This window comes from Eptesicus fuscus, chromosome 6 (assembly GCF_027574615.1).
Source record: "Eptesicus fuscus isolate TK198812 chromosome 6, DD_ASM_mEF_20220401, whole genome shotgun sequence".
Lineage (NCBI taxonomy): Eukaryota > Metazoa > Chordata > Mammalia > Chiroptera > Vespertilionidae > Eptesicus > Eptesicus fuscus.
The window spans coordinates 105,240,018-105,354,756 of NC_072478.1; the positions used below are offsets into that span (position 1 = coordinate 105,240,018).

The 114,739-nt window shown below is 48.9% G+C and overlaps 2 protein-coding genes and 1 long non-coding RNA gene across 4 annotated transcripts; 1 reads left to right on the forward strand and 2 right to left on the reverse strand.

The window, feature by feature from the left end:
• Window positions 1–20,340: 20,340 nt before the first annotated feature.
• BAIAP2L1 (BAR/IMD domain containing adaptor protein 2 like 1) lies at window positions 20,341–100,799 on the forward strand. 2 transcript variants are annotated; one of them, XM_054718202.1, is made up of 14 exons: window positions 20,341–20,636; window positions 51,985–52,060; window positions 59,965–60,051; window positions 77,793–77,854; window positions 77,962–78,033; window positions 80,199–80,336; window positions 80,968–81,120; window positions 83,684–83,851; window positions 85,370–85,496; window positions 87,029–87,230; window positions 87,936–88,013; window positions 88,966–89,152; window positions 99,677–99,714; window positions 100,454–100,799. In XM_054718202.1, the coding sequence occupies exons 1-14, from the start codon at window positions 20,586–20,588 to the stop codon at window positions 100,527–100,529; spliced, it is 1,515 nt and encodes a 504-aa protein (XP_054574177.1). In that variant the 5' UTR covers window positions 20,341–20,585; the 3' UTR covers window positions 100,530–100,799. The 2 variants fall into 2 exon arrangements, with proteins under 2 accessions (XP_054574177.1, XP_054574176.1); XM_054718201.1 differs by lacking the exons at window positions 20,341–20,636; window positions 51,985–52,060; window positions 59,965–60,051; window positions 77,793–77,854; window positions 77,962–78,033 and adding an exon at window positions 78,578–78,694.
• LOC129149524 (uncharacterized) lies at window positions 51,469–61,465 on the reverse strand. The gene is made up of 3 exons (XR_008556451.1): window positions 61,391–61,465; window positions 60,423–60,625; window positions 51,469–52,029 (listed from the first exon to the last, which is right to left on the reverse strand). It is a non-coding gene; the product is annotated as an uncharacterized LOC129149524 (long non-coding RNA).
• A 1,515-nt stretch (window positions 100,800–102,314) lies between the features above and the next one.
• Window positions 102,315–109,310, reverse strand: BRI3 (brain protein I3). The gene is made up of 3 exons (XM_008155988.3): window positions 108,987–109,310; window positions 108,315–108,417; window positions 102,315–102,719 (listed from the first exon to the last, which is right to left on the reverse strand). The coding sequence occupies exons 1-3, from the start codon at window positions 109,126–109,128 to the stop codon at window positions 102,587–102,589; spliced, it is 378 nt and encodes a 125-aa protein (XP_008154210.1). The 5' UTR covers window positions 109,129–109,310; the 3' UTR covers window positions 102,315–102,586.
• Between the last annotated feature and the right edge of the window lie 5,429 nt (window positions 109,311–114,739).

The following is a 114,739-nucleotide window of genomic DNA, read 5'->3' on the forward strand; positions in this document are numbered from 1 at the left end:
CCTTGGCAGGGCCTTGAGAGAGGAGCGGTCTCCCCACCCGCCCAGCCCCACCTGGAGAGCACGAGGAAGGACACGCAGGAGCCACAGCTGCGGCCGCTGTCCCTCAGACGCCGGCACAGCCCCTTCCCCGGGCTGGGACCGCCTGTGCCAGCAGCCCCCAGGCGCCTTGCACATTCCGGAGCCGAGGCATACGGGCGGGTCACGCCTTCCCGGAGCTGCCTATCATCCCACTCGCATCTCCATTTTGTGGGTCACCACGTTTTTTAATTAAAATTTTAATTTTGAGATCATTGTAGATTCACATGCAGTTATAAGCCGTTTTATAGAGCGGTCCCATATACCCTCTGCTCACTTCTCCCCCTCCCTCACTGGTCGTGTCTTACAAAACTGTTGTACAATATCGAGTCTCCATTTTTTTAAAAAATCTGACATCCTTGCCCGGCTGGTGTGGCTCAGGGGTTGAGCGTTTACCTATGAACCAGGAGGTCACGGTTCCATTCCTGGTCAGGGCACATGCCCAGGTTGTGGGCTCCATCCCTGATCCCCAGTAGGGGGCATGCAGGAGGCAGCCAGTCATGATTCTCTCTCATCATTACTGTTTCTGTCTCTCTGTGCCTCTCCCTTCCTCCCTAGAAATCAATAAAAATATTTTATAAAAAGAAACATCCCATGTCTATTTGCTAACATGCAATAGGAAGTACATGTTCACCAAACTGAGACTCTTGACCCCCCCCCCACTCTAAAACCTGCCCGACTCGACCACCCCGTGTTTCCCATTTTGATACACGCCCCCCACATACAGGTACACAAATCCCAAATTCGGGACTTCTCTTGCACTTCCTTGAATTCTCCCAAATCCAAACTAGCAACCAGTCCTACACATCCTGGTCCACCCACTCTCCCGCTCTACCAGTGACCCTGGCACTGGCCACTGCCAGGCTCTTCAGAACTGGCTACGGGATTTGCAGGCCCCATGGAGAGGGAACGTACGGAGCCCCTGGTGCAAAAATTACTAAGAATTTCACGCCCTGACCGGTGTGGCTCAGTGGATAGAGCGTCAGCCTGCGGACTGAAGGGTCCCAGGTTCGGTTCCGGTCAAGGGCATGTACCTGGGTTGCAGGCACATCCCCAGTAGGAGGTGTGCAGGAGGCAGCTGATCGATGTTTCTCTCCCATCGATGTTTCTAACTCTCTATCCCTCTCCCTTCCTCTCTGTAAAAAATCAATAAAATATATTTTTTAAAAAGAATTTCACTATGGCAGCAGCACAGCGCACAACCTGGTGCAGGGCCCTTCCGAGTACAGTGGTGGCCTGCACACCGAAGCCCACCTGCCCGTCAGCCAGAGACCACCAGGAGCACAGCTGACGACGATCAACCGGAGAGAGAGACCACATGTAACGGGGAATGTGCTGCAGGATCTGGGGAGGGCTCCGGGAAGCACGGCTCTGCTCCGGCTTGGATGCCAGCAGGAATCCGGGGAAATGCTGTGATGGGACACCCTAACAGTTCTTCTCTAGAAGATGGAAAGGGCGGAGCTAGAGCTGTGATTGGATTTTTTAAAAAGAGGAGGCCCAGCCGAAACCGGTGTGGCTCAGTGGATAGAGCGTCGGCCTGCGGACTGAGGGGTCCCAGGTTCGATTCCGGTCAAGGGCAGGTACCTTGGTTGCGGGCACATCCCCAGTAGGGGGTGTGCAGGAGGCAGCTGATTGATGTTTCTCTCTCATTCATGTTTCTATCTCTCCCTCTCCCCTCCTCTCTGTAAAAAATCAATAAAATATATTTTAAAAATAAATAAATAAATAAAAAGAGGAGTCCCATCAGCCAGGACGGAGGATGTTTGGCTCCTGTTGTGGTTTGGACGACGTCCAGGTTGTCTGTGTGCAGACGTGATTTCGGAGGGGTCGCGTGGCCGTCTTGATCCGTCGTGGAGGCCGAGTGGCCTTGTCCGAGGTTCGTGAGCCGTGAAATTGTTTGTGTGCACTAACCAGTGTGGCTCAGTGGATAGAGCGTCGGCCTGCGGACTGAAGGGTCCCAGGTTCGATTCCGGTCAAGGGCATGTACCTTGGTTGCGGGCACATCCCCAGTAGGGAGTGTGCAGGAGGCAGCTGATCTGATGTTTCTCTCTCATCGATGTTTCTAACTCTCTATCCCTCTCCCTTCCTCTCTGTTAAAAAATCAATAAAATATGTGTGTGTTTTTTAATTGTTTGTGTCCAACAGGAGAATGCTTTTCTCTTCCTCACCCATCATCCCCGGCCCAGCTGCTGGCAGCAGCGCGCCTACCTCGCCTCCCCACCTGAGGTCCGTTCTCCGCAGAGTCCCCAGCGGGACCCTGCTCTGTGGACTCGGCCTGCAGCTGAGCAAACCCGCCTGGGCCCGGAGCCGCCCTGGGCCCGGCCACCTGGTCCTCCTGGGCCCGGCCCTGCCTCCGGCCGCAGCTCCTGCGCGGCGGGTCCTCCTCTGCGCACCGGCGCCTCCCGGCAGGTTTGATACCGAGTTAGCATTTTGTGGCGCCGGCAAACAATCCCAGAAAGCAGACTCGAAGTGGGCGGAGAGAGAAACACATTTTTTAAGAAGGAAAGGGAGCGCTAAGAGTGAAGAATAATGCGAAGTGAGAATGTGAGTGACGCCCGGGAGGACATGGGAGGTGAGCGAGGCCGGGAATGTGCCGGAAAGGAAATCTGAGAAAAGAAAACGAAGATCTCACACCCAGCGGCCCAGCCCCGCCGGGCCCAGACACTGCCCCGCCGCCGCCCCCACGGCCTCACAGTCCCCTCGCCTGGAGGTCCGCGCCGGCGGTGATTCATCTGCCCTGGTGATGTTTTATTTCCAGGTTAAAAAATAAATAAAATAACTCTCTGGTGCCTCTGGCAACCTCCATCCTCTCAGCCCCGGGTAAACAGAGGTTACGGCCACTCTGGGTTTCTTTTAAAAAAAGTCTCACGCTTCCCCCACCCCCACCATGCTCATCCCTGGTCAGGTGGCAACTAGAAAAATTCCTTTTTACGGAAAACTGAGTGGCATTTCGGTCTCCAAGCTTCCTGTTGACAAGAATACAGGGGTACACGTGAGAGTGACAAGCTCTAGTGAGCAAGAGGGGTGGGACCCAGAGCTGGGGGAGGGGCAGCGGGCCTCAGAGAGAAGGCCGATGGAGAGAGAGAGCTCACGCTGCCTGCTTCTCGTTTCTGGATGGAGGTAGCGATTCGGGCTTCCGAGGAGCAGATGGAGGCCTGTGGGGGCTGGAGGAGGGGGAGCACGAAGTCGTTGTCGCAGAAAGTGGGAGGGCTAGCCTACGGAAAGCGGGGGGCCCACTCCTCTGACGTCCCCGATGGTGAATTTAAAGTGAAGGGAGCCCGACTGATGGTGCGATTCCCCCCGGGATGCTGGGCGGCCTGCGTGTGGGAAGAGAACAGCCAGTGTGTGTCATCCATGCTGGGGTGTGCTCAGCGGGGGGCGCTGGTAGGAGAGAGGCGAGGGAGTTGGCTAAATAAGGGACCATGAGTAAGGAAGGGAGTACAGTGAGGAGATGATGGGCGCTCTGGGGAGGCCAGCGAGCGGTTGGGGGTGGTGTGCAGTGGGGTGGGGATTACTTGGATCTCTTTTCTAGAACGTGGCAGGGCCCGGGTGTGACCACGGGAAGGGTGGCTGGGTGGGAGTGTTGGGAAGGCCACTGGAGGTGAGGACGTCAAGGTAGCGAGAGACCAGGGGGCGGGATGGCCACCCACATGGGTCATTGAAATGCACCCTCTCACAATCCGGGACCCCTCGGGGGATGTCTGCGGGATGGGGCCTAAACCAGCAGTTGGACATCCCTCTCGCAATCCGGGACTGCTGGCTCCTAACCACTGGTCTGCCTGCCTGCCTGATCGCCCCTAACCACTCACCTGCCTGCCTGATCGCCCCTAACCACTCACCTGCCTGCCTGATCGCCCCTAACCACTCACCTGCCTGCCTGATCGCCCCACCCAGAGGGACAACAGGTGAGTGGCTGGCTTTTGAGTGAGAAAGCAAGGGAACTGTCTTAGAAGCAGCATGGAGGATACTGCCTCAGCTCAGATTCTGCAGGTTGGGGGTGGGGGGTGGGGTTAAGAGAAGAAAGGTCCCCACGGGAGAGCTCACGAGAGAGGCGATGAGCCAGGTAAGAGGGAGCAGAACCTGCCCAGAAGAGGCCATGCCTGGAGGGGGCTTGCTGGCCACAGATCTAGTGGGGCCATCAGTCCAGGCTGAGAAGGTGAGAAGGTGAGAAGGATGCGGGGGTGGGGAGGTGGGTTGTCAGATTAGAGAGAAAAGAGGGTCCAAGACTTGGAGGTTTGATCCTTTGTGGGTGGCGGAATTAAGAAGGCAAGCAAGGCATGATGGGAATAGTCCTGTATGGCCCCCAGAGGAAAACACCGTTTCAAGCTGTGGGGGTTGAACAGTGGGCGTTTCAGGCCAACTGCTAGGGTGACAGCTCCCCCTGGTGGCTGAGGCAAGTGGAAGTTCTGCAGCGGCCAGCCCCAAACTTGCACCAGGTGCCTGTCACTAAGGGATGAGGCGGCCCTAGCAACAAACGCCATGACAACGAAGCCCAGGAGCCCAAAGCCCAGGTCTTTCCCATTATCGTTACCTGTGGGAAGATTCCAGCCCAATAAATTCATCGTCAGGAATAAAAACCAGCACTGGCCCGATGCGTCATTTCTCCCCAGCATCTCTGTCCACGAGTGGCTTAACACCTGTTACCCTTGAGAAAGAAATGTATCTCCCTCCACGTGGTAGAATTTCTCATTCGGGAAAGACCCCGGTGTAATAAGTATGGGCACACGGTACCAGCATCCGAATTTCCCTCCAACATTTCATTTTCAAAACTTCCAACCTCAATAAAAATGTGAAAGAATTTTATCGTCCATTCCCATTTACCCACCACCCGGATTCCCCAATTAACATTTTATTATACTCATCTGATCACATGTCTACCCAACTCTCCCTCCCTCTACCCATCCAACAAGCCATGTTGTTGTTTGTTTGTTTGTTTGTTTGATGCATTTCAAAATGAGTTGTGACATCAGCGCCTCTCACCCCTAACCACTTCAGCACAGAGATTATTAACTAGAGTCCGCTGTTTGGTTATAGTCTTTCTTTTCTTTTGAGGTCAACATGCATACAATGAAAGGCACGCATCTCAAAGGTGCCATTCAATCGCTTTTGACAAGTGCACACACCGGTGTACCCCATATTCCCATTAAGACAACAGCACTGTCACCCCAGAAAGTTCCTTCCTGCCCCTTCCCGGTCGATCCACCCCCTCCTGTTCCCCAAGCAACGACTCTTCTGATTGTTCCCATCAGAGACGAGGGCTTACCCGTTCTAGAACTTAAATTACCTGGAACTAAAAGCATGGACTCTTCGATGCAGCAGCATCTGACTGGTGGTTCTGATGGGCCGGCAGGGCTGGGAACCGCCTGGGCTGGCCTTCCTCCGGTGACAGACGAGGAAACTGAGGCTCGGAGCAAATCGGCCTTACACCATAGCTCACTGGCTACAGAATTGACTTGAAGAACCGAGACTGACAGACCAACGAGGCAGGAGCTGGAAGTGAGTGGCAAAGGGAGGCCCGGGAGGCCGGCTGAGGGCTGGGACAGCTTCCGTGGGTCCCAGGAAAGGCTGTGCCTCCGAGCCGCGCAGAGCCGCGTGGCCGGGAAGAAAAGTCACATTCTTTTTCCTGCAACCTCGCAGTCGTTGCCCCAGACGTCAGAACCACTGTGCTTGTTTCGCATTTGTACTTTGTGACTCGTTTTGCACATTATTCTCAGTGTCTTGTGATAGCTTCGTTCTTTAAAACGTGTGCATTTACATATCTGCTGCAATGTGAACGCGGGGTGTTCATAACGTTTTGGGAGTAGAATTCTGTGTCCTTGAGGGACACATTTTCAATAGCATAATGAAAGTCAGTGGGAAGAGAAGACTCTCTGCATATAGAAAATTACTTTAGAGACAAATGTTCAATATCTTTTTTACTTTAAAAAAATGGGTTGTTATTAAAAAGCAACTTTATTCAATTATGCTTATTTCCTTCTTTATTTTATACTCTTTCTCATTCCATAGAGGTTTTAAATGCCTCTAGAAAGAACACATGTGAGGAAGTAAAAATTAAAAACCAAAAACTGGGTATTCGAAGTTAGGACATCAAGGTGAAGGAAAGTAAACACACACATATGCAGGCGGGACAGACCCAAGTGGTTAATGTATTACAGCTGAGCTTTAAGTTTGGCTCTGAGCTCCCGGGCAGCGGAAGGGAAAGAGGCCCAATCTTTTAGGGGAGTTCATTTTGGGAAACGGGGAAGCCTATCGCTTCCTGGGAAAGCAGAGCTGTTCCCAGGACTTCGCAAGAGATGAGATTTCTTACGACAGAGGGCGCGTTGTGTGACGTAAGGGACCGTGTCCTTGACATTCCCCAAGCAGAGAGGACAGAATCACTTCCCTGAGCCGCATCGTTTTCCATGCCACTCACCCGAAGTCCAGTGTGCAAAGCTGCCCTTGAGTCTCTCTTCATAACCAACCAAAGTGCTTTAAGACATTTAACTGTTGGCACCACCCTTCCATCAATGACTCCCAGATTTATATTCTCCCAACTCCAGACTAATACGTCCAATGCCTCACACACATCTCCTCTTGGGCTCTAACCCATTTTGTTTTTAATTTTTTTATTTTTTTATTTTTTTTATATATATTTTATTGATTTTTTACAGAGGGGAAGGGAGAGGGATAGAGAGCTAGAAACATTGATGAGAGAGAAACATTGATCAGCCGCCTCCCGCACACCCCCCACTGGGGATGTGCCCGAAACCAAGGTACATGCCCCTGACCGGAATCGAACCCGGGACCCTTCAGTCCGCAGGCCGACGCTCTATCCACTGAGCCAAACCGGTTTTGGCCCATTTTGTTTTTAATGTCTCTTTTCCTTTTTATTTTTAAATCCTCACCTGAAGATATGTGTTGTTGTTTTTATTGATTTTTAGAGAGAGAGGAAGGGAGAGGGAGAGGGAAAGGAAGCGGGGGCAGGGTGGGGGGGAGGGAGAGAGGAGAGAGAGAGAATTGGGCTGCCTGCGGGGATCAAATGAACAGGTGCTGTCCAGGCTGGCAAGTGACTCTCCAAAGCTGGAATCTCCAAGGGGAGGTGTGCCACATCCACCTGTGCAGCCAGTGCGCCATCTAGTGGCCACAGAGGTCAGCCTGGGGGACCCGCACACGCCTTGAAGGCATTCCAAGTCTATGCAAACCAGGAAGCAAGACAGGACTTTCCGTCTTCCCTGCCCGGCAGGGTGGAGCTCCAGGGCCCAGCTGCCCGGGGGGTTGTGTCCCCTCTCCAGCTGTACCTCTCTGATCCTCAGTCAGCAGCTGGGAACAAGACTGGACAAGTGAGGTGAGAGAGGCAGCTGACTCGGCACAACACTGAAGGGAGCACCAAATGACTCAGCCATCGAGAGCGCTTAAGCCCGGCTGGTGTGGCCCAGTGGTTGAGCGTTGACCTATGAGCCAGGGGGTCACAGGTCTATTCCCGTCAGGGCACATGCCCAGGTGTGGGCTCAATCCCCAGGAGAGGGTGTGCAGGAAGTAGCTGATCAATAATTCTCTCTCATTATTGATGTTTCTATCTCTCTCTCTTCCTCTCCCATCCTCTCTGAAATCAATTTTAAAAAAAAATTTTTTTTAAAGATACCTTAAGATGCCTGACCGGTGTGGCTCAGTGGTTGAGCATCAACCTATGAACCAGGAGGTCAAAGTTTGATTCCCTGGGTTGCAGGCTCCATCCCCAGTAGCGGGGAGTACAGGAGGCAGATGATCAGGAGGATTCTCTCTCATCATTGATGTTTCTATCTCTCTCTCCCCTCCCTTCTGCTCTGAAATCAATAAAAATATTAACAAAAAAGGCAACCTTTAGGAAAAAATCAAAAGTAGTGCAAAAAAAAAAAATAATGGTAAACAAAGATTCAGATCTTTCCATCTGCCTCGGGCCGGGGTAGGGCTCACAGGGCAGGTGACAGATCCTATGCCTCATCCCCCGCCCCCCACCCCACCCCCACCCCGCCCTAGAGGAGCCCTGGAGGGACCACACCCGCCAGGCAGCCCTGGGGCAGAGCCCGGGGTCCTGTGCATACCACACAGAACCAAGGAGTGCATGACCCTGCAGAAACTCCAGCCCTGCGGGGACTTGCTTCCGGGGGAGGAGATTGGTGTGAGTTCTCTGAGTGATGAGGACGGGGACCCAGGGGCTGACCCTGCGTCCTTCCCCTTCCCCCAGGGCCCACCATCTTTTTGCTGAGACATATGTGGACCGGAGCAGAGAGTTAGGGGCCTCTCTGGCTGGCCTTTGACAAACAGGGACCTGGGGGAGACAGCACCCAGCCTCAGGTAGCAAACCCGCCCACAGGGACAGCTGCCCCCGGGCGTCCCTTCCCTGCGGCCGCCAAGGACCGCCATCCCCCTCCTCAGTGACTGGAGCAAAGTCCCTGAGACTCTCCGGCCCGTCACAGGCGCCCGTCACCGGCCAGAGTTAACACCCACAGGCCTGGCGTCCTTTTCCCTCCTGGCAGAGGCTGGAGGGGCGGGGAGGGGTGTTTATCTCCCAGGCAAACAGAGCGGCCTCCATACCCGTGACTGGTCATGTTTCCTGGCCGTGGGGCTAGCTGGTCTGTGTGACTCAAGCTGCTGGTCAAGGTGAGTCACGCCTTGACCCACCCAAATGGGGGAGAACCTGCCTCCCGGGAGGGACCCCGTCGCTGGAGGGCGAAGCTGGGGTGGAACCCCGGCAGCGGCCTCCTTCGATGCCACGTGTGGAAATCTCACGGCCTCTCACTACCATTTCTCAAGTGAGAAAACGGCAGCACCATCGGGCCCAGAGATCAGGCAGAGAGCAGAGAAGGCAGCGCCAGGTTGGAAAAAATCTAGCCGGTAACGGAGATCTCTTAAGTGTGGGCCCAAGTCCCAGCAGCATGTCCACGGCTTCCTGCAAAGCCGGCTTCTCCCATTGGTGGCCTGGAGCCCTTGGTGGCCCAGGAACCGTGGCTTTCGGCCTGTCACCTGGCAATCTGTGACCGCCCCCCTCTCTACCATCACAACTGCTAAAGGTCAGGGACTCAGATCGGGTGGGTCACCAGAAAAATAATGAATCAGGACTCATTATAGAGAACAGGTTTGCCAGAAGGGAGTGGGTGGTGGGGGTGGTGGGAGAGGGTGGGGGGAGATTAGAGGAATGAGAAATAAATAAATACTTTAGGTGGAAAAGAATGGCTGCAGAAATGGCTAGATCCAGGTGAGTCAGGAAAAAAAAACAACCCACAAAAAACAAGAAGTGTTAACTCTGCAAAATGTAGTGATGATGGTGGTGATCATAATGACTTGAAATGCATCTACACGGTAGTGGCACAACCTGTGAGGCGTGTGGAAATCCCACGTGACTTTACCGACCAGGCTGGAGCCTGCAGGTGGGGGTGAAGGAGCGGGCCAACCAATCTCGGCGTGAGCTGCAATCTCTGTTGACAGTGGAATGATCTGGCGATCAAAGGCAGACACGAAAGGGGAGAGGGGGGAGCAGGCTGCGGCCTCAGAACGGGGACCCATGGTCTCCCCTCAGCCTCCACGAAGGCAGCCCAGCCGCCCAGGCCTCCTCCTGCCAGCAGCCCCAGGGGCAGGGTGACCGGCAGCCTGCGCAGCTGCTCCTCACTCCGTGTATTCCAAGGGGGAGCCTGGCTGGGTAGCAGCATCTCTAAACACCGTGCCACGAGGGAGAGCAGGCCCCTCGCTGCCCTCAGGGTCATCTGGAGTCTGGTCCACCCCCATTCCTATTGATCAGGACAGGGAGGCCCAGGGACAGGACGTGACTGGCTCCAAGTCACCCAGGGATCGTCATCACTGAGATAGAAACTAAATTCACAAGACCTTCGTCCTTCCCGCCATGTCAGGGTCCCTGTCCTCATGCCCTCTCTCATTTCAGTGGCAGAGGAGACTCCTGTCAGCAAGTCACAAAGGGGACAGACCCAGAGTGTGGGGCTACTCTGATATCAATGCCAGGCTTATGATGGCCTAGAAACATTCCAAGCTCCAAGTACTTTTAAATATATACTAGAGGCCCGGTGCACTAAATTTGTGCATGGAAGGGGGAGGGTCCCTCAGCCTAGCCTGCACCCTCTCGCAATCCGGGACCCCACAGGGGATGTCTTCGGGATCAGGCCTAAACCGGCAGTCAGACATCCCTCTCGCAATCCGGGACCACTGGCTCCTAACCACTGGCCTGACTGCCTGCCTGATCGCCCCTAAACATTCTGTCTCCCTGCCTGATCACCCCTAACCACTCTGCCTGCCTGCCTGCCTGATCGCCCCTACCCACCTTTGCCTGCCTGCCTGATCACCCCTAACTGCTCACCTGCCTGCCTGATCACCCCTAACCACCTCTGCTTTGGCCCCCGCTGCTGCGGCTTCGTCTGGAATGATGTCCGGAAGGTCGTTCAGCTGTCTTGTCTAATTAGCATATTACGCTTTTATTATTATAGATATACTAGAGGCCTGGCTCTCTGAAACTGGCTCTCTGTCATCCCCTGAGGGGTCCTGGATTGCAAGAGGGTGCAGGCCAGGCCGGGGGACCCGCCAGTGCAAGATCAGGGCCGGGGAGGGACCACAGGAGGGCTCCAGGGCGTGTCTGGCCCATCTTGCCCAGTCCCGATTGGCTGGACCCCAGCAGCCAGCTAACCTACCAGTTGGAGCGTCTGCCCCCTGGTGGTAAGTGCGCATCATAGCGACTGGTCGAATGGTCGAATGAATGGTCAGACACTTAGCATATTAGGCTTTTATTATATAGGATATTTTTATTGATTTCAGAGAGGGAGGGAGAGATAGAAACATCAACGATAAGAGAGAATCATTGGGGGGGGAAAAGAGAGAGAGAGAGAGAGAGAGAGAGAGAGAATCATTGATTGGCTGCCTCCTGCATGCCCCACACTGGAGATTGAGCCCACAACCCAGGCATGGGCCCTGACTAGGAATCGAACCATGACTTCCTGGTCCAAACATGTCAGACTTGCGGCTGGCAGGCCGAGAGTTTGACATGTTTGTCCTGGTCCATAGGTTGATACTCAACCACTGAGCCATGCCGGCTGGGCCCCAAATACTGCTTTCTCCCAGATGCTGATTCTACTCAGGAAGAATCCATGAGCCTGCACTCAAGCGTCTACTCAATAACACGCATCTAGCTCAATCAGAACGAGAGGAAATGCAGGCACACAAATACCTTGTCTGTTGGTATCAAAAATCCAAACGTTTCACCAGCTAAGGAGCTCTGAATGACTGCGTGGTAAAATCTCCTCTCCTCTCGTGTTTAGAAGAAAGCCACTGCACTGGGAGAAATCCTCCAGGAATTATGAACTCAATTACAGCCCCGAGATGGATCAGCATTTTAGCTAATAATAATGCAGAATGCTTTCCCGTTCGGCGCCTCTGGGGATACGGTCGTTGCTGCTGTTGTTTTGTGGGAACAATAACTGACTCAAAAGCAAAGTGGGTGATTAGTCTTTACAAGTTGAAAAACGATTCAGAAATCCTTTTCTTGGAAAAGTGGGTGTAAAATTATATTCTTCGATGAAAATAAAAGTACTTTTACAAAGTAGCCCAAGGACATAAACTCACAGGTAATAGGGGATTTCCCCCAGAGAGTCCCAATTTTCATAATATTCCCCCCTTTGTCTCTATAATCCTACCCTTATTTGGCAGTCCATGGGTCTTTTTATTTTATCTCCAAAGTATGGCCACTCCCCAAATAAAGAAATGTAAACGTATTAAAATTTCAAAAAGCCCTTTCTCACTGTTTGGATTTTTCATTTGGAGATTCATTACATTTTTGTGTGTGAAATTCCTCCCAATTTTAATAACCAAAGATGTCACTTGGGAAGGCTTTCAGCTGCAAAGAACACAAAACCCAGCCCAGCCAGTGTGGCTCAGTGGTTGAGCATCGACCTATGAACCAGGAGGTCATGGTTTGATTCCCTGTCTGGGCACATGCCTGGGTTGTGGGCTCAATCCCCTGTGTGGGGTGTGTAGAGAGCAACCAATCAATGATTCTCTCTCATCATTGATGTGTCTCTCCCTTCTTCTCTGAAATCCTATCTAATAAAGAGGGAATATGTTAATTGACTGTCGCACCCTCACAAAGATGGTGGCACCCACAGTCAATAAGGAGGGAATATGCTAATTGACTGCCACACCCCCAAATATGGCGGCACCCACAGCCACAAGATGGTGGCGCCCAGTCCCCTCAGCCCCACCAGGGTGGCAGGAGTTCGGCATGGCCGGGCCTGCCCCCCGGTGGGTCCGGCCGCTCTGCATGCCTGCCTCTGGAGTCCCCCAGTCCCCTCAGCCCCCCAGCTGCCCCGGGCCAGCCCAAGGTGCAGGTAACCAGGGCCGGCCGAGGCTTGTGCTGCCAGCAGTGGCAGCAGCAGAGGGGTGATGGGGGCGTCGCCTTCCCCTGATTGCTGGGTCACCTCCCGCCCCTGAGGGCTCCCAGACTGTGAGAGGGGGCAGGCCGGGCTGAGGGACCACCCCTCCAGTGCATGAATTTTCATGCACCGGGCCTCTAGTATTTAATAAAAATATATATATATATTTTTAAAAGAACACAAAATTCAGTGCTCTCAGTGCTGTCCATTCTCTCCCTCTCCACTTGCTAACCTCAAAGTGTCAATTCCAGCCTCATTCACTGCTTCGAGCTTGCAAGACGGTGGCTACTTCTTGCACAGACATCACATCTGCTTTCTAAGAAGTGATCAGGGGGCTGCCTGAACCCCAGCTGTTTCACCTTTTACCCTCTCAGCAGATCTTTGTTCACTTGCCCTCTTTGGCCAGAACTGCGTCTGTTCCGCCACGCCTCTGCCAGGGAGCCCAGCAAAATCAAGATGTGTGCCCTCCCGCCCCCCTACAAGGAACGGGCATTGAGTATCTGAGTCCTATTCTGCTGGTCGCCTTCCCGAGGCCACAGCAACTACAGACTTTAAATGTCTCTCAACACAACAAAGAATGCACGAACGCGTGCTGTTCCTCGGTGAGGGCACGCTGTGGAAGACTTTTAAGGTGGCGAAGCACTTTCCACCAGGAATTTGTCATTCCTGCTGAGGGGCCCCGAGTACCGCCTGACTTCATAGCTAAATGCACGCTAAAAGTTTTCCATATCTGCTGATCGCATACTAATGGCCATTATAACCGGCTTAAGTGGCGAGGGCTGCCTTCCGTACTCAGCAGAGTTTCCATTGATTCCCAAGCCTTCTCGTGCTTCTTGGTCAATGTCAATATATTGGGGACATTTTTAAAGAAACAAATTACCGCTCAAGGTTTTTGGCTTAATTATTTATCATGGCATGCATTTGCCTAATGAAAATGTTCGTTTTATGCTGAATTTCAAGATTCCCCGGGGCTAATACTTCCCCTTTTAGCGAAACGGTCGCATTCTCTCCTCGTGCATTGCTCCCATAGGCCCGTGGAAATTCCGAGCCAGTCAGAGCGGAGGCCCCGTTACAGACACAGGGGAAGGTCACAGAAGGTCTGAGCTGTTCTGGAAAGAAATGCACTGGAAATGCCAGAGGCCAACGCTGAAGGGCCCCCGTGGTGAGGTGGCACCTGGCAGGTGCATGGACGCAAACACGGGTGTGTGATAAGGTGGGCGGTGGGGCAGGGTCAGACAAAAAACACCGTTCGGAGGCAGGCCTTGGCTCTCCCTGAAAGAGAAAGTGTTGAAAGTCAAATCCTAATGGGAAAAAATTCCATTCTATTCCATCCCTGAGCACCCCCTGCTGTTGACTTTGGGGAACTGCTTAACAATCCAGTTCACCTTTACTGCAGTGACAGCGGCAATAAGGGAAAAAAATGAGAATTGTTTATCTGGCTCGATAGATTTCTGTAAAAGCACTTCAGGCACCTTTTCCCAAGTCTTCCTGCTCAGAAAAAGCCCAAGGGGAGGTAAAAGTGTTCCAGAACTTACTGCAGGTAAATCAAGGAAAAGTACTGGGTATCCCGTCCAAGGATTTCAGTCCAGTGAAGAGGGAATTTGTAGAGGTGATCGATGTTTGGAATTTGCTAAATACAGAAAACAAATCTGCTTAGGGAGAGAAAGTCTGGAACTTTCTCTGCTGATGTTTTCCCATGGAGAAATCAAGACAAGGCCAGTGAACATTAGCCAGACCCACGTCCACAAATCGGCCCGGGAAGCCGTATCTCTGAGGGGTTTTCAGGACAGCGGCCCAGGGCCTCTCCCTTTCTGCCTTTGGAAAAGGAAAGAATGTTCAGGTTATCTCGGCCTCTGGCAAACCGCCGCCCTTCCCAGAGGCCAACAGCACCCAGAGATAAGAGAGAGCGTTCCGAATCAGTGCTGGGAATAGACGTCAAAAGAAATTATTTTTCAGACAATTTTAGAGCTGAAAGTAATTGGAAGATCAACCACCCTCCTTCAGAGGTGAGAAAACTGAGACCAGGACATGAAAAATACCTTGTCCGGTCCTACATACCGAGCCAGGCTGGCAGGAACGTGATCCTGGCCTCCTAGCCCGGCCCTTATCGCTCCGGGGGCAGTCTCCCAGGCCAGCTACAAAGGCCCTTTCAGGCGTCTGGTAGACGGAAGACCCAGAATTCCTCCAGTTACAAATGGTTAACGTTATGGATGAGATGTGACAAAACTATCCTAACGCATAGCTGAGTTGGCAAGAAAAAAGGAAACATCTCCTGTCTCAAAAGGAAACCAAGCCCTGGACCAGACGCGGTGGCGGCCTCGGCCTTGCGGGTGTGGATGGGAGGATTGGAGCTGGACATGGGCCCAAAGGGTCAGGCATCTCAAAGGTTGCGTGTTTCACCCGTGTGAGGACGTGAGCCCGGTGTGAGATGGGGGGCAGACACGAAGACCCATTCGTGCAGGGGCGGGGGGGGGGGTGTCCTCAGACGCCTGCGAGCCAGTAAGAGGGGCGTGAGAGGGCGGACAGAGGAGTCTGACTTAATTGAGACCTTTAGTAGAAGAAGAAAATACCCTAAGAGAAATGAACCCCTCCAGCCTGTGTCCTGGGGCTCGATCTGAATTTTACACTCTTCCGTGGAATGCCTACCAGGAACAAATGCAAAACTTTTCCGGAGGAATACTTTACAACCCAGGCCCACAGGGTTCTTACAGACAAAATGGACCGCCACTAAAGAGGACTTCATCATGAAAAATAAAAATAATGAAAGGCTGTGATCCACCATCGTAGAGAATCAGCAGGCACAACCGGGGCTGAATGACACCATAAACAACCAAACAAAATGAAACAAACGGAAACCACACAGAGATATCTGGTAGAGACCGTAAACAAATAGTGTAAATAATTAAAGAGATAAAGGAATAGAAACCATAAGGAAGTAACATTCTCCAAAAGAAGCCTATAACAAGAGTGGATTAGCAATTTTAACACGTCCCATAAAGCAGAGTTCAAACTTAGATGGGCTTGACTGGTGAATTCTACCAAACATTTTAAAGAAAAATAAATGCCAATTCTTCATAAACTCTTTCCAAAAATAGAGGATGAGGGGACACTTCCCAACCCCTTCCATAGGGCCAGTATCACCCTAATATCAAAACCAAAGACATCACAAGAGAACAATGAAGTAATATCCCTTATGAATATAGACACAAGTGTCATCAACAAAATATTAGCAAGCTGAATCCAGAGATAATATAAAGGCTTATACACCGTGACTAAGTGGAATTTAATCCAGAAATGCAAGGTTGATTCAACATTCAAAAATCAATCATTGTAATACACCAAATCAACAGACTAAAGGACAAAAACCACAAGATCATCTCAATAGACACAGAAAAAGCATTTGACAAAATCCAACACCCTTTGAATAAACTAAGAATTGAAGGGAATTTCCTCAGTCTGATAACTATTAGAACTAATAAACAAGTTTAGCAAGGTGGCAGGTTGTAAGATCAATATACACAAATCAGTTCTACTTCTATACACTCATAATGAACAATCTGAAGATGAAAATAAGGAAACAATTCCATTTATAATAGCATGAAAAAAACCCCACTTAGGAATAAATTGAACAAAAGAAGTGTAAAACTTATACTCTAAAAACTACAAAACATGGCTTTAAAAATGTAAGGAGACCTAAATAAAAGGAAGGACATTTATACTCATGGATCAGAAGACTTCTGACGAGGATTTTTATTGAATCTGGGTGGTTACGGAAGGCCTCACTGAGGTTGCACTAGGCTGAAATCCAAATTATGGGAAAATGCTTTGGGGGCAAGGGGAGAACGTTCTAGACAGAGGCAACCGTTAAGTGGAAAACTATGCAGCAGAAATGAACTGGGCATGCTTGAAAAGTTCATGCTTCCTGGGTTGGAAGAAAGTTTCAGGAAAGTAAACGAGTGTTCAATTCACATTTGCTATTTCAGAATAAAAACACGTACTATTGACTGATAATTTAGCTATGTATAGAAACCATACCTCTTTCACACCCTTTCTCTTGGTATTTTACATGGGAATTGGCCCAAAACTGCTGTTATCAGCAGGGACCTCGTTTGTCACAGAACAGTAGCTTTCACATGGACGTCCCAGAGCACCCATCAAATCAGCGAGCCCCTCACAGTAACCTCAAAGGCAGAGCCTGTTTGGAGCATGGCTTTCAAAATGTCATCGACGTCATCACAGGCAATCGCATCTTACAACTTTTGTTAACATAAAGGGGATTTTCAATTATTTAAACTCAAGCAGGAGCTCAAAGAGGAAAGCAACCTTGGTGGCCTGCCCCTTGTGGGCTATGGTACTATTGCCAGGGATGCCAGGCCACCTCTTCTTCAGTCCTCTGCGCTGGGCAGTTGGAGAGTGGCTACTTGGCTTTCTCCACGCGAAGAAAACTGTTTTTTGTTGGCATGTCTGTGTCTTTGTTTTTCCCCCTAGTCCGGCCTGGCCTAAAAGAGTACTGTGATGTCACCACATCGATCTAGACTCTAGATGAGAACCATTAAAGCCAGCGGCTGCTGCTCAGCTTCTCTTGAGTCATTCATTCCTTTCTCTTGGTTCACTTCCATTCACTCGGAGCATCATGGAGTCTCGGGACAACTAAGACTGTGGATCTTCAAGTTTACGTGAAACTCACAAACATACTCGAAGCATCGACTACAAACGGCCTTTTGAGACCACACCCCACCCTTTGACACCGCCAGCACTTAGGATTGTACCTCTGTTACAGCCTTCATGATCCTGCTCCTGAAATTCTACTGCCTGCACCCGTGTTAAAGGCCTGGGACACATATACTTATGTGAATAGGGGGTTAAGTTTCTTATGTGAGAACTAGAGGCCCGATGCACGAAATTCATGCAAGGGGCTCGGCCCTCGCAGCCCCGGCTTCATCCGGAAGGTCGTCCAGGCGGTCATTCTGCTGTCCGGTCTAATTAGCATATTAGCTCTTTATTATATAGGAGGATAGGGAGTTAACTTTTTCTAAAAGTTTCCTTTTCAAGGCCTGTATGAAGCGATTGAGGAGGTGACTCAGCTGTGAATCCAGCAAGCAGAACCAATAAGCATGGTCAGGACCCACCAGGAGTCAAAACATCATCTCATCAACCTCATCTCATCGCCTGATGACTAATTACAATAGCTGAGGTCTGGGGACCCCCAGGCCTGCACATAGCTGCATTCCTCACCCCCGCCCCTTCCCCTTTATAACCCTGGGTCTTGCTGGGAGGCAGGATTTCATGCTTGTAAGTGCCCTTGGTTGGCTAGCCTTCTCAATAAATGCCTACTATAATTCAACCCTGCCTTCGTTATTGGACACAGCGACAGGCAGGCCGAGCCCAACAGGGGGGTTTCCTGGTAACAATATGCCAAGCTCTGAGCTGGGGGTTAAATGGCACTGCTCTTAATGTCTGTACCAACCAAAGAAGTGACCATTCTCAAAGACTTCTAAAAGGAGCAGAATGGTCCTACCTGGGAAATTATTTCTATACAGGACAGTTACAATAGCCAAATAATCTGATTGAAGATTTGCATATGATTATGAACCTGGTCCTTCGGTCATATTCCAACTTTGGCAATCAAATTGGGCCATCGGAGCTGCTTGCTGGTTCTAGGGTGGGTTGTTAACCTGTGTCTTCCAGCTCTAAATCACACTGCTGAGCTGTAGGGTGTGAAAGGTTAAGCCTCTGCTCTCTTTCCAGCTCCTTGGTTGACTGCCTTGCGGCTGAGGTGAAATGACCCCATTCATCCGAGGGCACAGAGGGACGTGCTAAAAGGTGATCTTCAAAGTCCAGGCAGTGATTTTCAGGTTTAAATAAAAACCAACAGACATTCTGGAGAAGCCTAATATGTAACAGTGGCGGTGATAAGGCCCCGAGTACATTTCAATATAAGGAAGCCCAATTGGCCAATCTTATGAGCCCCATGCTAGAAACTTGTTAAAAAGAGAGGCAGCTGCTTCCACTGCCTGAGACTTAGAACCGATGTGTGACTCCCCCCAACATGTAAAAACACATAACCTTTTGGTTGCTAAGCATGCCATGTTTTATGGCTTGCAAATCCGATAACATTGTCCCAGAGTCCAAGTGCTGGTTTCTGTTCTAAGTCCAGCAGCATCTCACATACCTGGAGTTCCCCACTTGGGCCACAAAGTGCTTTCTTTGTGCGCATTTCCCAGTGAACTTTATCACAGGAGCCTCATATCCTAACAGCCCATAAAAGATGCAATTGTGCCCAGACAGAAGTTTGTTGGGTTCTTAAAATATATATTTTTATTGATTTCAGAGAGGAAGGGAAAGGGAGAGAGAGAGAAGAGAGAAACATCAATGAGAGAGAATCGGCTGCCTCCTGCACAACCTCCACTGGGGATTGAGCCCGCAACCCAGGCATGTGCCCCGACGGGGAATCAAACCGTGACCTCCTGGTTCACAGGTGAACACTCAACCGCTGAGCCACCGTGGCCCAGCCAGTCAGAAGTTTTTTTGTTTTTTTTTTAAAATATATTTTATTGATTTTTTACTGAGAGGAAGAGAGAGGGATAGAGAGTTAGAAACATCGATGAGAGAGAAACATCGATCAGCTGCCTCTTGCACACCCCCTGCTGGGGATGTGCCCGCAACCAAGGTACATGCCCTTGACCGGAATCGAACCTGGGACCCCTCAGTCCGCAGGCCGACGCTCTATCCACTGAGCCAAACCGGTTTCGGCCCAGTCAGAAGTTTTTAAAAATCAAAATATAACCTCCCGCCAAGCTTGTTGGGTGAATGTCTCAGCTGCTGAGTGGTGGTCCCAGGTGGGAGGAGCCTGTTCTGGGTCCTCAGAGTCTAGGCTGGTGCTGGTGCTAGTTGTGGGGTCAGAACAGGAAGCGCAGGAGCCACTGCACCTGCTCAGCCTCTGAGTGCTGAAAGGAAGCGTCGCCTCCACACCTCAGCTCAGCATGGATTTCTAGATCTAGTAACGGTCTTGTGAATAGCATGGTGAAATTGCATTGAGTTAAAGGCCATTCTTAATGTAAAGTTTAAACACGTACTGCCATTCCTGTCACCAGATCTTGGCATTTATTAATTTTTTATATACGTGGAGCTTCCCAAAGTGCAAGTGGGAAGCTTTCTTCATCTATGAGAGCCTGTGGGGGGTGGGGGGAGGGGGGGAGGCGGTATTCCTCAGATCTTTGGGGTCAGCGAGCGGGGTGCGCGGGAAGGAGTCAAGCAGGGAAATCAAATGCAACTGGGGACGTGGGCCCCTCTTCCGGCGGTCTACAAAAGGCAGGGCTGGGCGTGGGGAGACGGTGGGTCTTGGGGCCTCTGAGACCAGCTCCGTGTAGGACACGAGACGGCTCTAGGAGGCCTGACCACGTTCGATGCAGGTCCTGCCCAAGCAGAACAGAAACCTGAGCTGTCGACGCCCTGCGGGGTCTCTGAGTCACCAGGAGTTCCCCGCCGGAAGCTAAGGGGACAGGTTGGCTGTCCCCGCGGGTGCAACACAGGTGGGGACACCCCGCCCACTTGGCCCAACTCACCTCCTCCCCGCCCACTCCTGCCGCAAAGCCCCGCCCACCGGCCACGCTCCTTCTGGCCGCCCCGCCCACCCAGGCAGCTGGGCCACGCCCACCAGATCCCCTGTGCACCGCCCACAAAGCTCGGCCCGCCCACCCCGGACGCCAAGCCCCGCCCACCTGCCACGCTCCCTCTGGCCGCCCCGCCCACCCAGGCCGCTGCGCCCCGCCCACAAGGCTCGGCCCGCCCACCCCACCGCCTCAGGTAGAACAGCCTCGCCCCGCCCCTCGGCCCCGCCCCCGCCGCCTCAGGTGGGGCCGCCCGGCCCGGCCCGCTCGTCCAGCTGGCGTCGGGCCGCGTCTCCTCAGCTCCTCACGGTCTTCCCGCGGCGGAGGCGGCGGCGCTGCAAGTTTTGACACTTGGGCGCCTGGAGACGCGCGCGGGCTCTCGCGGGCCCCCGGCTGTGGCGGCGGCCGACTCTCGAGGGCCCCTCCGCCGCGCCCCCGAGCTCCCACCGCCCAGGGTCGGGCGGCCACGAGGCCCGGCCGCGCCCGCCCGCCCGCCCGCCCGGCGGCTGCAGCCATGTCGAAGGGGCCGGAGGAGGTGAACCGGCTCACCGAGAGCACCTACCGGGTACGCGGGCCCGGGAAGGGGGCCGAGAGGCGGGGAGCCGGGGCCCGCCGTGGTTCGGGGTTCGAGGCTGAGGGGACGGGAGGCCGGGCCGGGCGGAGGTCGGGCTTTTTCACCTTGGGGTGAGGAGGGGACTCCCCGCGGGGATCGCCTCCCCTCCCCCGCCCCTCGCTCCGGGCGCTGGGAACGCCCGAGGAGCTCCTAGTTTGCACCCCGGCGTATTTTGGGGGGAGTTGGAGGAGGGGGGCAGGTCGGTGCCGTTTCGGGGGCCACGTCCTGCTCCCAGCGGCTCCTCGGAGGGAGGCCCGGAGCGGCGCCAGGTGAGCGGGGGCGGGGAGTTTAGGGGGTGGAGGGGGTGGAGGGGGTGGAGGAGCGGGGGGCGGCCCGGACTGCCCCGCGGCGGGCCCCGCTCCCTCCGACCCTCCGCTGCCCCAGCCTCTCGCCCCGCCGGGCTCCGACCCGCCGGCTGTGTCGTGGGTCCCTGGCGTCCGGAACAGCCGGGGTTGCGGTGAAATGGGCCGGACCTTCAGGAATGCTCCGAGGGTCATTCTCTTCCCTGGCGTTTATTTGTGGTGCGAGAACTTTTCCAGAAACACCGCCGGGGATTAGCGCCGGCGGAGTAGGTCTGAGCGCTTATAGGTGAATTCCAGGGGAAATAAGATACGTGTTTAATCATCTGTTCTTAATGGGGCACAAAACAACTGCTGTTTTAAGTCGGCTGAGGCTCGTGGGACTCCCTGAGACTCTTTAGTTTTCCAAATCCATTTGTAGTTCATGGTTAGGGCCCACAGTATGGTCATTTTTATAGACCTTTTTTTTGACCCTAAAAGTTGGCTTCTAGATTTGCAAGGTCTGCGTGAATTCCTGAAACAAGAGTTGATGGACTGTTGTTGGATAAGCATTTTAAAAGAGCGTGAAAATATATTCTTAATCGATCTTTGGACGTTCAAAAACACTGTATTTCCTTCATCTGAATGCAAACACGTGAATTGTGATTTGTAGATAGACACAGCATTTGGGGGCTCCCTAAGGCACTGTGACCAAAGCCTGTTCCTTATTCATGTGTTTCCTTAATAGAGGGCATTTCGAAATCCCAGAAATGTGAATGTTAAAGTTTAACATTTGTATATGGGGGTTAATATTTAAATATTCCTGAAGATGGTGGGTCAGGAAGTGGGGGGTCTTTTCAGAGTGTGTCACGGAAACAGTCTTCCTCTTAGACTTGGGGAGGAGTAGCTACTCTGACGCCTGTCCGTGAAGGGGACACTGGATGCGATTGAGGAACGCAGACGCTGCAAATTAGAGGCCGAGTCTAAGTTCCCACCGGGCCGCCAGAGCTCTGAAAAGGGAGCGCATGCACTCCCCTCCCCCCTGCCTCGGGGCATCGGGCGCTCGGATCTTCCCAGTCTGAGTGGAGATAACTGGAGACGGGCACCTGGGGAAGTAACTTCGCTTTGCTTCTTCCTCCCCTTCCTCCTGACTTTCACTTTTAGCGATGACTCCGTCGGAGGGGCTGTGTCCTCCAGTGAATTTCAGCGCCTGGCACGCCAACCGCTTCGGCCTTACCCAGGGAGCTGGAGCAGGAGGGGAAACGTGTGGATTTCACAGTTTTGATTATACGTATTTGCAGATGGAAGGCAGGGTAGATCATTTTCATATGTTGAAAGAGTGTAACACTGAAGATCGGAGGCCAGTACATGCCTCCTTGCTTTTCATTCCCAGGTTGTTTTCACACATACTAAAAGCTCACCGATGTCTGTTGATTTCTTTTCATCACCATCTCCTCGTTCGTGTCTTAGGATCGTGTGTTTTTTACGTTGAGATGGTGGAATACGAATTCACAGCTCTAGACAACAGGTTTATATGTCATGTTTGAAGTGAATGCTGCTAGCTCACGCTGTGGCTGTGATGGAAATGCACAGTAAAATCTTACATTCCCGGGTCGCATTGAAAGCCCGAAATCCTTTCACCTCCTGCTCTTGGGTTCTTGCTCCCGGTGCCGCCTCCCTACTACCATCCCTGAAAACAACTTAAGCCTAATATGGTAAAAAAAATCTACTGGCAGTGTTGATGAGTCTAGCTAGTTCTTTTAAAAAAGAGACTTCCTTTTATGTTACCTAGCAATCTACAGTGTTTTACTAATAGAACCAACCATAACCTAAGCAGGTGCGTTTACAAAAGCGACCTGCAAATGAGATTTTAGGACTTGCTTGCATGGGTTTTAGGTGTTTCCTTTAACACTCAAATTTCTCCAACTTGGAAATAGAGGAATAAACTCTTTAGAGAAAATGGGGATTATAAAGTATGCCGTGTCAAATATCTTTAAATATTTACACATTGCAGGAGTTTTCTAAATATACACTTAGACAAATGGTTGCTGGAGATCCATGCTAAATCCCAGAAGGTTGTGTGTTTTACCACTTCACAAACAAATGGCATGATAATAAGCCCCAAGATGTCAGGTAATGCTGCTGTTGCTAATTAAGAATTAAACCAAAGGTCCCTCCCCTTCCCCACACTTCACTCTATAGTATGCCCATAATTTGTAGTTTGCTAGTGACTTTGCATGGTTTTCTGATGAGTATATGCTTGAGTGGTACGAGGAAGAAGTAAAGTTTAAAAAAAGCAACCCTTAATTGAGAGTAACCACAGCCTTCCTAGAAGTTTGAACAGTTAAAGTCAGGAAGATGAGGAGGGATGGGTGTGACATCATTAGGGATTAATCTTGCTAAAGCAGCAGTGAAGGGGGAAATGACACTTAAAGAAAGGGGACACAGAAGTCTTTTTTTTTTTTTTTAAATATCACCTTCTCAGAGAGGCCTGCTCAAACAACTCTTTAAAATTGCAGAAAACAACATCCATCTTGAACCCTACCTAACTGCCTTTCCCCCATAGCTCTTACTGCCTTAGGGCCTATTTATTTACTGTATTTGTCTGTCTTCCCATGCCAATGTGAGCTCCCAAAGGAAAGGAGCTTTGTTTTGTTGTACATAGTGCAACAGATCCTGGCACATAGTAGGTGTGCATGTGTGTTGAATAAATGGACATTCAGTAAGCACCTATCTTATGCTAGGCTCCCACCCTGCCTTGACACTTTGTATAGAGTGCTTGTTTCATGCTAAATATATATCAGCCCTCAGGGTGGCTATAGATTTTATTTGTTTACCATTAAGAAACTGAGTCCCATGCCCTGGTTGGAGTGTCATCCAGTGCACCAAAAGGTGGTGGGTTCAATTCCCCGTCAGGGCCCATACCCAGGTTTCAGGTTTGATCCCCATCATTGTGCTTCCGGGAGGCAACTGATCACTATTTCTCTCTCACATCGATGTTTCTCTCCCTCCCTCCCTCTTCCTCTTTCCCTCCCTCTTTCCCTTCCTCTAAAACTAACTAAAAATTTTTTTTAATATAAGAAGCTGAGTCCCAAAGCCTATGCGTGACCAGTGTCCACATGCCAGCCTCCACCCCTCCCATTTCTGTATAATAATTTAGTTTTAGTGACTAACAAATGCACAAAACAAATATCTTCTATAATTTGGTGATCTAACATTTTCTGTCATTCTGGTAATTCATTGTCATCGGCATGTTTTTTGTATGTATGTTGTTGTTTTTTATGAGAAAAAAGAGGTACTTTTGTTTCACTGGGTAAAACAAGCAATCTAGCCGAAACCGGTTGAGCGTCGGTCTGCGGACTGAAGGGTCCCAGGTTCGATTCCGGTCAAGGGCATGTACCTTGGTTGCGGGCACATCCCCAGTAAGGGGTGTGCAAGAAGCAGCTGATTGATGTTTCTCTCTCATCGATGTTTCTAACTCTCTGTCCCTCTCTCTTCCTCTCTGTAAAATATCAATAAAATATATTTTAAAAAAAAAAAAATAAAAAAAAAAAAAACAAGCAATCTAGGCATGTATACTCGATTTTGTTTGTTTGTTTGATGGTTTTATTTTCTCCACTTGGATTTAATGGAGCGGGGGGGGGGGGGGTGTAAGTGAAAGTCCCTGCCTGGGTGGTGTCCAGTGCAGACTGTAGACTGTGCTGTACAGGTGTAGCTTTTGAATCTCTAAATTGCCTTTTATGTTTCTTGCTGTAGCTTTACACCCTGCTTGATATCTTCATCTGTTCCCATCGCACTTTCTTCAGGTATGCTGAAGATAAAAATGGGGCTCGCCGAAGCCCAGACAGCTTGCTCTTGGCTCCATGGTGACTGAAAGAAGGGGGATAGCAAAGACTCGTGTGCCAGATAGTGGCAGAAGGGCTGCCAGGTATCGATATCAAACTGAACAGCCCAGTATTGTAGCTTTTTGTTTGGGGAAAATGGAAATAAAAGCCAAACAATAGATGTCTTTTTTAGTCATAACATTTTTTCTTGATTGGAAGGAGGTTTTAGAACTAGGATAACACGAGTGCTCTGCAGACAGGGCAGCGGCCTTTATTGTCAAGCTGGGAGACTGGGACCACTTGGACAGGTGACACCATTCACAAGTTTCAGGTTGCTTTTGAGTTTGTGACATTATGCCAGTATTGGGTATTAATTTTTGCCTTGCATTTCCGCTGTAATGAGCCACAGGCAGACTTGCAAGGGAATCCTGATGTGCATAGAATTGCAACAAATTGGATTTTTGTCCGTTCCCGCCCCCCCCCCCCACCTTCCACACAACTGTTTCTTCTGCAGTTCCAAAGTAAAAATGGTTCTAAAAACAGTGCAAACATTAATTTAACCTCTGTTGTCATTTGCAAATATGTTTTTAATTTATTTCTAAAACTTTTTTATTGAGCTATAATATACACTCGGAGCCCTGGGTGGGTGTGGCTCAGTCTGTAGGAGTGTTGTCCCCTGTACCTAAAGGACCAGGTTTGAGTCCCGGCCCTGGTTGGGTTGCTTGTAGGAGGTAACCACTTAATATGTCTCTCTCACATTGATGTTCCTCCCTCCCTCCCTCCCTCCCTCCCTTCCTCCCTCCCTCTCTCCCTCCCTCCCTCCCTCCCTCCCTACCTCCCTCCCTCCCTCCCTTCCTTCCTTCCTTCCTTCCTTCCTTCCTTCCTTCCTTCCTTCCTTCCTTCCTTCCCCATTCTCTAAAAGTCAATGAACATGTCCTCGGGTGAGGATTTTAAAACACACATACACACACATACACAGAATGGTGTGCTTAGGTGTGAATAGTCACTAAATTGTCACAAACTGAACACAGCTGTATAATCAGCACCCAGATCAAGAAGCAGACCATGACCAGCCCCTCGAAGTCCTTCACATACCCTCTTCCAGTTGCTACACCCCCTCCAAGATAACTCTCTTAACTTCTCACAGCACTAAAATTAGTTCTGCCTATTTTGTCTGCCTTCTTTCACCCTACGTGTTTGTCGGATTCACCCATATTGTTGGAATAATTGTAGTTAGCTCATTCTTTTTGCTGTATAGTAGTCCACTGTGTGAATAGATCACACTTCTCGAGAGGCCTTTGGATAGTTTTCACAATACTCCAGGCTACTATGAATAGTGCTGCTGTGGACATTCTGGCGCATGTCTGATGGGTATAGGTGTTCTTTCTCTTAGGTATATACTTAGGGTTGGATTTGCTGGGTTATAAGGTATTTGAATATTTAGTTTTGGTGGAAACTGCCAGGCAGTTTTCCAAAGCAATTGCATCCATTTACATTCCCACCAGCAGTGTATCCGAATTCCTGTTGTTTTACCTCCTCACCAAAGGTTGGTGTTTTCCTTCCTTTTTATTTTGGCCTCTCTGATGGGTGGAAGCAAGTAAACATTTTTAATTAAACGCAAAACAAACAAAACTGTTTGCCCCAGGCTTACTGGTTGGACATCTGCAACCTTGGCAGGAGCCTGATCTCCATAGGGATTACTTAATGTCCGGAGACAGAGCCAGGACCTGGGAACGTGGGCCTGAGAGAGGCCTTATACTGGTAGTTGTATTCAGTAGAATAAAACGTACATTTAACTTTCTTAGATTCTAAAACTGTCATAACTGAACACATCAAAAGGTTTGTGTAAGAGATGTTGGGGGCATAGGTATAAACAAACTGGAATGCTGGGAGCATGTGGAGTTATGATTAATTGAATTTTTAAAAATAGATTTTTATTGATTTCAGAGAGGAAGGGAGAGGGAGAGAGAGATAGAAACATCAGTGATGAGAGAGAATCATTGATCAGCTGCCTCCTGCATGCCCCCTACTGGGGATTGAGCCCACAACCAAGGCATGTGCCCTTGACTGGAATCGAACCCGGGACCCTTCAGTCCATAGGTCGATGCTCTATCCACCGAGCCAAACTGGCTAGGTCTGGTTAATTGTATTGTATTGTTAATTGAATATTAATGAAAGTACCTTTCACTTTTTTTATATAACTTTTCTTGCAAATGTATGGTTTTTTAAAAGAATTTCAGTGAGTTGCAGTTGAATCAAGAGGTTTTAAGGCTAGTACTTTCTGAAGGAAATGTTATTTGTGTGTGTGTGTGTGTGTGTGTGTGTGTGTGTGTTTTGTCACCCAAGGATATTTTTTTCCCATTGATTTTTTTTTTTTAAGAGAGAGTAGAAGGGAGGGAGGGGGAAGAAAGAGAGAGAGCGAAACATCAATGTGAGAGAGGCACATTGATTGGTTACCTCCCACATGCACCCAGACCGGGGATAGGGATCGAACCTGCAACCTAGGTACATGCCCTTGGAAATCGAACCCGAGACTCCTCAGTTCATGAGCTGACACTCTAACCACTGAACAACACCAGCCAGGGCGGAAATGTTACTTTTAATTGGCTCTTCTCCCCACTTAGGTTGTACATGCTTGAGAACAAATCTGCCAAATTATACTTCTTAGCATTTCCAACAGTCATTAATATTTTTATGTATGTGTTTCGGTTTTATTTTTATTTTTTATTTTTTAAATTACTTTATTGATTAAGGTATCACATATTTGTCATCATCCCCCCCCCCCATTCCCATCCCAAACCCCCCCACACGAATCCCCCCATCCCCCTGTTGTCTGTGATCACTGGTTAGGCTCATATGCAAGCACACAAGTCCTTTGGTTGATCTATCTCCCTTGTCCCCACCCTCCCCTACCTTCCCTCTGAGGTCTGACAGTCTGATCAATGCTGTCCTTGTTCTTCAGTCTATGTTGTTCATCTTTTCCCCTAGATGAGTGAGCTCATGTGATACTAGGAATACACTTATAGGAACCAAAAATGAGACAAGCAATAATGGTTATGCTGAGAGGCAAATGAATCAGTCTATAGTGAGTTTCTTTCTGGGCCAACAGTTCTTTTGAGTCCCGATTTCTCTGTCCAACAGTTGTTTATGTGTACATGTCAGCAATGATATTTCAGTTCTGGATGGTGGACAAATGGTGGTAATGCAGGTCCGACCCTCTCTGGTTTTGTGTTTTGGTTTTAATCTCAGTTTTTTTAAACTATATTTTTCTCTGCAACCAGAAAATTCCTTTAAAATTTTTTTTTTAATTTATTGATTTGCAAGAGAGAGAAACATCGATTTGTTGTTCCACTTATTTATGCGTTCATTGGTTGCTTCTTGTGTCCTGATCGGGGCTCGAACCTGCAACCTTGGCATATCAGGTCACAAACCAAGTAAACTACCTGGCCAGAGCTGCTGCCAGAAAATTTCCAAAATTTCTATGAATATTTATACTGCAAGTGGAAACCCACAACCCAGAGATAACAGTATGAACTTGTCCCTCTTCCCAATATTTTCAGTACCTCTTTCCATGTCAGTCAGTATTCTGTGCCTCATTTTGGTGACCACAGAACTCCATTCTTCATCATAATTTATTGATCTAGTCTTCTGTTGTTTGACATAAGATCATTGCCAGTGCTTTCTATTAAGGCACTGCAGTGAGCATCATTGCAGGTAAAGCTTTGCACAGATCGGTGGTGTTTTCCTTAAGCTAAATTCCCAGCAGGGGATGTGAGTCAGGGTAGGTGTGTTTTAAAGCATATTTGCTACACGTTACAAAAATCCCTATATAAAACATGTCCCAAATTATGCTGTAATCTGATTGAGTGCAAATGAACCTTTTCTAAACCAATGGACTTGATCTTTTCAAACCACTTCCTTTCCTGTAACCCATAGAGGACTTTATTTTTAAACAGTAATAAAACATGCATATTACAATATATAGAGTGGCTTGTGGACATTGGCCAGGAGAACACCCTCTCGGTGTTCATGTCTACCACTATTGGATATCATTTCCTCCATAAACTTTGTAACTTGTAGATGTGTGCAGAGTAATTACAGCTCTGTGACCTTTCAGGCCTGTATACTTTCGTTATTTTCTTCAACCTTGGTTCTATACTTCTATTTATGTTTCCCCAGACCTTGAGTATCTTTCTAGTTTATCATTTTTTTAGGGACTGTGTTCTGATTGTAACAGCTGCCTCAAACCTTTGTGGGTAAAGCTGAGACTGGTGTAAAATGAGATAAAGTGTTGCTGGTTTCTCTCTTATTCAAAACTAAACGAAAAATATTCCAGAATGTGTTCCCAGCCCAGGGAACAAAATCGATGAGCACCCACGAGACCTCACCAGGGTTCGCTGGTGCCTTCTGTTCTAGAGCTGCCTGTGCTTTAGAGAGAACAGCAGGCAGGTGAAGAGGCCCCAGGTTTGCCTCTTATATTTATATATTTATATGGTACTTGGGAGGTTTCAAAGTCCCTAAACAGTAGCAATTCCTTCACTAAAAATATCAAAACATCGTGGAGGTTTACTCTTGGGTAGGGTTGAAGGAGACTTTACTTCTCACTTACAGTCTACCTTTTGGAGTGTTTACATTTTCTTTTGTGAGTGGATGACTTTTATAATGTTTATGTTTTTTTAAAAAGCAGAAATTGATATAGATATAGATATATAGATATTCCATTTTAGTGAGTAAAAAGTTTTAAACACTAAACTAAAAGGCGCCCTTTTCTTTCTCTGTTTGGCAAATTAACATTTCAAAGATAAACCAGGTTTAAAATCTTAACCATTTTCCCTTAATTACTACTTGTGGGGAGTACATTTACTCACCTGAGACTGAATGGAGCAGAAAAAGAATTCTAAACTGAGAGCATCCAAATTCCAGTTCTTACAGTTATCTTTTAAAGTCTTGTTCCTGATGTTACAAGCAGCTGCATCCTTGAAAGGTGCAAAAGTAGTAATAACAGCCTGTCAAAAGTAAGAAGGGGTAAAAGTTCAGGTGATTAGAACACGTGGCCTAGAATAAACATGAGAAAGATTGGGTTTGGGGGTCAGAGCAGATTTCAGATGATGAGTTGACTGCCAGGCGCTGTAAGCGCTGCTCTTTGGCCTTCCCCTGCTCTGGGTTATGAGAAGGGAGGCCCTTGCTTGTAGGGGGAGGGGAGAGGAGTACAGGAGACACCTTGGTCTCCTTCATGTGCCTGTCAGGTGCAGATACCCGAGACCTAAGCTAACAGACAAGTTCATTTCTGGCCACAAAAACTCAAGTTGCAAGAGAAAATCAGGAAAATCACAATGATAATTCCTTATTTACGTGCTGTGATTTTTTTTTTAAATAAAACTTTAATGGGGTTAATAGACTCAGTGGCATATTTTATCACAACATGGGCTTCATTGTACACTTGGAGCAGCTTAGGTGCCAGACACCAGCTACGTCTGACAGTACTGAGTATTTCAAGGTGTGAAAACCACATTAAACGTTGTTCCTGACACTCAGTCCAGTTGTGCCCTTTGAGAAGACAACTTCTTCAGCTAACCAATCTGTCCTTTGTGTTAGCCCAGATTTTTTTTTTTTTTATGTGCTTGGTAATGTCATATTCTTCCTCCATGTGACCCTATGCTTCAGTTTTCTCACCTGTAAGTAAGATGATAACAGTACCCACTTCATGTGGTGGTTGTGAAGATTGAACATGATAAAACATGAAAGCACTTAGAACAGTGTGCTAGCCCTCAGCGTTGTGGCCTGTGTTTGCAACACTGTAACCACCACAAGAGCATTGATTTTCATCTGTTTACTGCTTATCCCTGGTATCTTATCCCCAGGGTGACTGACACAGAGGTGGAGCTGAGTAGATATTAAAGAACAGTGTTGAACAGTTATTGGCACACATTTTTCTCTCTTGTCAGTGAGTTCTCCACTCCTTGGGTGTTTGTGTGTGTGTGTGTGTGTGTGTGTGTGTTTATTTATTTATTATTTTTATATATATATTTTATTGATTTTTTACAGAGAGGAAGGGAGAGGGATAGAGAGTTAGAAACATCGATGAGAGCGAAACATCGACCAGCTGCCTCCTGCACACCTCCTACTGGGGGTGTGCCCGCAACCAAGGTACATGCCCTTGACCTGGAATCGAACCTGGGACCTTTCAGTCCGCAGGCCGACGCTCTATCCACTGAGCCAAACCGGTTAGGGCATGTGTGTGTGTGTGTGTGTATTTAATCTTCATTGTGCTGTTGCATAGTAAAGAACTCAGAAATACTTGTTGAGTAAATACTGAAGAGCTATGCGTATCACACAGTTGTAACTAAAATCCTCACCTACTCCATTGCTGGTGAGACTAGGATAGCACTCACAATAATAGCTTCCATGTTTTGGGCACCTGTTATGTATGTGCCTAGCTTACCACCTACACGCATTCTTTCTGCATCTGTTCTCTTTTGTGTCACAGCTGAGCCAAGTGCTGGGGTCACCACTGGGACCCACGCTGGAAGAAAGACAGTCTGTCCTTATCTACCGTTTATAGCTTATGACAGGACAACAATGCCAGATTTTAGTGTCTCCAGCCTTTCCCCTCCACTGTGGCCTGCCCAGCATCATCCTTCCCCACCCTCTCTCCCAGAGTTCTTTGGACTTTATTTCATCTTGTAATGGAAGTATAGGAAGAAAGAAGGGAAATTATAATATATGTGCAGGTTAAGTTCATGAGAAGTGTCTTAGGCAATTTGTAAGAAGTCTTTGGAAAGTTGGATGTATGAGAGAAGTAGATGAGAGGCAACAACAGAAAAGAATGTTGGAAATTTTGATTCCCCTGACTGGTATTTGAGACATATAAGTAATGAAATTGAACTATTTTTAAATTATTATTGCAGTTTTTAACAGACTGTAAGGGCTGTGATTTTAATATAAAGCAGAATGACCCATCTCCTGGGATCTGGTTGAGGGAAGTGTTCTAGAATTTCTGGATTACTCCAGATACTATTATTTAAAAGAACTAGTGAACTAAAAAAGAAGAAAAAAGAATGTCACTTGCTATATGAAATCAGCAATTTACTTTGATCTAGTAAAGTTCCTCTTACCTCATAAGTACTTTGGGGCGTTCTAAACAAACGGTGGAGCACATGAGACGTTCTGTCCCGTAAATTCATTGCTCTATTCCGGGGCACACCTTTTAAAAGCAGCTGGGCAGGCAGGAACACTCAGCCAGACAGTCTGGTGTGCTCCATAGCCTTCAGCGTGTGTACCCTTCGACAGCTATTTAAAACCCAGAACTAAACAGTTACTGTGTCCTTAGCGTAAGACATTTGTCTGTGATAAAGTTATATATTTCTAAATTATATTCAAGTAACATTAAAGGTGTTTGCATGTCTTATTTTCGCTACGTCAATCCGGATCCCCTTGGGCTTTTTTCATGCCTGTGTCCCTATTAGACTGAGTTTTTCAAGGGCTGGAACCCTTTCCTCATTTATCTTTGTGTTCTCTCCATCCCGCATAGGGCTGGGCTTGGCCTCGCTGTAGGTATGCAGTAAAGATTGAACAAGTGTACGTTGTTTCAAAGGCCCAAATGTGAGAAGGGTTTTACGGAGTTAGTGGAGTGAAACGTAAGTGCACATAATATCTAGTACTTGCTGTAATCTCATCCATTCATCTCTCCCCTCCCCCCCCTCGCTCCCTCTCACACACACAAAACACGCACACCACACAGGAAAATACCAGAAAAGAGGCACATTTTCAGATTGTGATTGAAAGTTATATAGCAGTCGTCCTGGTCTGTAGCTAGCTATAGGAAGGACTGTGCTCCCACTCTTTCAAATAAGAACATATGCCTCTACACACCAAGCAAAAATGGATACTTGTATGATCATAGTTGGAATTTCAAGAAGTGGTTTTTACTTCAATCTTACTTCTCCCTCTTTCTGAAGTTCAAAGTCCAAAAATTGCTTGAATTCTGAGACGGGGTCCCCAAATCCCCTGGCCAATGAAAGCCAGTGTGGCCTGGATGTTGGTATAGTATCTGATAGCCTCCTAATTGCCAAGGCTAGGAGCACCTGCTTTCAGCCCCAAAAGCTTTCTTGGCACTTCCAAGATATAACTACATGGCGTTAGAGAACATGCTGGACCCTGGACCCAGTGTGATTGTCTGCATTTAAACTACGAGGAAAAGTGGTTTCAAATGGTCCCACCCTCAGACAACTATAAAACTTTTGTCTAGAATGAAACATTCTAGTGTTAAACTAGGTTCAGACCATTATTTTTTCTTCAGGTTACTTTATCAGATGGTCATGAATTCAGATTGCCCATAATTTGGTTCTCCCTCCACATTTAAAAAAAAAAATTGAAAACCTATATTCTTACACTAATTTACTGGGTGGGACAGCTCTGGGACTTAATTTTTCTAGATTCACTTGATAATTCCATCCAAAAGGTTTGAACCATCATAAGACACACACCCTTACTTTTCCCCACCAGTGTGCTGGTACCTTTTTGTTTTGCTTCATTATGCTTTTGCTTCAGAATAGTTCTTGCTCCCTCAATGCGTAGGGAATAGGGAAAGCGGAGTTTGTCGCAGAAATCTTTTTCTTTAAACAATGAAATAAAAGGTCATGGAGCTGTGCTTTTAGTAACATATCTTAACAGGTAGCAACACATGCCTTTCCAGACAATCACACTGGTTCTCATCACTTGGTTCTTAAGGAACGCAGGATCCAGCAGGTGCTTTCAGAATTCTCTGAGAATATTCTAGGAGAGGAGAAGCCCGAAGAGGTGGCCCTGTGCTTGCTGACCACTAGCCCAGTGGCTTCTCAGGCTCCAGTCACATTCGAGCGATGGAGCTCAGGGCTTCCTCTCCAGCATGCTCTCTGCACTCTGAAGGACCACTTTGGCAGAAGTCATTTTTTATAAACCCAAGCCTGGGTTATAGATAAAGAAAGGAAAGGAACAATGAAGGCAGAACAGTGTTTAAGCCGCAGTGGAAGTTTCATGGAGCACTATCTCTGGGGCTGAAGATTTCCTATGAAACTGCCTTAGAAGGACACAGTAATTACCCAATTTTTTATTTATTGCCTGGAGACACATTTGCCAAGCTCTTTCCCCAATCACAGCTGGAAAGACAACTGCTAATCCAGCAGAGATTTGTCTCAAAATAGCTGGGTTATCTTTTTCTACTAATGGGTCCAATTGATTTTCACAGAAGGCGGGGACGTTGCTGCAAACAGCTACGTGGGCATAAATGCTTTGCAGGCCAGTAGCACTTTTCAGGCAGGTCCTGGCCCAGTCAGTGTTCACAAAGGACATTGGGTGACCTGCATCTCAGTGTGTCTGGCTCTTCTGGGGGCAGGCTAGTTAGAGGCCACCCAGGAATGAGCAAGCACACAGAATGCTGTGTGGCATTCCATAGCAGTAGGGATGTACAGCAGGGGTGGGGAACCTTCTTTCTGCCAAGGGCCATTTGGATATTTATAATGTCTTTTGGGGGCCATACAAAATTATCAACTTAAAAATTAGTCTTCTATATTTGGTCAAACATTTCATTAACTCACCCCTAATGCCTTGGTAGGGCCAAACCAAATGATTTCAGGGGCCTTATACGGCCCATGGGCCGGACATTCCCCAACCCTGATGTAGAGCCTTAATCCTCAGCAGCCTGGAACATTCAACAGAGTCAAGGCTCTTTGTTATTGCTGTGTGGTTTTTTTCCTTTTTAAAATAAAAGTAATAACTATATTGAGATGTAATTTATAAACTGTAAAATTCATTGGTTTTAAATGTACAAGTCAGTCATTTTGAGTAAATTTGCAGAATTGTATAACCATCGCCACCATCCAGTTTTATAACATTTCCTTCATCCCAAAAAGGTCCTTTGTGCCTCTTAGCTGCCATTTCTCATTCTCACCCCCAGGCAATCAATAATACATTTTTGGTCTCTATAGATTTGGCTTTTCTAGACATTTTGTAAAAATGGAGCCATGCATGGTCTTTTGTGACTGGCTTCTTTCACTTAGCATAATGGAGTTCATCTGTGTTGTAGTGTGTTAGTACTGTATTCTTTTTCATGGCTGAATAATATTTTCTTTATGGATGTACCACATCTGTTCACCTTTTCACCAGTTGATAGACATTTGTTTCCAACAAAGTATTTTTTAAGGGCCATATACCTAAATAATCTAAAAGTCAACTTGGGAAAACGTAGCGTTAGGAAGCAAAATTCACAAGGAAAGCCTTAGCATTTCCTGATTTTTTAAGGCCATTATGCCTTCATAGGTAGAAGGCAGAACCTTGCAGCTTTTGTGACCCTTGGTTGGAGCTGTTACTTTGAACTAAGGACGTTGAAAGCAGTGGCCCCATTACCTCATCCCCGATTTTCTAGGCTAATTGGCCCGCTGGGTCTTGTGTCTGTAGCAGTGTGTTCAGATGAGAGGAAGGAACATCATGTGGCCGGTTCATCTGTGAGCACGTACATCCCATTTCTTAGAGTACTGCTGCTGATGGGGCACTTTGGGGTCAGATGGTCCAGGCACTGTTCTTGGTGCTGGAGGTGCAGTGGTCCTTGGCCTTGGTTTACATATGGTTCCTACTAAAGAGACAGAGTGGACATCAACATCATGTGAGTAGCCTTTTGAAAAAAGAGAAGCAAGGAACCGCTGGAGAGGGGGAGGCTGGAGCTGCTACCATCCGAGGGAGGAGGATGGAGGGAGGTCTTTGAGAGCTGAGACCCAGGTGGGTGGGGATCCAGAAGAGCCTTCTGGCAGAAGGAGAGTGAGTAAAAAAATCCCTGTAGGAATAGGTTTGGCCTGGTCTGACAACAGCCCGGAAGCCATTGTGCCTGGAGCACAGTGATGGGCATGGAGGAGTGGGCACAGCCCAAACCTGCTTGATTGCAGGTAATATCCAAGCTTTTGGTGCCTCTTTCACCCTGTTGTTACCATGACAAAAGTTTCTGGTAACATTAATCTGTGATAGACATGAGAGCTGAGGGTAACTTACACAGCCATGCGTTGCTTAGTGAAGAAACATTGTGAGAAAGGCATCACGAGGCAGTTTAGTCCCCGTGTGAACATCAGTCACACAGGCCTAGATGGTACAGCCTACTACTCGCCTAGGCTAAAGGAATAGCCCACTGCTCCTAGGCTACAAACCTGTGCAGCATGTTAACTGTACTGAATACCATAGGCACTTGTAACACAATGGCAAGTATTTGCATATCTAAACATAGAAAAGATAGAGTAAAAACACAGTATCCTAATATATAAAAACCCAGGGTCCATAACGTCCAAAACGATCGAAGTCTCAACCGACCGCACGTCAGTGCTGAGTTGCTGTGGCGACCCAGTACCAACTGCCTCGGCTGTAGGAGCCAGACCCAGCACTGACTGCCGAGGGGGCTGTGGATCAGCATTTGCCTCTCTCTTTCGCTCTGGGCCTGGCCAGCAGCCGTGCCTCTTTTTCTCTCAGGCCTCCGCTGGGGCTGGTGATCAGCCACGCCTCTCTGATCAGGCCAGTTGATAGGCCCGGAGATGCTGATTGGCATAAACACGGACCAATCAGAACCAAATCTGGGTGAAGTGTGAGGAGCCAATGGCTGCCAGGAGGTGGAGCTTTTGACACTGACTAGCATAGAAACCGACCAATCAGAACCTAATCTGGTTGAACTGTGAAGGCAGAACCTAAGGTGGGGGCTGAGGAGGAGTTTTAAGGACAACAGCTGTTTGGTGTAAGGTGTAAGAAAGTGATTCAATTTTTTAATGACCGATTTGGCAGTATAGTGCATATGGCTATCAGTCCAGATATAGGGATTATGTATTTTTGTCTGCCAAGAGCATCTCTTCCTGATGAAAAAGGCTGACCCCCCCATTTAAACAATCCTATCCTATATGATCTATACTACTAAAAGGGTAATATGCTAATTAGATTGGGTCAACCGGCATCTTCTGGACGTCCGACTTCCTTCTGGACAAAGCCATGGTGGTGGGGGCCGAGGCAGAGGCTGTTAGGGGTGATCAGGCTGGCAGGGAAGGGCAGTTAGGGGCAATCAGGCAGGCAGGCAGGCAGGCAGAGGGGTTAGGGGCAATCAGGCAGGCAGGGAGAGGCAGTTAGGGGCAATCAGGCAGGCAGCAGGCAGGTGAGCGGTTAGGAGCCAGCAGTCCCAGATTGCAAGAGGACACAGGCCAAGCTGAGGGACTTCCCCCACAACCCCCCCCCCCCCCCACACACGAATTTCGTGCATTGGGCCTCTAGTGAAAGATAAAAAGGTACACCAGTATAGGGCACTTGCCAGGAATGGAGCCTACAGGACTGGGCATTGCTCTGGGTGAGTGGCGAGTGAGTGAGTGTGAAGGCTAGGACAGTGCTGCACATGAGTGTAGGCTTTATAACACTGTGCACTTAGGCTACACTAAATTTATTAAAAATAGGGTTTTCAATAATAAATGAACGTTAGCTTCATGTAACTTTTTTACCTTATAAACTTTTAAATGTCTTTATTTTTTTTACTCCTATAACACTTAGCTTAAAACACAAACACATTGTACAGCTGCACAAAAACATTTTTTTCTTTATATCTTTATTCTGTAAGCCTTATTTTTATTTAAAATTTTTTTAACTTTTTTGTTAAAAACCAAGACAGACACACACACAGTAGCCTAGGCCTACCCGGGGTCAGGATCGCCATTGTTACTGTCTCCCACCTCCACATCTCTTCCCAGTGGGAGGGCTTCAGGGGCAATAACTGGCATGGAGCTTGACCTCCCATGATAACCATGCCTCCCCTGGAACACCTGAAGGACCTGCCTGAGGCTCTTCTTGAGGAGGTATCACTCTTTTCAGAAGTACAGGATGTCCCCAAAATGTATACACACTTTGAATAATTACTGATTCTTATGAGTTAAATCTAAAAAGAAGGAAACATCAATTGAGCTATCAGCTGTTAAGTGTGTACACATTTTGGGGGGACACCCTACATGTCCATAGTGGTTTGATTTGTTTCATTTTTCACCACATTTGCTTATAAGCAGAAAATCCACCGTGTACATTTCTATTAATGAAAACCTTTTCGAGTTGGGATCCATGGTTGAACTAATATATATATATATATATTATTGATTTCAGAGAGGAAGGGAGAGAGAGAGATAGAAGCATCAATGATGAAAGAGAATCATTGATTGGCTGCCTCCCACGTGTCCCCTATCAGGGATCAAGCCCACAACTCAGACATGTGTCCTGACTGGGAATCAAACCGTGACCTCCTGGTTCATAGGTCAACTCTCAACCACTGACCCACACTGGCTGGGCCCATGTTGGAAACTTTTGGGTTTGGCCTGGTCTACAAAAGCTTCTGCTAAACCCTTCACTGTGAAATCTCTAGGGGGTTCTTCTTTTTCTTCGCAGTTTCTGCGATACCATAGAGAAGTTAAATAGGAATAAACTCAGTCAATATATACCAAGGTGGACAGTTCTCAGAGGCATAATGTTAAATAAAAAAAGTAAGGTGTGAAAGTGAACTGTTATACGATACCATTTATTTATTAAATGCACAAAACAAAATTATTAATCATAATTAAATACATGTGTATATAAAAGTACAAAATACTTTTTAGTAAGGAAGTTAGCAGTCTTAACAGTTTCCTCTGGGGAGGAAAAAATCGAGATATGAGACTTGGATGAGGTGATTAAGCATCCTGTGGTTTTGTAATGTAGTTCTGTAATGTTTTACTTTTAATTCCTTTTCAGCAAAGGAAATCAATATGAAAGTGTTAATCATTATTAATTCTTGTGAGGTAGTGGTGGAATCTTCTTTCTCTTTTTTTTTTTAAAGGAAAGAAAAGGAGGTCAGAAATATTTGTTTGCCTGGGCAGAATTGGTCCACCATATTGGGATGCTATTAGATTCATTATATCCATAAAAAATCAGGAGTAAGATATAAGAAAACTTCGAAAAACAAAATATTGTAGAGATTGTTATAATTCCTCACACTAAAAGGGTTCTATGTCATAAAAGCATTTTCATCTCACTTTTATTGCACAATTTCCTTCAAGGAACTTGTTTCAAGGCCAGAGGGGTGAGTGCAAAGGTTAGTAGGGCGGTTGCCCAGGCCTGACCCCTTCTTGCTGCCTGTGGGACCTTCAATAAGATGTGTTGTCTCACCTGTAAAATGGGCGTAATAATCATCATGTTGTTAGGATCTAATGAGACAATCCATGTGAAATAGCCGGCATAGAGCCTGATGCAACATAGCAGCACTCCAAAAATGTCAAAAGGTATCTTAGATGGAAAAAGAAATAAAATGTTCTCAACGCGATAGAGCAGATACGTTATAACACTTTTGATTTCCTTTGTACTGCACACTCTCTCGAGGTTTTTGTACTCATGGTCTCTCTCCTCCTAACGTGACACTTTGAGCCAGAGAGCCAGTATCATTTATTTGCATGTTACAGGGTGGAAGTGAGGTACCTGGAGACACCTGTGGAAATATAGGAATGTTCCTCCATTTGAAGAGTTGACTGATATTTGAAAGCCTCTGTCTTGCAATGTTAATTGCCACAACTGATTTGGTGTGCACTAAGTAAAGAGTGCTTGGACCCCGCCCCGCGCCGCACGCCGGCGGAGATTGGTCCCCCCGAGCTCGGTGGCGGGAAAGACTGGCCGCGGGCCGCGGGCCGTGGGCTCCAAGGAGATCCCGAGCACCGGTGGGGAGCGGCTATAGGGAGAAACCAAGATGGCGGCATAGGTGAAACACCTAACCTGCAGCCGGGCACAACAATTTCAAAGGCACAACTAGAGGTCAGAACGGACATCGTCCAGAACCACAGGAGAGCTGGCGGACTGAAATGCCCACAGCTTGGGGGAAGGAGAAGGCCACGGGGACAATCGGGGGAGCCGTAAAAGCCTGAGGTATGGAGAAACTGGCGGAGACACGAGCACGCGCGCCTGCGGGGAGGATGGAGCCGGAGAGGAAGGGGCGGCTGACGGCCTGGCCGGCGTTCACTGGCAGGAAGGAGATAAAGGCTCCGGAGTGTGCTAAGCGCCGGCTCCGACTGCACTGAGCGCCAGTTCCGGGCGAAACCCTGGGAAGCCAGGCGCAGGCTGGGGGAATGAATCTGGGCTGTGGGGCGCAGGCACAGGGGAGCGGGGGAAGGCAGAGCTCCAGAGGCGCGCACGGGAAGGGGCGCAAAGGACGGACTGTTGCCTGCGCCACTGAACTGCCCTAGCGGGAAGGAGACATAAGCTCAGGACCTTGCTGAACCCCAGTTCCGACTGCACTGAACCCCAGTTCCGGGCGAAACCCTGGGAAGCCAGGCGCACGCTGGGGGAATGAATTTGGGCTGTGGTGGCGGAGGCACAGAGAAGCGGCGGCTCCAGACGCGAGCACTGGAAGGTGCGCAGAGGACGGACTTTTGCCTGCGCCACTGGGTGGCCCTGCTAGGAAGGAGACAGGGACGCCAGACTGCGCTGAGACCCAGTTCCAACTGCACTGAAACCCAGTTCCAGGCGAGAATCTGGGAGTCCAGATTCATTAGGGGAGGGACTGGACTGTTTGGCAGTGGGCGAAACTCCAGGGCGCGTTTCTCTCAGAGGTGTTTGCAAGGAATACAGAGGGACACAGACACAGGAGCCTCATAGGGCGGGGCTGACAGGAAGCCAAGGTTGTAGGCTCCACCCTGTAGCTCCGCCCCAGCCAAGCTGAGCAGAAGCTTTTTCCTGCTGAGTGCCTCAGGTAGTGGCTGACCCACACTGCATTGGAGACCCAGAAACGAGGGCATCTAGTGGTTGGTGGGAGCTGACACCAGATTTCAATCACTTGCATAAGGGAGGCATTCTAGAGGCAGACTCAGTGAGCGCCAAGGCATTGCTGCATCAAGACCCGGCCCACAAACATGTCTCCTGCACAGCAACTCTTCCTATATAGACAAAGAGGGTCCTCACGGCCAATTGGCCTGGAGGACAATTCCTCCCAGTGACACCAACAACAATCAAGACTTAACTTTACAAAGCAGGACCAAGATGGAGACATAGGGCAGCAGCCTGATCGTTGCCTACCACAACAATATTGAGACTACGACGGGAGAGCAGAGCAGACACCAGCCAGAAAGACCGGGGGGCTGGCTGAGCAGATGCTCTACAACTAGAATAAAAGAGAGGGGTACGCAGGATGATGCTGATGCCAGTGACCCAAAGTCCACACTTTAAGAACTATGGCTCAGGCGACACAATGGTGGCCTGGAACGTGCTCGGCGCAGTTCCCCCGGCGGTCTCCGGCTGAGGGGACGGCTCCACTCGCTGCCGAGCACGGACAGACGAGCCCCTGGGAGACATGGGGAGGGAGACTCCGTGCTTGCTGACCTCCGAGTCCTTCAAGAATCTCAATGCCCCGAAGTGGCCAGGTGTGCACGCTCAGCGACTGGCCACCGTTGCAGACCCAAGGGCCGACGCAGCGACACCGGACCAGCCCACCGCCGGGCACCGGGCACACTAGAGCCTTGCCGAGCCCACCGCCCAACGAGTTCTGCGGCAGCCGCCCTGGAGCTCTGAGAAAATGACCGAAGGAATTGCTGAGAGGGAATTGACCAACAGGAATTGGGATCAAGAAGACGAAACCCCGCTGAGACCCGAGTCCAGGCGAGCCTGCGAGCCTCTGGGCTCAGATGTGGTCACACGCCTCTGGGTCTAGGTGAGGCCTCACACCCCTGGGTTTGGGTGAGGCCACGCGCCCCTGGGTCCAGGTGAAGCTGGATTCCGGGTTCGGGTGAGGCCATGTGCCCCTGGGTCCGGGCGAATCTGAACCCTGGGTCCGGGTGAGGCCGTGGGCCCCTGGATCCGGGTAAGGCTGGGTCCCGAGTACGGGTGAGGCCGTGAGCCCCTGGATCCGGGTGAGACCACGCGACCAGGGGTCTGAGAGAGGTAACGCGCCCCTGGGTCCGGGTGGCTTCGTGCACCTAGGTCTAGGTGAGGCCACGTGCCCCTGGGTCTGAGAGAGGCCACGCACCCCTAGGTCCGGGCGAGACCATGTGTCCCTGGATCCGGGTGGGGCCTCGTGCACATAGGCCCGGGTGGGGCCGCGTGCCCCTGGGTCTGGGGGAGGCCAGGCGTCCCTGGGTCCGGGTGAGACCGTGTATCCCTGGATCCGGGTGAGGCCTCGTGCTCCTAGGTCCTGGTGAGGCCACGTGCCCCTGGGTCTGGGGGAGGCCAGGCATCCCTGGGTCCGGGTGAGACCGTGTGTCCCTGGATCCAGGTGAGACCTCGTGCACCTAGGCATGGGTGAGGTCATGTGCCCCAGGGTCTGAGAGGCCAAGCGTCCCTGGATCCGGGTGAGACCATGTGTCCCTGGATCCGGGTGAGGACGCGTTCACCTAGACCCGGGTGAGCCCAAGTGGCCCTGGGTCTGGGAGAGGCCAAGCGTCCCTGGGTCCGGGTGCGACCATGTGTCCCTGGAGCCGGATGAGGCCTCGTGCACCTAGGCCCGGGTGAGGCCACGTGCCCCTGGGTCTGGGAGAGGTCAAGCGTCCCTGGGTCCGGGTGAGACCATGTGTCCCCAGATCCGGGTGAGGCCTCGTGCACCTAGGCCCGGGTGAGCCCAAGTGGCCCTGGGTCTGGAAGAGGCCAAGCGTCCCTGGGTCCGGGTGAGACCATGGGTCCCTGGATCCGGGTGAGGCCTCGTGCACCTAGGCCCAGGTGAGGCCACGTGCCCCTGGGTCTGGGAGAGCCCAAGCGTCCCTGGGTCCGGGTGAGACCATGCGTCCCTGGATCCGGATGAGGCCTCGTGCACCTAGGTCCGGGTGAGCCCAAGTGGCCCTGGGTCTGGGAGAGGCCAAGCGTCCCTGGGTCCGGGTGAGACCATGTGTCCCAGGATCCGGGTGAGGCCTCGTGCACCTAGGCCCGGGTGAGCCCAAGTGGCCCTGGGTCTGGGAGAGGCCAAGCGTCCCTGGATCCGGGTGAGACCATGCGTCCCTGGATCCGGGTGAGGCCTCGTGCACCTAGGCCCGGGTGAGCCCAAGTGGCCCTGGGTCTGGGAGAGGCCAAGCGTCCCTGGATCCGGGTGAGACCATGTGTCCCAGGATCCGGGTGAGGCCTCGTGCACCTAGGCCCGGGTGAGCCCAAGTGGCCCTGGGTCTGGGAGAGGCCAAGCGTCCCTGGATCCGGGTGAGACCATGTGTCCCTGGATCCGGGTGAGGCCTCGTGCACCTAGGCCCGGGTGAGCCCAAGTGGCCCTGGGTCTGGGAGAGGCCAAGCGTCCCTGGGTCCGGGTGAGACCATGCGTCCCTGATTCCGGGTGAGGCCTCGTGCACCTAGGCCCGGGTGAGCCCAAGTGGCCCTGGGTCTGGGAGAGGCCAAGCATTCCTGGGTCCGGGTGAGACCATGTGTCCCTGGATCCGGGTGAGGCCTCGTACACCTAGGCCCGGGTGAGCCCAAGTGGCCCTGGGTCTGGGAGAGGCCAAGCGTCCCTGGGTCCGGGTGCGACCATGTGTCCCTGGATCCGGATGAGGCCTCGTGCACCTAGGCCCGGGTGAGGCCACGTGCCCCTGGGTCTGGGAGAGGCTAAGCGTCCCTGGGTCCGGGTGAGACCATGCGTCCCTGGATCCGGATGAGGCCTCGTGCACCTAGGCCCGGGTGAGCCCAAGTGGCCCTGGGTCTGGGAGAGGCCATGCGTCCCTGGGTCCGGGAGAGACCATGTGTCCCTGGAACCAGGTGAGGCCTTGTGCAACTAAGCCCGGGTGAGGCCACGTGCCCCTGGGTCTGGGAGAGGCCAAGCGTCCCTGGGTACGGGTGAAGCCAGATCCTGGGTCCGGGTGAGGCCGTGCGCCCCTGGATCCATCCGGGTGAGGCTGGGTCCCAGGCCCGGGTGAGACCACGCGCCCCTTGGGTATGGGTGAGGCCACGTGCCCCTTAGTCCGGGTGACGCCGTGCCCCTGGGTTCAGCCGAGACCAAACCAGAGGGAGTCGGACCTCCATTACCACCATTTGTCCACCATCCAGAGCTGAGGGGACAGTGTTGACATGTACACATAAGGAACTACTGGACATTGAAATTGGGTCTCAAAAGAACTGTTGGTCCAGGGGGAAGCTCGCTACAGATTGATTCATTTGCCTGTCAGCATAACTATTATTGCTCGTCTCACATTCAGTTCTTATTAGTATATATCTAGTGACATATGATCTCGCTCATCTAGGGGAAATGATGAACAACATAGACTGAGGAACAAGAACAGAACCAGAAGCAAGGAGGCATCGATCGGACTATCGCGCCTCAGAGGGAGGATAGGGAAGGGTAGGGGGAGGGTGGGGGGAGGGGGAGAGTTCAACCAAAGGACCTGTATGCATGCATAAAAGCCTATCCAACGGTTAAGTTCAACAGGGGATTGGGGCATGCGTGGGGAGAGGGGTGGGATGGGAATGGGGGGATGAGGACAAATATGTGACACCTTAATCAATAAAGAAATTTAAAAAAAATAAATAAATAAATAAATAAATAAATAAATAAAAAAAGAGTGCTTGGAAGAGCACAGAGTAAGTGCTCTGTAAGTATTAATTATTGCTCATTGACTCTTCATACACCTCATGAAGTGGAAATGATCGTTCTTTCCATTTTATAGAGGAGGAGGCTGAGGCTCCACAGCGTGGTGCTTTGCCCAAGGACTCCAGGCCCAAGTTGTTTTTTAATTATGTTTTAGAGAGAGAGGAAAGGATAAGGAGAGGTAAGGAGAGAGAGGGACGGGGCAGTGGGGAGAGAAAGAAACATCAGTGTGGAGAGAGAAACATAGATCAGCTGCCTCCTGCATGCCTCCTACTGGGGATTGAGCCTGCAACCCGGGCATGTGCCCTGATGGGGAATCAAACCGGCGACCTTTTGGTGCATGGGATGATGTTCAACCAACTGAGCCACACTGGCCAGGACAGGTTAAAGTTTTTTTTCAGGCTCATTGCTATGGGGATGGCATGTTACAAATTATATCAAATTGATTTATAATCTTTGTTTCAAATTGGTTTATAGTGCACACTAATAGCTAGTAGCATAAATATACAATACAGACTAAAAGGGAACTTTGTTCCCATTTAAGTGATGGGAAACATTTTTTGTGTGTTTATATATTTGAGTCTGAGTTTTTCTGCCCTAGTTTAATACTTCTTCAAACAAAAAGCATCTCAGTTGTCTAATTTTCCTTTACTTGGCTTGTGCCCCCATTCAAGATGGGTATGAAAAACATGACTCTTCTGGCCATCTGTTAGCCACAAACAGCTGCCTTTTTACTGCATTTACTCACTAATATTTTCCCTAAAGGCAGGGACATAATCAAGTATTGACAATGTTAATCCAGAACAGCAGCTTCCAAGAACATGAGGAAGGAGGAAGTGAGATTTTCTACGAATGACGTCTATCTAGAAGTATTCTCAAATATTTACTCCTTATTAACAGATGTTCTTATCACATGACACTAAATTAGTTTAAGCATTTGCAACATTGCTAAGCTAATTTGTATGAGATTGTATAGAACAAAATAGTCTGGATACACTACCTGAATCAAGTTCTAAAACTCACCATTTACTTGGAGATTCTTTTTTTTTTTTTTAATATATTTATTGATTTTTTACAGAGAGAAAGGGAGTTAGAAACATCAACGAGAAACATCGATCAGCTGCCTTCTGCACACCCCGCACTGGGGATGTGCCCGCAACCGAAGTACATGCCCTTGACCGGAATCGAATCTGGGATCCTTCAGTCCGTAGGCCAATGCTCTATCCACTGAGCCAAACCGGCCATGGCTACTTGGAGATTCTTAAATCACTTTTAGAGCTTAGTCCAGGGTGAATAGTACCCACATTTTTCAACTGAGAAAAATAAAGCCCTCAAATATCAAGTAATTTGTCTTTAGTCGTGGGGAGAACTGGAAAAAGAAACAGAAACCAATTCTTAAAAAATTTAATGTCAGCTCAGTTTAACCATCTAGCTAGTCATAATTGTATTAATTTATGCTTCATGGTCTGTAGTTCTAAGTTGGCAAAGGGAATCATTTTTCAAAACTTAAAGAAAAATCTAAATGGTGCGGAAGTTAAAACCATCATAAGATTATAGAATTCATTTTGACTCATGATCTATAACTGCGAGGAGTAGAGGAAATGCATGTGATGAATGGACCAGCTAGAAAGCCGGTGAAAAGTGCCTGGGGTTCCAAGTGGCCTGTCCTCGGCATTCTCCGTGGCGTAGCTACCCGCTGGTTCTCCACACCCGTGAGCTCGTGCGGAAGAACCAGCCCTCTTCACAGGAGGCCCGGCCAGGGGAACGGTGATAGTGCGGTCGTTTTATTTCAGACAAGGCTACCGTATTCTTCCCTGAATGGAAATGAAACTCATTCTGGTTGGAACTAGTTTGGCAAATTATTCTCCTTGCCAGGCAGTAACTGGTGGAATATGTACTAAGCTTTTGTTATTGACTACAACAAAATAGTGGTTCTCAGCTGGCTAATACCTTTTATAATTTATCTTTTTTATACTTGGTATCTTAAACCTTTTATTCTTAGTTTAAATTAAAATGGGTATGTTTGTTACTACTGGTGATTCTTGATAAATTTTAAGCTCTGTACACAATTCAGGTCTTAACAAGCCTTGATACAACATGACCTTTGACCCAACTGCTGTCCTCCCCCCAAAATATGGGACACCCACTGCTACTGTAAAACTTTATAGCTCGTGGGACACAAAGGAAGCACTGCCTTTTTTGTTTCTGGGTTTAAAAATACACATACTTCAGTTAAAATAGCTAAACTTTAATGGCCAAGAGCCAGTGTAGAAATGGATTTTCCACTGTTCAAAGAGGCCAAAATTTACAGGGGGGAGATTTCTGTAGCTGAGCCTAAATAAAAAGAATTGAAGTTTATGTTGAACTTTCCAGCTTAAAAACTCTTGTTTTCTGTGAAGTTGATTGTACGCTCAAGTCTTAGTTAAACTTTTTTTTTTTTTTTCCCAGTAGCATCATTTGGATAGTGATTTATGTTTGATGCTAACTTTGGAAGTTCTCATTCATTCATTGTTTTTGACATTTTAAGTTAGGAGTTATGTGTACACGTTTTAAGAATTATATAAAGAAATCAGGTTACATTTCCCCTTCTTTTGATACGCTGAACTAAGAATAGTCTTGAGAAGGAACAAAGGTCCGGGCTTCTTTTTGTGACTTCTTGTTTGCCAGAGGACAGGCTTGGCTCTGCTTCAGTTTCCCTCTATTCTTACCCTCCCCATCAGCCTCATAAGATTATTGTAAGCATTTTAAGAGAGATCTTTGAAAAATCACCTTATCTTTTCATTAGAAAGTAACCATTTTCTAATGAAGTCATTCGATTTTTAAATTATTGAAAATTTCATGCATTGCTGATGGGAATGTAAAGTGGTATGGCCACTCTTATGAAGTTAAACATACACCTACCATAAGACACAGCAATTGAACGCCCAAGTGTTTATCTGAAGAGATACGGACATTTACAGTCACACAAAAACCTGTATGTGATGGTCTGTATCAGGTTTATTTGAAATTGCCCAAAACTGGAAACCAACCCATATGATCAGTGGGTATAAGGATGAGCAAACTCTGATACTTCCATACTGTGGAATACTACTGGCAAAAAAAAAAAAAAAAGGAGTAAACTACTGATACACCCAACAACTTGGATGGTACTTAAGGGCTTTGTGCCGAGTGAGAAAGCCAGTCTCAAAAGGTCACATGGTTCCATTTATATAACATTTTCACAATGACAGAACTGTAGTGATTGAGATCAGTGGTTGCCAGGGGTTAGGACTGGGGAAAGGTGCGGCTCTGAAGTGGGTAGCATGAGCGAGATCTTTGTGTTGATGGAACAGTTCTGTATTATTGGTGATGATTTATACAAATCTGTACATGTGATACAATTTCATAGACTCAGTCCACCCCTTCAAAAAAAATGAGTGATATAAAAACTAGTCAAGCCAAATAATGTCTACAGTTCAGTTTATCGTGTTGTGCCCATGTCAGTTTCCTGGTTTTGATAATGTGCTAGATAAGGCGCTATGGTTATATAAGTTGTTTTGGAGGGAAGCATACATAAGAATTCCATGTACAATTTTTACAACTTCTTGTGAATCTTAAGCTTTTTCAAAATAAAAAGCTTAAAAACAAACCAAGGGAAGTGAGGAAAGAGACAGAAGTAGCGGTTGTGGCTACAGGTCCCATGTTCAGGTAGAAGGTTCACCATCTTGCAGACAGACTGGTGAGGGAGTCAGCACTGGCTGGGGCCCTCATGCTGCTGGTTGTGAAAGAGGCTTAAACAGCCAGGACAAATGGACTTCCAGTGAAGCATGGTGGAGAGACCGCCTGTGTTTTTCTACTCTTTTTTTTTTTTTTTTTTTTAATGAGGATATGTTAAAATGAGGGCAAACGAACTTTTAAAAAACACCTGTAAATCCATAGTGTAACCCAGCTGGTGTGGTTCAGTGGTTGAGCACTGACCTATGAGCAAGGAGGTCACGGTTCAATTCCTGGTCAGGGTACATGCCCAGGTTGCGGGCTCGATCCCCAGTAAGGGGCATGTAGGAGGCAGCCGATCATTGATGTTTCTATCTCTCCCTTCCTCTCTGAAATCAATAAAAATATATTATTTTTTTAAAAATCCATAGTGTAAAGACCTGAAAAAGGAAATATCAGTTGACAAAAAGCCTAAAGAAATTTGGGTTGATAGAAAATGGGCAGAGGAGTAGTAATTGCCTTACAAGAACCTCAATAACCTGCAGGGGGAGTGTTGATGAGAGCTGAGCCGTTCACTGGAGCACCCCAAGGCTGAGGAGCAGACCCCACAGAAGGGAGGGGAGACACGGGGATGTAACAGGCATTCTACAAGATGGTTAAACTACCAGGTTCCCTTCCCCACCCCAACCACCACTCCAACCAGATTTAATCTCAAAATATAGTGACTTGGAAATACCCCCTGAGGTGGGGAGAGTAAAACTCAGAGCTGAAAACAGAGGAATTCAGTAAAAATCAGCTCAGTAAACTGGGATTCCCACCCCCCTTCCTGACTGGGAAAGCAGACCTCCTGGTGATGGCCCTTCCCCCACCCAAGGGCAGGGAATTAGAAACATGTCTGGAATGACCCTGTGGCCTCTGGCTACTGCTGTGTGGCCCATTTGTCTACAGCCGACCTGTCAGTCACCCCACAGGAAGCCTGCTGGTCCACAGCCGCCCTGCATGCACCCCCACACTCACAGCTTCCAGCCGGCACGTTAGGATTTACTCCCGAAGAACTGATCAAGGGGTCACCAGACAGCTGAGGAAACCCTCCAACACAAAAGACAGATGGATGCCAAGCAATGAGAAGAAATAAACAGGATATAACATGGGGAACTGAAGGAAATACCCCAAAACTACAGTTTATTGAAATAAGAGACAATATTGCCTCCATAAAACAAGAACAGGATGCTTTTAAAAAGGATAATAAAAAATAAATAGGAATTATTAAAAAATAAATACATAAAGAGGAATAATAAAAAAAAATTTGACAGAGCCCAAATTGAAAATATATCAAAAAATGTTAAAATCTAGTAGGAGAGTTGGAAGGAATGTAAAGTTGAGGATATCTGTCAGAACAAAAAGCGGAAAATCGGACAAAAAAGGACAAATTCTTAGAGTATAACTCCAGGATGTTTTTCAGACCTGAAGGATATAATTTCCTATATAGATTAGATAGGGCCTTCTGAGTGCTCAGTTAAATAAATGAAAACAGTACTGAGAAAAACCATTATGTAGTGTCAGGACACAGGGAGGGAGGGATGAGGCAAAGGCTTCCAGAAATAAGCGCCCCTCCCCCCAAAAGTTATATACTAGTAGAAAGGAAGAAGAAACGATAGCCAACTTCTCTATTGCAAAACTGGATATTAAAGATAGTGGAGCATTATCTTACAAGTTCTAAGGGGAAATCACTTTTGATCTATAATACTCTAGCTAGCAAAATATCAATCAGATGTCAAGATAAAGATAGTTTCAGACACAAGGGTACTCAAATTTACCTTTCACACATCCATTCTTAGGTCATTCTTGGAGAATGATCTTCAGTCAGTAGGAATAAATGAAGGAAGAGGAAGATGTGTGATCCAGTTCGTGAGAGGTCTAACACGAAGGACCAGGAAGGACATGCAAGGGCAACAGCGTAGCAGGGACACTCAGGCCAGACTGGGCAAGAGGACGGAGAGTCCTTGGAGGAAGTTCTGGGGTGGGGGTGGGGGAGTGGGTGAAGGGAAGATTAGCTGACAACTTTGCGCATTTGAAAAATACTATTGATAGGCTTCTGCTCGATCCTACGGAGCATGTGAAAAAATTTAAGGTAGATACATAGAAAATTAAGCATGGGAGTGGGGAGGTGAGACAATTGTTAATCCCACAAGAAACAAAAAGTCCATACCAGGAAAGGACTTTTGAAATGTAATCCTTGGTACATTTTTTGCTGTGTAGTGACCAATATTTACAAAGTAACAAAAAACCCTGACTATTGACTTAACAGGAAATTGCCATTGAACTATGTAGGAAAGATTGGGGGAAGGAGAGCCACGTCCTCATCTACTCTAGCAGAGAGCCTATAGTTATGGCCCAAAATTGAGAAATCAAGACTATTACTCAAAACTACGGCAGTAAATACAAGAAGAACAGCTCTTGGGAGTAAGGCCAGGCAGGGGTGGGGATAGATGAAGCAGGGGTGGGGATAGGTGAGGCAGGTGTGGTTTTTCATAAACCTTTATCACTGTTTGATAAAATAAAAGTTGTGTTCTCCTAGCCCTGGCCAGGTAGCTCATTTGGTTAGAGTGTTCCAGTACACCAAGGTTGTGGGTTTGATCTCCGGTCAGGGCACATAAAAGAAGCAACCAATGAAAGCATAAATAAGTGGAGCAACAAATCGATATCTCTCTCTCAAATCAATCAATCAATAACATTTTTAAATATTTAAAAATAAAAGTTATGTTCCAGCCGGTGTGGTTCAGTGGTTGAATGTTGACCCATGAACCAAGAGGTTCCCGGTTCAATTCCTGGTCACGGCACATGCCCAGGTTGTGGCTCAGTCCTCAGTGCGGGGGCGTGTGTGTGTGTGTGTGTGTGTGTGTGTAGGAGGCAGCTGATCAATGTCTCTCATCAATGTTTCTATCCCTCTCCCTTTCTCTCTCAAAATCAATAAACATTAAAAAAATAAATAAAAATAAAAGTTATGTTCTCTCTCTTCTAACCCATAATGGAGAACCTTTATATCCGAAATAGCATGTGTCAAGTATCTGCCCCTTTGACCGTTGCTTAGTTTTTCATTCTTTGTATTGCCTGGTCCTCTCCAAGTGTTACACATTTCGGGAAAGGGGCTGAAGAGACTTGAGTCATGTGTCATATGGTGAAGCTCAGTGTTTGCAGGTGGAACAAATGTATTCAGTCGTTGTATGTTCTGAGTCGAGTCGGAGTCCCCTACGTATGATTTCTTATCTGCACTTCAGATTTAGGGTATTTTACATTTAGACTAACATCTAAATAATTGCCTGTCTTACACCTGACATAGCATTTGTCTCCAAGTTTATGAAAAGTGTGGCATCTGCAGAGATACAGCATCATGAAATCCATGAGAGGGAACCATGTCTCCCATCCACAGCTCTGCACAAGACCTAGCGCACAGGAGTTACTCCAGAAGCACTTAGTAAATACCCTGATTACTGGGAGGGGGGCAGTGACCACCTAGAAAGAAACTGTCCTAGAGCTGTCAGCAACGCTCACCCCACACCCTCCCCTGTACTTAGGCAGAGTAAAAACACAGTCTCTTGGACATTTCTATCCAATTGATAGCCAAAACATTGCCCATATAATTAAATTCTGATCAGGAGAATGACAACCATTGACCTCCTTAAAACCAGGCGGCATCAGCTCTGGGCTCCCAGCCCCTGCAGGGCTCGCTTCGGAGAGGCAGCCTGTCCACTACTTGCTCCATTTACAAGTAGGTCCTAGGCAGCCCTTGGCGAGCGCCCTGTTCATCAGCGCCCTTCACTGTCTTCAAGTCAGCATTCCCGACTGGTAGGCTGTCCTGCCCAGCACACAGAGGTGTCCCAGGCCTGTGTGATAACAGCATCTAAAGATGCCTGGGCCTGCTGTTCCCTTCTTTGATTAATTTGTTTGTTCTGTTTGTTTTCCAGAATGTTATGGAACAGTTCAATCCGCGGCTACGAAATTTAATAAACCTGGGAAAAAATTATGAAAAAGCTGTTAATGGTAAGTCTGTCTGTTTTCTAAATTTATAAATATAGAGCACATATAAAAGCCATTCAGGCCTGGCCAGCATGGCTCAGTGGTTGAGCATAGACCTATGAAACAGGAGGTCACAGTTCGATTCCTGGTCAGGGAACATGCCTGGGTGGTGGGCTTGATCCCCAGTGTGTGGGGTGCAGGAGGCAGCCAATCAATGATTCTCTCTCATCATTGATGTTTCTCTCTCTCCCTCTCCCTTCCTCTCTGAAATAAAAATATATATATATATATTTTTTAAAAAGCCATTCAGTAAATATTTTACTTAATTATTTTTAGATGCTTGATATTAAATTTTTTAAATATCTTTATTGGTAGAAATTATTTACAAATAATTTAATCTATAGAACTTTGCAATAATAGGATATTAGTATATTTGAAATGAGTACATTGAATAATAAGCTACTATGAGTTATGTATTTTCTTTTCTTTTTTTTTTTTTGGTTGTTAATCCTCACCAAAGACATTTTTTCCATTGATTTCCTTCCTTCCTTCCTTCCTTCCTTCCTTCCTTCCTTTTTCTTTTTTTTTTTAGAGAGAGAGAGTGGAAGGGAGGGAGGGGGTAGAGAGAGAGAAACTTCAATGTGAGAAAGACACATAGATTGGTTGCCTCCTGCACGAGCCCCACCTGGGGCCGGGGATCCAACCTGCAATCCAGGTATTCGCCTTTGACCAGGAATCAAACCCACAACCCTCGGTGCTCTGGCCATGCTCTAACCACTTAGTCACACTGGCCAGAGCTGTTATGTAGTTTAATGATTAAATCATACTTTTTGACATGGTTCAGTCTTTGTTAATGCCAAAAACATGTTTTCTACTTTTTAAACCAAATTATTTATGATCTAATAACATTTTAAATGTATACTTAAAATATTAATGTTAGTATCCTGCAGCAAAGGAATTATTCTCCTTTTATTTATATAGAAGAATTTCTTGCCTTTGGGTATATCCCTTTTGATGATTATGTGAGAAGTTAAACGTTTAGCCTAAATGGAAAAACATCTAAATTAAAAATTGAACTTAGATTCTCAATTTATAATGAGTGCTTTCTTCAAAATGAATGTGAGCACTCTCTCTGAGAACCAGTTTGTCTGCTAGTTTGAAGAGATTTCATTTGAGGAAACTGGCATGCATCTACACATGCATTTTCCTGCTGAAAGGTGAATGTTGTCAGTGATCACCTTAAAAACTGGAGGTGCTAACAAACACCAAATTCTAACCTGGTCAGAACAGTTTTCCCTTGGTAGCAATCATCACCCCCAAGACTCAGACCCCGGTTTCACCCTCTAGCATGGTTCATTAAGACCCCCAAGGAGCATAAATAGAACACTCAGTTTCTAATGGTTAGATTTGAAAGACTTCAGATATAGCTCTTATTTTTCTCTTTCACCATGCCCCACCTTTGGGTGCTTCCTGCTGGTATTTGAAAATAAACCTGTGGCCTCACACACTTTCCACATGAGCATGCTCCAGGTAATGGGGTGTGCTGACTAGACTTTTGGTGATGGGTGCCCCATTGTTGTAGTCTCTGGAGAAGTAGACTGCTTATTTACTTCTGCATCTCTGTGCTGTTTGCCGGATGTGCCCAGCGTCAGGAAGTGCACAGGCCTGGGACTTGTTCCCTCCCCTCCAGCAGTATCGGTGACTCCAGTGACTTCTGCGGGGTCCCCCTCTCCTTCAACGAGCAGGACCTTGCACAGCTGGCTCTCCCTTGGTGACTGCGTAGTCACAAGGCTACAAAGTCATTGCTGGAGAGGCCCTTGTGAAAGAGATCACCAGGATCTGCATGATTTTCCTTCCAGCATTTGCTGCCTCAGATAGTTACAAGGTGACTCAGTGAATAACCTGCAGCTTAGCCTCCTGCTAAAGAGGCTTCTCCCCAAAGGGCTCATCACTTTAACATCTTCTGGGGACTATTCCACACTTCCGAAGGTGTTTCCAGAATTTATTCAGGCCATCTGGGCTTTGCTGAAGTCCTTGAGATATTTAGATAAATTTGTAGTCTTTGGTAAGAATTTTTACTATATTGAAGAGGCCAGATGTGCAGTCAGCAGGTCAGTTATAACTCAGGATAACATGCACCGCTAACGACAAGCACAGGATGAGCAGGCAGGAGGCCTTGTAGGAGCTGAGCTAGCAGATAGATGTTAGGTTTTAGTAGGCAGATGGCTGCATAAAGCACTTCAGGCGGAAAAGACAGTATCCAAACCAAACCTGGGGTCCACACTGGCATGGGTAAGACAACAATAGTTCATTATTTCTCGTGGTCCTCTAAAGGCAGTGCAGTTCTCGGGGCCCCTCAGTCTCACTCCTGCAGCTACAGTCACCTGGACTAGGCTGTGGGCTCACTCCCTCCTGCAAGAGTGCAGGCCCCTGTGGGAGTTACACTATCTGGTCCCCCACTGGCCAAAGCAAGTCACCCATCAGTGTGTAGAGGACTACACAGGCTGGGAATTCTGGGAGGTGTGATTTTTTGAAGGCCATTATTTAAAAATCTATGATGAACTCTGGACTATGGGCTTAACTCTTGAGCATTGGGAGGCCCATAAAGGTTTTTGAGCGAAACTATAACCTAATGAAATCATATTTTAAGGAAAAATCATCTGGTAGAAGTAGGTAGATTAGATTGATGAAGTAGTTGGCCAACCACTAAAATAGCACTAATATGAGAGTGATGTCAGTATCATGGCAGAGGAAGAAGACTCCATTGTTTCTCCCCTTCAATTTATAAGTCAGACAACTATAACTCCACAAAGAATCCCCTGTTCAGACACACCTGAAAGAGCCACATATTGGGACATCTCCAGGTGGGTATACTGGAGGCATGACAGGAGGAAGGATAGGGACGGTAGCCTCAGACAAAGTTCGACACCCACCGCTGCTTAGGCTAGTGTGGTAGCGGGGGCGAGGAGCTGAGCTGCAGTTTAAGAAGAACAGAAGCAGTTTTCCTCCCTGAAAAGGCATCTCCTTTCCCTGTTCCCCATCATAGCTGACCCAGGTAGAGGTGTCTGGGAAGTGGGGGGCCAACAGCCGTAACTGGACCAGTGGAGCCGAACTGCTAGATCACAGACTTGCCTCCTCTCCCCCACATACCCTGGTGAAGCCCAGTAAAAAAAACAGCAGAAAAAGGAAGTAGCTCTGAGAGTTCACAAAACCATTCCCCTATCACAGTGGAGGTGCTTCATAACCAAGATGAGCTGGTCACAGAGAGGACACCCACGATCCCAGAGGTGCAAACAGTGCAAGAGAAAAGATAAACTTGCAATGTAGCACCACCTACTGGAAAACAAAGAAAGCACCCTACCTATCAACTGGCTGAATTGTTGAGAGCAAAACAGTATCTAACGAGAGCATTACACCAAAGAAATAGTCCACAAAGAAATGTCTCCAGTCCACTCGCCTTCATGAAGCAGTATGAATCCTTGCACACTGCTTGATGGGCAGAGAAATAGTCCCTCAAGCGTCATGAACAACCAAGGTACATGGAAGCATAGAAAGAAAATGAAAAGTGAAATCAAATCAAAGTCATAGAAGACAGTGATGTAAATAACAGATAATTCAAGATTACAGTTATGGGTCTAGCTGGTTTGGATCCATGGATAGAGCATCGGCCTGTGGAGTGAAGGGTCCTAAGTTCAATTACAGTCAAAGGCATGTACCTTGGTTGCAGGCTCAATTCCTGCCCCTGATCAGGGCATGTGCAGGAGGTAACCAATCGATGTCTCTCTCTCACATTGATGTTTCTCTCTCTGTCTCTCCCCCTCCCTTCTACTCTCTCTAAAAATCAATGGAAAAATTTCCTTGGGTGAGGATTAAAAAAACAAAAAAAAGAAGATTGTAGTTATGAAGAAACTCAAGGATATACAAGAAAACTCAGAAAGGTAGTTTACTGAACTCAGGAATAAAGTTAATGAACAAAAGGAGTACTTGACCAGAGAGACTGAAATTATAAAAAAGAACCACACAGAAATTCTGGAGCTGAATAAATGAAATGAAGACTATATTAGAGAGCATTGGAAATAGAGCAGTACGGATGGAAGAGAGAATTAGCAAACTCAAAGATAGAAACCTAAAAGTGACCCAGGAGAAAGAAGAGAGAACTAAGCTTAAGAAAAGGAAAGAACTCTAGGAGAACTATCTGACTTCACTGGACAGAGCAACCTAAGGATAATAGGTGTATCAGAAGGAGGAGAGAGAGAGAAGAGAACAGTCTGCTCAAGTTGCAAGATCAAATTCAATATACAGAAATCTGTTGTATTCCTATATACTCACAACAGAATACGAGAAAGAGAAATAAAGAAGACTATCCCATTTACAACTGCAACAGAAGGATAAAATACCTAGGAATAAACTTAACAGAGAAGGTGAAGGATCTGTACAATACATTGTTAAAAGAAATTGAAGAAAACACAAAGAAATGGAAAGATGATCCGTGTTCATTTGTTAGAAGGATTAACATTTTTAAAGTGGCCTTATTACCTAGTCCAATATACACACTTAATGCAATCCCCATCAAAATCCCAATGACATTTTTTGCAGAAATAGAACAAAAAATACTCAGATTACCCTAGCCGGATTTGGCTCAGTGGATAGAGTGTCAGACTGCAGACTGAAGGGTCCCGGGTTCGATTCCGATCAAGGGTACATGCCCGGCTTGCGGGCTTGATCACCAGTAGGGGGCGTGCAGGAGGCAGCCAATCAATGACTCTCTCATCATTGATGTTTCTGTCTGTCTCTCCTTCTCTATTCCTTTCTGAAATCAATAAAAATATATTTAAAACAACAACTCAGATTTGTCTGTAGCCACGAATAGTGAAAGCAATACTGAGAAAAAAGAACAAAGCTGGAGGCATCCAACCTCCCTAACTTCAAACTATACTACAAAGCTAAAATGATCAAAACACTCTGGTATTGGCAAAAAAAAAAAAAAAAAAAGACCCACAGACCAATGGAACAGACTTGAGAGCCCAGAAATAAACCCAGGCATATATAAGCAACTAATTTTCAACCAAGGAGCCAAAAACATACCATGGAAAAAAGGAAAGTCTCTTCAATAAATGGTGTTAGGAAAACTGGAAGGCCACATGCAAACGAATGAAATTATGCTGTTATCTGACACTATATTAAAAATTTTAAACTAAAAATAATTTAAAGGACCTGAGACAATAAAATACATAGAAGAAAACTTAGGCACTAAATTTATGGAACTTGATCAGAGAGGGTGTGTGTGTGTGTGTGTGTGTGTGTGTGTGTGTGTGTGAACTTGACTCCAAAGACAAGGGAAGTAAAAGAAAAATATTAATGAGTGGAACTACATCAAACTAAAAAGCTTCTGCACAGCAAAAGAAACAGTCAACAAAACTAGAAGGCAGCCAGGCGTTTGGGAGATCTTTTCAAACGATATCCAAGATATATAAAGCACTGCAATTAAACAACAATAAAAAATAATTTAATTTAAAAGTGGGCAGAGGATCTGAATAGACACTTTTCCAAGGAAGACAACAGATATAGGAAGAGACACTCAACATTACTAGTTATAAGAGAAATGTAAATTAAAATACAATGAGATACCATCTCACATCTTTTAGAATGGTGATTATGAATAAAATAAGAAACAAGTGTTGGGGAGGACATGGAAAAAAGGGAACCCTTGTATACTGCTGGTGGGAATGTAAATTGGTGCAGCTACTATGGAAAATAGAAGTTCCCCCGAAAATTAAGAATAGAACTGCCATATGACCCAGCAACCCCTCTTCTAGGTATCTACTCCCCAAAATTTGAAAACACTTGTTTGTAAAGTTGTGTGTACCTCTATGTTTATTGTAGCATTATTCATAATAGCTAAGACACGGAATCAACCTAAGTATCTTTTGAAGATGATTGAATAAAGAAGATGTGGTACATACATACAATGGAATACTACTCAGCCATAAAAAATGAAATATTGCCTTTTGCAAAAACATGGATGGGTATTAAGAATATTATGCTAGCCGAAACCGGTTTGGCTCAGCGGATAGAGCGTCAGCCTGCAGACTGAAGGGTCCCAGGTTCGATTCCGGTCAAGGGCATGTACCTTGGTTGCGGGCACGTCCCCAGTGGGGGGGGTGCAGGAGGCGGCTGATCGATGTTTCTTTCTCATCGATGTTTCTAACTCTCTATCTCTCTCTCTTCCTCTCTGTAAAAAATCAATAAATATATTTAAAAAAAAAAAGAATATTATGCTAAGTGAAATAAGTCAGATGGAAAAGGGGAAGAACCATATGATGTTACTCACATGTGGGATATAAATAAAAACAACAACAAACAAACTCATAGATACAACAGAATGGTGGTTACAGAGGGGAGTAGGATAGGGGAGGTCGCAGAGGGCAAAGGGGTTCAAAAACACATGGTGACTAGGAGGCTAGTCACTTCAGGTGGTGAGACACAATATTAAAAAGTTGTAGAACTGCAATTTATATAATGTTATTAACCAATGTTAACCCCCAAAGTTTAAATACATAAAATAGAACTCATATTCTTCACTCCTTAAAACAATAAGTGGTAGAAAATCTCTTAATGTGTTCACAGAGGAAACCAAAATTATGAAAATGTTTTATTCCTTATTCTGGATAAATTATATAATTTTTAAAGTTAATTCAACTTTATCATAAAATCAAGGATATTTTACTAGAATAAGAAGGTTAAATAGTTTTAAGCATAAGTGAACAGATGATGAAAATTTTCATTTCCATGTGTGGGTTCAGACCAAAATTTTTGTTTTAAGTGTTGTATAATCCTGTATACCATAATCCCACAAATTTGCGTTACAGCTTATCAGTACCTTGCCATTTAAAATCTTTGTGCTAAAATATTGCGTATATTAACTTGACAGTTTGCTGGCTACGAGCTTGTTTTTAGGTGGAGTCATCCCTTTTTCAGTTCTGAGGCCAAAGAATCAAAAAACACCGTAATTCAGAGCTGAGGAAGTGAAGTACCTTAGCTGGCATTGTGTGCACGCCCTCTGCCTTGCCATTGACCTTGGGAAGGACCCAGAATGTCTCCAGTCCACTCCCCTTCATGAAACAAGGCGATAACATCACCAACCCATGTGTTAACGTTGTCGGCTAGAACAGCTCAAGCAATAACTTGAAAAGTCTACACAAATGCGACTTATTTTTTTTTTTTTTAATATATTTTATTGATTCTTCACAGAGAGGAAGGGAGAGGGACAGAGAGCCAGAAACATCGATGAGAGAGAGACATCGACCAGCTGCCTCCTGCACACCCCCCACCGGGGGATGTGCCCGCAACCAACGTACATGCCCCTTGACCGGAATCGAACCCGGGACCCTCCAGTCCGCAGACCTACGCTCTATCCACTGAGCCAAACCAGTCTCGGCACAAATGCGACTTATTATTGTTCTTCCTTATGATTCTACTTTAAGGTCATCCTCAGTCTTGTGAAATAGCTGTATGGTAGAACATTATGTTTTCTAAACTTGTAGCTGCAACTTCTTTTTTTAATTTATCTTTATTGTTGAAAGTATTACAGATGTCCCCTTTCCCTCCTGAACTCCAGCCCTCCTCCCCGCCCCAGGCCTGTCTGTGTCCGTGGGTCATGCATGTATGCACATGATGTTTATGTTAGGAATACGTCGTTCCTAGAACTGGCACCAGGAGGAGGCAGGGCCTCCTCTAGACTTCAGTGCCTGTGTGGATGTTCCCTGGGGCTGCTTGTAGGCAAGGGTCCCGTGGTGCTGTCAGTGGTGGGGCCTCTGCCCTGCCTTCCCAGAGCCAAAGGGATGCGAGATGCTTGGAAGAAAACCTCTGTGTCGCTTCCTCCTTTTCTCGTCTAAATGATGATTTTGTGTGTCACCTTCCCTGTCTAGCTATGATCCTGGCGGGGAAAGCCTACTACGATGGAGTGGCCAAGATTGGTGAGATTGCCACCGGGTCCCCTGTGTCGACAGAGCTGGGTGAGCTGATCGTCATTATACGTAAACCTGGCTTGAGCATCGGTTTCGGGGCCCTTCATTCTGCGAGTGCTGATCAGAACGCATGAATGGTGCAAATCCGGGACTAGAGAGGAGAGCTAGCCCAGCACATCAGTGTGGCCACTGCTGGGATGATCAAGTTCACTGTGGTGTGTCGAAGGTGGAGGCTTAGTTAGAGGGCAGGCCAAAGCCGGTGCCCTGCCTCCCTGCTCCTTCGGAATTGGGCTTCTGCCCCTGGGGCTTGGGCTCAGCCCTTCCCCCTGAAGCCCAAAGCCCAGGGAGCTTTGACCTACATTCTCCACTGCAGGAGCTGGGCGGGTTCTGGTCTGGCGGGAGGGTTTCCTGTGACTCACCTAGCAGAGAGGCAGCCCTTTGCGTTCTGTTCTTGGCTCTCGCTGCTTCCACAGTTGCTCTCAGTTGTGATTTTTCCGGTCTTGCTGGTATGAATTGGTCTCCTGTGCACACGCGGAGGGCAGCCACACCCTCGGTGGTGCCAGCTGCCAAGGGAATCTATCTGGGTTTCTATTTACAGAGCCAGTTCTCCCTGGGCCATCTCCTAAGGGGGGAAAGGTCCATTTTTTATTTATTTTTTTATTTTTTTGTCACCAGCCCCACACATAACCATCAGTTTTAAAACTTGTCGAATATGTTTTATTTTATAAAGGGTAAAATTTTTGGCTTAATGCTCTAATTTGGAAGGTTGAGAAAGCCAGAGGGAACGATTGGTAAAGTGTGTGCCTGATGAAAGAAAAGGGGGTCTGCCTCCCGTTAAAGGTGGGAAGGGAAGCAGAGAGCATACACTTTAAAGTTCACGTAACTCACACCATTTCTATGTCAGGTCTCTCAAGGGTTTGCAGCATTGCTTGGAAACACCATAAGAGTGGAGGAACAAATCTGCGGTGTGGTGACAGAGCTGCTGGCTGTGAAGTGGGTCTGGGTGCTCGTTAACATTCTCTGACTTAAAAATTAGGTTTTGTACTTGTAGCATTTATTGTCTTAGAACCTGGAGATGAAGCCTAAGCCTGAAGGGATGCTGTGTGATGAATAAGTCAGTACTGTATTTAGCAGAATCAATTACACAGAAATTTTTCAGAACCCTCCCTGACTTGGGTTCTGTTGGCTTTGTAGGTTCTGGCGAGGTCTGAACTAGAGTAACTCTGTCTTGAGCAGGGTCAGTGTAATAAACTATACACTGGGACCTGGAGGGATGCCTGTGATGTTTATAGGGTTCCAAAATATAGGACTAAATGAAAAAGAAACATCCTATATGGGGGAAAACATGCATGACCCTCACATTAAAACTCAGGATGCTCTGACTCACCGTCGCTCAGTTTGCCGATTTTGTTTTATGGTTCTGGCCACTGTTTAAATAAGACTTCTGTTCCACACCTTGTTTTATTCAGCTGTGAGTTCATAATGTTGAGTCAGCTATTTCCATAGCAACCATGTTGTTATGAACACGGGCTTACATAAAACTTCCATTCCAGTAAGGAAAGTATGTTGCATTGGTGGAGTTTCATGTGGATATGTGTTTTATTCAGAGGGAATGGAAGTAACTTTTGTTGTATTATTTTGTTTTAAGTTGTCCTTCTGCTTATATTTACCATGTAGTTATTAATTCCCTATTCATTTATATCAACTCCATGGTAAAGTTTTGTCCTAGTAAGAGTTGCTTTTGGAGGCCTAATATTTTTTATTTGCTTAGTTTATTTTGTTGTTAGTTTAGACTAAAATACTACCCTATATCTGTTTAAATTCCCTGTATGGAAGTGTAGTGGACAGTTCCTAGGAAAAAGAGAAAGACCTAAGTTAGATTGTATTTTTCTCACTTTTCAAGAAGATTTTATTGATATCCTTTTCTCCAAAGAAAAAGCAGTTCCTTATCACCTGCTGTCTAAGCGCTTGGGTTTAGTAGTCATGAGCATCGTGATCCTAGCAACCACAGCCGTGTAAGAGGCTCGAGAGCTTAGCCATCTTGCCTTGTTGGGAGCAATGAGCAAACAACAAAAAGCCAGAAACCAGAGATCTGTAGTCAGGATTTGGCAGGTAAAATATTTTAATCCCCTGTTTTTAATTGGTAAGTAACAAGTCATGTGACTCGGGTTGTCAGGGTGTGTGCCTGGGTCACATACAAAAGTCAAAGAACTGGACTCATTTAAAAGAGAAAACTGAGCCCTAGCCTGTTTGGCTCAGTGGATAGAGTGTTAGCCCTCAGACTGAAGGGTCCCGTGTTCGATTCTGGTCAAGGGGCACGTACCTCGGTTACAGGCTTGATCCCTGGCCCAGGTCAAGGCTCATACGGGAGACAACCAAATGATGTGTCTCTCTCACGTCAATGTTTCTCTCTATCTCCCCCTCTCCACTCTCTCTAAAAATTAATGGAAAAATATCCTCGGGTGAGGATTAACAAAAAAATAAAATAATAATAAAAGAGGAAACTGAAATGCATGCAAAACTTCCAGTTTTGTCCCTAGATCAAACAACACTTATTTTTAAAAACTTAGAAAATATTGAAAAGGTAGAGAGGAAAAACACATGGTCAGTGGGAAAAGTTTTGGCAAAATATTTAAAAGAAACTTTGAACCTGTTTTAGCATCTTTAAAGCATACAAAAATAAAACTTGTTTCATTTATTTCTCAAGGAATAACAGGAGACTTTCTTTGGGGAGTTGGGGAGTTTGCTTTGAGGTCCTTAGAGCTCACCATTACATAAATTTAGACTGTTATTTTGTTCCCATTTAGCCAGCTATTACATTATTTTGAATTTGAATCGCTTATTAAATTGTTTGGACCAGTTTCTTAAATTGGGCACAAAACAGAAGATTTTTGTCCCCTCCCCACCAGGGAACATAAAAAAAAATCATAGGTTTTCTTTTGTTATTGATAGAATGTTTATAGGTCATGCAGTTTAAAAATATATAATTTATTACAGTTTTGCCTTGTTGATACTCAAAATTCAACTTGATGATCTTAGGTCTTAAAAATAAGAGCAGGGAAAAACCTGAAATATTTTAAAAGAAGTGTTATGAATTCACAAAAATATTAATATATTCCTACGGTTTAGATACAGGAATTTATTTTTTTAAAATATATTTTATTGATTTTCTACAGAGAGGAAGGGAGAAGGATAGAGAGAAACATTGATGAGAGAAACATCATTCAGCTGCCTCCTGCACACCCCCTACTGGGGATGTGCCCGCACCAAGGTACATGCCCTTGACCGGAATCGAACCTGGGACCTTTCAGTCCACAGGCCGACACACTGTCCACTGAGCCAAACCGGTTAGGGCTAGATATAGGAATTTATACCGGAGTTGATGAGAGAGCTAAGTTGAGCCAGAGCAGTTATTATTGACCCAAACCACTTATCTTTTCATTGCAAGTTTGACTCACTTTAAAGAGATTAAAATCCATCCCACAAAAATAGAAAACAATTAACAGGGGATTTATTTTATTTGGTGAACATGGCACCTGCTAAGTGCCAGGCACTGTTCTGAGCAACTTGCAGATACTGACTCCTGTCCTCATCACACAGCCCTCCGAAGTACCTACTGTTGTTTCCCTTTTACAGGTGAGGAAACGGGGGCTCAAGGGGAGTAACTGCTGAGGTCACCCAGCTGGTTAATGGCCAGTTAATTAGATGCAGGCAGTCTGCCAGCTGTGTGACCTAGCGCGTCGACTTATAAGTCCAAAGATGTGCCTTTTCTGACGTGCTTTATTTTGAGGCAGTGAGGCTGACCCTGCCCAGTGTGGCTCAGCAGGTAAAAGGCTGTGTTACATAGCCCGCCATCATATGTCTGAAACTGACCCGATACGTGTAAGTCTGTGTTTTGTGTTTCCTTAAGACATAGTCAGGAGTGCTAAGAAAAGCATGCCTTCTCTCAGCGTTGCAGTAACTAAATGTGGAAATGATGCTGTCCACTTAGTGAAAGGAACTACAGATGGAAAAGCTAAGCTGTCGAACCAAGGTGCCTCAGTTTCACAGCTGGTGCCTCCTGAGTGTAACTTGCTACATCGCTGCTCGTGTTCCATTACGCTTGATTGTACCTGCGCATTCTCGTATCGCTTTGAATTTTGAAGTGTGTGCAGAGCAAATTGTCTTATTTAAACCCAATTTTCACAATGATTCAAATTGGTCTTTTTCTTCTTGAAGGGTATCGTGTGTCCTATCAGCTCAGGATGGGGAGAATGTAGCGGCCCTTGTTCTCATGCTCTCAGCCATAGCCAGGAACAGCCGCTCAGGGGTCCAAGCAGCCACTTAGGCCGCAGGGAGGGGTGGTGGCCCAGGGGACCCAGGGGGTGCCGCCTCACCACCGCCACCGCCACCGCCAGTGTTCACGAGAGCCACTCACTCGCATCCTCTTACAGACGGGCGGTTCCTGCTCTGGCCCGGTGCTGGGCCTCAACGTGTGTGTCCGTGTGTGTCAGAAACAAAACCACCGAGTTCTGCCACACAGACCAGGGAAGGCCAGGAAGGTGACTCAGGTCTGATGCACAGGAAACTGCAAAGGGAGGCGGCCCTGTGACAGGCTGAGGAAGGAGGACAAGGGCGAGGGACCCGGAAGACGGGTGTGGATAGCATCGTGACCTGAGTGAGGCCTGGCCTGGCCACGTGCCCAAGCCCGTGGTGATATCACAGTGGAGAGTGACAGCCGTGGCTGGGTGACATTCTGAAAGTTTGGGGGTGACTGCACTTCCTCTGGTGCTCCTTCCTGTGAAAGTGTTAAAAAGTAAGGGTGCCAACAAGCCCGTGAAAAGGTGCTCGACATCATCAGGCACTGGGGAAGTGCACATCGCAACCACATGAGATACCACTCACAGCCAGCACAGCGGCTGTCATCAAGAGGCAGATGGGAACAGTGTGGGCAGAGATAAGTCGAGTCCTCATGCATCGCTGGCAGGCACGTAAAATGGAGCAGCTGCCTCAGAAAAGAGCCAGGTCCTCCGTTTAAACAGTCCACAGGACCCAGCAATGCCATTTCTTAGACACTATTCCAGAGCTACGACGCCTGTGCCCACACAGCACCTGGGCAGCACTATTCACAGCGGCCAGAGGTGGGCACACCTACCCGCCCAGCAGCTGGTGGACAAACAACACACAGCCCAGCCACACGTGGGGCTGTATTCAGTAATAAGAAAATGACGCACAGACCCGCACGCCAGCATGCCCAGTGCAAGCAGGCAGGCTGAAAGGCCACACCGTGTATGATTCCATGTATGTGAAATGCCCCGTCAGCAGATCCTAAGAGATGGGCAGCGGGGCGGCGGCTGCTAGGGCTGGGGGCGGAGAGGTGGGAATGGCTTAGCGGCTGCAGGCTTTTCTTCTCAGGCAGTGAAATGGCTTTGAACTGGATGATGGTGATGGTTGTACAATATTGTGAATGTGCTGAATGTCACTATGGGTAAGTTGTGTGTATTCTGTCACCAAAAATAAGAGAAGAAACAACCAAAAAGCATAACTGTGCCGCTTCTGAGACGTTCCCAGTGTGGGGCGTCTTAGCTAAGTCACCCCAAATGTAATAGACGGTCATGACCAAGAGGCGGTGGCACCCATTCCCCAGCCCTCTGGAACATGCAGGCAGCCCGGCCGCACTGTTACTGGCATCCAGTCATGGCCTCGTTCTCCTCAGCTTTTCCCCAGAGGAGAAACTAAAAACCTGAAGAACCCGGGTCGGTCAGAAATCTTTCCGACAGGTCAGTTCGCTCTGTGCTTTGCAGCACGTCCCCATGTGCTGCCTCGTAGCCACTGCGTAACCCCGCGAGAGTTGTCTTTGGCCCCGGCACAGTGTGAATAGCACAGCAGGTGGGTTTTGTTGGCGTGACTGGAGATGCAGAGTCCAGGAGTCTGACTAATTCCCACAGCAGTCCTCGGGGTGGGGGTATGGTCCCTTAGCAGTGTCTGTTGTAGGGACCTTCTGGAGGGCAGGTGGCAATTATATGAATGTGCCAGCCCTTGCCCCGCTCAGCTTGGTGAGGCAAGGCTGTGAGAGCTAGCTATACTCTAGGACAGCCGTCGCCAACCTTCGGACCTCACGGACCACCACTGGTCCGCAGACCCCCGGTTGGTGACCCCTGCTCTAGGATGAGCTTAAAATGTTTGTTGATCAACTAAATGAGTGTAGCAGACCCGGAGGTTGGGCTCTTCCATTTTGACTCTGTGAACCAGGTTTCTCTGGGCTTTCTTGAAACCATGGCTATCATTTACAGCATGAATAAACTTGGTCCGGCCCTGACCAGGTGTATCAGTTGGATGGAGCATTGTCCTGATAGAACAAGGTTGCAGGTTCAATTCCCGGTCAGGGCATATGCCCGAGTTGCAGGCTCAATCCCTAGTGTGGGGCATACAGGAGGCAGCCAATCAGTAATTCTCTCTCATCATTGATGTTTCTCTCTCTCACTCCCTCTCCCTTCCTCTATGAAATCAATAAAAATATATTAAAAATATTTTAGGAGCATGGGTTCACAGATAAAATAAAAATTACAAGGTGACCACAGAGGCAAATTACGTGGCAAGCTCTTAACAACTAAGACCTGGACTCCGTCCAGAATGAGCCTCTTTCTGTTTCTCGAAGGCAGGGAAGCTGATGTATATGTGAGGCGGGTGCTCATGACTCAGGCCACAGCTGGCAGCAGCAGCTTCCATTGTTGCAACGAAAGAAATGTGTGACTGACTGAGGTCTCTTCTCTGCATAGATATTGAATATTTTAATCTCATCTCACTTGTATTCTCTACCTAATCTTCACCCGAGGATATGTTTTCCATTGATTTTTAGAGAGAGTAGGAGGGAGGGAGGGGAGAGAGAAAGAAATATTGATGTGAGAGAGAGACATCAATTGGTGGAAGGCAACCCAGGTGCGTGCCCTTGACCAGGAATTGAACTCAAGACCCTTTGGTGCGTGGGCTAACACTCTAACCACTGGGTAACACCAGCCAGGGCAACATATAAATCTATTAAACTAGCTTATGAGTCCTTTAAGAAGTTTAGAACTACTCTTTGATTTTATAATGAGTATAAAAATGTACTTCATTTTTTTTAAATTACCTTACTAAAAATAAAACTAACAAACAGTTTCTATCTTTATTACTTTAAAATATCTGGGTTTTTATGTAATTAAAACCTGTGGCTATATAAAAACTTTTGTGCACTGCTTTTTAAAATTTAGCGTCCCACACATATTTCTCTGAATTCATACGTCATTCATTTACTCGTCATGTTTAATTGCTGCCTGCGTTTCCCTTCTTTACATTTTCCTCTGTTGGTGCTGCGGTGGAGTCCCTGTTCTGTGAAGAGGGTGGCACTACCGTACCAGGACCAACGCGGGGTTTGTTTCTGATTCGCTTTTTTGAAAAATTGTCCCTTAAGGGGGCGGGGAGGGGGGGGAGGCATTCTGTGGTATTCTGAAAAGCACATAAAACCAAATATTAGTGATCAAGGGATTACAGTCATTTTTCTTTCCTCGTTTAGATGACCCTGTGCGCATTCCAATGAGCATCTCTACCTGAGAGGCATTGATCTAGTCCCTGAGGATAAATCAGTGCACCCAAGTCCCTGCTCCTAAAGCGGGGAGGGCTGGTTAGGTAGAGTGCTCAGGGACATGCAGTGGGAGGGAGCTCTGTCTGGGGAGACCATTCCAGTGGGTGCTGGCAGTGCAAAGGCCCTGAGGCTGCCTCAGTTTGGGCCTCAGTGTGGAAGCCAGTCTGGGTGAGGTGCAGTTAAGGATGGAGGAGTAGGAGGGGAGGGGGTCTTGAGGTGGAGCAGGCTCGAGGGTGGGGCCAGTCAGGTAGGGCCTTGTGGGTCATGGTAAGAATGTTGCCTGAGGTGGGGGTGGATGCCTCAGGAGGATTGAACTCAGGAGGGTTGTGGTCTGACTTATATTTTTAAAGGTTCAGATGTGTGAGGTTTGGGATGCTTGTCAGACGAAGTGGAAATGTCGCCGGGGCAGCTGGGAACGTGAGCCCGGAGTTCATTGTGTGAGTGTGTCGTTCTAGATCCCTGTGAACAAGACGGCCCTGTTTTGCTTGCCCAGCGGCAGTGATACTTAACCCTCCTGCCCTGTGGCTTCCCTCAGTCCCAAACTAACAATTACTGAGGCTCACAGCTGTCAGATGCTCCGTTTCTGTGTTCTCAGTTGATTCTCACCTGCTCCTGAGGGCGCTGATGGTTTACAGGACATCTTACAGATGCATGAGGGGCGGGTGGCAATGGCACCGCAGGCCTCCCGCTCCCAGCCCTTTTCCCTGCGCCCCTTTTCCAGCGTGAGTTGTGTGTGTGGCAGCAGTGGGGTTCCCTGCCATTTGTCATGGATGACCATGTTTTTATGCCTCCTTAGTTCCCTTAAGGGTTCCACATTTCTGGTTCATCCGGCCTTCGGCTACTGTTTGTCTTGGAGTTGGTTCCTCTCTCCGTGTGTCATGGGGTGGTGACAGGTGGGCCAGGGGGGCTGGTCTTCATGGGTCTGGTGCTGTGGGGAGTCAGTCCCACCACGTTGGGTCTACATCTAAGCTGAACTGGCTTGGTGACCCAGCCAGCCCTCAGCCAGTGCGTTCATACCTCTGTGAGGCTGCCCCGCCCCCCACAGGTAGCCTGGTCCATTTTCAAACAGCACTAATAGTCCAAGTGTTCCGAGCCACGTCAAGCAGACGTTCCTTTTCCTGTAACTCCCAGGTGATGGGCGTTGTTCCCCCTTAGGTACACAGTGGAGAACAGCAATTCCTCTGCGACAAGGTTTCTCGCACATTGGAGGAGGGCGCAGAGTTCTTAAAAGTGATGCCCAGGATCAGACGCGTTCAGATTGTGGCGCCTCCCCCTTGACTCGTGTGGCCTTGGGGAAGGCGCCTGAGAGCCTGTCCGTTGCCGCCTGTGTGATGAGGGCGATAGCAGTCCCCCTCGGGTTGTGCGGACTCCGGGAGGCCATCGCTGTAGGGCTTGTTAGCACCGTGCGTGGCCCAGGGAAGGACGGTTCCCTGAAGCCATGGCTGTCTTGGAGGGTCCTACAGTGGTGTGCCCTGTCTGTCACCTTCCCCTAAGGTAGAGGAGGGGGAGGGGGACGTTGGAACTGCGATGGCACAGGGTCGTGTTTGCTCTCCTGTGGTTCAGTGGTCAGTGTGGAGGAAGAGGTAATAAAACGGATACTGAGTTTTGTGGACTCTTCCTTAAATCCAGTCATAGTAGGACCACCCAAAATCTCCGAGGGGGGTGTGGGTGTAGGTAAAAGGAAAAATGGCTTTCTGACTGAAAGTTGGGGTCTGTAGCCTGTTTTATTTTGTTTTTAAACTTATTGAGAAATTCTTCACTTAAAATGTGTAAGATGGTTTTACTCAGTAATACTGAACTGAAAACTGTCTCTTCGCACCTTTTTTACCTCGGCATCGCCCACATCTTTGTGATTCAGGGTCCGGGTTTGCTTTCCATTGATTTTTAGAGTGAAGGGAGGGAGGAGGTGGAGGAGAGAGAGAGAAAAAAATCAGTGTGAGAGAGACACATCGTTTGGTTGCCTCCCACACACACCCCTACTGGGGGCTGGGGATCAACTGCAACCCAGGTGTGTGCCCTTGACTGGAAAGTGAACCCAAGACCCTTTGGTCTGAAGGCCGACACTTTAACCACAGAGCAAAACCAGGCAGGGCCAGGGTCCTGTTTTAACATTTTTTAAAAACTTTTAAAGATTTCGGCGTTTTTTTAAGCTTGAATGGAAATGCCTACAGTTAATTAGTGATACCATAAGGAGTAACTAGTTGTGAGCGTCATTTATTATTGATAATACTCCTGCTTTCATTTTCACTAGTAATCAAAATGGTTGCATTTTAGCCTTAATCTACTAATCAATGAAAAAGGAAGATGAATAATTAATGTTAAACTTACCTCACCAGATATAATAGCTTGTAGAAAACGTTTAATCTTTTTAATGCTGTATTTTATATTTGGGTGTAAATAAAACAATCACTTGTGATCTGTATATGGATGTGAAATTGATCAGTTACCTCTGTGTGATATATAATTGAGAACCTTGAATAAACGGCCGTTGCCCTTTAGCTAAATAAGAGCAGCACATTAAAATCCGGCTTGGGAAGCAGAGGCTTTTCATCCAAATCCTGCCCTTTGTTTAACTTGATGTTCCTAGTGCGCAGCAAGCAGGGTAGCTTAGTTTAATCGCTAATCAAAATGAAAATGAAACGGTAAGAAACATCCCATTTGCTCTCCGAGTGGATTTATCAGTCTGCAGGCAGAGTGACCGCCTGCACCCTGCCATGACGTTTAGCTATTTAGTTAGCATTTTCGGAGAACACCTCTACTCCGCATCGCCCTGCGCACTGAGCATTAGGTCGCTGACACCCTCTGCTTGCTTTACCTCTCTGCCTCGCTGAAGACTCGAGTTTAAAATAGCCAGGACAGTTTATTTGTAAAGCATTTCTTACATGCAAATTAGGAATTAATTCACGTGTCTGTCATACAGGGCGTATTGGTTTCCATGCATTCTTCCCTCAAACCTTAAGTCATCCCTTTCTTAAAAGAGAAAAAGGAAGAGTGTTTCGTGTTGCCATCTCTAGCTGCCTTATGTCACTTTTCTCTCATTGCCAAACTTCCTCAATAAGTGGTTCGTACCGACTTGATCCGCTCTGCACCATCCCTCCCTTCCGGCCCACCGTCCACCAGAAACCGGGAAGCGGGAAGGAATCTAACACTGAGTCTGTGTGTGCCTTGCTCTTGGCGCCTTTCCCGTGTTAGGACACTTAATCCTCTCACCTTGGGTTGCCAAGTGTCCAGCACTGAGCCCACATAGTCCGGTATTGTAGCTTCTTGTTTGGCAAAATGAAAATTTTGTAAACAAAAATGTCCCTTGTTTAAAAAAAAAAATCTTGTTTGTGGTTCAGGATCCTCTGAGACCGGACCTCTGTGTTAGTAAACCTTGGTTAACTGAAAGCTGCCAGGAATTTGCTCCTGAAAACTGAGTTGGAAACAGCTCCGTGTGGATGCCCGTCCTGCCTGAGGGGCTCGCTCTGCGGGCTGCCTCACCAAAGCCTCTCTCTTCATCTGAAAGTGGTCGTTTCAGTGGAGGAGAAAAGGATGGCAAGTGACGGCCAGGCATTCAGCTTCGACAAAAATAATTTTCCCACAGGAATTTCTGCAACCAATATCGTATTTATTATAGAGATAGTAAAAGTACGATATTTATTATGAAATAAAATCCAGTACGACAGACGCCACCTTCGGATGGGTCAGGCTTTTGCTGGAGTCTCTTGTCCTGCTCTCTGTCACTGTTCTTTACGTCCCTTTTCACTGCAATGACCCTTTCATTCATTTGTTCAATACACGTGCTTACTGACTGGACTTTTAAGGCCTGTTGTAGGCCAGACGGGCACACGATCGCTAAGGGTCAGATGGAGTTCTTATCCATTGCAGCTTCCAGAAGCGGTCAGACACCCGTGTGCTGTCCCCACGCGGGTGCTGGTTCCTACTCACTCTAGTTGCAGATGGCTGCTGCGATGTTTCTTTTGTTATTGTTATTAATTAATAGACTTTTTTTTTTTAGGGCAGTCATAGATTTATAGAAAATTGAACAGATCTTACCCAGAGTTTCCACACACTGCTCTCTCCCCACTCAGTTTCCCCTGTTTGTAACATCTTGCATTGCTGTGTTACATTTGTTACAAATAAGAACCAATCTTGATACATCAGCAACTAAAATCATAGTTTACATTAGGGTTTACTCTTTGTGTTCTATGAGTTGTTGGGGTTTTTTAATTTTAATTTTAATTTTTTTTAAAGAATAGTTTATTGATTTTGAGAGAGAGAGAAACATCGATGTGAGAGCAAAACATGGATCGGCTGCCTCCTGCATGTTCCCCTCCAGGGATCAAGCCCACAGCTTTTGGTGCATGGGACGACGCTGAGCCAGCTGAGCCACCCCAGCCAGGCTGTGTTCTGTGAATTTTGACAAACGTTTAATGACATATCTACCATTACAATATCTACTCCTCACCTCCCCCACCCTTGGCAACTACTGATCTTTTTACTGTCTCTAGTTTTGCCTTTTCCAGAATATTGTCATTTAGTTGGAATTATATAGCATGTAGCCTTTTCAGACTGGCTTCTTTCACTAAGCAATGCGCACTTCAGTTTCCTCCATGTCTTTTTGTGACGTAATAGTTTATTTTTCACTCCTGAATAATATTCAATTGTACGGATGTACCACGGTTTGGTTATCCATTCATCTTGGTTGCTTTCAGTTTTTGGCAATATGAATAAAGATGCTATAAACATTCACATACAGGTTTTTCTGTGGACGTAAGATTTCAGGTGACTTAGATCATGGTAAGACTATTTACCTTCCTAAGAACCTGCCCGTCTGCTTTGCCAAGTGGCTGCCCTGTTTTGCATTCCTGCTAGCAACGAACGTCAGTTCTATTACTCCACGTCCTCACCAGCATTTGGTGTTGCCTGTTTTCTGGATTTTAGCCCTTCTGGTAGGTGAGTGGGGGCATTTCATTGTTGTTTTCATTTCCAGTTCCCATCGGCGTTTGATGCGAAGTATCTTTTTTTAAAAAATATATATTTTATTGATTTTTTTACAGAGAGGAAGGGAGAGGGAGAGAGCCAGAAACACCGATGAGAGAGAAACATCGATCAGCTGCCTCCAGCACACCCCCTACTGGGGACGTGCCTGCAACTAAGGTACATGCTCTTGACCGGAATCAAACCCGGGACCCTTGAGTCCGCAGGCTGACGCTCTATCCACTGAGCCAAACCGGCTAGGGTCGAAGTATCTTTTCAAATGTTTATTTGCCATCTGTATATCTTGTTTTGGTGAGATATCTGTTCAGATCTTTTGCTCTTTTTTAACTGAGTTGCTTGCTTCCTTATTGTTGAGTTTTAAGGGTTCTTTATATATTTTGGATACAAGCCCTTTATCAGTTGTATACTCTATTTTCCCCCAATCTGTGACTTGCCTGCCATACTCTCTTATTCTTTCTCTTTCAGCCTTTCTGGGTCCCTATATTTAAGGCCTCGTCTAAGCAGGATAGAGTTGGGTGTTGTTGCTTTTTTTAATCCTAACAATCATCGTCTTTTAATCGGACTGTATTGTCTATTAACTTACATTTTTTGCTTTCTACTCTCTGTCCTGTTCATTTCTTCTCATCTTCTTTTTTAAGGGCAGGAAGAAACTGGCTTGGTAATTAGGCACTTGGTTCTTTCAGGTATACCCTGGAGGTTATTAGCATCTGTCCTTTCTTGTCAAAGTCAGATGTTAGTGGCACTGTACTTTCACCTCAGACAATGAGGGAACTTTGGGACACGTAACCCTATTGTGTGGCTCCTGTGTGTCCCATTTGTCTTCCTAAGATGGACACACGGTGATCAATGGCAGAATAAGTATAGTCTCTGTGCAAGGCGTCAGTGAGAACTGTGGTGCTGCAGTTGGGTCAGTCAGATGCCCGACTTCTGGAGGAACGTTCAGTGATGCTCCCCTATTCTTGGCATTCTCCCTCCATGCACATTGTTCACTGGGCCGGACCAGCGGAGAGCGCCTCTGGTTTAAATAGCCCCTGGGAGCTATTCTTAGGTGCTGGCAAAGCCTTTCAAGTGAGGTCACAGGTTCATGACATAATCTGCCTCTCAGCCTGGGTGGGTGACTAATCCTTGATCTACCTACTTGTGTAGTTTACTTTTACTTCCGATGTATTTTCTCATCGTCACATTTGAGATTTGGAAAATAGTCAGGAAAAGTATATCCTTTCTCCACTAACATTTTTGGTCATTCTGCGTTAATCCATGCAGTGTAACTTCAGGCCAGGCTGGCTGCTACCCTGTCATTTCATTGTCTGATTCCACTTGAAGTAACATGGAGCCGTAGTGTGTGAGTTGGTCATTGCTCTGTGCTTTCTTGAAATAATAAATGTGCTCTTATTACCCGTGATCAAATGTAAATGGAAAATAACATGTATAGCTATATATTCACGTGTTCTGTGCTACTCGGGTCCATTAGTGTCCCCATTCCGTTCCTCTAAATTTCTACTGTGACTTGATGAAGAATTATCTAGTTGAAGATATATTAATAGTCCAATGACTAATCTGTATTTCAGATGAAAACTATGTGTTTATACCAATACTCTTTTTATTATTATTATTACATGAGAGCGAGACTTCAATTTGTTGTTCCACTTATTTTGCATTCATTGGTTGATTCTTATATGTGCCCTGACTGGGGATCGAACCTGCAACCTTGGTGCATTGGGACGATGCTCTAACCAACTGAGTACCCGGCCAGGGCCTATACCAATACTTATTTAAATTTTTATGTAACTTTATTTTAAGCTCATACTGCCTGTTGTCTAAATATATACCTTTAGACAAGATTGTCCCCAAAATGTTGGACATATTTGTTCGTAGTTCCTAAAATTTGCTATTATATGAATTTTAGGGAAAAATGAGTGGTAGACATTGACTTTTAATTATGTCAAGTTCATGATTTTAAAATAGCTATATAACTTAAATTCCTTTAATAATTGCCATTTAAGAACATAATATATTCAGACTTAGTCACATGACTGTACTTACTATGAGTTTCTTCCCAAAATGTTGACTCAAAACCTAAAAGGGGAAAAAAGTAAATGGTTGATTTGTTACACGCTGTGCTGTGATTTCTGGGATCAACACGTTAATTCCTGTTTGGGTGTGTGTGTTTAGTTCTGTTCCATTAGAATCTGGGCTGTGCTTTCTCAACTCCACCCTCTTTTTTCAAAAAATATTTTTCTTAAATGTAATTTATGAAAAAGTAGGTTACAAGGCTAAGAGTAAACAAATGTGTGTGATACCACGTTTCAGACATAAAGCAACACGTGGTACCTAAGAATAAACTTCTGTAGATGAAACATAAAGGCCGTTTTCATGTTCTGTTTCAAGATACACTGTTGGCAGCTTGCATGGTCACAATAAAGATGTTTTCTGATCCTTTTTATGACCGAGGACTCGGTGGCTGCTGCTCTGAGGCTGGCATTGAAATTCCAGGAGCTGCAAGGGACAGGAATAACAAGGGCAGGGGCAGGTGTTCGGTTCCTGCCCGGTTCCTGCCCGCAGTGTGAATGGGCTTTTCACTAAACCTTTTGAGCCTTCCCCACCCCCGCTGCCTGCTGGGAGGAACTGTGGGCAGGAGGCCGAGTGCCGAGGTGGGTGCGGGGAGCGGGGCCTCCGCCAGAGCGCAGTGCAGCAGTGCCCACACTGGCACAGACTTCGGTTTTGGCAGCTCGCTTCTCAGAGATCTACATTGTATAAATCAGGTTGTAGAAATAAAGTTCCTGACAGGACGAACAAATGCAAATGCCTGGATTCTAGCTTAAATCACTCTGACTGATTTAAGCAAAGTTGTTTTTAGACTTTTTTTTTTTAAGTAGATCTGATTTGCCAAGAGTAGAGTGTTTGATTGTCAAGTAATGGAGTGAGCTTTTGCTGTTGTTTTTTTATCTCCCGCCAGGAGTTACTTATGTGTTTAACATGTGAAAGTTACGTGGGTTGTTTCACCATCTGAAATGACCAAATGATATAAAGTGACATGGATGTAATTATATTCTTGGTCACGTGAGGGCTTCCTTTGTGAAGAACTCTGTTCTGTGTTGAGCCTCAGGAGTACCTAATTAGGGGGTAAATGAGGGGTGTAGAGCGGGCACTTTGATTAGTTGGCGGGGTGGACCCGTGGGCACTGGGGATGAGTCTGGCCTCACTCTCCAGCAGGCTGTTCTGTTAGAGGCTCCTTAGGGACCACAGGTTCTGCACCTGTAACCTCATCAGGTCCTGTCTTACAGGAGACCCTCTGCCCCATGGTCGGACCACTGTCATTGTCAGTGCTGGGCAGGTGGGCTTCCTGCTGAGGAGTTGGTTCATCTGGGACGCCATGGGGAGGACCTGTGACCTTTGCATTTGGAAAGACCCCTGGCACCTGTGAGGAAGAAGATTGAAGAGAACAAGCTGGGAGGCCAGAGAAATGATAGGAGCTTGAGGGAGGGGGGACCCTTAGAGGGCCACCTGGCAGGTTGGACTGGGGGACTCCTCTTCCTCCTCTGGTGGAACATAGAGAACGAATGTAGACTCCACGTGCTATTCCCACGTGCCTTCTCTCCTGGGCAGGGAAGGGCTGGCACACTTGTTACCCGAAGAAGCAGGACAAGTAAGGGGCATGGTTTCACCCTAGAAGTGGCCCAAGTGATGGCACCCCATGCACAAGGGAATGCGTCTTTGTCACTGGGTATCACACACTGTGCCTGGCTGGCTGGCAGCCAAGACCCGGGGTTAGAGAACGGGGTGAGTTCACTTTTAGACATGTTGAATGTGAGGTGCCTAACAGGCCATGCAGTGGGCGTGTTCAGGAAGGGGTTGGATTTCTGGTCTGAAGATGAAGGAGAGGCTGTGAGGTGCCCGACAGGCCATGCAGTGGGCGTGTTCAGGAAGGGGTTGGATTTCTGGTCTGAAGATGAAGGAGAGGCTGGGCTAGCCCTTTGAAAGTCGCTGTGTTAAAACGTTTTGCGAGCAGGGCCTGGTGGAGTCCTTGTATGGAGGTGTGGCCGACGTCCTGGTCCGGTCGTGTTCTTTTCTCTTTCCCCACGTACTCCCTCACCCATAGCCTGTCATCTCCCCCAAAGGATCCCTTTATCTGCCCACAGAACTGTGGGTGACCTGCCAGCACATCTAATCGCTTGGTCTAGTCTGGTGGTTGTCCTGTGTGGTTTTTGGTTTTCCCAGCTCTCAGCTATCAGACTGTTTGGTTCCTGTAGATAAGTTGGCAGAGAGAGGCTCTCGTTCACCTTCATCCGAGTCAGGAGCAGAGAGTGCACGCGGCCGTGGCCGGCGGGAGCTGTGCTGTGCGAGCAGGGCTCGTCCCGCTGCTCTTTGCAGTAAGGGCCCCTTGTCCTGGAACATGCTCTCCGTCACGTGCGACGGTCCTTAGAATTGACAGCGTCCCAGGAGAGCGAGGCAGAGCACCGTCCCGGCCGTGGGTTTCCCCAGCATTAATATCTTCCAGAATGATACGAGAACTAATGTGAGAAACAAAAAAAGCTTTTATCTTTTCTGACTGACAGAAACTCAGACTGCTCTAGGGATTAGATAAAAATAAGGCCTTTGTTCCTATAGTTAGTTCCTATAATGACCAAGAGACTCTTTTGTAAGAGAATTTAACAATTAAACCAGATAAATTCAGCACAGGGGATGAACAAATATAGACCCCAAAACTCCAACAAGGTGAGTTTTAAGACAGAGTTGGCGTTCTTTTTTTTTTTTAATTTCTTTTTTAAAAATATATTTTTATTGATTTCAGAAAGGAAAGGAGAGGGAGAGAGAGGTAGAAACATCAATGATGAGAGAGAATCATTGATCGACTGCCTCCTGCACACCCCCTACTGGGGATGGAGCCCGCAACCCAGGCATGTGCCCTTGACCGGAATCGAACCTGGGACCCTTTAGTCTGCAGGCTTATGCTCTATCCACTAAGCCAAACCAGCTAGGGCGAGTTGGCATTCTTTTGAAGAAGGGTATTGTAGAGTGAGTTTGTGACCAGCTGTGTTCCCTGGCGCCCACCCCATTGTGGGGCGCGGTCAGCTAAGTGTCTGGGACTGACGCCCGACGGTTCTGGGGACAGCGATGGACTTCCCTTCCCTTCCCTATTTTACTTCCCTTCCCCTCTTTACAACACCACACAATGGCTTCCCCCTAACTTGTCTGGTTTTGTTCTCAGGCCACGTTCTCATAGAGATTTCAAGTACCCACCAGAAACTTGATGAGAGTTTTAGAGAAAATGTATGTGAACTCTTTTTCTATTTTTACAACATGTATTTCTTTTTAAATTTTATTTTGCTTAACATCTCAAATCTGGTATGAATATTTTTATTTCCTTTTGTTAACAGTTCAAAACATTCCACAAAGAGATTATACATGAGCTGGAGAAGAAGACAGAACTTGACATAAAATACATGACCGTGAGTACTCGGCGTTGCTCTGCCTCCGTGGTGGAGGCAGGCATGGGCACGGGGCCTGGCTGTCCAGGAGGCTGCACTCACCTGGCTCTGAGCCTGACTCAGCAGCAGATATGGATGGAGCTTGTGTTGAGGGTGTGCACGATGCACAGCTGGACAGGTCCCTTGGGGCTGAAGGGGCTCGTTTCTGCTCACTCTCAGGACCCTATTGAAAAGCATAGAAAAAACGCTGCGAGGAACCCTGCTGCTTCTGAAAGCCTTGCCCCCAGCCCACATACGTGTTGGCGACAGCTGCATGTGTTCCAGCAGCTGTGGCTCTCACAGCTGGCTCCGTGGGATGGGAGGTGAGAGAGAGCACCGTCCGGGCGCCAGGTCTCATGTCAGAGACCGCTCCTGCATGGACCTCCTGCTGTCACCTGGTATTGTCAGTTCCAGCAGTTTCCTCCTGCCTGGTCCTGCCCGGCACACAGGGCTCTTTCTATTTCCCCCGACTGCCACCCAGAGTCCCCTTTCTTCTCACCAAGACCCGTGCGGCAGTAAGCCGTGCTCAGAGGAAGGCACAGGACCAGCTGGGACTGCGGAAGCGGGTGTGATGCCACGCACTTTGCGTCCCTACAGAAACTCCGAAATGTGGGAACGAACTCATATTATCCTCACTGTACAGGTTAGAGGGCAGAAGTGGACCTGAGAGAAATTAAGTAATTGCTGAAGTCGCATGGGAAATGAGGGAGGAACCCAGAATTCTAACTCAGGTCTGTCAGGCTCCAAGAAAAAACTGTTGCATGGCTCCCAAATAACCGGAGCTGATTGTTCTTCTTCAGTTTCTTTCTTGAAATCATCCTATCTAATAATCCTATCTAATAAAGAGGTAATATGCTAATTGACCCTCACGCCATTGCATAGATGGCGGCGCCCACAGCCAATAAGGAGGGAAGATGCTGACTGTCAGGCCCTCAAAGATGGCAGCGCCCACAGCCACAAGAGGGCAGTGCCCAGTCCCTCCAGCCCCGCTGGGGCGGCAGGCGCACGGCAAGGCTGGGTCCGCCCCCAGGTGGGCCCGGCCGCTCAGCGCACCTGCCTCCAGAGTCCCCCAGGCCCCTCAGTCCCCCCAGCTGCCCAGGGCCGGCCCTAGGCGCAGGCAAGCCTCGGATGGTGGCTGCCCAGCCGCCCAGGGCCGCCCGAGGCTCAGGTAACCAGGGCCAGCTGAGGCTTGCACTGCCGGCAGTGGCAGCAGCAGAGGTGTGATGGGGCGTTGCCTTCCACTGATCGCCGGGTTGCCTCCCGCCCCTGAGGGCTCCCGAACTGTGAGAGGGGGCAGGCCGGGCTGAGGGACCCCCTCCCTACCACTCCAGTGCATGAATTTTCATGCACCGGGCCTCTAGTAAGTCATAAAACAGGAACCTGGGATCTAATATTATTGACTTCTTCTCACCAAATTACTGACCACCCAGTGTCCAAACACCTTGGAGGAAAGAAGGAACAAGAGAAAGAAAAGACGTTGTCCTCTGAGAGCTGCCCTCTGGTCAAGAGCCTCTCATATAAACAGAACTTTAGGACAAATAAAGCATCAAACCTTAAAGTTGAAGGGAGGGTGTTGTGAAGTGGGGGTGTGCAGGACCATGGCCCGGGGATGGTGGTGTGAAGTGAGGGTGTACAGGAGCATGGCCAGGGGAGGGTGGTGTGAAGTGAGGGTGTGCAGGACCATGGCCCGGGGATGGTGGTGTGAAGTGAGGGTGTATCAGACCATGGCCAGGGGAGGGTGGTGTGAAGTGAGGGTGTATCGGACCATGGCCAGGGGAGGGTGTTTTGAAGTGAGGGTGTATAGGACCATGGCCAGGGGAGGGTGGTGTGAAGTGAGGGTGTACAGGACCATGGCCAGGGGAGGGTGGTGTGAAGTGAGGGTGTATAGGACCATGGCCAGGGGAGGGTGTTGTGAAGTGAGGGTGTATCGGACCATGGCCAGGGGAGGGTGTTTTGAAGTGAGGGTGTATAGGACCATGGCCAGGGGAGGGTGGTGTGAAGTGAGGGTGTATAGGACCATGGCCAGGGGAGGGTGGTGTGAAGTGAGAGGCAGGCCGGCCATGCCCAGTGAAAATGCTGGCAAAATAGCTGCCTTCAGGTTTGTATGGTGCTGCTGCTGTGAAATAAGTGCAACGTTTAACTTGCAGGCCACTCTCAAAAGATACCAAACAGAACACAGGAATAAATTAGATTCTTTGGAGAAATCTCAAGCTGAATTGAAGAAGATCAGAAGGAAAAGTCAAGGAGGACGAAATGCACTCAAATACGAACACAAAGAAATTGAGGTAAACTCTTCAGCATGACTTTGTTTTGTTGGTGATAATTTATAGTTTGCGTGAAGTGTGTTTACCGCAGTTAGCCCTTCATCCGCTTACGGCTGAGCTGCTGTTGAAGTTAGAAGTGAGCATCTGACATAGCATTGTGAGCTGCTGCAGACTTTTCCAGGGTGAAGCATGCTTAGTCAGTGGCCTCCTAAAAACATGGGCATTTCCTGCCCACTGGGGGAGGGTAAGCATTGTTATCCCCATTTCACAGATGGGGAGGGAGCTTAAGTCAAATCATATGGTTGACACTTGGAACTGTGGTTTGAACTCAGACTTTCTGATTCTAAAGCCCATGATTTTCCAATGGAACAGGCGCTTCTCCCTGGAGTACAAAGCGATACTTTGTGCCAACTGCCCCCTGGAATGTAAGGCCTTTGGCAGCTTCTGCAGAGGAGTCAGGGATCTTGATAAGAACGATGCTATCTGCTTGGGCCAGGTTACAACTCTGTTATTTTGTGTAATGTTTATCTGTGTTTAGTAGTTACTCCATTATCCAAATAAACCGAGTGTAAAGATGGCGGAAGATAAATGCTGGGCTGAGCAGCTGCTCGATTCCTCCCGTCACACTGCGTAACTGTCCTTGCTTTCCTAGTACATAGAAACCGTCACCTCTCGCCAGAGCGAGATCCAGAGGTTCATCGCGGAGGGCTGCAGGGAAGCGCTCCTGGAGGAGAAGAGGCGCTTCTGCTTCCTGGTGGACAAGCACTGCAGCTTCGCCAGCCTCACGCAGCACTACCACCTGCAGGTGCGGCAGCCGCGGCAGCCCGTGTGTCGGTTTTACGTCGTCTTTAAATGCCCTTGAGATGCTTTTAAAGGCAGTTCCACACAAGCCCCGGCACCCAGCAGCGGACTTATTTGCCAATGAGAAGATTTCAAACAAATAGTTTTTGGCCAACTTGAATATTTAACTTTTAGACACCTATAATATTTTTCATTATTGTAGTAATTGGTCCATATTTAAAACCATTGATAAAGTAATGTTCAGTAATTGGGAAATAGCACGTTTTTCCTTTTCTCGCCTGTGAGTCAGCTCTTGTCCAACTCCCAGGGCTGCATCTTCGGCCTCAGTGCCTTCATCAGAGCCACAGAGTGAGGCCCAGGCCCAGGCCCAGGCCCACTCCGCACATGGTTTGAGATGCTCACCTCGAGGGTCCATGTGTGTGTGTCCCTGGAAATTGTACCCAGGCCGCAGACCCCATTGCTGTAGGGCCCTGGGTCAGAGCTCCTTTTCATTCCTCTTCAAGGTGTTGGCGATCTCGTCTGCTTTCCTGCCCTCCTTCACAGTAGCTGTGAGCTTATAGCCCCAGAAATCATTACAAAACATGCACTCAATGGCCTTTCCTCCTTTTTAAATGATGAATTGTGTTGGGTTTATGTAAGCATCCAAAAGTAGCATTGATTGACATCAGTTATTCATTATTATTCATAATAAAGTAATTTGGAGAGTGCTGCATGATACGAGGCACTAAGAGAATGGTTATAAGGCAACTTCCCCTTTTTTTCAGGTGAAAAACAAAACCAAACTTGGCCTTGTGTGTATGCATATATCATGTTACATATTCTATAAAGTCTTTAAGGAATATTCAGCCACCAAATCTAAATAGCAAAGATCTGCCCGGCCGGCATGGCTCAGTGGTTGAGCGTTGACCTATGAACCAGGAGGTCAGGATTTGATTCCCAGTCTGGTCAGGGCACATGCCTGGGTTGTGGGCTCGATTTCCAGGGTGGGGCGTGCAGGAGGCAGCTGATTAATGATTCTCTCTCATCACTGATGTTTTTTTCTCTCTCTCTCCATCCTCTCTGAAATAAATAAAATATATTTGAAAAATACATAAATAAATAAGTAAATAGTAAAGATCTAAACTTGTTACAAGAATGAACTGCTACCTTAGGTGATCACTTGTGTCACCAGTGCATCTACTAGTTCCACATGGGAGAGTGTCCTACTGGGGCAGGGTCGTAGGCTGGGAGGACAGAAGCAACTGTGAAGCTCTTGTTTGGCGACGTCCTGTGGACGCTGGGGCACTCAGTGTCGTGAGAGCTCTAGTTGTTAGCAGTCTTTCTTACACTTAACCTTGGGTCCCAGTTAGACTTTTTGTTATTTTTAAAATATATTTTTAATGATTTCAGAGAGGAAGGGAGAGAGAGAGAGAGAAACATCAACAATGAGAGAGAATCATTGATCGGTTGCCTCCTACACAACCCCCACTGGGGATCAAGCCCGAAACCCAAGCATATGCCCTGACTGGGAATCGAACTGTGACCTCCTAGTTCATAGGTCAAAGCTCAACCACTGAGCCACTCCAGCCGGGCCCAGTTAGGCTTTTTAGAGGGACACAGACCAAATCTGCTGCTTTCTATAAGCATCTCTTCAACTTTCTGAACATCCTTCTGTGCCGTCTCATACCCCAGCTAAGGCGCCCCAGTCCTGTCAGTGGCTCCTGGCTGAAGCAGGCCACGCTGTTGGTGCGTTGGGGTTACAGTCAGCACAGAGGTGGTTTGGGGGACAGGCTTTGCCCTCTTAGGATTCCCACCAACATCCCCAGCCCACACCTCATGAGCAGAGACTCAGTAAAAGCAGTGTGTCTGCTATGAAAACAGCTTCCAAGGCAGGGCCTGCTTCCCTTTCCAAGCAGATTGCTACCCTGGAAAAGAGGGTTCTGAAAAGGCCTTCAGGGACCTCCAGCTGCAAGAAGCAGAGCCAGGTTGTGGGAGCTTCTGGGGCTGTGGGACTTCTCTCTGTCCACCCGCGACTCTGCTCCACAGTCCATCCCCATGGTCTGCCAGCCCGAGGCCAGAGCGCCCCTCAGCGCTGGCGCCGACTGCAGGGCCCACCGCACTTTGCCTGTAGCCCCTCCGTCCGTGCACAGATCTGACTCCTCCGACGTGTAAATCCAGTTTCCCTAAGCTGAGTCCACTGGATCCCCCGCCTGTCTTGGAGGTGTTTTCCATAGGAGTGGGAGGAGAAAGCGGTGGTTGGCATTTCTTGGTGATTAATACGGATTGCTCAACCCTTCCCTTTTCGTTTTTGAACTTGTTCTTAATCATTTACAATCCTATATTAGTCTTAATTATTCACATGGAGGGAGAGGATAAATTCTTTTAGAACAGAAGCCTACATCCTTCTCAGCAAATAAGACAGCAGATACTCACAGAAACTCAAACTACTCCCTGAATTTCACTCTGAGCTCCCGTACTTCTGGTGATAAGCCGGCAATGCGTTGTCAGTGATAATCGTTTGATGTAATTTTTGTCAGCTCTTCCGACAATACACATTTGTCTGCTGTTTGTTTCCTTTGGATTTACAGTCGGCAGAATTACTGAATTCCAAACTGCCCAGGTGGCAGAAAACCTGCGGTGATGCCACCAAAGTGCCAGAGGAAATCATCAACATGATAGAAGAAATAAAGACCCCTATCTCCACCCCAACGTCCTGGACGCCTCAGCCTTCGCCAATGGTCGAGAGAAGCAGCATGGTAGGAACTGGTTACCTCTGAGATCTCAATTGTGTATTTGCTTTTTTAAAAGATAAGTTTTTATTGATTTTAGAGAGAGAGGAAGAGAGAGGGAGAGATAGAAACATCAATGATGAGAGAGAATCATTGATCAGCTGCCTTCTGCACTCCCCCTAATGGGGACTGAGCCCAAAACCCAGGCATGTGCTGTGACCAGGAATCGAACCAGAGACCTCTTGGTGCAAGGGATGACGTCAGCCAACTGAGCCACACCGGCCAGGGCCAGACAATCCACCTTTCTGTGCAGGGAGTGATAAGTATTGAAGCTAGGTGTTGGGTACATGGAGATGTATGGTGCTATTCTCTCACCCGTTTGAAATCTTTCTAAAATAATTTTTTTTTTTCCATTTCTCTCTCTGCCCTCAAAACACAATAACAACTGATGGGCTCATTAGAAGACTGGAAATGCTTGGAAAATGGAACCGAAACACTTCCAAAACACAGTGCAAACACAGAAAGAGAACTTTTTTTTAATGGGAAACTTGTTAGGCCAGCTGAGACTTGGGAGGTACACTCCTCTGCCTGCCCAGCATCACCACTGAATGTCTAATGGGGATCTCAAATTCAGCTTGTCCACAACCAGTGACTGACATTCTCATTCCAAAGCTGCCTCTCCACAGCCTTCCCCACCCAGTGAATGGCAGTGTCGTCCTTCCAGTAGCTCAGACCCAATGCGGCGACGCCTTTCTCTTGTTCGCTTATGCCACTGTCAGTCCATAGGCCAATCCTAACATCTCCATCTTCAGAGCATGTCCCAGTCCAGCCCCTCAGCCCTGCACTGCTCTGACCGTAGCCCCTCGGAGACGACCGCAGCAGCCTCCCGCCTGGTCTCTCACGTGGCAGCCAGGCCGATCCTGGATGCGCAGAAATGACCAAAACCTCGATAAAATTGCAGAATGTTAGGGATAAAGAGAAAATTCGGAAAACCTCTCGGGAGGGGAAAAACATTATTTACAAAGTAAAGAGAAACCTATGCAGACCAGATTTCCCGATCAGGGCACATGCCCGGGTTTGGGGCTTGATTCCCAGTAGGGGGTGTGCAAGAGACAGCTAGTCCATGATGTTTCTCTCTTCCTCTCTCTCAAAAATCAAAACATTTTTTTTAAAAAAGAAATGAATGGAGCAAAGCACTCAAAAGTTCTGTGGGAAATTGTTTCAGATGTAGAATCCTCTGGCCAAGTAGCACTTACGAGGGAGCCTGAAATCCACAGAAGGAAAGTAGATTAGTGGTCACCAGCGGGCGAGAGTATGGGGAGTGCCTGCTTTGTTTTTCTTTTGTTTTTAAAGATAATGGTTTTGTTTTTTTAAAGGCAAAAAATGAAAAAATATTTAAATAATTCAAAATGGGGTATTGCCCTACAACTAAGGGAACTTGGGGGAAATTTGGAATTTAGAGCATGTAATATGAAACAAGCCTGGAAAACTGTACTTCCATTGCTATGTTAAACTACTATTAAACTAATGAGGACTTTTTCACAGGCTGGGAAAGACTATGACACCCTTTCTAAGTATCCACCCAAGGTGCCCCCAGCTCCTTCAGGCAGAGTGGTCACCAGCCCTTTGATTGATATGTTCAATAACCCAGCTACAGCTGCACAGAATTCAGGTAAGGTATTTCTTTAAAATACCTGTCTAAAATTTTAAAATAAATATTTTGGATAAATGCATCTTGAGGTAGAGGTGAATAAGCATGTATATGGCACATGTCCAACACTGAGGAACTACCCCTCAGAGCAAACACAGGTCTGGGTTTATGGAAAAACCAGGAGACATGTTACACGTGACACCTTTTCTGACACATACTAATTCTGTGTACCGACTGATGTTTACAGGAGTAAATATGTTATTGAAAGGTTATTTTTGAAATAAGATGATGTACAGAGGTGGCAATTGTATTGGCTGGCAATTGTAATAAAATTTCTTTTTTTCAATAAGACTATAAAGGCTCACATAACAAAATTATGGTTGTTGATCTTACCCGTAGGCTCAGTTTGAATTATCAGTGATTTTCATCATTAAACATCACCCCAGGCCTTCTGGATATGTAGTTCTACTGCTGAACGTTCTGAGCTCTGTTGACTGTATTGCAGTAAATTGGGACCAGTTGTTTGCAGACATTTCGGAAGGCTTTGGTTAGACTCGGCTCTGCCTGCAGCAGTCTGGCGCCCAGGACCCTGGAGACTGTCGCAGCAGCTAGCCCGTCTCTGGGGACTCATGGCCCCTGGGTGTGAAAGTCATGGCAGTCGAGCCGTGTGCTAGAGAGACCCTGGGTTAGCGCACATGTGGCTGTTGGGGAAGAGATGAGATTTTCCGAACGGCATCTGGGGACATAGTGGTCTGCAACCATTTGCCTTTGAAGGAAGGACTACAAGTTATATACCAAGTAAAGTTAAAATAGATAATGCTGTGTGCATCCCAGTCATTCAGATGATTCTTTGATTCTTTTTGGTAAAAGGAAATAACATTGCTAGTGGTTTAGCACCACTGGGGTAAGTGGAGAGCGCGTGGTGAGAAGCTAGCAGAGTTTACAGAGTAATTAGTAAGACTAAAGAGTAAAGCAGAGAGAGATCTTACATTGTTTTAAATAATGGGCTAGCAAAATTTGACTGGAAAAAATACCTAAAAAGAAAAAAAATCTCCATTCCAATTTTTGTTTTGAGTGTAAATATCAGGCGGTATTTGAATTGAGACACAAATTGCACAGCGTGCTGCTCCACGGCGTGCGGTTTGGGCTGTGGAGCCAGGCCAACCCAGAGGCTGGGAGGGGCTCAGTGAAGGTGCTCGCCCTCACGCAGCCGTTCCCGGCTCTCCTTGTCTCTGGCCCAGGGCGTGGGCAGTGGGTGAGAGTTGCGGCCTCCCACGGCCTGTGGTTCGTACTGAGAACGGGAAAGGGAAGCATCGGCACGTTCGGTGGTGGGCGGCCTGCCTCTGAGAGCCGGCCTGATTGGGGCGGGAGTGCGGGAAGCTCGGCAGGCCCTGCTTTATCCTCTCCGTCTGCATAAGGGGCCTCCTTGCAGCCCCCTGTAGTCCGCCCTCCGGCAAAGGGAAGGGTGTGGCGGTAGAACACGCCTGGGCTTTGTGCTGGAAGTGGCCCGACTGTCGTTCTTGGAAAAGCCATCACCACTGTGTCCTCTTCAGCTTCTTCGGAGGATCCCAGTTTACAGCGATCAGTGTCTGTTGCAACGGGACTGAACATGATGAAAAGGCAGAAAGTGAAAACCATCTTCCCGCACACCGCTGGCACCAACCAGCTTGGCTTCGCGCAGGGAGACGTCATCACGCTGCTCGTTGCTGAGGAGAAAGACGGCTGGCTTTACGGAGAGCACGACACCTCCAAAGCGTAAGTCCCGGGTGGGAGTGTCCGCTCAGGAGCCAGAGCCCCGCGCCGCAGAGAGCTGCCGTCTCTCCTGTGAGCGCACATGGTCCTTGTGGACATACTAGCATTTTAGCAACGTTATGGTCCTAGTTTAGCTGTGGTTGTGGTTTAGTTCAGCAGTCGCCAGCCTTTCGGACCTCACAGCCAGTGGTCCGTGGGTCGTCAGTTGGCGACTGCTGGTTTAGTTATTAACCGGAGCTGTTCTGTCCCAGGCTGTTTTCTGCATGTGTGCATGGATAGATCAGTTTGACACAAGAATAATCATTAGATCATAGGCGTCGCCTCTGAAAATAGGTTTAACCCTTTGCACTCGCTTGCTTTTTTCTCGATTCCTTTATTCTAATGCTAACCGTGTCGAGTCATACTCGACATCTGAGTGCAAAAGGTTAAGTATTCTCTTGTTTTTTCAGAATAAAACACGTGACTTTGGATTTCTCAAGGATAATCTGCATATCAGATATACTTTGAGACTCAACACACAAATGGTTTTCTGTGTAGATTACTCATCTATTAAACAAAACCAGGAAGGGGCAGGGGGATTAAAAGGGAATCCAAATAAAAGGAACACTATGTGAAGCACACATTGTGTGATGGGTGAGAGGTCCTCAGTGTGTTTATTGTTCACGCGTCCGCTGCCAACCCACAGCGTGTCTCTCTCCGCCCGTGCAGGAGGGGCTGGTTCCCGTCGTCGTACACGAGGCTGCTGGAAGAGAACGCGCAGGAGGCAGTGAGTGTGCCCTCGCCGAGGTAGGACTGGCCAGGCTACATGGCCCAGTGACAGGGCACTCAACCTGCTGTTTCCGGGCGGATCAGAATTCTGTCTGGATTTGTGGGAAACCAGGTCGTGGGGACTGAGCAGGAGACGGCTGCTCACACTCTTCCCTAGTGACTTCTGTGTCCACGGGCTCTACTGACTGTCCGCCGTGAAGTTTCCCCGCCCAGGCCCACCCCATCAGCCCTCTAGGACCACTCCCAATACCCACCCACACTGGCTGCCTCCCTCTTTGTTTTTGTTAATCCTTATCCAAGGGTATTTTTCCATTGATTTGTAGAGGTGAAAGGGAGGGGGAGAGACAGAGAGAACCATCGGATTGGTTGCCTCCCACACAAGCCTTGACTAGGAACCAGGGATCGAGGGCCTGCAACTGAGGTATGCGCCCTTGGCTAGAATCGAACCCGGGACCCTTCAGTCTGAGGGTGGATACTTTACCCACTGAGGCAAACCGACTAGGGCCACCTTTCCCTCTTGACCTTCCTGAGCAGCCTGCAACACTGGGGGACACCTTTTCTGTAACGCTCCCTGCCCGGGTTTCCGGACCTGGCCCTCCATTGTCCTTGCACCTCACCATCCTTCTCCCTCTCCTCACAGGCCACTCCCCCATCCACTGGTTAAACATAGGCGTTCCTCCGTCCTTTTTCCTTCTCTCCTTCCTGGGCCGTGTCTACTGCCATGGTTTCCGTTACACCGACGGGCTTCCCTTGGCACCTCTATCCCAGTAACCCGTAAATCTGCACTCCGATCCAGATAATAACTATGATACTGTGTGTGTGTGTGTGTGTGTGTGTGTGTGTGTGTGTGTGACCTCCTCCTACCGAGGCCTTTATGACGATTCTGTTGTCGTTCTGATCACGGCGATTTTGAGTGTTGGGATCTGGTGGGAGGACCTTATCTAACTGGTTCTCTAACTCGGGCCGTTAGCCCAGCCCCCGTGAGGAGCATGAGCACCGTGGACTTGTCGGAGAAGAGCTGTGCTGCCGTCCCCATCCCCCCTCCCGATTACCTGGAGTGCTTGTCCATGCGAGCGGCCGCAGACAAGAGAGCAGATGTTCCCAAGCCCACGTCCACCTTTAAAGCCCCGGCGTCCGGACCAGAGACCACGCCTCTCGTGAGTAGAGCTGTACATAACGTCTCGTGTGCCCCAGTCCTAAGTGGCAGGCTCTGGAGGATGGGGGTCAGGCTCTGGGGTGTGGGGGACAGTCTCTGGGATGTGGGGGACAGTCTCTGGGGTGTGGGGGTCAGGCTCTGGGGTGTGGGGGACAGTCTCTGGGGTGTGGGGGACAGTCTCTGGGATGAGGGGGACAGTCTCTGGGGTGTGGGGGACAGTCTCTGGGGGGTGGGGGACAGTCTCTGGGGTGTGGGGGACAGTCTCTGGGGTGTGGGGGCAGGACCTTCTCCTCGCTCCTCTCGGTCCCCTTGTCTGTCACACAGCCTTTCCACCTGCTGACTCCAGTCTCTTCATTTTTATGGACCTGTAAGTGACCTGTAAGACTGTCTCAGGTTTTAGTCTCTCCTTCCTTTTGGTCGTGGCTGCAGTCCCTGCATCTCTTAATCGCTGTTTTCTGCATTTTCTTCCATTTCCACATTGTTTTCTGAAGGAAGGTTAAGGTTAAAATGGCAACCTACTCCCTACGTCCTCAGGAAGTGCTGTGCAGAAATGGTGTGTGCATTATCTTTCATGCTGGACCGCCCGTAACAAAGTCAGCAGACAGCTGTCATTCCTTTGGCAACGGTGTCTTCTGAGTGACGGGCCGGGGTGGGCTCTGGAGGTCATGAGCAGAGGACCACGTGCCAGCAGCATCCCTGCAGCCCGGAGTCTGTCCCTCAGTCCTGAAGGGGGGATCTGGGTGGCACGTGTATAGCAACAGCAGAGGACTTCTGAGGGGTGACATCTAAGCCAACACCTGAATAGCAAGGAGCCCAGCCTACAGGGATCAAGAGGAGGAGCTTCCCCGGCAGGAGTAGAAAGTTTACAGCCCCGAGGAGGGCACATCCTCAGCATCTTCGCGGAGCAGAGAAGGAAGGCGGAGTCCAGGGTGCCGGAGAATCGAGGGGTTTCTTGTTCCCCTTACTTTTCTCAGGGTAGATTAGACAGCAGAGGAGGAGGAGGAGGGATGGAGAACGGAGGTGGCTGAGAAGATGCAGCTGGGCGGGCAGGCTGGGAGCGCCCGGTGACGGTGTCCGTGCGCTCAGTGGTGAAGTACCATCATCGCGGGTGGGGGTGGGCAAGTTTGGAAAAAGAAAACCTGTTTTGAAGAGTAAGCACGGGAACATGCTTTAGAAGAGCAGTAGGCATGCAGGGCCAGTGCTAACGGCTCGGTGACAGTCTGGGGTCAAGATTTAACTTGAAAGCAGTCAGTGTGGCTGTTTCTCCAGCAACATGCAGCTGCTCTGCTGAAGCCCAGGGAAGCGGGAGGAGCCCGGGGAGGGCGTGTGGAGGTCAGTGGGCTGAGCTTGTGCCCAAGGTTGCAGGTGGCCTGGCACCCAGCCTTCCTCCCAGAAACACCCCCAGGGCGCTACCGATAACCCACACAGTGGGTGCTTTTTAGTTCTCGTCCAGTTAGTGTGTGGTCCTTTCTGTGGTGTGTGTGAAGCCATCTCCCTGCTTCTCGTGGCTGGGGGCGGGGGCGGGGGAGAGTGGGTCTCAGCTCTGTCCCCATCTCCACCACTAATGGTGGTCTTGTTCACCTGTGAATGGGGCATAGGTGGGCCCTCTGAACTGGGATCCCTCCTAAAGATGGCCATGTTTTGTGTGAGCCTTCAGGTGTCTGGAACATGCCTGCCTCTTCCCGGGCTGCAGTGACCTGTTCTGGTCCAGGAAATGCAAGGCTTTGAAAGCTCATTCATCTACATCTTTGTCCAGCTTCTCTTCTTTGATAAGCTCACTGCACTGTATACTGTTTGCAGCTTTTTCATTCCAAATTACCCCAAATAGCTAACTCCAAAAACTATTCAGAAGGAGGACATGTGGCTGTTGAAAATGGAGCTGTTCCATTCTCTCGGCATGGAGGGAGCTATTGCTTGAAATGAAAGGGCAAAGATACCAAATGCTATTTTATTAAAGGCCCTAGTATGTTTTAAAACAATATCCAAACTATTTGGAAATGACCTTAAAGCATTCCTAAAAATATAAAAATCCCTTTTGCTTAAAGGGAAAAAAACTTTTACAGCTGCACGTCCCAAAACTCAGGGTCCAGGTTGGTCCGGTGTGACCGGTGGGTCTCTAGCGCCTTCCGGTTGTGTTTGGTTTTCAACTTTTCCTTAAAGGAAAATTCAAGCACATGAAAGTGAGAAGAATAACCCAGTGACCTAACAACCTAATCCAGTAGCCAACCCATCTACCTAGCTTGTATTCATCTCTCCCCCACTCCCAGATCAATTTGAAGCTAATGCCAAACCCCCTATCATTTCACCTATAAGTATCTTAAAGGTCCTTTTTTAAAAAATGACCACAGCACCAATGGTCATATCTTTAATAACTGACAGTAATTCCTGAGTATCATCAACCAGTCACTTCAAGTTTCTGATTGTCTCATGAAAAATTTGACAATATATTTGTTTGAATCTGGATCCAGGTCAGCTCCATGTGTTACAGTTGGTCACTGAGTCTCATGACAAGTGTTTGTCTATCTACAAATCCCCCGTCTGTTCTTCCTGGAACTTACGGGCAGAAGCAAGTTGTAGTCCTGCAGGTGTCTGTCCCAATCTGGGTTTCCCCGATTGTCGCCACATGGTGTCCTTGCCCACGTTCCCCTTCCTCCTCTATTTCCAGCCTTGATTAGAGCCTGCTGTTGTTTTGTTAGCTCATTTTGTTTTGCTAGAGCATTTCATTGGCCGTGGCTAATCCGTCCGGAGGCACGTGTCCGAATGTCCCTCTTCTTGTGCTATTAGCAGCCATTGATAATGACCACCTGCTCCGTTACTTTATTAAGGTTGTATGATGCCTTTTAAGGTAAAAAGAATCTTGCCCCAAAATCATAGTGCTGGAATTACAAATAAAAACACTGGCATTTTAGCCAATGCAGACAGCTAGCTGCCAATTTTAGAAAATGATAGCATGTTTTACTTCTCAGCATTTTTACCATGTGGATAAACATGGATGAAGAAAGCATTGATGTAGTATTTACTACACTGAATTGGATAAATTGAAAGATCACATTTTTAAATACCAATAGAGTCAATAATGACAGTCATTATTTAGCATTTGGACTTCAAATGAGGTCTAACTTATTTTTAAACCTCTTTGTTGGCTCATCCGTACAGACTGTCCATACGGAATGCTGCCTTGGAAGGCCGAGACTGCCCAGTAAGCTGAGGCCGGTGAACAGTGCCCACCCTGTGGTGCCTGCCCCTCCTTGAGCTGCAGAGCTGGAGGCTCACAGCTTCCTCCTGAGGGCCAGGTGGGGCTCTGCGGTCACCTCGCCTCCTCTGGGGAAGCCTCTGCCCTTCCCCCCCCCCCCCCCCCCCGCCCCCTGGGACCGTGCAGAGTCCTCAGTTCACCCTCCCTGCCTGCTCCCAGCCTCTGTCTCCCGACACGCCCTCTCCCTTCCACACGTCATCAGTGATCTGACGTATCTCACCAAAGCCCTGCCCCTGATGGCGTGGCGGCAGGTCTACCCACATTCGAGGAGGAACTGGCAGCCGTCCTTCACCTTCCCCCACTTTCCCTGGGAATCGAAGAGGAGGCACTGCCCCCACCTGGTGCTGTGAGGCCAGCACTCCCTGGTCCCTCGGGCAGGCTGACTCTGTCTTGCAGGCTAGAGGCTTTTTCCGTCTTTCATGTCGCAGCCTGTAGGCTTTGGTTTCATTTTAAAAGAACATTTTAAAGCCCCAGCTCTCTCATGAGAAAGCCCTGCTTGTGTGGGTTCCAATGGGGACCTCAGTTGTCACTGACTTGACAGCTGTTAGAGCAATGAATGTTGTTGGGCTCTTAATGATTACGGAAACCTTCCACAAAAAGGCGAGTTTATCACGCAAGCCGGTATAGTCGATACCTACAGTGAGGTCATATTTACAACTTTGGCAACAAAAATTACTACAGCATCTGACTACTGTGCCCAAACAGACTTCTTTCTAAACATCATCAAGACCGTTGGTAAAGGAAGGCTCCCTGCAGGGAGGGCTCTGGGTTGCGTGCGGGGACCTTTGCCCTGGAGCTCCTCCACTGGGTACCACTGGTGGCTTCCGGTGGTCCAGGCCCTGGGCCGGGCCCTGGGGAGGCGAACAGGAGTGAGACCAGCCCAGCAGTTGAGTCCAGTGAACAGGTGTTTATTGTGTGTATGAAGGTGGAGAGGTGACAGGTGTTTATTGTGTGTGTGAAGGTGGAGAGGTGACAGGTGTTTATTGTGTGTGTGAAGGTGGAGAGGTGACAGGTGGGGGCAGGACTCCGGCTCCTGGGAAGCATCAGAGGCAGCATCTTGGGGGCAGGCGTTTGAGCCACATTCAAAGGACGAGGTCTGACCAAACACAAGGCCTTCAGGCGTGCGTTCTGGGAACTTGGGTGGCTGGTGCTGTGTGGGGCGGTGGACCGAGAGGCGGTAGGAGACAGGCCAGGAATGGAGCACCGAGCCAGGAGCGTGGGCTGCAGGCTGTCCTCCCTCCATCCGAGGGTGTGCTCTGGAGCCGGAGGTGGGCCGGAGGCGGGCGGTCATGGGGAGAGGAGGCTCCGTGCAGACGGGAGGGGGACAAGAGGTAGTGACAGGTGAGAACTGGCAGGCCTGGTGACTAACTGGTGTAGCCTACACAGAGAAACCAGTTTTGTCGGAACTCTGGGAGCAGGTCTGGTTTCCTCACATTTACATATTTTGGAGGCTTTTAAAAAAAAAATTATTTATGTAATTTAGAGCTCCAGATCTTTAACATGCAGACGTTATAAAGAAAAACATTCTTATCTGAAATTAAGGTACTCATTTAACTACTAGAAAAAAATTGTTTTGGACCAAGGTTCTGAATAATTAAAAATAATCAGGGCCCTGCAAGCATGACTGTATTCAGGAAAAACAAAGCTATCTGTGGTTTTTCAAGTGCCTGCAATTTGAGAGACCCTCTTCCCACATTTGCTAAGCAGATGAAAAGTTCTCTTTCATGGGGTATTTATATAGTTTATGATGTCAAACTGTTCAACATAGAAATGGCTTTGCGGTGCAACTTGTGTGAAGTCTGCAGATAAACTGACGGGTGATGCCACTCTTGAGACAGATAAGGATGAACTCCTGAGTTAACCTTTATCCATCCCCTGCTACTCTAAGTCAGCAAACCCGTGCTGAATATTTTTTACACCTGCCTGACAGTCACAGCTGCCGGTTGTGGCTGAAGAGCCAAGTCCAAGTTTGCAAAAATTAAAATGTCTAATCATTATACCGTCTTTAAAATACTTTTGAAAGTAACACTTTTTCTGCTTATAAAAATAACCCATAGAATTTCTGTTTGGGTAGAAATTTTGGGAAACATACACTAAGTATTGAAGATTTTAGTTATCTATAATTAGATAACTACTGTTAACTTTTCATTTTATTTCCTGTGAGATGGACATAGGTAAGCATATTCAGAGATGGAGGAGATGTTTCTCCCTCCCCAGCACCCACACACGGTGGGATCCCAGCACTGCCCGGGCTCCAGCGAGCTGCTGGCCTGGGACCACAGGGTGCCCTGGTGCCAGCCTGTGGATAGCGCCTCCACACCACACCCTCCGCCCTCAGCGCCTCCTGGGCGTGGGCCCACTTACTGACATCCCAGGAGGTATTGCGGGGCCTTGTTAAGGCCCAGAAAAGTGACAGCAGCTTTCTGAGGTCCCAGAGCAGACTGGGAAACGCAGTTCTGACCAGTGTCTCCCATCAGAACACTGTCGGTGAGACAAGTACTGTGGACTGTTTATGAGGTGCTGACAAGCTGCTGTATTATTTTTCTGATCTGGGGGTACTGGAAACTCCATTTTAGCGGTCACAAGAAAAGAGGAGTCGACTTTAGAGAAAGTCAGCCGAGGCCGTAGGGCTTGAGGCGCTGCTGGCCGTGACTCCAGGACGGTCACTGTTCCTAAAGTCAGTCGGAGTGCGTCGACCTCGTAATGGAGAGGGCACTGATCCAGAGCAAGCAGAGGGCGTGTCACAGTGCACAGGGAAGTTCAAGGACTGGCTCATGTTTCTGTCACTAGCATCTCTGAAGTGATACTTCATGATCCCGTGCAAACTGCAGAAGAATAAAAACGAAACTGTCTCCAGCACACCCTCACATTGCCTCTGCTGATCCCTTCAGCCAGTCAGACAGCCTCCACAGGTGGTGGCAGTTCCAGGAATCAGCTGGGGGCGGGCAGGAACCGGTTCTGCTCCCACATGACCTCAGGGTGGGTGGGAACACCTGGCTTTAACAGCCTCTTAGCAACAGCAGGAGGCACAGGCCCCAATCTTCCGTGTGTCCGGGCAGAAAAGACGAGACGTGCTTCAGTACATTAAAGTGGAGAATTACGGAGCAGACGAACATTCCAGAACTGCACTGCCCAGAATAGTAGGCCCGGGGCAGCCGAGTACCTGGAAAGTGGGTGGTGCAGCTAAGGAATGGGGTTTCCTATTTTAAATTTGTTTACTTTTAATCTGGTCACATATGACTAGTGGCCCCCATGCTGAGCAGTCAGGTATAGATCGCACAGAACAGACGGTGTTCCGGTTAAAATCCTAAGAGCATGGTGCTCGAGAAGCACATACCACGGCTGACCCCTGCCCAGGCCCTTGAGGGCGGGGACACGGTCCTGGAATTTTGTATCAAAACTTCTTACGCCCAGCTGGACTGGTAGTTTCTTTCCTAAACCAGAATGCTTATCCAGCTGATGGTGTTGGGGAGAGTATGTTCTCTGTCAGCCAAGGCTGGGTCCATGGGAGCGGGCAAAGCATGGTTCTTCGTAGTTTCTATCCAGGCAGCCGTCAGTTACTGTCAGTTATTGTAGTTTTAACATCAGGACATTTAGGCTGAGTCCACTGCACACCCGATACCGGGGGTGGAACGTTCCTGCACCCCTGACCTAGACAGCCGCGAGGCTGCCCTGGGATGGGGGGCAGGGCTGGGCTGTAGTGGCCGCCGTTTTAATCAGATAACGAGGCTTTAAAAGGCTGTTGAACCACTTGGCCGGCCTGTGACCCGAAGGAGCCTGCGCGGCCCTGCGAGCCGCCTTGTTGGCATCCGCCCTCCACTCCAGGGAGCGGGCCCCTGGTTTCAGACCCCAGGAGCGGTCTTTCCCTGGCCAGGCTTCCGTGTCCCCCCTTTAAGAGTGGAGGGGTTGAACTAGATTGGAGGTTGTGAACTGGGAAGGAAGTCCGGCCACAGCTGAGCACTGGCATCCGCTGTGACATTTTAACACCCGGGTCAGGTGACAGAGCTCACCTCGGTGGCCTCAGATGGAGGGAGGCTGTTTCCAGGGAGCAGCAGGACAGAGAGGGCAGGCACCAAAGATGCCCTCAGGCTGTCTCTCGCCACCAGCCCTGCCTTCTGCGGTGAGGGGCCTGCCTCACCCTGCCTGGGGGGCCACACAGATCCCTTGCCCGAGTGTCTGCCTCCCATCTGGGAAACGGGCTGTGCTGGTGGCCGGAGGTGACCAGGATCACTTGTAAGCTGGGACCACCTGGTCCCCTTCAAGGCAGGTGGGCCTGTGAGGGACATCCCAGCAGAAACTGGGTGGAATGGATGCCATGTGCGTCAGCAAGAGCCCACTCAAGGTGGACTTGGGTTTGGGTTTTTTTGTGGGGAAATCACAATGTGCCCCACTTGGCCGATTCCTGCTTGGCCGTGGTCAGCTGGTATGGGTTGTCTTGCTGTGCAGTCACAAGGCCTTCCCTGTCCTTGTGTCCCCTGGACAGCCACTCCTGTCCCCTCAGGACATGCCTGACCTGTCGGCATCTGGTTTCGTGCCTTGGTAATCTCCTGTCGAGTGCACTCTGGACCGGCACTGTGCTGGCTGCCAAGAGGGGACACAGACACGCAACAGGCTGCACCTACAAGGCCGGGGGTGGCGGCCCAGCCCAACGGACTGGTCGGTGCTCAGAGCCTCGCTTTGGAGGTCCGAGGGAAAGCATGAGATAGGACACACACCACTGCCTCAGGACATGCCCTGCAAAGGAGCAGTTCTGCCCGTTGACTGCGCGACCTCGAACGCTTTAGGTCCACAGACCTGGTCTGAGCTCACGCCGTGTCCGCACTGTGCGTGTCCTGAGGGGACAGGGACAAGGAGGCAGCACCTAGGCTTGCTGACGCACATGGCATCCATTCCATGGTGTAGGCAGAGACCTTGGTGTTCCTGCAGGACAAGGCAGCATTTGCCGGGTGACCGGGGGGTGGGGGTAGGGGGTGCAGAGGCCAGGAGACCCCAAACCCCACTGCTCGGCCTCAGGGAGCCAGTGGAGGGACACGCTCGGATGGGAGCTTTGGGGCAGCAGGCAGGACAGACACCCCTCACGGGGCTCCAGCCTCAACCAGTAAGGGGAATGGGGCTGTGCTCAGGTGTGAGGTGGGGAGGCGGTTCTGCAGACAGCGGGATCTAGCGTGAGCTCTCCTCACTGGAGGAAGGAGGGCAGTGCCGGCCGGCCGGCCTGGATGTGCCTTCCCACCGCAGGGGGAAGGGAGGAGGCAGGTTTGGGGACAGTGCAGACTTGGCAGATGTGAAAGGGGAAACCTTTGAAACTGTCCTCTATGGCAGACATTGAGGAATGCCATAGGAAGAAAGCGCACAGTGACTTTCCACAAGCAGCAGGTGTAGGCAGCACCAGAACCAGACCATGGCCCGGCACTGGATGGTTTCAGGCTGTCGTCTTAGGGCCGTGGTCGGCAAACTCATTAGTCACCAGAGCCAAATATCAACAGTACAATTGAAATTTCTTTTGAGAGCCAAATTTTTTAAACTTAAACTGTATTACAGGTAGGTACATTGTTATTAATTAGGGTACTCCTAAGCTGGCCTTTGCTAAAAACTCAAGGGGCCAAAGAGCTGCATGTGGCTCTCGAGCCGCAGTTTGCCGACCACTGCCTTAGGTCATTGCGCCCTCCTTCTTAGCACAAGTTGTCACTTTTCTTCCCAGGATGGACTGTGCTGTTTCTCTCCAATGCTGTCGCTAAGCAGCCAGGTGACACAGGTGGCTGAACTCGTTCTGAAGCTCCCTGGGGGTGAGGCCCTCTCGGAACAAGCCCGCAGGGTGTGCCTTGAGGACAGTTAGGCTGCTCCCCGGTGGTGTTTCCGGTTCAGGGCAGAACCCTCCTCAGACGTGACACACGCGGAGAGCCACACTGTCCCACCCTGAGGGAAGGCGGGAGGATGTGGTTTCCACTGTGTCACGTGGAGGCCGAGCCTGGGGACTCTGGTTTGGCAGGAAGTGCACTTCCCAGGCCAAGAGGACTCAGCTGCCCTTCCTCCTGACCCCAGGGACCTTTTCACGTGGGACCCTATACCTCCGTTCTGGCTTTCTTTCTGTTCGGCAGTATGTTTGAGCACTCCGTGGCACGCGTCCTGGTGTAGTTTTATCCCTAAATCACAGAATGTGAGCACTGCCCCAGGAGGGCTTGCTCTGGGGGCTGCATGCCCTGAGGGAAGAGTCCATTTAAAGCCCTGCTAGGATGTGCTTCAGTGAGGAGAGCCAGGACTCTGCCTCCTGGTGCTGGGGCCGCCATCAGGATGAGCTGGCTGGTCCCGAGGTTCAAGGTCAAGATGTGGGTCCTCAGAAGCCCATTGACAGCAGGCGCAGGTCTGAATCACAGTGTCCCTAACCCTCTGCCTTGGGAGTCAGTAGGTCCAAAACCCAGTAGAGGCCTCCCAAGGAGCCCTGGCAAGGGCTTTGGCGAGGCATGGCCTTCAAACCCCAGCTGGCTGGCAGCGGGGAGTGCGAGGAGCTGTAGTCAGTGTTCAGAGGTCTGTGCCCTGACCACGGAGAGTCCTGGGAGCTTTCAGTCAGGTCTGGTCGGGCAGCCCCTTGGTCAGACAGTGGCACACTGCCCTCTCCTGGGCGGCATCTGAGTAACCTCACAGCAGTGCTTTTCTAGAACAGCCAGAGCAGGTTCAAAGCAGATTCTTGGCCTGTAAGCTTTATGGAATGAAGGAAAGGAGGCCCCTGGTCCCTGGCCACACTGGGAGACCCCAAGTCCCTGGGAGGTGAGGCCTGCCAGGCACCTGCAGGCTCTGGTGGTTCCTGAAGACAAAGCCAGTGTTTACACGTCCTTCTCTTCTCTTTGTGCAACTTCCTGCAAGATCTCTGGGGAGCACTGGGCACCAGTCTGTGGCACCAAAACCCACCGACGTTTCATTTTCACGTAGTTTTCCCATGGCTTCATTCAGGACTGAGCTCCCAAAAAGCCACCTGCACTCACAAGTTTTGCACCTGCAACAGGCTGTGGGCAAGGAGCTGCAGGCCTATTCTCCCTCTGCATGTGAGATGGCCCAACGCAGGGCAGGTCCCTCACTGTCTTTTAAAATGTCTGTCCTTCCTGTTAATCTTTTAAGTGAATTTACATAGCTAGACAGTTTCTAATGAATGGAGACTCCAGGGCACCTTTAAATATTCTTAGCTTTCAACAGTCCCTTGTGTTTTAGATGCCTTTACCTTCAGGTCTTGTTTAAAAGTCTTAATTTCATGAGCCTTCCATAAACTTCATCTTTCCACAGAATAACACAAACGGGACTGCAAAGCATCCTTTCCTCAGGTACGTGAACTCTCCCCATAAGCCTCTGAGCTGCACATTGCCCTCCCTGTTGGCGAGTGGCCAGCAGTGTCCCTGGGAGGGCCTTGCCTGATCCTGAAAACAGCCTCAGGCCTGTGGGGTCAAAAGAATGCAGCCACCTTGCTCTCATCATAGTCCAGGGAGGCATCTGCCCAGACCCAGAGGGTGGCTCCTGATCACAGGCTGTGCTTGGCAACACGGCAATCCAGGCCGTCTCAGATGGCTGTCCCACCTGACCCCCTTCCACAGAGGACTGCAGAGAGCTGGGCTCTCCTGTGTCCAAAGTGCTCCAACTTCGGGTAGTTCTGTAAGAGGCGGACTGGAGAACTGCCACGGTGAAACTTCACATCAGAAAAATGCTGCCCAGAATGTACATACGGTATCTAACTACAGAACAAGAACAATAGTTTGTATTTAGTTCATTTAAAATCACATTCCCTGCCCGGTGTGGGGAACGAGTGCTTACAGCATCGGTCGACGCACCGAAGGGTTTCGGGTTCTATTTCTGGTTAAGGGCACGTACCTGGGTTGCAGGCTCAATCCTGGCCCGTTCAGGGTGTGTGCAGAGGCAACTAATCAATGTGTCTCTCTCACATCAACATTTCTCTCTCCCTTCCACATCAAGGCGGGGCGGGGTGGGGACATCAGGTGAGCATTAACCAAAAAAATAAAATTCCCATCTTAAGGTATTTCTGCCGACTTTGTTTTCCTTCCCCCACAGTGGAGAAAACCCCTTTGCTACTGTGAAACTCCGACCAACAGTGACAAACGATCGATCGGCACCAATCATTGGATGAAAAGATGGCCAAAGACTTCTCCTGGATCTTCTTATGTTCTCACGTGTGAAGTCATAGGTGTGGTGCAGCCTGTAACTGTCATGACACTTCACCGGAGGGTGCCTGATTTTGAACGTATTCTACTTTAGCAAATCAATGCATTTTCTCAATTTCACATAGTTGGTTTTGCACATTTCTGTCTTTAAGAAGATAAATTGTGACCAACTCAATCATTTAAAGTATTTTCTTCCTATTTTGTTCAAAGAGCAGTAAATTTGGTTCTAATCCTTACCGTATCATTTTTTAAATATTCTGATTATTTTTGAAATAGCCAGAATAAGGGGTAGTCTGTGCTTTCAGGACTGGCTTTCTGTACCTGCATGTAGCTGAGACCACATTTGTATTTTATAAAGTACCTGCTCTTAAGTAGCATGTAATGTTTATCCAAAGGAGAATCTTAAGCAATATAAATTATGAAAATATTATATAAATTTCAACTTTTAACTTAAAATTTTTAAATTTTTGTTTAGTCAAATGCAGAGCTCCCCAAGATGGAGAAACCCCCGCCTTCCCGTGATCAGGCCCAGCTGTAGTGCTGGGCCTTTTGCCTGTCCCCATCACAGCCATGGTGCTTAGTACTTGAATGCCCCACAACTTCTGGATTTGGTAGCTCTGAGGCACCAATGAAAACCCGCCAGGCCAGGCTGCATGTGGGCCTGGCCAGAGGGGCACCACATTCGCCAACCAGGGGACTTGCTAATGAGCTAGTTGACCAAAGCCGATCTGTCCCTCATTCCCTCTGACACTTTCCCATCAGGTCCTGATGCACAAACAGTGCTCCCAGAGCCTGGAGGACCTCTGGGAGTGGTGGCATAGGAGCTGCCCTCTAGCTGAGACCCACTGTCATCTGGGCTGCTCCGGGAGGGAGTTCGTGGCTGGCTGTCAGGGGTTAGGCCCTAAGTTGGAGGAGTGGAGAATCGTGGTTAAATGTCACACCCAGGCCATTCACTGTGTGGGCAGGGAAGGGGGGCTTGTTGTTCATACGGCTCCTTTGGTCTTACCATTATTATCGTTTTTCTGTAAGCTTGAAATTGGCCAAAGTCAACTGCAGGTAAAACCAGTGTGAGTGCGTGACACTTCCAGGTTCATGGTCCTAGCCGCCTCCTCCGGGGTCAGCCAGTGGGGAGCTAATGACACGGGAACGTGAGGGCTCCCCAGGACTGTCAGGCAAAGTGCAGGTGTCAGCAGCACCTGTCCTGAAAGAAGACGCGCCAGCCAAGAAACCAGTCAGCGAAGTGGCCACTCCTCACCACTTAGGTTAGAGCAGGTCCACAGAAGCCCCTTACTTTTCAGCAGTGGTTTTAGGGGGTGCTGAGGAGGAGTGGGGGGACCCTCCACTCTGGGGTCCTCTGGCTTTGTTTTAGCGATACGTAGGCCTGGGGTTATCAGGTGTAATTCGCAGGCCCACTGGCTCACCCAGCCCGTCTCCACCTTCATAGAGTGGACGACAGTGTCACTTACCTGCCTCACACCGGATGGGAGGGCTTGCCTTGTCCTTGGCACTGAGGGGCATGCTCTGGAAATGCCAAGGTATTATGTTTCATTATAAAATAAAAGAACGTGAAAACAAGAACATTTTCTTGAGCTGTAAATGCTTATCAAGAAAAATAACAGAATTGAACAGTGTTGAAGCTGGGTGGTGGGTACGTAATTCTAGTCTCTACTTCACGTTTGAAATTTTCCAAACAAAAGTTACCTTCTGCAAGTGGCAGTGTGCAAACACTGAATAAGCAGAACCAGGTAAACAATGGTATGAATCTCATTTATTTAAAACCATTTCTCACCTTTCTCAAATTGAAGACTGCAAAAAATAAAAGTGCTGTTCTGAGTTGTCGTTAACCCTGGGAGCAGTGCTGCCGCGTGTCCGCACTCCGTGCCCTGTGCGCTGAACCCAGCTCACACATGCCCAATCCGTCCCACCTCCCTTACAAAACAGTCCTGAAGCTCAATCAGATACAGCTGCTGTACACATTTACATTAGAAGGACAGCTGGAGGGAAGCCGGGCGTGCGCTTCCCTTTAGGTAAAGTTTGCTCCACAGTTGGGACATCTTCGCTTCCTCAAGGCAAAACAGCAGATGAACCCAAAGGGGAAAAAGACGATGGCCAATAAGATGCCCAGGAAGGTGAAGGAGTCCTCCAGAACCCCGACTCTGTGGAGAGAGAGAGGGGGCTCGGGTTAGGGCCCTCGGCCTGATGTCCCACCAGACCTTCGGCGCGTCAGCGCAACCAGCCACATCGGCCTGGAGATCCGCCAACACCGTCTGCCGTGTTTGGAGGGAAGGCAAGCTGCTGCTGTCGGCCATTCCCAGACCATGTGAAGAAGGGGAATTGCTGGAAAGCTACCCTCGCTTACTCATACAGGCAGCGTTCAGTGGCCATGTAATCTGCCGTATTTCCTTTTACAGAAGAACAAGAAACAAATGCTAGTTTATAAAATTTTTACATCTCTGAAAACACAAGACCAAGAAAACCCAATCATTTGAGTATTTTTTCCCAGTATTGAAAAGTTTCTTTTTATCCCTGGAGGGAAATACTACAAACAGGGATAGAGTTCAGAATTTTGTTTGGTTTTTCTATTTTCGGGGGGAGGACAGGCAGCAGATTTTTAGTGAAAGACTAAAATCAGCCATGTTCACACAATGTCTAAAAGGTCACTTGAGAAATTTCATCTCAAAGCTTCAGGGAAAAAAGTCACGTTTACCTTTTAGTGCACAATCTATAATACCTAAGACACCTGGGGACATCACCGCGATCAGGTGCCAGTGAGTATCGGTCAGAGACCTGGACTCACCACCCAGATTCAAGGGTCCTCTTCAAAGGCCCCCAAAGTGGGAAGCAAGAGCTGTGTGTTCAGCTCCACCTTTAGTCCTTAGGCTACTTCTGGAAAGTTCGGGACACAGCTGAAATTAAAATGAGAACACAACAGCCAGCTCAGCCCAAATGAGAAATAGTCCACTCCTATCAGACGGGCCTGGGAGCCAGAGAAAGCCATCAGGGACCAGCTGCTCCCTGGGGGCCGGGGCACTCCTTCCCACTGCTTTAGTACCTTTGCACCCATTCTCCCACGCCCCTGCATGTCCGTCCCAGCTTCCTTGGTCTTTCTGAAGCCACTGTCTCTCCTCAGCCCCATCGTCAGCAATACTGCTAAGGATCCCTATGCCCACAACGTTCCGCTCCTTATTTTGCCACCTTTTGCATGAAGGAGGAGGGTGGTTCCGCTTAATAAAAGAGTAAACAAGGGTCACCGTGAAATGCGCCAACAGAGGGCTTCCTCCTCAAAATGCCAGAGCTGCTGCTACTGCTGCGGCCCCTTCTCAGGAAGTCACGAGCCCATGTGACGGCTGCTACCCATCAGCTGCAGGAGGACCCGGTGCAGCAAACCCCCCCCCCCGCCCCCGTCCACCCTGCCCAGCAGAGCAGGCTCCCTGCTCCACGGCCACGGGGAGTCATGAAAAATATACCAGGCTAAGAGGAAGTCTGGTTTTCAACAGCTTAAAGAAAAAGTCACAATGTCCACCCCCGCCACCCACTCAGGAGGGAAGTGCCTAAAACATCTACAAGGGACACAATACATTCTACAAGTATTTCCCAAACGTGCTCATCCTGAAAACACTAGTCCCCCCCGTAAGCGCTGCAGAAAAGGAAGGGCGGGGGGGGGGGGGGGGGGGTGTTGGGTCAAACTATGTGCATTGGAGTCACCATGTGCATTAGTTCAGGAAAGGATCTGAGCTCCTGCAGGAAAGATACCCGTTTCCCTTTGTTTCACCCCGTTTCCCAGGCTCATGGGTGCCACCCTTTCTGTGTGTGTGACCAGGTGGACTAGAGCACAGGCAAGGCCAGGTCTGAGGGACAGCGATCAGCAGGCCTGAGCTTGTGTGGCAGGTACCACTTCCTGTATTCTAAGGACTACAGAGGTCAGGTCCTCTCTCAGACCACATGTCAGGACAGGTGGCGTCAGATCCAGCTGAAAAAGCACCTGAGGCCCTGCTGCCCAAGTAGGGGGTGGGGCTCAGGAAGGCCCTGGCCACCAGCTGTTTCCCTACGTAGGCGGCTGTAACAGGCTGCCCTCGGCTGGGAGCACACCTGCTCTGTCCACAGTCATGGCCAACAGTTGGTACAACTACCGATGCTGATCAAGCCACTTCCAGAGCAGCAGAGGTGGCCTTCGGGCTGCAGAGCTCTGGCACCAAACCAGCTCCACCGTCCAGGGCCTCCCCATGTCTGTGCCCCGGCAGTTAGTGCCCGGCCCCGGCAGCCCTTCCTCCCCATCCCCGCTCACTGCACAGCACAGGTGGCTCAGAGAGCATCCAGCCCTCACAGGACAGCCTCAGGGAGGACTTCCTCCAGGGCATCCAAGGCCTGGAGCCTGAGGGGGGGGGGGGGTAGGGGGCAGATGCCCCAAAGCACCCAGCCAGCTCCCTTCAGACACCAGGTCCCATCTCTGCCCTCAGCAGCGGGAGGCACATCTGCCTCTCAGGGGCACAGATACCGGCCACTCCAGGGCAGTTGTGAACAAGCCTGATGACCAGGCCTCTGAGCAAAGTGTAGGCCCGAGCAGGGGCCTGAGTCTTCCACCATCCCCAACCCCCAGCCCGAGGATGTCCAGGCAGTCAACTCCCCAAGGTTCTGTCACAGGCCCCGTCCTCTCTTGAGCTGTCCACACTCCACCTTGTCACCTGTGCTGTGTCACGCGCTCGAGCCCTGCCTCTACCTCCCAGAACTCTCCCAGGGTCACCAGAGTGCCCACGCTGACCACCCATGCGCATCCTGGACCGACACTATTCCTGGAGCCTCTGTCTTGGCTTCCGTGACCCCACTCGTTCCTGGATTTCCTCCTCCCCCCGTCACCCTAAAAGCTAAACACCCAACGATACCTATCCAGTGTCGGCGGGGGCCCAGTGCGAGGCAGGCCCTGCGCCTACTGCCTGTGCCTCCTACTTGCGTCACGTTCCAGGCTTTGACCCCTGCTGCTCAGGGCCTTCTCACCACAGCCAAGGTGAACTCAGCCAGCCCCAGATCCCAGGCCACAGTGCTACCGCCTCGTCCTGCATCCAGGGGCAGCCGTATCCCCACAGGACTAGTTCAGAGACTGCAGTGGGGCTGAGATGAGTATGTGCTGGAGTCAAAAGAAATATTCATGCAGTCGGCTAAAAAGGGAGGGTGGAGTCAGGCTGCTTAAGGGAAGGCTGGACGATGACAAAATGACAAGTGACAGACCTCTTACACCAGACCTCACTCAGAGGGAATCGCAGCCGTGTGACTTCAGCGAATTCCTGCCAAGCTGCCCGGGAGGGGCAGGGACGGCGCTTGGCGGGCTGGATGGAAAGGGAGGCAGCAGTGCGGTCACCGAGAAGTGGCCTGTCTCCCAACCCCATGACTCCAGACACACAGTGGCTGCCCTGGACTGCGCCCAGGGGAAACCCCTCCTCTCCCCGGAGAGGACCCGCCCCGGGGCCCCTACACCCACACCCCAAACCACAGTGGCGCTTCCCGGGAAAGTGTCCGGCCTCTCCCTCCTCAGTGCTGCCCAGCCTCAGCCCACTGGCCAGCCACGCCCACACCACGCACCACTGCAAAGGCACAGGGCTAAGGGGCCTCCCGCTCTCTAGCAGGAAGGGCAGGGACACTCCCGTGTGAGGAACCCAAGTTCAGGGAAGAACCCTTACTGCTGGCATCTGTTCTTCTCACACCACAGACGAGAGGGCCCACAGGAGGACATGCCTCGGGGGGAGTCAAGAGAGTTTGGTCCCAACTCGATCCCCCAAACTTGTTCTCAGAGCACCCATTCCTCCTCACTGCCTGCCGCCCACCACCCAGAGGCGGGAAGATAGTGATCCCAGGGAAGAAGCCTGGTTCCAAATGCAGGCGGCACCCTTGCCCTCAGCCCCACGGAAGACTCTCCCGAGAGCAGAGAACACAGCCCGACCTTAGTCCAGATTCCCAATGACTGGGGGCCATGGGGCAGAAGCCACAGGCCTCCGAAATGACACAGCTCCCAATCTGGGGAAAGGTGGTATCGGGAAATGCTCCCCCACCTGGCAGCAGCCCAGCCAGTGGCCGGAAGCTTCACAGCCCTGGAGACATCTCAGCCTTGGCTCCCAGCCTCCACTAGCCACAGGGGGCTGGGTGCTGGTGTCCACTCCTCTTAGCTCAGGGACTTGGGCCTACAATAGCCTCACAGACTATCCATCCCATCAGATATCCCCATTTCCCAGATGGGGAAATAGGCCCAGCTGGGAGCTGCCAGGGCCAGGATCTGAACCCAGCTCCTGTGGCAGGCTGGGCACTCCTAGGCAGTGGCAGACATGGCAGGGAGACACTGAAATCCCAGCCAGATTCCTCTGCTTCAGGCGCCTTCCTGATCCTCCTTGAATTTGCCAGCCTAACACCCCTCCTTAAAATGGGAGATGATCTGAAGACCCCACTTCGAAAAGCAGGCCCTGGGAATCCTCCAGCTGGGCTGAGTGGGGCAGAGGGCTATGCACACACCGCGGCTGAGCACCCAGGGCAGCCTCAGCTAAACACGGTGGTTCCCGTCCCTCACCTCTTCCTGTAACTTCCCAGGAGTCCAGGTGGCTCTCTCCGCATGGGACCAAGCCTTGAGCCTTGCCCAGAAGCATGGGACCAGCCCCCAAGTCCATGCCGCGGCTAATCCAAACCCACCCCTGTACAGTACCTTCAAACCCCAACAGCTCTGACGCCCTAGTGCCGCATGGAGAGAGGGGCACTCAGGAGGAGGCCCTTGTCTGCCCTCCTCTCCCTCCCCTTTCATTCTCCAAAGGCCTTTCACCAGCTATGTCAGAAGACACCCTTTCTGGATTTGCAAATGGGGTACCCTGGCACACAGCTCCAGGGGCTCTCCCCTGCCCACAGCCCCCTTTATTGGGCACATGGTTGGCTCTGGTAGGCCAGTCTTTTGTCTCCCCCCCGCCCCCATCATGCCCTCCCTCTTCCTGAGCCCTAGCTGCCCCCTGTGACTCTGAAATCATTAACTTCCCTTTGACTCCACTCTGGGCCTTCTAGATGCACTTTTGAAATTAAGTCTAAGTGTAAACCAGGGTTTCTCAATCCCATCTCAGAAATTTGAACTTCCTCCTCCCCGGCAGGAAAGATGGTCCGTGCCAAGTCCATGCTTTCTAAACTGTCCAAGCACTTGAATCCACCAAGGGCAGGGACCAAGTCTTTATCTGAGTGTGAATCCTCAGGACCCACACGAACAAGCATCTCGGGCCCCATATCAACAGTCATAGAAGGTGTGGAGGCTCCAGTTCAAGGAGACGAAACACCGCTCCTGCTGGGAGGAGAACCATGGGTTTCCACTAACAGCGCTCACAGCTGTAGCTCTCCTGGCTCCTAGGACCTCCTTCTTCTTGAACACATGGGCCACCTGAGTCAGGGCTCCCCTGCCCCACACTTCACACAGCCCCTCCCTGAAAAGGAAGCCTGTCACCACCTTCGGGAGAACCGGGGATGGGAGACTGTCAGTCCAACTGCATCCCGTTCCCTTGGGGCTCAGTGGTCCAAAGCACTCAACTCTCCAAGAAACAGAGCCCACCCCAGCTGCCCTGTGAAACATGTCCAACCCAGGATAACTGAACCCATGCTTGCCCACTACAGCTTGTCCCACATCCAGACCGACCCACCTGGGGCAGAAGCCACAGGCCTCAATGACCCTGCCTTTATGAGGTTCTGGGTATGTGTGTCCCCAGAGGCTTCTGGGGGCCAGCCCCAGACCTGTGACATACCTGCAGACTGGGCAGCCGCCAACGACAACGATGGAATTGGCAGGGTACCGGGTGACATTTCGACTGTGGATGTTGTAGACCCTGGGGTGGTGGGTAGGTATCCCTGTGGACAGGAAGGCACATCAGAGGGGGCAGGGGGCACTGCTGCTCCTGCCCTTCCTCCCCCGCCACAAAAACTCTCCTTTCAAAACCAAGACAACAGCAGCCCTCACCAAGTGCCTCCTGGGGGCTTGACTAGGTGCTGAAGTGCAGACAGAGCCTCGTTAATAAAGTTAATTTCAAACCGGGTTGTGATGCTTCCTGAGGAGGGCGGGCCTCGGGCGCGCAACCCCCCAGGTGTGCTGAGGACGCTCGGAAGGCGCTCGGACGGCGCCCAGACGCAAGGGCCCGACAGCAGCTTCCTGGAGCGGGAGATTCCCCCAGCCCCTCCTCACGGGCTGCCTGCCTGACACTAGGGCCCCGCGTTCCCGAAAAGCGCGCTGGCCCCGGGCAGCGCCCGGAGGAAAGTTGGTTTGGGGGGTTAAAGGTCGCCGGAGGACTCGGTCTCAAGTTTGCTCCCGGGGCGCCCCGCCCGCTTGGCCCGCCCCCAGCCCCGCCCCCGAAGCCCGTTCCCCCAGCTCCCTTCCCCAGCCCCGCAGACCCCACACCCCAGCCCCCGCCCGCCGGGCCCACCTGTGACGAGGTAGGGGTAGGGCGGCGGCGGGGGCGCGGCGGGGATGGCGCCGTAGCCATGCGGGCCGCACGCGAAGTCGCCCTGGCCGGCCTCCAGGTTGTAGGTGGGCGGCCGGTCCTGCAGCAGGGGCTTGTGGTCCATGGCGGGCGGCGCCCACCGCGCCCGGCTCGGCTCCCTCTCCGACTCCGGCTCCGGCTCCGGCTCCGGCTCAGACGCTGACTCGTGGGGACACCCGGACGGCGTAGAGGCGAGTCCCGCTCCCGGCGGGCGGCGGGCGGGCTTCCCCTCCGCGCCCCCCCTCCCGCCAGTCACAAGACTCGGGTCACGTGGCACGGCTCCCGGCGGGGGTGCGGCGCGGGGCGGGGCTGAACGGCGTCTTAAAGGAGCCACCCCGCTAGCCACCTGTTGGCGGTAACCCTAGGCGCCTTTCTGCCTGGTCTCCCTGCCTGGCATTCGTTGCTCCCAGAGCTCCCATCTCGAGGAGAGCGCGCGCACACACACCCCCACCCCCAGCCGCAGACGCTACACCAGAGTCGTGGCCCTTGGACCCCCAGCCCAGCGTTAGGGCCGATCACCCATCTCCAAGGACGCGGAGACTCCTTGCCGGCGGGGAATCCTAGGGCCCAAGACCACCCACCACGGCGCTGGGACGGCCTGGAGGAGAGCCTGGCAGTGCGAGTTCCCGGGCCACCCCCTGGATGTCACCGCCCATGGGCAGAAGGACCGGGGCTCCGCATTCTGAGCGACTCTGGATCCCCGTCAGCATGTAACCAGGGTCCGTGGAAGCGTCAACTCCTACAGGAAAAAGCAGGGCGTGTGTCTGAGCCCGGCCTGCTGGCGCTCAGCTGGGGTTCTCTTGACAAATCGAATTAGGTGATTTATAGTACTGATTACCAATAACTCCCCCAGAGGGACAAAAATACTGGGCACCTACTGTGTGACAGGCACTGTCCAATCACTGTTCCTCGGTTTTGCTAACTTTCACAGTAACTCAGGAGGTATTTATTCCTAATTTACAGACCAGAGACTGAGGCTCAGTAGAGAGGACGGGACCTACACCTGACCGAGATCACTCTGTCAGGCTCCATCACGGAAGCATTTCTGTTGTCAAACCTAATGCTTAATGGGTTTGTAACAACACTTCAAAAAGAAAGATCTGCAGCCCTGACCGGTGTTGCTCAGTGGTTAGATTGTCCCCCACAAAGGAAGGGTCTCAGTTCCATCCCCAGCCCTGGTCTGTGCAGGAGGCAACCAACCCACGTGCCTCTCTCACATCTCTCTCCCCCTCCCCCTTCCTTCCCTCCCTCCCTCCCTTCCACTCTCTTTAAAAATCAATGGTGGGAAAATATCCTCGGGTGAGGGTTAACACACAAAAAGAAAAGAAAGCTCAGCAAGCCTGAGGCCCCTCAGGTTTGTAGCTCCTCGGAACCCCCCATCCTTTTTCATGTGGCCTGAATTTTGACTTAGGTCAGGGACAACTGCAGCTCCCTGCCTGATCTTCAATTGCTCATAACACACCAATGTCAACTGAAGGTCGCTTGCTGTGGCCAGTTCAACTCAACAGTAAGCAACCCTAATGGATGTTACAGCTCCACTGTTGCAGTAATTCCAGCCACCCAAGTGTGTCTTTGGTGTAAACTGAAAGTGTGCGGCTCAAAGCAGACTTATATAGAAAGAAGTACCCACCCCTGATCCTTGATTGGCCCCCTTTCAGGCAAATAAGGACTCCAAATTCTCACCGGTTGGTCTAAACACCACTGTCCTGATTGGTTGGAATGGAGTTGCTCTCATGGTTCAGTGAAAAGGCTAATGAGGATATAGTTGTGCAGCCTGATTGGATGGGGAAAGTCTCAGTCCCATTGGTCCAATTCTGATCCGTGGAGCTCTCAGAAGAGTCAGCTCAGCTGGGCTAGAAGACACCGCGGAAAGCCTGGAAGTTTCCCTGAAATGTAGTGTACGGGAGGGGCTATGTAAACAATGGCCCCTAGACTCTGGTTATTAATTTGAGCCTAATTAACCATGAGGAGTCCTTTTTGGCAGGTATATTCTTCTCAGGATCAACATCATCATATTTCTTTATCACAGGTATAGCTCCTCAAAGCTCATTCCCATCATCCTGCCTATCCTGTGGGGAGGAATGAGGGGCCGGCCAGGTAAGGGCCTGGGCTAGCATTAGGGGGAGAGCCAGGTCAAGAACGGAGACCGGCTGAGTGGGTCAGGCAAGGTCCTGTCCTGGAGTGGCATGGCCCTGGGCTCCTCAGAGCAGCTGAGAAATGAACCATAGGACCAGAGCAGCTGAAAGGGAAAGCCCCTGCTGGCAAAAACAGGGGTGCAACCCCAGGCCATGCCTCATCCACCAGTGAGAAGAAGCGGCTCAAGTCAGACCTCCTAACACCTGGACAGCTGTGGACCCCCAATGGGGTCCCTGTCCATCCCTGCCTTGCAAACTGCTAATGAGCAGATCAGCTAGCTCAGTGATGTCCTTCCCTGTTGGACTAAATGTAAGTTGGCAGCTGTCCCTTCAATTTCATGGTTAATTTTCCCTTCTTCACAGGCCTATGTTTGCTAATCAAACTCCACAAAACATGTAGCCTCTGGCTCCCTTCTCTTCCAAAAACTGACTTCCTCCCAGAAGTGCCCCAACTTGGAAATCCTGGGGCCGCCGCATTAGTGAAGGACATGGTGTGGCTTGGGGATTTCCCAACATCATTTTGACGAAGGCTGCCCACTGACTCCAAGCAGGTCCCTCTCCTTCATTCATCCAACAAGCTGAGTGTGGCACGCTATCCCAGGTTCCACCTGCAAGGTGGACTGACCGGGAACACAAAAGAGGAACAGCCTGGTAGGGAGCCAGACAATAAATTCACAACAGCAGTGCGGTGAGAGGGTTACCGGTGCCGGGGAGCCCTGGGCGCCTGAGAGCCAGGAGGAAGCCCCACCAGCAGGCCAGCGGTGATTTGGCCTGCAGGACCAGGAGACAAGCATTCGGTCAGAGTGAACTCCAGTCCCAAAGAGCAAGCCACAGCCCACGACCTGCCAAGACTGAGTCACTTGGTGTGGCTGGAGTCCAGGGAGGATCTCCAGGAGGCAAGGGTGGGGCTGGGGGGAGGGGGGGCGGGCCCAGATATTGGAGGTGGGATGGCACCCTGTAAGAGCTTATAGCGGAAAGGCAGAGTTTAAACGGAGAAGGAGCATCAGATCTGCATATTGGAACTATGACTTTGGCAGCAGTGTAAAGCGTAAAGGCGCAGGGGGGTCAAGGAGGAAGGGGCAGCTGTGGAGACAGAGAGAAGAAAGGTGTGAAAGAGATTAAGAGCCTATTAAGACTTGATGACCTCCTGGGTGGATGTGGAAGACAGGGTGGTCAGGTTTCCAGCTCAGGTGACAGTGGTGCTAGAGTCTGGATGTGGATCAGAAGAAGCGGCTGCACAGGGAGTGGGGAGGAGGCAGCTCACACTGGCCCCTGCTTACTTGGTGCATGCAAATCCCAAGGTGATCCCTAACCAGAGGGCACATGCAGGAAGGGGTCTGTGAAGCATTATCCTATGATAAAAGGTCTGAGACTATCTCAGTGGCTAGCAGCTGTCTACCCACTTGACAAAGATTTTGGAGCACATACTTTGCCCAGGACGCAATAAAACAGGTGATAGTCTACCTTGTGGAGTCCACACTCCAATGGGGTAGGGGTGTTGGAAAGTGGTAGGCGCTGTAGTGGTGGGGGGGGGGGGTGTAAAATGAGCAGAGTCATGGGCAAACAAAGTGAGGTGGACAAGGAGATGCAGTGGCCTGTGATTTTACATGGGTGTCAGAGTGGGTAAGTCGAGGTGGGCAGAGCCGTGAGGAGGCCAGGAGGACCAGCTTTTGTGTGTTTGCTAGTTTGTTTTAATGGGAGGGAAAGTAATAGTGTGTTGATAAGCCAGTGGAACAATCTGATCTGGAAGAGGGAAGGAGGTGGCATAAGGGGATGGAGCTGGTCCCGGAGGCAGTCACCACAGGACTGGGGAGGAGGTGCAGCACGTGGGCGCTGGCGCAGGTGGGCAGCTGGGAGGAGGGGCTGCTCTCATCTGATGGCTCATTTTCTATATGAAACAGGAAGCAGTTGGCAGCTGAAACCTAAGACAGAGAGGGAGTGCTGGGGTTGGAGGGGAGAGGAGAAAGGTGTGAAGTCACCGTGGAGGATGGGTGCTTGACCAGGCTAAAGAGCCATGATCTGCAGTGGAAGAGCTGACTGAGGTCAGTGACACTGCAGAGACCAGGAGCAACCTTCCCTGCAACATACTTTCTATCTCAGTTTACCATCCGGCCATCCCATGAAGTAGGTAGGCATCAACAGCCCCCAATGGCTTGATGAGGAACCCGAGGCACAGAGAGGCTTCCTAACCTTTTTGAGGACTCCGAGCCAGGAAAGATGGCTCTTCAGATCCCAGAACCAGTACACGGGACCCTAAGGACCACAGCGCACTGCCTCCATCCAAAGTGCACAAGAAAAGCCAGTCACTGTTTGCCGATTTTAACAGAAATCCGTTCCTGTTGAAGAAGATTTGGAACATACCTTCCTCTGTGCATACTTTTCAGTTAGCTGAAATTCTGCTCTGAATCTACATTTATACCGTGCCTACATTAAAACAAATGTTAGTATTGCCATTTCCATAAAAGTGAGTACGTATGATCTTAACTGCTGTGTGTGCATGTTTTTGCTGGGAGCACTCAGCAGGGGAACTGGTGGGGCAGTGGAGCCAGAGGAAACCAAGCAGTAAGTGCGACCTTCCCGGCAAACTTCGGGAACTGCTGATAACCCATCACATGAGCCTCTTGCACACTTAAGCTAGGACCTCACATGGTTGGGATTGTGGCAAGAAACGAACAAAAAAAAAAAAGGAAGCAAATTCATTTCAAAATCCAAGGCTGTAACCAATTACAAGTGCCCAGCTCACAGAAGGTCCTGGCCAAATATTTGCTGAATGTTTGCTAAATGTTTATCTTAGATAAACACTGAGTTTTAAGTTTTATGGTAAGCCTTACTACAATTCTACCAGGCAAGTATTTCTAAGTATTTTCTAAATTAAGTGCAAACATTTTTACATGACATACAACTTCATGCCAAGTCACGTGGTAAAATCTTATCACAAGTAATATACATATTACGGTATTAAAATCCATACTACACCCTCCATTCTCTAGGACGTGGGTGGGGAACCTTTTTTCTGCCAAGGGCCATTTGGATATTTATAACATCATTCTCAGGTCATACAAAATTATCAATTTAAAATTAGGCTGCTATATTTGGTCAAACATTTAATTAACTCACTCCTAATGCCTTTGCAGGACCAGACCAAATGATTTCACGGGCCTCTACGATCCACGGGCCGGACGTTCCTCACCCCTCGTCTAAGAGGTATTCCTCACTATAATTCTGCCCCATAGACCACACTTACTTGTGCAATGAAACCTAGAAAGCATCTCTGTAAGTCAACATTTTCTAGCAGTTCTTACAAGAACAGAGTAAATTCAGAACGGGCAAGTTTCTAGCTGAATAAGTTTCCAAGCAGCTGTACTGAAAAGCTTTGCTGTATTCACAGACGTACTAACGTGCAGACTAGTAAGAGGCTCAAACATGGTCATCACACATTTGTGGCAACCACACACAAATTTAGGTTACACCTTTTATCTGTCATATTCAGAGTAACAGTACGGGGCTCTTCTGAGATTGGAGGCAGGGGGAATGCAAGAAGACTTCAGCCAAATTTGGATG

Coding starts and splice junctions, on each gene's coding strand:
- BAIAP2L1 (XM_054718202.1), top strand. CDS start 20,586: ATGTCGAAGGGGCCGGAGGAGGTGAACCGGCTCACCGAGAGCACCTAC. Junction 88,014..88,965: donor GTGAGTGTGCCCTCGCCGAG/GTAGGACTGGCC, acceptor TCGGGCCGTTAG/CCCAGCCCCCGTGAGGAGCA. Junction 99,715..100,453: donor GCAAAGCATCCTTTCCTCAG/GTACGTGAACTC, acceptor CTTCCCCCACAG/TGGAGAAAACCCCTTTGCTA.
- BRI3 (XM_008155988.3), bottom strand. CDS start 109,128: ATGGACCACAAGCCCCTGCTGCAGGACCGGCCGCCCACCTACAACCTG. Junction 108,418..108,986: donor CTACCCCTACCTCGTCACAG/GTGGGCCCGGCG, acceptor TCCTGTCCACAG/GGATACCTACCCACCACCCC. Junction 102,720..108,314: donor GGCGGCTGCCCAGTCTGCAG/GTATGTCACAGG, acceptor CTCTCTCCACAG/AGTCGGGGTTCTGGAGGACT.